This window comes from Musca domestica, unplaced genomic scaffold (assembly GCF_030504385.1).
Source record: "Musca domestica strain aabys unplaced genomic scaffold, Musca_domestica.polishedcontigs.V.1.1 32, whole genome shotgun sequence".
Taxonomy (NCBI): Eukaryota; Metazoa; Arthropoda; class Insecta; order Diptera; family Muscidae; genus Musca; species Musca domestica.
Window position 1 is genome coordinate 8324552 of NW_026712311.1, and position 144179 is coordinate 8468730.

At 35.3% G+C, this 144179-nt stretch overlaps 5 protein-coding genes across 8 annotated transcripts; 3 read left to right on the forward strand and 2 right to left on the reverse strand.

The window, feature by feature from the left end:
- Positions 1-2466: 2466 nt before the first annotated feature.
- On the forward strand, positions 2467-17524 carry LOC101900468 (uncharacterized). Its single transcript, XM_005177364.4, has 12 exons — positions 2467-4403; positions 6525-6710; positions 6781-7009; positions 7073-7274; positions 7336-7763; positions 7830-8349; positions 8424-8606; positions 8672-8979; positions 9035-9576; positions 9634-10073; positions 10140-10223; positions 10318-17524. Exons 1-12 carry the CDS (start codon positions 4111-4113, stop codon positions 10449-10451), a joined length of 3549 nt encoding a protein of 1182 aa, XP_005177421.1. The 5' UTR covers positions 2467-4110; the 3' UTR covers positions 10452-17524.
- A 413-nt stretch (positions 17525-17937) lies between these two features.
- LOC101900302 (cullin-2) lies at positions 17938-21390 on the reverse strand. Its single transcript, XM_005177363.4, has 9 exons — positions 21244-21390; positions 20912-21046; positions 19903-20589; positions 19228-19843; positions 19044-19161; positions 18858-18967; positions 18429-18797; positions 18243-18356; positions 17938-18178 (listed from the first exon to the last, which is right to left on the reverse strand). Exons 2-9 carry the CDS (start codon positions 21028-21030, stop codon positions 18047-18049), a joined length of 2265 nt encoding a protein of 754 aa, XP_005177420.1. The 5' UTR covers positions 21031-21046; positions 21244-21390; the 3' UTR covers positions 17938-18046.
- A 4157-nt stretch (positions 21391-25547) lies between these two features.
- On the reverse strand, positions 25548-41774 carry LOC101889515 (adenylate cyclase type 3). Its single transcript, XM_059125183.1, has 19 exons — positions 41188-41774; positions 40894-41092; positions 40673-40829; positions 40306-40574; positions 38748-38859; positions 35582-35709; positions 32762-32920; positions 32492-32630; positions 32073-32281; positions 31847-32005; positions 29236-29440; positions 28935-29175; positions 28613-28685; positions 28465-28540; positions 28186-28411; positions 27985-28067; positions 27567-27914; positions 27394-27501; positions 25548-26887 (listed from the first exon to the last, which is right to left on the reverse strand). Exons 1-19 carry the CDS (start codon positions 41444-41446, stop codon positions 26867-26869), a joined length of 3171 nt encoding a protein of 1056 aa, XP_058981166.1. The 5' UTR covers positions 41447-41774; the 3' UTR covers positions 25548-26866.
- Positions 41775-48780: 7006 nt separating this feature from the next.
- LOC101899903 (uncharacterized) lies at positions 48781-53395 on the forward strand. Its single transcript, XM_005177361.4, has 3 exons — positions 48781-49055; positions 52448-52794; positions 52870-53395. The coding sequence occupies exons 1-3, from the start codon at positions 49030-49032 to the stop codon at positions 53025-53027; spliced, it is 531 nt and encodes a 176-aa protein (XP_005177418.1). The 5' UTR covers positions 48781-49029; the 3' UTR covers positions 53028-53395.
- Positions 53396-57847: 4452 nt separating this feature from the next.
- Positions 57848-73671, forward strand: LOC101899617 (choline/ethanolamine kinase). Of its 4 annotated transcripts, XM_020040169.2 has the most exons (8): positions 57848-58517; positions 69658-69681; positions 69764-69870; positions 69949-70210; positions 71756-72252; positions 72313-72378; positions 72495-72903; positions 72963-73671. In XM_020040169.2, the coding sequence occupies exons 1-8, from the start codon at positions 58497-58499 to the stop codon at positions 73038-73040; spliced, it is 1464 nt and encodes a 487-aa protein (XP_019895728.1). In that variant the 5' UTR covers positions 57848-58496; the 3' UTR covers positions 73041-73671. The 4 variants fall into 4 exon arrangements, with proteins under 4 accessions (XP_019895728.1, XP_005177416.1, XP_058981208.1 ...); XM_005177359.4 differs by lacking the exon at positions 69658-69681 and having other exon boundaries at positions 57849-58517; XM_059125225.1 differs by lacking the exons at positions 57848-58517; positions 69658-69681 and adding an exon at positions 65219-65272.
- The last annotated feature ends 70508 nt before the right edge of the window (positions 73672-144179 follow it).

Here is a 144179-nt window from a genome sequence, read left to right on the forward strand (position 1 = left end):
TACGGAGTGTATATTAAGTTTGTCATTCCGCTTGTAACACATCGAAATATACATTTTAGATCCCACAAAGTATATATATTCTTGATCAGCATAAAATTCTATTTAGCGATATCCGTCCATCTGTCTGTCTATGGAAATCACTCTATCTTCCAAACGAAATGAAGTAGATTGATAGAATTTTACTCAAATGTATATTATGTCTGCAGGACTTTTGGTATTGAAAATGGGTCATGTAGGTCCACATTTTGGTACAGCTCCCATATAATGGTACCTCCATATTTTCGGTATTTTGCAATTTTTAAATTGGTTTTTGAAGTTCGTAAGGGATACTACAGCCTACGACAGAAAATTGTCTGTGCAGGTCCACATCTTTGTATAGCCCTCATATAACAGTACTTCTAGATATTCTGTATTTTGATTATTTTAGGGACATTATTCACCGGAATTGTTTCAAATTTGGTATTTGATGTTCGTAATGGGAACTGCAGTCTGTGACATAAATTTGTCTATGCAGGTCCAGGTCTTTGTATGGCTATAACGATATCTCTCTATATACGGCATTTTGACCATTTAGCTACATTATTCACCGTTTATTTCAAGTTTCGAATTAGAATATGGCAATGGATTATGACAAACAATGCCTATGCAGCTCGACGTCGTATAGACGTCGAATAACGACAATATTCGGTATTTTTAAGATTTTAACATAATTTTTAACGGATTTTATTTTTTGAGCCGAACTTTTTTTTAACTTGTTTTTATCAAAAAAATTAAACAAACGGTACGGAACCATGTCCAGAGAAACCATGTCTTCAGAGAAATCTACCAATCTTCATTACTCCCTTGGCTTCTGTCTGGATATATTCTCTTCTGCACCCCATTAACAACCCCCTTTTTAAATGCTTCCAATTTTTATAACCGAAAAGAAGAAAAGAGATGTTTAAAAACTATTTTTAAGGAATAAAACAGTTATTTCACAGCATTGGTGTTTCACAACATTTCTTCTATAGGAGAAAAGAGGTGTTTCAAAAAACTTTACTCTATAGAAGAAGAGAGGTGTTTCAAAACATTTTTTCTACAGATAAAAAGAGGTGTTTCACAACATTTTTTCTACAGATAAAAAGAGGTGTTTCAAAACATTTTTTCTATAGAAAAAAAGAGGTGTTTCACAACATTTTTTCTAGAGAAGAAAAGAGGTGTTTCTCAACATTTCTTCTATAAGAGAAAAGAGGTGTTTCAAAAAACTTTATTCTATAGAAGAAGAGAGGTGTTTCTTAACATTTTTTATTTCACAGCATTCTATAGAAAAAAGAGGTGTTTCAAAACATTTTTTCTACAGATAAAAAGAGGTATTTCACAACATTTTTTCTATAGAAAAAAAGAGGTGTTTCACAACATTTTTTCTACAGAAGAAAAGAGGAGTTTCACAAAAGTTTTTCTCTAGAAGAAAAGAGGTGTTTCAAAACATTTTTTCTATAGAAGAAAAGAGGTGTTTCAAAACATTTTTTTCATAGGAAAAAAAGAGGTGTTTTACAACATTTTTTCTGTAGAAAAAAGAGGTGTTTCACAACATTTTTTCTGTAGAAAAGAACCCCCTTTTTAGACTCTGCCAGCGGATTAAAACTTTTGTTATGCCCCCGTAACAAAAATGCCTTTGGGAAGTTGTCTTTTGCTGTGTCTGCTGTTGTATTTAGCCATTTATTCAATGTTTTCCTCTTCATCATTTTTATATTCCGCAATGGGTCTGTTTGGTAAACAGAGCTAATTAATGCGCAGGCGTATAAAAAGAAGACTGCACCAACAACAAAGCAAACATTGTGAGATACGGCCGACATTATTCCTCCCGGCAAGTAAAAACAGAAATAACTCAAAACATTGGATTTATCTGCACACACATTCATAAATGTATCTGGGAGTGATGTAAATACAACAGGCGCATGGACAGACTGAGACAGAGGGGTTTGCAGATCCCACATAAGGAAGCAGATTTATTTTTGCGCTACTAATAAACGACTATTAGAACTCCCTACAGGGAAATCAAATAAACAATCAATCAATGGGCAAAAAAAAATGGGGTGGAATTATGGCATCAATGCTATGGGAAAAAAGTTAGTCTTGGGAGAGGGGTGGGTGGTTGACTTGAATTTCGGTCTTTGTTGTTGTTATGGTGTAATAAAACAAACGTGTGGACAGTATGTGGCGTAAGGTAAATTCATGGTTGGCCTATGCTCAACTTAAATATACATTTGGCCAAAGGGAGCATTTAAAATGTTAAGGAAGCCTTCTCTCTCTTTCTGCTCTCTGCTCCATTTCAAAAAGTAGAGAACTGCACAACAAATGTTATTCTCACTCTTTTCGGGTTTCCTACACCCAGGACTGAATGTTGGTGAGTTCTTGCTTTAGTCTCACAAATGTGCAAAGCATTTGATATTTACGAGTGTAAAATCAGTCTCAAGTGTAAAGCGTGTTGTTTGTTACTGTTTGTTTGCCATGCTTAATTTGTGCGGATAAAGCTAATGTTTCTATTGATTGCCATTCGTTGGCTGTTCAAATGTTCGGTCTTTCGTCTGGGTTCGCTCAACTCTCTGGCCTCGTCTCTCCATTTGTCAGCCAAATGTGTCTGTGTTTTTTGCATGCATTCTGCTGACACATCTTCGAGACACACTCCAGCAGTCTAATAATATCATCGTCTAAGAAAAGATTGCCGGATGAAATATTAAACGGAATATGACATTACCTTCGAAACGGCAAAGAACAACAACGTCGGCGACGGGAACGCGATAATAAAAAACGTCGTCCACCGCCACAGTGATACATACTCTTCTCCAATGATGTTGTATACAAGATAAAGATAGTGTTCGTCTGACTGTCTGTTTGTATGTCGTTTGTCTATCTATTTTTTTTTTTTTGGCTGAGGCCCGGGTGCTGATTCCGGATGCTTGTGCGTGAAATCAACTCAAATTAGATGGCAAAAAAAAGTCAAGCCAAAATCCAATGAAAATGGAAATTAAATTGCCATTTTTTATGAGAATTGCATGATTTGAAAATGGGAATTCTGCCTCCACTGCTGCCCACACAGCGAATATCTCACACAAAAGGTAAACTCGTATTTCAGCCTCCAACTCTCGCACCACATATGAGGCCGCAGTCGCTGCTTGATGCTAACTCGTTCGATTTCATTATTTAATACCGAACAGCTACTAAAACTGCCATTATGTGGAAATGCACCATTGTACAACCTTTAAACTATAGCACGGAGGAGTCACAAACTTTTCAAAGTCTGCAACACTGAGAGGCGAATACGACGGCCGACCAACCGACCGACGACGACAACGGCAACGGAGCGAGCAACTCCAACCAAATTCAATTCATACAGTTTGGTGTGAACGTAAATTGAAAATGAAAGCTGCTCATAACTTCTAGACAAGAAGAAAACGCAACGCAAAAACAAAAAAAAAAAACATACACAGAAATACCTACCAAAAACAAAAAAGCAGAGTAACAGCAATGTATAACAACACGACAACGACGACGTCAAGGAGTATAGAGTGACGAAGGTGGCAAAGTGAAAAATTTTCAATATTTTACCAGAAACAGAAGCAGCAGCAGCTGAGGCAAATCAATTTCATGTCTGGTAGCTTCTTCGTACATAAATCAAATAATAAAAACAACAACAAGCTAAATAATTATTAACAATTCAAATTAAGCAATTCTGTAATTATTCAAAATGCATGGACTTTTGCAAGTAGTAGAGCTGAAAATGAAGTGAAACGGAAAATCGATGCAAAACTTAGTATAACTTCCTTCAGAGTAGTATCCAAAGGACTTTTTCTTAGTCATTGAAGTTATATTTTGTGAACCGCCGATGTGTGTATATGAATGAACTGAATGAATGAACTTTTCCAGACATTAACCAGATTAGTTTTTTTTTTTTATTTTGAGAGGAAGTGAAAAAAAAAATTAAAACAGCCACCAACGTACTATACAACAACGAAAATCCTTCTTCGACCGAAATAAATTTAATTTAATTAAAACTCAAATAAAAAACAGGAAACTCTGTCGCCTTTTCTTCAATTTCCTTCCAAACTGAAAACATGTCCTGTTACAGTAATGGCAACTGTATCCGGTATTGACGAAGCCGATAACTCATCAACAGCAATACAGCATCAGCAACCTTGTAACAAAATTTCCTTGTCCGTTACAACAATAACACTGGAAGGAGGAGAACACATTAAGACAACATCATTATCATCATCGCCATCATTGACATCAGTCAACCAGGAGGAGGCGCCGTCATCATCAACGAATGTTATAGCCGTTCAGGAGCAACCAAATTACAATCATCATTGTCAAATTCTTACATCTTTGTCTAGTGGAGGAAATCCTAAGCAAAAACCGCAAATGTATGTATGGTTATCTTGTGTGTATTTATGTATGCATGTGTGAGTTTGTGTGTGTGTGTTAATATAGAACACATACATCTTATAATAGTAGGGGTGTCGAATGGGACTTGTTTAAATAATTGCGGAACTTTTTTTCTAATATAAAATGTGGTAAACAACATTTACATGATATATCGATAAAAATTCGGAAACTTTAATATGTGGACAATTTAAAGTAAAACGAGTAAATAAGCTGCAAGTTCGAATTTGGCAATTTTCAAAAAAATTAAATTTTTTAAAAATTCTGTTAAAATCTTTAAAATACAGAATGTAGCCGTTATATTAGGGTCTATACGTCGACGTGGACTTTTGTCATAAACTATTACAATATTCAAATGCGAAACTGCAAAAAATCGGTGAATTGTTCAGCTAAAATCATCAAAATACCGAATATAGAGAGGTACCATTATATGGGGGCTATACGAAGACGTGGACCTGCACAGACAATTTTCTGTCTTAGACTCTAGCATCCATTATGAACTTCAAATACCAAATTTCAAACAATTCCGGTCCATAATGTCGCTAAAATCATCAAAATACGGAATATCGGGAGATACCGTTGTATGGGGGCTATACGAAGACGTGGAACTGCACAGACAATTTTCTGTCTTCGGCTGTACTATCTATTACGAACTTCAAATACAGAATTTCAAACAATTCCGGTCAATAATGTCGCTAAAATCATCAAAATACCGAATATCGGGAGGTACCGTAAAATGGGGGCTATACGAAGACGAGGACCTGCACAGACAATCCCGAATATCGGGAGGTACCGTTATATGGGGGCTATACCGAAACGTGGACCTACATGGCCCATTTTCAATACCAAAATCCTGCAGACATAATATACATTTGAGTAAAATTTGATCCTTCTACTTCAATTCGTTCGGAAGTTAGAGTGATTTCCACAGACGGACGTACACAAGTACATCAAGAATATATGTACTTTGTGGGGTCTAAAATGTATTTTTCGAGGTGTTACAAACGGAATGATAAACCTTATATACCCTCCATACTATGCTGGAGGTTATAAAAATGGAAAGTCTTCAAACACAATACCGGTAAATATATATCCATCTCATAATTTGCCCAACCTGAGATGTCTCATCCTATAGAACACAGTACAATTGACAAGCAAATTGTATATCGTCATTAAATCCTCTTCCACATAGTCTACGGTAGTAAGAGATTTGACCATATACTGCCTTAGGACCATATCCACTACATATTTTATCTCTAACTTATTTAGGAAGAGTAGACAATTAGTTGTACTTCCAAATTATCCTGAATGACTTACATGTAGGTTGCATTAATATTTAGGTTAATCCGCAGATAGGTTGATTTTATTCTTCATTAGGTTGCTGTGCCCCGGTAAATAGCATAGTTTAATCAATAGCGGATATCTGTAGAATTTTGAGTATAAAAGCTGAAGACGTTACTCTGTTTTACTATCGACAAAAATAGTCAGAGGACTATCGAAAAAAAAAATAGTCAGAGGCTGATATTCAAGTCCTTAACAACCTCAGCTGTTTTCTTAATAGCAAGAATTTCTGCCTGAAATTCGCAGCTCTTATTGCTAAGGCTGTACGACTTCTTAATGTCTGGATATTCGCAGCAGAATCCTCAATCTTAGAGTCGTTTATTATTTGCTAGTAATCAATAATCGTAATTCGTATTTTCAACTAACTATTATATGTGCTTTGGGATCAATGAAAGTGTGGACATATATCCCCAGGGTCGTACGGCTTATAAGTTCTTCAAAAGAATTAAATTTACAAATTTAATCATAATTTTCTAAAAAAAACATATATTCGAGCTCAGGAATGGTGCATCATATTACGTTTCCCCCCAATTATTGGGGGAAATCACATTTTTCAAGCTTACATTATACCCCGTATGCCTCATTATATATATATAATACAAACTAACAATCAATAGCAAATGAATCGCCGCTACCAAATCTCTGAAGCAGGAGATTTCAATAAAATCTTATATTTGTGGATACTCCCATTGACATCTCTAATAAACGTATTCGCTTTACTCTTCAATTTTGTGGTTGTACATTGCTTTATATCCTTGCAGGGAAATCGAAGAGGAGGAAATGTTAGATGCCGTTACATTTCCTTTAGACGAAATACCCGAACCCATCAAAGTATTGGATGATATTATTTCTGAATTTGAAGACAATATTTCATTGAGGCCACAATTGCAAAATAGTGGTGAAAATCAATCCGAGGATGATGGTTATATGAGTCTCAGTCGCAAAAAGTAATAAATGAAACATTTTCAATAGTAATTTTGATTCCATACCCATTTTCCTTTCACTCTCTCCAAAAAGCATGAAGGAAAAGCGTGATTCTGAAGAAATGTCCCAAACCAGCTCTAGCTGTGCACCCGTCGTAACACCCAATGAAAGTTTTGATGCCGTTGATTTGGTTCGATTTGAGAGCAATGGCAATTGCCACAGCAACCCATTGGAATCGAAAACTAATTCGACCACAACGACAACATCGTCCTCGACAAATGCCAATAGTACAGATCCCAATAATTTGGAACAAACTACCTTGGTAAGCAAGCAATTGCATAGTTTCTTAAACCCACGACTTATTAATCTCATCTCTCACACTAAGCCCAAAGCCCGTACCACAACATCAGCCGCATCCAACAATTCGAATTACTCGAGTCTTCCATGTTGTGGCCAACGTACTGGTAGCAGTTTAAATGACAGCAAGGTTCGTGTGGGCAGCTGCAATGGTGAACGGAATGCTTTGGGCATTGATATCAGTGCCGTTCACAAAGCGGTTTTGAGGGGCAGCGTGGCCAAGCTACAAGGTATGACATCTAAAACAATTTAATAAACATCTGAAACACAAACCATTAATTTTCGTCTTAGAACCAATGTTGAATGAACATCCCGTCACCATATATCCCGGTCCAAAAGATGGCCCCGCCAGCGGTCGTAGCAATCGTCCAAAACGACTACAGGCATCGGTGGAAAAACATAAGGAGGTCTGCCACATACTTAACCCAGGTTCTACATCGATTTCCTGTTCTTCTTCGTCCTCATCCCCAGCCAGTACGGGCACTGGCACAACATCGGAAAATGCCAAAACGAATTCCTCGTCCTCCAACAATACATTGGATAAGTATTCCAATAAAAATAATACCGATGAGGATGACGATATCTCTGAAGATTCTTTAGAAGATCCTTCGGGTATAACAGTCTCGTCGGAATCAACATTACTTACACCACGGGGTATTGCATGGGAGATACATTTTAAAGATTTCAAAAAGAAAAGCAAACAAAATCAGGGGTTAAAGGTACGAAAGAAACGGACTTTTTTATATAACCTCCTTTGACCATATAATTTTTTTTTTAATTTTCAGTCGAAATCGGGAAATTCCCGGAGTACCTATAACCATCCACCTGTTCTCCATTCCCCAACAACCCCTCAAAATCACTTACACATCCAAGAAGAGGAATTTCGCAGCTTCGAAGAGAGTCCAGAAATCCAAAACTCCTGCGTCTATCGTCATTCGAACAGCATGCTGGGCAAGGGCACATTCATCATACGCCGTGGTTCAATTAAAAAACCACCTCGTGCCATGGACATATTCTCCAACTATGATGAATCTGTTAAGCATGGTCTGAGCGAAAGTGAACCTGACATGGACTCAGAATCCGAACGCACGCCACATTATAAACCACAAGATGCCAGAGATGCCGAATATAAAACATGTGATACCAAAGATGCCAATACTCGACATAGCTTTGATATAGGAAAACCCATTACTTCGCCCAGAGATCGGTTATCCTTGAATTTGGAACCGATCAGGCCAGCCATTAGTTCGATAAGAAAAGATTTGTCACCCATTCAACTATTGAATAAGACATCTAGCTTTGAAGGTAGAGTTCAAGAGGCTACACCTGGGCATTTACATATATTAGTGTTAATTCAATTTTCCCCCAACTTTCCTTAGCATCCAAAAAGGGGAGTTTGATTTCCCTGGAGGCCCGTTGCAGTCAGGAATCAATAAATACAGCTCGAACTCCTTGCCACGAAGAGACAACTTCTGCTTATGACGTGAAAGGTTTGGAATCACCAGGTCTATTTGCATACAAACAAGCCAACAATGGTCCTATTAAGAGCTCGGAGTTCAATGGTAAGAATCAAAGTCGAAATTGCATTGGGGTTTTGTGTTTATTACAAATGTGCTATGTGCTTTAGAAATACGCTCAACATCGACTACACCGCACACTGATCTCGCCCCAACCCTGGAGGAGGATGAAGAACAATTGAGCGATATGAGTTTTGGCTGTGTACCATTGAAACAGCTTGAATCCAATAGAGGAGGAGCAGTTCATTTGCGTAATGACATGGCTGTGAGTAAAATGACTGAACAACCCTTACATAAACGTCCCCTGGAGTTTCGTCCTGGAGTACATAAATCTGAGAGTGCGAAAGAAATGCTACTTTCACAAAATACCTTTGGTCCCTTGCCTCCATCTCCTCCGTCATCTAATCCCGATACGTTTGTAAGTTTCCCAGTTGTACTAATAAAACATATAGTTTACCCCAAATTCTTTTCAGGATTACAACGACTTGCCTTTACCGCCTTCTCCGTCGGATGACACGTCTGTGGGTGAAGATGATATAAAACCACCTGTCAAATCTTATGTCCAAACGTCTGCTGAAATACACACCCATTCCGTGACACGTGAAGAGAAACGTCATCCGCGTACCAAAGAGCGTGAAAAACCTCTTGGACGACCGGTACATCGTCACATGTCGGATGAGTTGCCATTACCACCGCCACCTCCGTCAGCATTTGAGAGTATTGCACCTGTGGTTCCACCACATCGAGCCGGCCATTCTATAAATACCATGAAATCTTGGTCTATAGATTCGAATTATAAACGGAAATCTCCAAGGGTGATGGGTGGTTATGGAAGCGGTGTTACCACACCCACCAGTTCACATGGTCCTTCGTACGATGGCAGCAGTGGTAGCGGCTATGGTACAAGACGTTATGTTTCGTATGGCACCAAACGTAGTTCTAAGCAATCACCCAGAGAGGAACATCGTCTGCAGACATCCTGTAGTCTTCCGGAAACACCAATCTTTGCCCGGGGGTAAGTATTAAAATAAATCTATTCAATCGTCGTAAATAATATGTTTTTTACTTGTAGCTGCGATATACCAAGAACCCCCTATCGTCGTCAAACTGAAAATACACCCAGCGGGTCTAGAACAGCTCCCAGGTCCAGTACTTCAAACAACATTAATTTAGGCAGCTCTATTGGCGGTATGTCCGGTGGCAATACCTTTGGGGGAGCCATGTGTCGCCAGCGCTCCATAAATCATGCTTTAGCTTCCAACGAAATGTTACGGCTGGCGGGTGCACCACAACGTGGATGGTATCCCAAACAAAGATCAATGCGACCAGCTTCAACAGAGAATATAGATCGCATTTCAACAATGCGAATATGGGATGGTACGCCGGCTATGTCGGGTACGGGACCTGCAAGAAAACCTCTCACGTTGCCACCAAATTTAACACCATCATTTTTGAATAAATCCCCACGCGAAGCTTTACGTCGTGTAACCAGTTTACTAATAACTAAAAAGAGTAAGTATTGGCGATTCAAGATATTTTGCTAGAAAAGAATACTATATGCGTTCCTTACTTTTACAGAAAATCCCAAGGATAAGAAAAATAGATCGGCTTATACTGCTGACCAATGTTTGGAGGCCAGTTATTATCATGACATTGACCGAAGTAAGTTTCAATGCTGACATGTTGTTATGGAACATGATTAAGATTTGAATGCGATTACCGTGAACCTAACTTCCTTGTTTAATTTTCTTTTCAGACGCATGCTCCACCATTCCTAATCCAAAGGAACTGAAGCAACGGGGTCAAAGCAATACAACTGAGAAACCAAAAAAGAAGGGTATTTTCAAAACACTTTGGAAACGAACGAAACATTTTTCATTGGATCAATAAGGCGATAGTTGTTGCTGTGATTTCCCGCTTGTACAAGAAACCAGGGAATATTCCAGGGGTTCACATTCATATGGGTTCCTTTTGGGCTGGCAAAAAGTATATATCTAGTTCCAGGGCATTGTGTTGAATGACAACACTTCTCTATTTTATTGAAAATTCAATACGCTCCATATTCTTTGACCAAAATTAGCAACAAGAAGAGATTTCAACTAGTGACCAGCGTTGTCATTGGTCTCTGTACAAGTCGGATAGTATAAGAAACAAATACACACAGAACAATAAATTATTTTTTGTATTTCGTTTCCAAATGCCCTCCAGAAAAGAAAACAACAACTGAAATTATTGCAAAATTAATTATGGAAAATAAGCAAAACATAAATTCCCTCTTTCACCATCCAGTTGCTCCTCCACTAGGCTAGTTACTAGCAAAGCACCTGAGTAATATCCCTGTTGTCCTCACCAATTCTTACACATACAAAAACCACAATACATATATAACTAGAAAGAAAAGGTAATTTTTGATAAAAAAAATCTTAAAAATTATTTAACAAAAAAGAAAAACACAAGAGAAAATTCAATATTATCTAAATGCACAAAGGCGGGAATCTCAAAAAGACTGAAATTATTGCAATTTGTCAAAACCATTTATTTAATTATACAACTACCACTTCTAATTACAACAACAACTACTACTACGAATCCAACAACTACAGTTTCAATTTTTACCGAGACTTACAAATCTATTTAAATGTGTATACGTACATCACAAAAATTAATGAAAATCTATTTGCATGCAAAAAAAAAAAAAAAAAAAAAAAACAAAACAAACTACTTAAGATCTATCACAAAACCGTATACAGCATCTATCACAGAACCACTATCTCTCTCTATGCTATAGTATTGATGGATCTCCATTATTACATGTTAGATTGGGGCTAACACTTGGCAATTTTCGTTTTTACAATAACTTGACAATCCAAAAACAAAAATTGCTTTTTGTTTCTTCCCCATGGGAAATAATTTGGAGACCATTAATTACGTCTCAATACAGAACCTTCTGATGACTTTACTGTACATAATATGTCATAAATCTTAATCGGAGAGAGTATTGTGTTCTAAATCTATGACTCTAATATTTTCAATATCTATCTATTTGGAAAAGTATTTCACACACAACACATGTATACAATGAATAAGAAGACATTTGCAAACACAACGTTAGGAATTTAAAGAAAAAAACATAAAAATTTTCCTCTTACAAATTCACGCCAAACCGAACAGACAAAATAAAAAATTAACGTTGACAGATATGAATGAATGCAGAATTTGGTCAAAAAGAGAAGATAGTCCTTTATCCATAACATAGTTTTGTGCGTTTTAAGGAACGCATTTAATATTTACATAAGGAAAATGGCAGTTAACAAGAATATTGTGTTTTGTTAGTTGTATAGAAATGAATGTCAGTTTTAAAATGCAGTAATGAAAATTGAAAGGGTATTAAGAATAGGGGTCTATATACATATGTATATGGAAACACACAAGTTCAGATTCTACAGGCGATTTACATACTTAAAGAAATAGATTTTAAAGTAATGTAATAATTATAGTAATACTTAAGGAAAACCGTTGACTTTTACTTTACTTAATGGCAGCGGAGGGGGAATTTTGTCTTTCACCCAAGAGTGTATTAAATATGTATCAATTTTCAAAGAGATATTATAGAATTCCAATAATTTTTGAAACCCTCATAACATGTTAACAGTCGGCAGCTGCACCTGAAGCAACAATAGTATGTTTTTAGACTGCTTTAAATATGATGAAATTTTTAATTTTGGCTATGCAATAATTAATGTTGTAAATATTAAAATGGTAGGCAATACGAAAAGACTGACAAAGAAAAATAAGGAGATACATTGCAGCTTACCAGCAAGAGGAATAACAACACCTGTTGATGATAAAAATGAGAAGACGAAAATCATTCCCTTATATGGTTTTGAAGACCCAACAAGGCTTAATGAGCTGTCGATTCAATGACCCTTGATTTGATAGCTTTGCGGGCCGCTAAGCTATCGACATATATACAGGGTGAGATAAAAAATCTGCAACAAAGTCAAACGCCATTACTTTTGCATTTTTTTTTTAATTTATTGAATGAAAGCAAAAAATGTCGGAAATAACATCAAATTTAAGATAAGTTTAGATTTGTTCGAATTGGTCAGCTTTGGCACGAATTATGGCCTTCAAACGGCCAATGGAACCGTCACATGCTGCCCGAATGTTGCTCTGCGGTATTTTGGTCCATTCCCGGCGAAGCCCTTGCTTGAGGTGTCGACACTTTGGTATTTTTTAGTGCCAACCATGTTTTCCAAAATACTCCAAACGCAATAGTCCAACGGTGATGGCCATTGTGCGCGAGGAACCTCATTTTGTAACCATTCTTGGGTGGCGCGTGCTGAGGGCGATGGTGCTGAGTCCTGTTGGAATGTCCAAGGTCTGCGGCCAAAATGTTTAATATTCGGCATTTATTCTGATGCCATCCACGGTTGATTAATACGAGCGGAGAGCGACCATCGGCTGGCCACACCATCACCATGGCCGGCGCTTGAGTTCTGGTGGCCAACCGAAGGTGCACATTTTCAGCTGTCCTCACGATCATTTTGTTTGTTTGTTTACAAACTGCTGGACAACGAATGTTTTCTCATCGGAGAAAACCAAATTCTGCAGTTCACCACTTTCGGCCAAGCGAAGCAACTTTTTAGCTCTTTGAGCCTATTTTCTTTCAGTTGCGGTATAAGTTCTCGCATTTTTGAAATTTCAATGGCTTTACGCCGAGCTCGTTTTTTAATATTTGCGGAATGGAATATTGCGATATGTTCAGCTCACGAGCCATTTTTCAATTTTTCCGAAAACTTCTTGTAGGGCTGTTTCCCCTGACCGACCCTTGACATTCATAAGCAAATACATTTACCTCATTTTCGCAGCTACAACCGGAGAGATCTTCATAATCCAGTGAGATATCCAAACGTACACTTATTTGCATAGAATTTACACAGTGCAGTATGAGATCCGTTTCATTGACAACACATTCCATATACAGAGGCGGTCGTCGGCTTGACCTCATGAACTACATTAATGGCAGTGCCCGATGGAATGGTATTTTAAATTACAGAAAGACTTTCTCTTTATAGATATAAATATTTGGTAAACTTTTTGATAGACAAATTCTCCAACTGGCCATTAAGCTTTATTAAGAATTTAGATTTATACAAATTAATTGAATTGCAGGGCTATAACTCCAGTTTTTATTGTAAAGTGTATTTTTTTATTTAAGACAACCTGTCATTTTTGTAGGCTTTGTAACTCGGCTCAGAAAACCATGCAATTTTTATTTGTTCAGAAACCATGGTCTCTGTCCATCATCTATGGTGGTGTGTGCATACAGGTGGTTAGGCATACACATAAAATATAGACAATTTATATGACAGGGCTGCTGACTTATCTGTTCTATTTGTTATACGTCGTAATTGCAACAAAATGATTTTGAATTTGCTGGACTGTCAAAGTTTTTTGTGGGTAAAGGTTCAATTGGAAATGGCATACAACTTCGCCGTATCCATAACCATAACTGTAACCGTAATAAAAACTAGTAAAAAAAACAAGTTCGGCCGGGCCGAACTTTGAATACCCTCCACCATTTGGAACGAATTACGAAATTTTCAAAAAAAATAAAATCCATTAAAAATTCTGTTAAAATCATGAAAATACCGAATATCGGGAGTACCATTATATGGGGGATATACGATATTTTGGACCTAAGTAGACAATTTTATTTTAGGGGGTAAAGAACAAAAAAGAACTCCTTGTGTAAATTTTCAGAGAACTCCATTGCAAAATGTGTCTAAAATCGTCAAAATACCGAATATCGGGGGATACCGTTATATAGGGGGGCTATACGATATAGTGAACCTATATATACATAATTATCTTCCAGGAGGTAAAATACTCACAAAGAACTCCTTGTGTAGAATTTCAGACAATTCCATTGAAAAATGTGGCTAAAATAATGAAAAATAACGAAAATCGCGGGTACTGTTACATGGGAGTTATACAACATCGTGGACCGATATAGCCCATTTTCGAACTTGACCTGCCTGCAGACAAAAGACAGATCTGTACAAAATATTAGCTTCCAATCTAAATTCGTTTTGACTGTAGCGTGATTAAAACCGACGGACAGACGGACGGAAATGGCTAAATCGTCTTAGAATTTTATGCTGATCAAGAATATGTATATACTTTGTTGGGTCTAAAATTATTATTTCGATGAGTTACAAACGGAATGACGAACTTAATATACTCTCCATACTATGAATGGTGGAGGGTATAAAAATGTTATCAATGGGCTTTGGGATAACCCTAAACAGTTTTCTGCAAAAATATTTACCTGGTTATGGCACGTCTAATTGAACCTTAACAAGGGAGTCGAGTAACATAAATGCAACATTTTCTTCAGCCCCCTCTCTCAATAACTCACTTTTATTTTCAGTAAACTTTTCAATTGATAACCGAGTAATATTTTTCATATTCATTTCCTTTCTTTTCTTTCTTCCGATCACCGAGTTGGAAATTAAATTTTGTTTCACAACGTAATACGTATTTACATGCATACTTACAGACATATACTTATATAGGAAATATGATGAAGTTCAGGTAATTAAACGCAGTTGTTTCAGAAACATCCTCTTTAACAATAAAAAACAAAAAGAAAAGATAATTAGATGTAAAAAATATAAAATCAACTCCGATACCGGCACATGCAACTGAGGAGTCTCAGATAAAATACAGGGGTACAGGTTTTTTTTATTCAAAACATGCTGTTTTGATATGCATCTGTATAATAACCGGGACTTTTCAGCCCATGTGTTACCAAAAACAAAAATGCCAACATTCATTGCTTTAATTGATAAACACAAAAAATAAAAGTAACAAAAACTAGTCGTTGATATAAACTTACAAAAGAAAATTGTATTTATTAGTGAAACCCCAAAAAAGTAAAATTATTATTGAAACAAATAATAACTAAAAAAAAGATAGATTTTTCACCAAATAAAAAATGATCTTAAAAAGAAGCATACCTCAGTAAGAGACGATGATAATAAAATAAAATGCATTTATTAATTAATAAAAACAAAAATAAAGATAACGATTGAAAGAAGTTGAAATATAAGTAACGTACATATTTATTTAAAAATTGAAACAACAAATGTAAACAGAATGCCCCCAACATAATGGGCCAATGTCTCTTGTCTGATGTTAAACAAAAATGTACAGTGTACCAAAGTTGAGAATTTCTGTCAATGTTATAAATTTCAAAACTATGTGAAAACATAGATTTTTTATTAACATAAGTCATATTTGTGGCAATATTTCACCAAATAATTCCTATAAAAAATATTAATTATTTTTGGAATTTTTTTCCCTTTTTCGTGATTTTTAATACCTAAAAGTGACAAAAAAAAAACCAAATGAAAAAGATCTGAAAATTTTAGCAAAGTCAAACGCCATAATTTTTAAATTTTTTAATTTTTTTGAATGAAAGCAAAAAATGAAGGGAAAAGCATCAAATTTTAGAATAAGTTTAGATTTGTTCGAATTCGTCGCCATTGGCACGAATTATGGCCTTCAAACGGCCAATAAAACCGTCGAGAATGGGCAAAAATACCGTCTGCGGCTTGACGACGGGCCTCGCTACTAGTATCACAGTAACGAGCTATGGCATGAGACACAAAAGATTTATTCAACATTTAAATGCAAAAAATTCTAACCAAAATGATTTTGTAGGCTTGTAAACAATATAATGAGCTGTCACTGGTATAATTTTAACAACTGTCAGACGAGTGGGGCCTAGAAATGACAGCAGTCTGAAGTTGGTTGCAGTTTTTTCATCTCGCCCTGTAAATTTTGGGACACTGTGCACATTTGCTATTTAGTTTCCAATTTAGTTTGCACTGTCGAAAACCTACTTCCCACAACTAAAAGAAACTTTTTGAAACCAAAAAAAAAATTCAAATATAACATAAATATTAAAACATTTTTGAAGGACAACTATTTATAAAAAAGTAAAACACAACACTCACACATACTCAATCTATATAAGTCACCTCTTTTGTGTGTAGAATTCACACATACACACACACTCAATTAAACATAAAAATATTATTATAATAACACCATTCACTTGAAAATTTATAATTAAGGTACTATTAAAACCAAACAAAAAAAAGAAAAAACAAACAAAAACAACTTGAGGAATTTATTTATTACTTGACAGTATTTCGAAATTTTTAAATAATGCTCAGTTTTTTTTTTCTCCTGTAAGTCTATAAAAACACAAAACAATTAAAATCATACAACTATTAATTAAACAAACAAAACATTATGAGAGTATGAATAAACTAAACAGAAGAGGATGATAACTAGTGCCACCTTAGCAAAAAAAAAAAAAAAAGAAAAACAATGACATTATTGATTAAAAGTTAAGTTTAACTTTCTAATATTATTACTGCAACGACAGAAAAAAAAACATATTTATTTGTAACATTCTATTTAAAAAATAAAAATAAAAAATGCAATTATTATAATCATTATTTACCCCAAAGATGAAAGCTCCAATAAAGCCAGAGTTGAAAAGTTGTCTATTAAAACTATTCGAACAAATACAAACGAATTTATTCCAAATGTCTATACGATTTGGCCATTCTTTTGAATTTAAGCAAAAAAAGATAGTCATTTCACTTATGTTTGTCGAACAGTTTTATTAGACACTTGGCGACCTAACGAATCTGAAAATTGTTTTGTTAGTCTTGTATGTTAATACTTATCATGCAACCAAAAACTGTAGATTTTTTTAAGAAACAATTTGTATTGATCTCTTTTCAAGATCAATTTATATTAAAAAATTACACACACACAATATAATGATAATTTCATAATTGATAAACACTTATTAACAGTATGATATAAAAAAATATAATTCCCAGAAAAGTCATGAAAATAAATGCAATTACTATAGATTTCTTTTCGTCTTTTTTTTTTTAATTTGTCTTTTTATTAAGATTTTGATCTAGAAAAATAATATTAATCATTATTACTTACAAATAATAATTTCCCAAAAAAAACAGCATATAAAGTAAAAATTGGGGGAGGGGGGAGGAGTTAAAGGTTTTTTTTTTTTTTTTGCTGCCATAATTTTGAAGCTCATCTAAAATATCAAAGGGTGGGAGTAATTGTACAACAAGGGTAAAATCAATAGAAAAAAAAAAAACAGTAAATATTTCTGCATTGCCAATGGCGATCGTTGACAAAATCCTAGGAAATTAAAGCACAACAAACAACTTTCCTGATGGTTTTGCAAAACCAAACACAACTTAAGAGAGAAAGAGGACCAGTCCAATGTGTTCTTCTGTGTTAAATATTTGGTGTTCCATTTCGTTTTTTTTTTATACAGCATCTCAGCATTCTTAGTAGGGGAGAATGAATGGTATTGTTGGTTCATTGTGTTATTTTCTATTTCATATTATTGCTGGCAACAACAATTAGGCCACATAGCTATATTCATCGCCTGAATTGGGTGTACGCTCAATATACTGTTTATCAATCAATGATTCAATACATTTCTTAATAATCGTGATGCTGGGTGTAAAACTAACAATAGACTGAGATAAGATCTGCAAAGAGAAACAAAAATCAATTTGATGTAGCCCATTGGAATGCGAAAGATTTCATACGAACCTCTTGTATCAAGGCATTGTGCTTGAGTACCTTGCGAGATTTCATAATGCGTACTATGGCAGCTTGAAGATATAGTTTACGATCTTCATCCACAGCATTGATTGTATGCTCAACCTATTTCGAACCAGACAAAAAAATTCATATAAAACAAAGTCATTTGTCGTCCCTGTTTCGTTTCCCACTTACCTCCTGTGGTGTTTCCTTTTGCAACGCCGATGTGATTTTAAATTTGGTACGTTTATTTGTATAATCTAGATTCAATTCGATTTTTGTATTATCTTCAAGATTTTCACTGCTGGCCACTAAAATGTTCGATTCCAATAGTGACTGCATATGTTTCTGGAAGGTTTCGGCATTAAGCTGCAATGTGTTTTGTATTTCTTTGCAGGTCATCGAGTCACAAGATTCGAAAAGTAGCAACATTGCCATCTGATACGTTTGCATGGTCACAATGTAAGTCTTTTTCAAATAGCCGAGCTTCAGTTCGCCATGGCACATATGATGCAACCAGGTAAGTTTACGGCCACTAAAGGAGGTGTGATAGAATTTTTCAAACTGGAAAACAAATGTGTGAAGTAAATTAAATGCCAACAATGTCTTGCAATTAGTATTTACCGATCGTATGGCTTTTTCAAATTCCTGGGGAACAGCAAATGGTATAACAACCTGTGTTGGGCCCAATGGCCATGCTCCTGCCTGCAAGACTTTTATGGATAAATTTATACCTACAAGAAGAAAAAATACGAAAAATCACTAACCATGACAAATGTTAAGTGTATATGAAAAAAGGTCTCTACCCACCTAGATCAATATTTTCCTGTTTTAAATAATTATTAAATTTATTATTTAAATCCGCGGATAATGAGATGTCGGTGAACATGCGATGTAGTTTATTTGTAAATTCGTAACCACAGGCTTGCTAAAACCCCATAGAAAAGACAACAAAAATTAACACAATACACAAAAACAATAACCGATCAATTACCTTTAAACGATTGATCATTGCTTCCTCGGCATCCATGCTTTGGGATTGTTCGTGTATCAAACGTTTCGCCAGCAGTCTACTATAGAATTTCTGGTAGACATCTTTATCTTCAATGTACTTAAAGATGGTGATATTGTTGGTAAGTTTTTGATCAATTTCAGCTTCCGAAGTTTTAGATTTTTTGAGCAGAGTATCACAGTACTTGGCCACATATTCGGCACTGCGGCAGGGTTGTTTATCGCTGGGGCGACGATTTATGACACTGGCACAAGCCTTGTCAAGTGCACTCAGAAACAGCGGATCGTTTTCGAACACTTCATCAATGAGCTGAGTATATTTTTGATGAACCTTAAGCATATCCTCGACAAATTGTATGTGTATGTTTTCGCCTTTGAGGGTTGAAATAGTTTCGAGACCTTCATTTTTGATGTGATCCAAAAAGGTTTGTATCAAACGCGTCTTCAAGTTATCCGGTATGGGCTTGAGAATTATGTACAAATTACGTAGATCTTTGCGGTTTTCTTGCGATACCATTTGTTTGCATTCCGAATACAAAAAGTCCAATCGTTCGTTGATGAATTTCTCTTCACACTGTTTAATGAGCTTGGGTATGGAGCTGAAAGATAACACATTTATTTTATATGAATGAAACATTTCGCAATTAATTGTACGCACCTTGAGTGTAATAATTTCTCGGCCCTTTTGTTTTCATCATCCAGAATTTTAATAACTTCCTCTATATATTCACTGACTGTACACCGCTGCAGCAGGGCTGTGGCCTCGGTGGCATAAAACTCTCCACTGGCCAGTAGTAGAGGACATTCGAACAACCATTGATAGATTTTTAGGGAGCCAATTTTATTGTAGGTCTGTACCTCAACAAAACTGTGCATGACACCGCTAATGATTTTAACACGTTCATCATCCAAACCAGGATTACCCATGCGATCGGCCTTGATGCCCTCCAAAATGTGTTTAACCAAATCATAATTGAGCGGTTCAATCATTTTGGTGCGCCATATATCCAGTCCCAATTCACCAATTTCCATTTGCTCCATTGTCTCTGTTGTTAGATTGCCATAGACAACGTCTGCATCCGATGTTTTTTGTTTCTTGATATGCTGGAGATTAAGATAGGAGTATAGACTATGCAAATGCTTGATGCCTTTACTGTATTCCGACCATGCATCGTAGTAACGTTTTAGCAGATCAGGCTGTTCAGTTCCCGAGGCGTCGGCTCCAGGTGGATTTACCCGAGTAGCCATCATATTTTCAACGTGAGCTTTCAAAAATTGCTTTGTCTCCTCGTACAAGAGATCGGCAAACGGTTCCGGGTGGGCAACACACAAATTGTAAACATTTCTGAAATAAAGAAGAAGACACAATGGGGTAGTTTGTTTAAAAAAGAAACAGGAAACTCAAGCAGTTTGATATAGGCATTAACGGCCCACACAAATTGTACAAATTGTGGCGGCCGAAGTCTTCCAAAACAAATTTATATTGCATTTCTCTCTCGCTGCTCTTTAGTCTTACAAAGAGAAAGTTTTATTTTGAAGGTCGCCACCGCACTTGATTTTACAGGAGGATGACTGACTGGTTTGCACTTGATCTCAAAAATATACACTTTCATTGATAATCAATCAAACCGCTCTGCTCCTTCTCCCTATGGCACAAAAATACTCACGTAAAACTTGTATTCCAAACGTTTCTCTCCACCTTGTCCAATTTGATAACAGCCTCGGCTGTGCTCTTCAAATCCGTCCAGATTTCATTGAAATCGACTTTCTTAGGTTTTAAGGACATTTTGCTTATCTGTGCCCTGTTAAATAAACCAAAAAAACGTAGAGTTCTTTGTTAAATTGATTGAATAATTTCAATACGCACTAAGGAGCAACATTAGAGCAGGCTATATCGCCCCAAAAAAAAACACAAATTTACAACGAACAATACACCACGAAAGAAAACAAATACCCGCATAATTGCGAACAATTTCGATAGATTAAACATTGATTTTACCTTCAGTGGTTGTTTTATGAAATATTTAAAATATATTATTGTTTAAGAGCACTAAACAAAATCTAAATTAGTTGTGTTTTTTACTAAATCATTGCCAACTAGAGATGGCAAATGGGGGTTAGTGATGGCAAGTAATTTGTTAGCGATGGCACATTGAAGAATGTGAAGATAATGAGGGAAACTAAAAGAACAAACGTACGAAAATGATGAAAGGCCAAGGAATTCCAGTGGTTGAACGTAATGGGAGGGCAGATTACAAGTGGACACCAAGCGGAATATAGCAATATGTACCAACAATATCCTAGTTCTGAACCGTATTAGCAAAGACATACAATATAATAATACATTTACATTGGAGTTTTTTTTTTGTGGGATTTATAAGATTTATTATTGGCAATCCGGAACAAATGTATTGGAATCAGTTTATAACGAGACCATCGATGCGAACAAAATGGGGTATTTGATTGCTGTTACGAGACCCTAGATGGCATTAGTAGTAGACCATATATAGTGACAACATTAGTTGTGTTCCAGAACCTGCAAATTAGTACTAATTAGCACTAATTCTGCTACAACGCGTTCCCGTACTCCAAAAACTAGCAAAACTTGCAGCTCTCTCGAGAAAAAAATGGCGCTGAGTGGTGCACATTTCTGCTTGTTTTAGCTACATGAATTTGGCCGAGCAGAAATGTGCATATAGTAAATTTGACATTTAATTGGCAGGGCTAACAAGGTTGAAAAATGTATTGATACATTTCAATAAAGAAAATGATCAACTTGAAAACTAAAGGAAAAACTAATATTTGTCGTGCAAAAAACAAAAAGAGAAAATATGGAGCAACTGATGTATTCACTTTTGGATGATTCCAGCAGTGAAGAGGACTGGCTGAATGAGGAATCAGATTATTAATTATTATTATAAATTATTAATTTTAACTTATCGTCTTCAATACTCATTTTTTAAATGTTGGCGCTCTTTTCAGTAAGGTTTCACCAGTCCGATTTAGGCTGTTTACTTTTGGAATTTTGAATTTTGACATTTTATCGCATTTCTGCTAATTTTCCGTTCCCTTATTTTTTGAGCAAACCTAAATGAGAATAACATTTCGAACTGTTCTCTCTTCTGCTAGTTTTACTACTAAAAAAGTACTGGAACACAACTATTATTCTACTGTTCAACATAGTTGGCACTGTTGTAGATGTTTAGCCGATTTTATCAAAAAAAAAAAAACATAAAGTTCATATACATAACTTATAATACATTTTTCCGCCCTAAAACACTATTAAAAATGACATATGGTTTTAATATTACCATATCATTTTTTTATGTTATGGACCATTTATGATCTAATAGCAAAATGAGATTACTCTTTTGTCCTATCATAAGTACAACTCACAAGTTCTTTTTTATAAGTCATTTATTAAGAGCAGACAGATCAGTACTGCCATAAAGGCCTGAGCAAGCCTTGTTTTCTCATTTATACTCTCTGTATACATTACATTTTTTCACATTAGAGCAAGGCAATAACAGTTTCAATTTGACATGCTATCATTTTACTGTACATAACACTCGTTATAAGAAGAAGAAGAAGTCTCAACAAAGAATATGTACTTTCTGATAAAATATTTTATAAGGAAAATAAAAAACAAAAAACTACAAGCAGACAGCTTAAGTGTGTAAAAGAAGAAATTTGTTTCTCAAAAATTTGTTTTACTCTCTCGAATCGTTCTCTTTTGTTTTTATGCTAACAACAACAACAAATATTGCATTTTTTGTATAACCAGACAGACCGATTGTTCTACATCTTTGTTTATGTTTCTGTTACCAGTTTTTTCATGACTTGGGTGTTTTGGTGGCCCGTATTCACATTTTGGCTGGCTTTTTTGGAATTAAAAACATAAATAAAAAGTGAATTGTGCTTTGTTGTTATCCCACTAAATATATTTTCGATCGACGAAATGTACAGACGTGTGTAACTGGAAAACAAATTAAACAACTTCATAAATTTGATGCGTAAATATATTTGTTTTTATTTTCTTTTCCATTTTTCACTAAATATTTTCTCTATATATGCGTATGTATGTTAAGTATTTATGCATGTATGTTTAATGTAAGAATGTATAATCTACTGAATTTTTCACTTTTACATAGATTTTTGTTTGTATGTACGACCTACGATTTAAAACTATATTTTACCATATTTATAATTTAGAATAGAACTAATAATACATTCCCAATAATGTTTTTATGTTTATTTTATTTGTTGTCGAATTTGTTTGTTGTTATGTTATAGTAAAATTTCTCTATAAGTATATTTGTTGCTAATCTTTTAAAACACACATACACATTTAGATGATTTTGTTACTTAATTTGGTTTTTTATAAATATATTTAATAATTTGTACAAAAACTTATTACCAAGAGATCAAAAAACAGACATATACGAGATCACAAAGAAATTACACAAATATTAAGAATATTTGTTTGTGTGTTGTTGTATTCTTTTTTTTGTTATTATTTATAACATAAAAATATCATATATTTATTAATCTTTCCCACTCGGAGAGTTTAAAATGAAGTAAGAACAATTTGTATTGACTTAAACTGGTTCCAATATGAGCCGCTACTGAATATTGATTAGGCTGGGAATTGAATTCATGTGATTTGAAAGAAAAATAGGATAAATTGGGTCCACAGATCTGTAATAAACTCATTCGAGTTGGAATATAAAGTAATCACAAATCAAAAATAAAAAAAAAAGATATCAGTTAAGAATCAAGCTGAAACTGAATGATGATGTCCGATTTGAAAGAAAACTACAAAAAATAAATAAAATTATGATTGTCTTGCGTATAGCAGCTCATTCGTTTTCTTATTATCTTTTCATCTGTGTTTATTTTGAATTTTGAAAAAGAAAATAATAATTCTGATACTTGTGTTCTATAATCACCAATTAATTCCCTTTTTTTTTGTTTTTGCTTCAATATTCGTTGAGAAAGTAACTTTTGTTAGTTCTTAATTTCTATAGAATTCGTTATAATTTTATTTCAACTTGTTTTTTCCCTTCACAATTATAGCTTGTAGCATAATGTTGTAATGTTCTATGTGGTATTGTTACATGTAAAGATATTTTAGGTTTAGGCAACTGTCATGCAAATATATTATTCTGCCATACAGGGTGAGATGAAAGACCTGCAACCAACTTCAGACTGCTTTCATTTCTAAGCCACTGTCCGACAGCTGTTAAAATTATTCCAGTGACAGCTTATTATATTGTTTACAAGCGTACAAAAGCAACTCAAAAGATCTAAAGAATTGCTTCGTTTGGCCGAAAGTGGTGAACTGTCGAATGTGGTTTTCTCCGATGAGAAAAAATTCGTTGTCCAGCAGTTTGTAACCAAACAAAATGATCGTGTTTACTTGCCAAAGAGGTCAGCTGAAAATATGCACCTTTGGTTGGCCATCAGAACTCAAACACCGGCCATGGTGATGTGGATGGTGTGGGCCACCATAACAGTCGATGGTCGCTCTCCGCTCGTATTAATCGACCGTGGCATCAGAATAAATGCCAAATATTATCGCGAAAATATTCTGGAGGGTGTATCAAAGCCTTGGGCATGCAGACCCGCAAACCTTGGACTTTTCAACAGGACTCAGTACTATCGCACTCAACACGAACCACCCAAAAATGGTTACAAAATGAGGTTTCTCGCTTCATTTCCATGGCCACCAAAATCTCCGGATACCAATCCGTTGGACTATTGTGTTTGGAGTATTTTGGAAAGCAAGGTTGGCACTAAAAAATACCAAAGTTTCGATCACCTCAAGCAAGCGCTTCGCCGGGAATGGGTCAAAATACCACAGAGCAACGTTCGGGCAGCATATGACGGTTTAATTGGCCGTTTTAAGGCCATAATTCGTGCCAAAGATGACCAATTCAAAAAAATCAAAACTTATTCCAAAATTTGATGCTATTTCCAACATTTTTTGCTTTCATTCAATAACATTTGAAAAAAAAAATGTGAAAATTATGACGTTTGACTTTGTTGCAGTTTTTTTATCTCCCCCTGTATGGTTCAAAAAATATCAAAACATTTTTACTTTGGAAATTTCAAACCAATATTTTTTTGGAAAACAAAGTAGCAAAGTGGGATATTCATCTTTCTTGGTTCATTTTTTACAGTTAATAATATATTGTTAGAACCCAGGTCTTATTAGGAATGCTGCTTTTTCTACAAGTTTGTTTGTATGTGAATTTATTTTCTTGTTACCAAGTCCTGGAAGTTTCAATTTTCCATTTCTGGTTCCATATATAAAGTAATAAAAATTGCAAACTCCTACGTAGTTTCTTTTCATTTGAATTCCCTCCAAAATAAGAGAGAAAAGAGAAGGATTGTTTCCCTCATTGTATGTCTCTCATTTTAGTGTACTGTTGATATTGCAATCTTCTCTTCCAAACAAAGAATAGTATATTTGTTTGACAGCTGCAATTTTTTTTGTTGCTTCTTCTGATATATATTCGCTGTGTTTTCTTTTCTTTTTTCTACATACGATTGGAGATATTAGGTGGGTTTAGTGTTGTTGTTGTTTTTGATTTTTGTGATTTTGTTTTTGCATTTGGATTGGGGGACGTTTATTATTTGCAATGATTGCTGATTTTTTTTTCATTTTTTTCTTCTTACGATTTAAACATTTTCATGAATATTCACAAAAGTTTTTGAGTTGTATTTTGTTTTTGTTTTCTCTTCTTCTGGTTCGTTTAAAATAAAATATATTGTTTAGTTTAGGTACTTAGTTAATAGTGTATTTTTGTTTTTGCGTGGTTTCCTTTTGTCAAACAACAAGTGATTTCTCTTTTGGTTTTGGTTTTTGCTTGAAAACTAAGCAGTGTTGAGTTTTCTTTAAAATTTATAACTAAATAACAATAGATAAAAAAATTAAAATAACTATTTACTACCATATATAAAAACAAATAATACATTTAGGGGATAATCAATAGAATCACATTAAAATTATTTAAATTTTCTTTTTGTTTTGACTACAACTTTTTTTGTATACAAAAATCATTAGACAATACTGTTTGGTTGTGTTCGGAGATGGTGGAAAGTGGGATAGGAACAGGATAAGACTTGATTTGCCTACTAACTACTGTTATTTATTTACTTGAATATATGCTATGTATATATTTCTGTATGCACTCGTTTATATATAACTAGTAAATTGGAATGTTAACTGGCTTTCAAAGTCAGCCGTTGTGTGTGTTTTTTTTTTTCAATTGGTGTAATTTTTGTGGTGTCTTCTTTTCTTTTTTGTTTTGTTTCAATATGTTCTTTCTTTACAAATTTTCTGTGTTATTTATCAAAGCATCTTCCTCTGTGGACATTTCGCCATTGCCACAGGCTTTGGCTGGACTAATATCTTTCATTGATGGACATTTATTTTCTGAAGACAATTGTAGTAGTGGCGTTTTTATGTCACCCCCACCATCAGTTTCTGATTCCATTTTCAAGTGAATTTCCGTTTCCGCTGTGGCTTCATTAATACTACTTACATTTGCAACTGTTTGTTTGGGCATGTCATCTGTAGGATGTTTGAAATTAGTTAGTTTATAAATTAGAAGATTTTACCTGTTTTTGAACTTACCCTGAAAGTAAAAATATAATAAAAAATTAAAATATATTTTTAAAAATTGTTAATTTCATCTATGAAATGTGGCTTTTAATAAAAAAACTAGAAGAACTCCTGTGCAAAGGAGGTCTAATGGAGATTTTCTAAATAAATAAAGAATTTTATTCGAATCGGATTAAACTCCAAACCAATATTGTATTTCCGTTTGCTGCTGTCCTGTGGGTTTCTGAACGAATTGTGAATGAAGAAATTGCACACATGCTAGCAGGCAGATCAGATTTTTAGCCAAAAATTCTCAACTTTAAAAGAACCATAACTACCTTTCTCTAAGATAGTACCAACAGGAAAAGTAAAATCGTAATTTGGCGGTTTATTGTTGGTAATATGCTGAAGCAGAAATTATCTGCATGAATTTCTGACATTGCAGTTTCATTTCCTCCTTAGACTGTATGATTTTATCCCGACCTGACCTTACTTTTGGGTTATAAATCAAAATATCATGTAACGCCAAACCATACTTACTCTTAAATAATATGTCATTAGCTCGCCTTTGCCCTTAACCGTAACCAGACCACGCTGAAGGAATGAATAACCGAATTCTTGCAAAATATTGCAAGTCTCTTCAGTCACCTTTAGAAATATACAAACAACAACTCTTATATCACCTCAAAATCCAAACACCAACCTAAACTTACCTGAATAGCCCCAGCTTTTCCCGTACTCTCCATACGTGAGGCGACATTCACGGTATTTCCCCAGATATCGTAGTGCGGCTTGCGGGCCCCAATAACTCCCGCCGTTATCGGGCCATGATTAACACCCATCTTTAGAACGAAATGATTAAACGATTGTTCATTGATATCTTGCAGCGTCTTCTTCAGTTCCAAGGCGAATTCCACCAAAAGATCCAAATGGGCCCATCGTTTCGTTATCGGATCGCCGGGTTTAATATCACGATTTAAATTGATGCCACTGGCTGCCATATATGTAGAGCCTATGGTTTTTATTTTTATTATATCTTGGAATTGGGGAAGTTCTAAGAGCTATGGGAAAAATTTAATTTTTTTAAATTTTAAGATTTTGAAAGGACTTTGCAGTTGCTCCAAAACTCACCGCATCGAAATCGGATATTACTTCGTTGAGGAATCGCAAACATTCTAGGCCTTGATTGTTGACTGTCTCTTCGGAATAGAAATCTGGAACATAAGTAAGGTTGTCAGAGATTTCAGAGATCAATAAAATATGTATCTCCCACAACGTTGCAGTTTAAATGTTTGGAGGTATGGACATTTTCAAGTTTAGTTTTCCACTTACCCGAGAAATTTGGCATACTGGCAAAAAGTACTCCCACCTCCGAATAACTCTGGGAGTACAAATCATCATGAGACCGTTTGGTGTTCTTCATAAAATGCTCAGCCACATGGACCGGCAGTACGTTGTAGACCAAAGCTTCATTACGACGACGCATATCATCGGCCCTCTCTTTTTGTTCGGAAACCAAAAGTTTCCATTTGAATATGACACGATCTTCACGATCCATCTGGAAGGAAATATATTTAAACAAATCTTCCAATAAATTAAGCGATAACATACATGTCTTGCCCAAAAGCCCAGTGAAACGGTTATTAGGACCAGAGATACTGACATCACATGACAAGTTGGTACTATTCTGTTAAAAAGAGAGGTTTACAAATGGGTACAGTTAATAAATTGAGTAATATTTCAAAACAAAAAACCTTACGGATTATAGGCCAAATCATCTTCTAGGGAGTATAAATCGTTGAGCACGTATATATTGAAATACCAGTGGAGACCTGTAAATTAAATAAATCTTAGAATCCTTGTATATAATATATACAAAGTTGTGGAGAAGCTTAATAATAGCTCTTGAGATTGCGGTGGTGATTTAAAAACTGTTTTAGTCTAAAAAATGAGACAAACATCTTCCAGACCCATTCTTCTTAATTTTTTTTTGTAGATGGACATTTTTTTTTTTTTTGATTCCGAATTAAACTTGATGGGAGATAATATTCCAAAATATATCAAAACCAATTAAAAATTACCTGTTATTAATATTAACAATATAATTTTAACATAATGTGTCAGTTGAGCTATTACAGTGGTGGCTATAAGTATGAGTACACTAAAATTGCTCAAATACGATGGATACATGATGTTGTCCAGTGGCTCCGGTGTTGCATCAATCATCGGTTCTGCGACCAAGAAATCTTCTTCACTTTGCGTTTTGTTAAATACACTTTCGGTGACAATATGCTCCGATTTAATATAGGCCACAAAGAAGTACTAAAACGAAATTGAGATTTCCTTAAGAAATACTTAAAAAAAGAAGTCAGCTATACATACCTCATCTATAATATTACTAAGTCCTAGTGTCAAAACTATTATGACAGCTGTCAATTCACGCACCAATGTGAAGTCATTGTAACGTTTGCTAATGCTGACAAAGAAATCGGGCAAATGACCGGGAAAACTTTCGGCCACACTAATGAAAACTAGCATAAAAATTGGTATCAAGGGCGCCGCTATATTCACAAAGTGTAGGGGGGATCTGTAAAGAAAAATATCGGTTAAAAGAGAACAAATAAAATACTTGTTTTATAGGTAGAGGTATAGGTAGGTAGGTATAGGGCCGCAACAAAGTTCCGGGTGCTGAATTCTTGTTCTATGACCAAAATTGAAAAGAAAACCAGAAAAGAGAGTCTGAAGGTCGGACGGGGACTTTATTAAAAATATAACAAATCGAACAATATACATATATGGGAGCTATAGCTATATCTGAACCGATTTTTACCAATTTTGACATATTTGTTTCTAGGCTCAATTTGTTCGTAAGTGTCAAATTCCATCCCATTTGAGCAAATATTACACATTTGGTGCACAATAAAAGGCAAATCGGAATATATATGGGCGTTATATCCGAATCGGAACCGATCTCCAGAAAATTTGCAAAGGTATTTCTGTGCTATATTTCCCCAAATATGGTTGTTACAGAATACATATTACGACTGCGGAGGTCAAAAATATCAATTCGGATGAACAATATATATGGGACCTATAGCTATATCTGAACCGATTTCGATCAAATTTGGCATACTTACTTCCAGGCTTAATATGGTCGTATATTATAAAATTCCATCCTATTTGAGCTAATATTAAACGTTTAGTGCACAAATAGGACGAAGATATTTATGGGAGCCATATCTAAATTTTGACCGATTATTTCCAATTTCAATAGGGTTTGTCCTTGATTCAAACTAATTATTTGTGCAAAATTTAATCTAGATCGGGCAATAAATGCCACCTGTACTTTGTTTACAAATTACATGGACAAATTATTCTATGCAGACCATCAAAAGGAACTATGGGTCCATCCCGTTTCCTTTTGCCTGCTACAAACAAATGCACAAAGACATAATACCCTGACCACCTTGTGATGTAGGGTATAAATATTATGTCTGTCTGGTTACTTTTGCTGCGGGAATTTTCTAGCAGCTTCTATCTAAGAGAGTATGGTAGTTTTATTCTCTTTTGCAAAGAAACTCTTAAAAGTGAACAGGTGAAAGTAAACAGTCAATCAGCTGATTTGTCAAAACGAAACAATGAAGAAACGGTGTCCACATCAGAGGGCTGCAACGAGTATGCAAAAATTCAAGCATACTCGGTTTCTTACATGATTTTTGTTGATGCAGTCGTTTAGTTTGATCTGAATGAAATGACCGTTTTCGCTTCTGATCGAATCGAACGCTCAGTTTGAATCACTTCACTCACAATCAAACATGAGCGTTCGAGACGGTTTGATGTGTTCAGCAGCATGAGTTGATCGAACACATGAATGTAAATGAGCAATCACAACCGTGACTGTCTTCTTTGAATCGAGTTCGCTCAGCGTCATTGTTTATTCAACCATTTAATCAAGTTGGGACAGTTTATTTTGACTTTTTTTGATATTTGAAATGGAAGAATATTGTGATAGTGCGACCGAAATTGTTGCAAGTAGAAACTACACAGGTGTAGGTAAACGAAAAGGTCGAAGTTTGTGAAAAATCTTGACCAATATTGTAAAATAAAAAAAATATTTAAACATTTTTAGTTTTCTAAATACCACTGATGTGTTTCTCTATTAAACAATTTATTATTTTTTTTTTCAAATAAGTCACTGAAGTCTAACATACCAAAAACCCAAATAAAATGAAAACATTGTCTGTTTATTAAATATAAATTGCACCAATTTTTTATGGGGACAGCTTTTAGTTATGAAATCCTTTGTAAAATTACAATCATGATTTCGCTCAGTTTCGAACATTTGTGTTTTAATCAAATCAAGTCACTCACTTAACTGGGATGAATCAAACCGACAAGACTCCTCATAGATGATCGACCCGTTATGAACAATTCAACACAAGTTCGTAAACAAATAACTCATGTGAGCTGTTTGATTGCGATCACAAAACTTCGATCAATACATGTTTGATCACAAGTTTTTCGTTTGGCTTGAGTAACTCGAATGAACATGTTGCATCTGACCGACTGATTGAGTTTGATTGTATTTCCACTGTGTGTGATCAAGCCTACTCAATCATACTCATTGCAGCCCTCTGGTCCACATAAATTAAAAATTAGGCTTGCAATATCCCAAATTAAGATGTTTTAAAATTGCTTGTCCAAATATAAATCACCGGAAGGAGAAAAAGATGAGTTGCCAGTGATAAAATAATTTGTAACTTTTCAGTAAAAGAACTGTTAAAATTTTTATCTCGAATCGCTCTCTTTTTCCAGAACAGACGACTTCAAGAAACAGTTTGCAAGAATTGTCATAAATGTTAGGGTAATCAGAAGACACACCTACTTTCTTTATAAAATCTGTGAAGTGAAATATTTTTCCATAGTAAAATACAAAAAGCGGGCCCCAGGATCCCTAGAAGCTATATTCCCCTCCTCAAACCCCATTACTTACCTGGGCAATATTAAAAATGAATAAAATATATCAACACTTTGTACTATCAATGCGGCAATCAGAGGTAATGATGAATACGGTTCCCTATACGAGGCATAATCCTCTTCGGATTCTTTCGCTTTGAATTTCAATAGAAAATCGGTATCCTGATCCAGGTGTCTAAAATGTATATAAATTCGAATTCGAATGAAAGATGTCGTATGCTACTGCATTCACATCCACTTACGCATAGTAATCGCGATCTCTCAAGACATTGTGGAGCTGTTCCTTAAACAGGGCTGCCTTGTCGGATACTTCCGTTTCGTCAATTTCTTTGGCTGTATCATCTGTGTTCTTGTCCGTGGCGAGAAGCTCTTCATCTAGGGTATCATCATTATCGTTGTTGCCAGCATTCGTTTGGGTTTCGTTGATTTTCTTGGCGCTGGGTGATGCGAACTAAAAAAAAGAAGAAGGGGTTAAATAATGAATAAAACGGCATCACTAGGAAAATCAGGCATAAAATCAATGGCAGCATGACAAGTCACTTTTTCAATTACAACAAGGAAATCAAGTTGCCTTGTCTAGTGTGTTGTTGTTATTGTCATCTAAATGCCAGAGTTACTACATTTTATGCCTGGGGCGTGGTAGGGTTTACTTCACACTTACGGGTTTCAGTACTTTGACTATGAAATAGGTTTTCAGCCCAGCAATACGTAGGGCTTCTTCTCGTTTCTCTCCATATGCGGGCTCAACTTCGAATTCACCATTCAAATATGCCAACGTTTTGTCGGAAATGTGGACACGTCTGTTGAAATATAACAACAACAACATTTAAGTTTAACCAGTGACAGATTTTCTCTCCGTCCCATTCTCTTTAAAGTTTTTTATTTTTTTTTCCATTATGATTCCTAATGGTCTTCTAATTTCTTGACATACCCAGCCTTTCCGCTTGATTCCATTTTATTAGCCAGCTCAACATCCTTTGAATAGACATCAAATTGCCATTGTCGTTGCCCCAATATACCGGCCAAGACAGCACCCGTATGTATTCCAACTCTCATATCAACAGGTGAATTGGTCTTTTGTTGCACATACCTATTCAGAAGCATGGCCAAACACCGACACACACACACCGGATACAACCATACGACAGGACGCCAGTAGAACAAAGAGTATGAGAATAGAAGCGAACAGAACAAAACAGACAGACAGTATTAGAGACAGAAATCAATGTTTTCTATGAAAGAACAAGGATGTAACAATAATGATGGCGATGGTGATGACGATGATGGTGGCGGGAGGGAGTGAGTAGGTGGTATTCGTTGTTGATGCTTTCACTTGTCTGTGTCTGCTTGTCAGAAAAATGACACAGGGTCAAATAAATGGACAAGCAAAGCACCAGTCAGCTCAGACCCCCATCACGGTCATTATACAATTATCGTCATCATCATTAGCATTATCATTTGTACGGGTTCGATATAAATGTAATAGGGTGTCCTTATTTCGTTTGAAAAAACAAAAAAATAATAATAAATAAACAAATAAAAAAGCTGTAAGTTTGGCCGGGTCGAACTTTGAATACCCTCCACCATTTGGAACGAATTTGGCAATTTTCGTGAAAATAAAATCCTTTAAAAATTCTGTTAAAATCTTAAAAATACCGAAAGCCACTGCAATATACAAATGCGAAACTTGAAAAAAATCGGTGAATAATGTCGCTAAAATCATCAAAATACGGAATATAGGGAGTTACCATTATATGGGGGCCATAGGCTGTAGTACCCATTGCGAACTTCAAATACCAAATTTGAAACTATTCCGGCGAACAATGTCGCTAAAATCATCAAAATACCGAATATCGGGAGGTACCGTTGTATGGGGGATATACAAAGACGTGGACCTGCAAACATAAATTTTTGTCATAGGCTGTAGTACCTATTACGAACTTCATATAGGAAATTTGAAATAATTCCGGTAAATAATGTCGCTAAAATCTTGAAAATACCGAATATCGGGAGATACCGTTATATGGGGGCTATACGAAGACGAGGACTTCTATGCAAAATTTTTAGGCATAGGCTAAAGTATACATTATTTACTTCAAATACCAAAATTAAAATAATTCTGGTAAATAATGTCGCTAAATTCATCAAAATACCGAATATCGGGAGGTACCGTTATGTGGGGGCTATACGAAGACGTGGACATGCACAGACAATTTTCTGACATAGGCTGTAGGACCCCTTACGAACTTCAAATACAAAATTTGAAGCATTTCCGGTGAATAATGTCGCTTAAATCACCACAACACCGGAAAAAAAGGGAGATACCATTATATGGGGAGCCTGCAAACGTAATATACATTTGAGTAGAATTTTATCAACCTACTTAATTTCGTTTGGAAGCTAGAGTAATTTCCACAGGCGGACACCGCTAAATCGACATAGAATTTTATGCTAAAATGTATATTTCGAGGTGTTACAAACGGAATGACAAACTTAATATGCCCTCCATACTATTGTGGAGGGCATAAAAATCTTGAACCCATCTTTATAACAGGTCTTGTGTTGGTGGAATATTGAGATGCACCAAGTCCGAATGGAATAGGATGTTAATTTCGCGTTTTATGAGCTTCATGGTTATTCAAAATGTTGACCCCTTGTGGGGGAGGTACCACAAGGAGTAGATCGATATTTTCCATTGTCACACCAGACATTGGATTAGTAAAAATATTGTGATGTATGTAATTTGAAGAGGACCGGATGCTTATTTGGATTTTATGATCGTTCTTGTTATTTAAAACTTCGACGCTTTGTGGGGGAGGTATCAGAAGGAATGGTCCGATCACTACCATCTTTATAAGAGATCTTGTGTTGATGGAAATATTGAGATGTGCCAAGCCTGAATGGAATCAGATGTTAATTTCGTGTTTTATGAGCTTCATGAATATTCAGAATGTTGACCCTTTGTGGGGGAGGTACCAGAAGGAGTAGACCGATATATCCCATCCTCACACCAGACCTTGGGTTAATAAAAATATATGGATGTGTGACATTTGAAGATAATCGGACACTTACAACATATTTTATAAGAGTTATAATTATTCAAAATTTTGACCCTTTGTGGGGGATGTACTGGATGGAGTGGACCGATATTGTTAATTTTCGCACCTGACCTATCACTGATGGAAGTATTAGGTTTTGCAAAATTGGAGCAAAATCGGATTATCCTTTCTCTTTCTGTGCAGTAAATTATTTTCTTTGTAAATGCTGATATTTTGTGGTGGAGGTACCAGAAGGAGTGGGCCGATATTGCCCATCTCCGAACACGATCTAAGTTTGATAATAATATTAAGATTTAAGATTGTGGATCAATTCGGATACTCCCATCGAGAGTTATCGTCCGCACCAACCAGACGGACGGACGGAGGAACATCGCTTGATCTACTCCAAATGTCCTGAAACAGATTTGTTCCAAAGAGACCTAGTTTCTAAAACTGTTATTTCGATTTGGCCGTATTATTTCGATTTAGCCATGTGGCTGAGGGTATAAAAATCGTTATATGTATTCTCACCTTCACATATATAAAATACATTTTAATGGTCTTCTTTGAATAGAAACCCCATTGGAAGACCCTTGTAAAACACTTTAAGGTCTTCTGTGTTTCCCCAGAAACAGTTCATAAAAAATCCGAAATAAGGACACTCCTAACGTATACTCCAATACATAAACACATACACATCTACACGAACTTACTTGATTGCCTTAACCATCGACAAACCCATGTGCACACAGAGGACAGCATGATCCGGTCGTTCGTCTGGGGCTCCGCTAATGCAATAGTAACAGTCACCCAGAATTTTTATACGTAGTTGTTGGTATTTCTGTACGGCAAAAACAAAAACAGCAACAGCCGCAATGACGAAGACATCGGGCGACATCGATGAAAACGGTCAACAGGACAACACAGCCATCCAGCCACAACGGAAACGGAAACCGTTAGCATAAACATTGTAAGCAGCGTCAATGAATGTCAGGAGTAATGAAAAAGAAAGCGAAGAAGAAGAAGAAAAAAGCAATGGTAAAGGCAAAAGTGTTAACTAACTGATTTTTAAACGGTGTAGTTTAATTATCGACTCTGTGTCGTCGTTTATCGTTCATTTATTATAAATAGCGAAATGAATGGACGACGAAGGAAAATAAAATGCCACAAAAAAAGAGAGAAAAGAACATAAATACATGCAAAAAAAAGCTCCGCCAAACAAAGGATGGCAAATTAAGGTATGTCACCACAGGAAATGTATGTATGAGTATATGTGACTACGAGAGTATATTTAAAATTTATGGCTGGTTTTTTGCAACCTTCGGTGATGGACACCACAACGAAAAGGAAAAGCTATGGAAGAATATAATTTATATTTTATTCAGATTGTTGTAAAACTTTAAAAATCAAATATTTTATGTTCTCCACCCAAGGTAGATATGGGGAAACTACAGAAAAATGCAGAGCTGGATATCATTACAGGATGAGATAAAAAAACTGCAACAAAGTCAAACGCCATACTTTTTACATTTTTTTTTTTTAATTTTATTGAATGAAAGCAAAATAATGTCGGAAATAGCATCAAATTTTAGAAACAGTTTAGATTTGTTCGAATTGTTCACCTTTTGCATGAATTATGGCCTTCAAACAGCCAATGAAAACGTCACACGCTGCCCGAATGTTGCTCTGCGGTATTTTGGCCCATTCCCGGCAAAGCGCTTGCTTGAGGTGATCGACACTTTGGTATTTTTTAGTGCCAACCTTGCTTTTCAAAATACTCCAGACCCTATAGTCCAACGGATTGATATCCGGAGATTTTGGTGGCCAATGTGCGATGGAAATGAAGCGAGGAACCTCATTTTGTAACCATTCTTGGGTGGAGTGTGCTGAGTCCTGTTGGAATGTCCAAAGTGTGCGGCCAAATACAGGCTTTAATACAGCCTCCAGAATATTTTCGCGATAATATTCGGCATTTATTCTGATGCCTCGGTCGATTAACACGAGCGGAGAGCGACTATCGGCTGTTATGGCGGTCCACACCATCACCATGGCCGGTGGTGATCAACCGAAGGTGCAAATTTTCAGCTGACCTCTTTGGCAAGTAAACACGATCATTTTGTTTGTTTACAAACTGCTGGACAACGAATGTTTTCTCATCGGAGAAAACCAATTTCGACAGTTCACCACTTTCGGCCAAGCGAAGCAGTTCTTTAGCTTTTTGAGTCTTTTTTCTTTCTGTTGCGGTGTAAGTTCTTGCACTTTTTAGAATTTCAATGGCTTTACCCCGAGCTCATTTTGCAATATTTGCCGAATGGAATATTGCGATATGTTCAGCTCACGAGGCCACTGCGACGCGGGTTTCGATCAAGTCTCTTCTTTACTTTTCGAACCATTTCTGCTGATGTTGCTGTTTTCTTCCGTCCACTTCCTTGACGTCGGGCTACGCTACCAGTATCACGATAACAAGCGATGGAACGAGGCACCAAAGATTTATTCATATTTAAATGCTGGAGTGCTCTAACGATAGCCATTTGTGGTTTTTCAGCCAAATATAAAGAAATCACACTATCACGCTGGAAATCTATCACGAATAACTTTTTTTCTGAAAAATTCTCACCAAAATGCTTTCGTACGCTTGTAAACAATATAATGAGCTGTCACTGGAATAATTTTAACAGCTGTCGGATGAGTGGCTTAGAAATGACAGCAGTCTGAAGTTGGTTGCTGTTTTTTCATCTCACCCCGTATTAGAAATGAGGTTACCTTGAATAAACCATGCTCTCCACCATTAGGGAATGAAAATATTTGAAAATTTACCCGTTTTAAATAAATCATACACGACATCTCACACCCCTCAAAATTCCGATATTAGGTTGGTGCTATGATGGAATAAACAAAGACTTAAAATGGTAAAGACTGAACAAAATGCATATTGAGCAAATGGCTAATATAAAAACCACAATTGCAGAAACGATTCACAAAAAAAAAGTTTGAAAAAAACAAAATTGTGATTTCAAAATTCTATTATCTATATCTATACCAATGTTAACTGATTTGAACCGCTAAGGCCATATGATATTATAACAACAGATATATTTTCAAAGGGTTGTCATATTTTGAGATATATTTTCACAGAGTTGCCATATTTTAACTCTGCCTTGCCCTATCTTTGTACTTTACCTTTTTTGAATAAAGAAGATAAAGTCTTTTCAAATAAATGTTCCCAGCTCTGCATTTCATGTAATTTATCATGTCGGAATTAACTGAATAAAATGTATGCAATGGATCGATGAATATATATTTTGACCATGACATGTCAAATGCTTTGGTACCATAATACAAGGACATCAACCTATGTGAAAAACTTTGTGCTTAAATAGTCTTTTTCTCATGGAAATATTTATTATTACTTGGTAATTTCTTTTGTTTAAGAACAAATCATAAACTTGTCTTCTTTATCAAACAAAAACTAATTTTTTATGTAGATTGACAAACTTTTGCTACACCCTGTATTTACATATGTATTATATATAGCTTTGTTCTTTTCTATATGTACATAACAAATTAAACGGTATAATGTTTCGTAAAGGTTAATCAAATCAAAATTAAAGTAAACCAATCAAATTCGTATCAAATAAAAAATTCCATCAACAAGCCAACAGCCAAACCAAGAATAAAAACAACAACAGAAAAGGGGACGAAACAAAAAAATACGAAAAGGATTAAACGGGGCAATGTAATAGCTATCAAGGCTATAAAATTCAAACAAAAATACCACTTTTTTATTAACAAGAAAAGGCAGCAACAACAACAAAAACAAAACAACAATAACTAAATTAAACCAACAAAGCAAAAACAATATGGGCAGGAACAATTTACCTCGGCCAATCGATCAAAACGAGCGAACAGTTCGTTTAACATCTTTACCAAATCCTGGGCGCTGTATGTCGACGATATGGCAGTGAAGCCAACTATGTCAGCATAGAGGATACTAGTTTTATTAGCAAGAGGGGAAAAAAAGAACAATTTGAGGTTAGGTGATAATTGAAATGGTGATAATTGAAAGAGACAACGAAGTGGTCACAGTGGTTCAAAGATCGTGTATACATAAGACCTTATAGGGGTCCAATATATACAGATTTCTATAGGTTTCTCCAAGTTACAAAGCCGTCTATAGATAGAGAGGCCGGACCAAACTTTAAATATCCTTTCAGCATTTGAAACGAAGTTGGCAATTTTCAAAAAAAAAAAACGTTAAAAATTCTGTGGAAATCTTAAAAATACCGAATGTAACCGTAATATTAGGGTATATACGACGACGTGGACCTGTCACATTGCGAAACTAAAAAAAAAACGGTGAATAATGTAGCTAAAATCAAAATACCGAATATGGGGAGCTATACCAAAATATGGGAGCTATACCAATACGTAGACAGATAATTTTCTGTCATGTAGTATCCCTGGGAGCAAAATTTGTTCAAAATCGAGCAGATCTACTCTTGTCGAGTAAAGAGTTGTGTTTGTATGTGTGTTTATATTTTGCAAATATAACAAAACCAATCAAATCAAGCACAAGCATCGCAATACATTCTTCTATTTTTTCTATTTTTTTCTTTGATTTTGTACACGATCAACCTGATCCCCCTGCCTTGCTACCTATAAAGTTCACAGCAACATCAAAACCGGTTTGCTGTTGCACACACGCGCACACAACCAAATCTACTCATTTTCTCTCTTAGAGCAAACTCTTGATCTATTTTGAATGATTCTGCTCCCACTCTAATTTTTAAAACAGTAGTGACTCAGAAGTGCTCCCACGCAAAACAAAAGAGTGAAGAGAAGACACCGTACAAAACTTCCACCCTTTGAGCAATCCTGCTCGAGAGCAAGTTTCGCTCCCGAGTGAAAATGAGCAAATCGGATCTCTGATTAAAATACTTTGCCAATAATTTTCTTTCATATAATGGCCTTTCGATGGACTTCTTTGAGTGGAAGATATTCCACAGATTATATACTTTAGTTGTCTTCTAATAAATGGAAGACATTCTCCATGTTCGTGATGATCTCTCAATGAACTTATACAATTAGAAGAGAAGAAATCCTCAAATAGTTTCAAGGGAAGAGCTCATTAAATAGGTTCCATTACAAGAAAATGTTCTTTAAATCCCTAAGCATTAAACATTTTTTATTAGGACAGAGGACTAATAAAAAATTGTGTTTTGCCGATAAGGGAAAAACTATTTTAATACTTCTTTTATAAAGAAAAAACACTTTTTGTTGTTTTTTGTTCAATAGAATCCAATTTTTACAACGTACATATTAGAGGTCTGTAAAAATATTGAAAAAAGTTAATTGAAAACACGACCATGGATGTCAATTAACACAACCCATTGTGACCACTTCGAACATAAACCAAAAAATTCCTCTACAAACTAACCTCACATTCTCATGACGACTCATATAGATTTTCTTAAATGGTTCCGAACTGGTCGAACCCAAATCTTGACGCATTTTCTCAGCTACATGCTTTGGCAGCACTGACAACAGCAGACGCTCCTGTTCGGCAGATTCTTCTTCGATGATCATTTTGACTTCTAGACTCTTTTTGGCCTCCAAAAAGGCGCGCTTTTGCTTTGCAGCATTCATGTCATAGTAGATTAAACCTATTATTAAAGCTGACGATACTAAAACCATATTCGCCATTAACTTTGGGTCAAAAAAAAAAAAAAACAAAAGAAGGAAAGAAAAAGAAAACACAATTTTCAATTTGGGCCACATGTGCTTTTTTGAGGTTAGGTTCGTACCATTTCATTGAACATGGGATCATCGCGTGATGTCAAATAGATTACAATATAGTAACCAAAAAATGTTATAAAACACATACAACATCCCATATAAGGAACTACCGGTATGCTAACTGGAACCAAAAAATTAAATAATATTGACCAGCCCAATAATTCCCTGGGAAATACAAAGAGAACGGATTATAGTAATATTTTATATTTGAGCATTTGTTTTTCCAAACCTGGGCGATATGGTCTTTTGCTGATTAACACAATAGATAATGAAATGTATTACAAAGCATATAAACACTATGATGGGTGCACTGTCTATTAGCAGGGCAATATGCAGAGGCTTTTTCGATTTGGCCCTCTCATAACGGCTGGCCACGAACATTGTCAGCCAGCTACATATTGCTATAACATCCAGGATAATATAGCAAGCTGTAAAAATAATAATTTTAGAAATTTGTTATATACAATAGTTAAACCTTCCCAAGACCATAAACACTCCTTATCGCCATCAGCCAGCAACTTACCTCTATTCTGTATAATTTGATCAGCCGGTATACCAATAGTATAAACACTAAAGCATAGATATGCTGAAAGGAACCATTTTAAAGCTTCGCGCCTTTGATTGACATAAAATGTTGTAAATAATTTATTTAAAACCGAATTCGGTAGGGTTACGGTGGGTCCTTCCGAGGACTCATTCTCGTCCTTGCGGTTCTTTTCAATCGATGTAATGGAATGGCCATTTTCAATAATGTTGCAATTCTGTTGTTTGGTTTCCGTCATGGCGACCGCAAAACAGCAACAACGACGAAAAACAATTTGCGAGTATTTCCGTTTTTCTTTGGTTTGAGTGTTTTTATTTAATTTGCGAGTTTTATAGTTTTGGGGCTTTGTTTTTTACTTTTTAAGGAGAAGAGACTTTTACATTTAGTTCACAACCTTATCTTTACGATCTAGGGCATTGTTCTCTTTGTTGCTGTTGCTGTTGTTGTTGTTTTTATTGTGGTTTATTGCTGTTGGATTTATGGAAAGAAAATTGAATTATTACACACATGTGCCTACATAAATATGAATTACTTCTAACATCTGTTTTTGGCTTCTAATGACCGTTAAAGGACTAACTAACAGCAAATGTAAACAAAAAAAATGAACCGCGCTTTTTCCACATGTTTATTGATGTCCCTTTGCGAGAGAGAGAGAGAAAATGAGGAAAGCTTTTTGGCTCTCTTGCAAAATTCCCACTCTCGTGTTGTCATGTTTTTATCCTCTCCAAAAATACATTCTCACATTGAGTGTCATAATGCCACTGAGATTAACTTTACATCGGCTAAACAAATACGGCAAAGCATTTGCTTGAGTCTGTCAAAAAAAAAGGAAAGCATATTTAATGTTTCCCAAGGACCATTCAATTTTAAATGACAAGATAACATAATACATACATATATACACACATTCTTATTAGTTAATGGTAGCAACAAAAAAAAAGTAACTAAACCATGTCCAAAAATATTTAAAATATTGTAGCCAAAGCTTTTGTTTATTATCCCCGCCCCCACTCAAAATCATACCACTTAGCAATACATTTAAATCAATTAATTGGCAATATGGTTTTCATTTGCCTAATCCACCCAATACATTATTAAAAATGCGTGTACTCTTAAATTTGGAAGAGTGTTTGTTGTATTTCAGAGATGGGAGTTACTTATCAGTGTAATTGGGAAAATGTAAATTTATGAAATTTCGATTTTTTGCTCCAAATAACGAAAAAGTATAATATTTATTAATGGAATCTTAAAATTATTTCAGTAATATATAACACAAACAATATTAAAACAATGTATATTGTTCGATAACCAAGCAAACGAGCAATTTTGACAGTTGACTTTGCAAACTCAGTATCAGAAGCTGATTGACATCTTGCTGTGATGTGAAACTTTTTAAATATTTTAGGCAACAATTTCATATTTTATAGATGATAAGCATTTTTCCGGTTAAGTAACAGTTTTTCAGTACGAAAATTTCGAGTTTATATTCGTTTTTTTTTAACAGCTAAAAAGTGTAAAGCATTCGATAACTTTTTGCAAGAGAGAAAATATTCTCGTTACAAATTGCTGGGTATGTTATTGGGAAAGTATATCGTACACACCTATTATCAACCTTTTTTTTCTAAAATCGCCGATTCTGAAGTTTTTTTGAACAACTTTTAAGAAGAGCATGTAAAACCTAACAATTGTTATACCCTACACCATAGTATGGAGAATATATTAAGTTTGTCATTCCGTTTGTAACACCTCAAAACATACATTTTAGAGCCCATATATTCTGGATCAGCATAAAATTCCATATCGATTTAGTCCGTCCGACTGTGGAAATCACTCTAGCTTCCGAACGAAATGAAGTAGGTTGATAAAATTTTACACAAATGTATATTATGTAGAACTTTTGGTATTAAAAATGGGCCATGTAGGTCCACGTTTTGGTATAGTCCCCACATAATAGTACCTCCCAATATTCGGTATTTTGATGATTGTAACGACATTATTCACCGGAATTGTTTCAAATTTTGTATTTGAAGTTCCTAATGGATATTACAGCCTAAGACAAAAAATTATCTGTGCAAGTCCACGTCTTCGTAATGCCCCCATATTTTCAGTATTTTGGTGATTTAAGCGACATTATTCAGTGGAATTGTTTCAAATTTGGTATTTGAAGTTCGTAATGGGTACTACATCCTATGACAGAAAATTATCTGTGCCATTCCAGGTTTTGGTCTAGCACCCATATAACGGTACTCCCGATATTCGGATTTTGATGATTTTAGCGATATTTTTCACCGGAATTGTTTCAAATTTGGTATTTGAAGTTCGTAGTGGATACTAAAGCCCACGACAGAAAATTGTCAGTGCAGGTCCACGTTTTGGTATAGCCCCCATATGATGGTCTCTCCCGATATTCGATATTTTGATGATTTTAGCGATATTTTTCATCGGAATTGTTTGAAATTTGGTATTTGAAGTTCGTAATGGATACTACAGCCTATGACAGAAAATTGTCTGTGTAGGTCCAAGTTTTGGTATAGTCCCCATATAATGGTATTGGCCCCCTATATTCGGTATTTTGATGATTTCAGAAAGTTTTTTCAAGTTTCGCATTTGAATTTTGTAATGGCTTATGACAAAAGTTACCCATGCAGGTTCGCGTCGTCGTATAAACGCGGTATATTAACAGACTTTTTAACGGATTTTATTTTTTTTTTCAGAAAATTGCCAAATTTGTTCCAAATGGTGGGGGGCATTCAATGTTCGGCCCGGCAGAATTTACAGCTTTTTACTTGTTTACACTGCCTACATTTTATGAGGAAAGGCAATTGAACATTGTTAAAGAATAGGAAAAATAAAGAAATAAATTATAGGTAAAGAAACGTACTTTTTTATTTTCAGTTATAATTTTATAATTACACCTCCTTTTAAGGTATCATGAAATGTTATCATGAAATTTTTCTTTTATAATAAATTAAAAATTCAATGAATTTCAACATTCCTTTCAGTCAATGGCTAGTCAAGGGAGGAAAATAAAAAAACACATCTATTCTGTGCTAATCTTTCGCGGGTTTGAATTGTATGCACCCTGAATCGCATAATACTACCTGATTACTTATATATTTGTTATTCTCTAAAAGAATTTACTAAGTACATTTTATTGGAGACTTGATATCATAGATAATAAAAACATTAGTGTTAACAACTTCCCATCTCTGACACAGAAGGAGTTTTACAATTGTTCTGTCGTAAAAATTCGTTGGTGTCGCTGAATGCATATACACATCCCAAACTGAAGCTACTATTTGCTGGAGGGATGGATGACAGCTAAATGAAGTAATTTTCGAATTCCCTAATGTTTTAATATATTAAGTCCGTAATGTATTAATATAGGTAATATGTCCGCAAGGACTTTAAACTACCAAAACATTTATACACTTTGGAAGCTTCAAAAATCGTTGTTTTCTTTTTCACTATATCTCATCTGCATCATTATCATAGCCAAAATAGAGATACACGCACAAACAGGATTAGCATAGTCGAGATTTCCTTTGGAAAACACTTGATTTCTATTTAATCGCACTTTTCTTTTTAACGCTTAGGAAAGCAAGAAGATACACTTGTTTCCAAATATATCTTTTTTTTTTACTTCATCACCCAAACATTTATGAATACTATATGAATTATACACATTTGTATATGGCAAAAAATGAAAGGACTATTTTTGTAATGTTATGTTATTGCTTTTTTCAATCATTCACTTGCTTCTGTATTCATTTCTGTGTACATTTTTTTTCTTCAAAGGCATTTGGATGTTGACATTTTTGTTTAGGATTTAAAAACGCTTTGTTATTTATTAATTTACACTGTGTTAGTATGTTTCTTTTCTTTTTTTGTTGCAACCGTGAATTCATTGTATTTTATAGGTTTTTTCTTTCCCTTCTCTCATTTTGTCTTCGTTGTCCGTATTAATTTTCCGTCATTTATTTTTCGCAATAGTTTTCTAAGCTATTTCTCGTAGAAGACTGAATGTCCTGCGGTCCTTACATCAAAAATAGTGTGACACAAAAAGCTTTGTGGGACATTCGGAATAGCTAAAGCTTTCGACTGGCCCATGAGAAATAGAGAGCTTTGCCATACAAGTGTATGACATGTGTCAAAACAGAGAAGGCTGACAGAAATGCATAACTGTCACATCATTGTCATTTCAAGGAATTGCGAATCCCCAAAGGAAGCCAATGTTGGCGGGAACATCAATCTCTCACCCACACACTCAAATAAATGCGAAAGCAGAAATATAGGCACATCGTTTATCAACAAAACAGGTAGGATATTGAAGAATGGTTTCGTTTTGCAGCTTGCGACACAAATCCTTTTTACAGCTGTTTACTTAGAAAATGTGTAAATACTTTTGTTTAATAGGTATGTAATATATGTGTATGTATTTTTCTCCCTGATCATTTCGGTTACTGTACTTTAAGAGGTACAATAAAAATGCCTCTCTTTACAAATACACCACCACCACCACCATCGCCGGAAAAGAACAGCTGCTATCCCTTTGTAAATCTTCATCCCATTTCAGAGGAGCACAGGCACACAATTAAACTCTCACACACACACATACATGCATCAGGCAAATGCACATTTGAACAAATATAACCACCAACGAATGCGTAGCCAAATCGCAAACATGACAGCTGATTAATTACATTTGAGGATTCACTTCCTCGCCTCTCTAGGCAGGAAGTAATGTTTTCTTTTTTATCGAGAGGCGTCAAAGAGAACTATGCAGTAGGAGAGAAAGTCTACCTACATACTTACATATTTATTTATTTTTTTATAAAATAGGACTTAATTTCAGAAAAAAAGTTTAAATGCTGACTCAAACAAAAAAATAAATAAACATTGCTTCCTTTTGTGTGAGATACCTATATTTGTTTGTATGGAAAATATTTAAACTATTGCACGAATATGTTCAAACTTGAACTATGTTTCTCCTCTGGAATTACAACGTCGATCAACTGAAAATATAGGGTATATAGGGTGAGATAAAAAAATGCAACAAAGTCAAACGCCATAATTTTTAATTTTATTTTTTAATTTTTTTGAATGAAAACAAAAAATGTCGGAAATAACATCAAATTTTAGAATAAGTTTAGATTTGTTCGAATTGATCACCTTTGGCACGAATTATGGCCTTCAAACGCGGAATGAAAGCGTCACACGCTGCCCGAATGTAGTTCTGGGGTAGCGCTTGCTTGAGGTGATCGACACTTTGGTATTTTTTAGGGCCAACCTTACTTTCCAAAATAGTCCAGACACAAAAATCCATCGGATTGGTATCCGGAGATTTTGGCGGCCATTGTGCGCCGGAAATTAAGGGAGGAACCTCATTTTGTAACCATTCCAAGGTCTGCCGCCAGAAAGTTTGCGTGCCCAAGCCTTTAATACAGCATCCATGGCCGGCGCTTGAATTCTGGTGGCCAACCGAAGCTACACTTTTTCAGCTGACCTCTTTGGGTTTCGATCAAGTCGCTTCTTTACTTTTCGAACGATTTCTGCTGATGTTGTTGTTTTCTTCCGTCCACTTCCTTGACGTCGGACTGCGCTACCAATATCACGGTAACGAGCGACGGTACGAGACACAAAAGATTTATTCACATTTAAATGCTGGAGTGCTCTAACAATAGCCACATGTGGTTTTCGAGCCAAATCGCACTATCACGCTTGAATTCCATCACGAATAATTTTTTTTCTGGAAAATTCTCACCAAAATGCTTTTGTAGGCTTGTAAACAATACAATGAGCTGTCACTGGGATAATTTTAACAGCTGTCGGAGTGGCTTAGAAATGACAACACTCTGAAGTTGGTTGCATTTTTTTCATGTCACCCCGCCGTATACATTATATGACATTTAAATCTCCATAAAATGTAACATAATGACGTTTTCAGTAGTTTATCTTAAATAATGTAAACGCTTTGTAAACATTACGATTATCTAAGTTTAACTTCGGTACACACGAGCAATTGTAAATTAATGCCACCTTTCGCTTATAACTAGTTAGTAGAATATGAAAGCTTAAAACATAGATAACATAATAATAGAACGCATGGCAAAACAATAAAAGAAAACTCATTTGCTAAATTTAATATGGCAACCCTTTTCTGACGAACTCGTCCTTGTCATTTTTTAAATAAAATCTAATATTATTTTCGTACGACGAGTGACAGATTTTACAAAAATGTTGAAAAAATCTTCACAATACCCGCTACAAGGCGTGATATTGTCTTCATACTTGTCCTAAGCAAACCCAAATTCAACCATTCTATAATTAAGTTTTACCCGACTTATCAAACCAATATTTTGCTCACCCACTAATATCCTCAAAAAGGCGTAAAAATTAAGAAATATTAGTTCAAAAATAAATTTAAATTTCTTATCAGCCGCACGCCCATACTTAAGGAAGAACTACAAAATATACATTTGACAATGAAGGGTCAAAAAAAAATTAATCGTCTGGTAGAAAGTTTAACTGTACGTTTACATAACAAAGGGGTTAGCCAACTGGATTTAAATTGTCATATCCATTACTTATACTTCAAATAAATCCTCTTAAAGTATGTTAACCCTACAAAAAGCTCTAACATAAACATGGCATAAAGTTTAAATTATGTTGTAAGAACAGCAGATTAAATTTGCTCTAATGTAAATATCACATAAAATAATAGTGGGCGCCATGTATGTACACCAGTGTTAATATTAGGACAAAAAAACTATAGGTAAGCGGTTTAATCTTTAACAATATAAATGCACTATAAACAATCAAATTATTTAAACTAAAGCTTTCCACTTAAATCTGGTAAAATGTAAACGTGCTTTAAGATACGACAGACAAAAGTAAAATGTCATCGCTCTATTTTTACTATCAAGTAAAATATGCAAGCTTAAAATATAAATTGAATTACTATAAAATGACATAAACATTGTTATGTATATCCTCTAGTGTGTTTTACATTTTTTATGGCAAAATTCTAGCGATTCAGTTGCGTTGATTCATGCAAATTCAATTTAAAACAATACACCTATAGGTAGGTATTCCCTGGCCTTTAGAGGTTATGTGTATAGAACATGTGAATATGTATGTACATGCCTACAGAAATAAATGTGTCATTTGTTGTATCTCATTGTAAAATTTAGTCATTTCACGTAATTATTTCGCATCTAATACAATACGACAATACGTTACAACTTAAGTATTTATCTACCTGAATAATGAGCAGAAAAGGTAAGCCAAAAGCAACTGAGTTGGTGGGAAGAGTACAGCGATAGGGGAAGTAAATGTGAAAACGTATTGCCATTGCAGACGTTGCCATTGACCGAACGAAACTCAACGAAAACGACTTGCCGAACACAACGAACATATTGCCTGGCAACCCTCAAAGAAAGAGAGAGAATGATGGAGAATCAGTCAAGAAAGAGAAGAAAATGGACGAATTGAAGACAAGAAAGAGAGGGAAATGAAGGAATCAGCGAATTCCTCATTTTAAAATTGGCTTCATGAGTTGTGTGAGAAAATCACAACGAGCAGACGTTCATTAACAGCGAAGCAGAGCAGACGTGTGCAGTGGCCAGTGTTAAAAAGTAGAAAAAGTTTAAGTTGAATAAAAGTCTCTTTTTTTAACTGTACATTGTGCTAAAGTTTTTTTCTATATAAGTGACTAGATTTGTGTTTTATTTATTAATAAAATACAAATTTCTTAAAAACCAAGCAATTTTAAAAGTTTTTTAAACCAGTTTTTAAATAAAACCCCAAACTTCCAACAAAATGGCTGATGTTGCTGTAGAAAAGAAGTGAGTATGAAATGAAATTTTGCCAAATTCAGCAGAGAAAAAGTAAAAAATTGTCAAAGTTTTGCATTTTGGAAAATGTATTTAACAAAAATTGTTGAAAATACTCGAGAAAAGTTTAGAAAATGTGTTCGGTCGGTCTGAAGGAAAAATTTTCATTTTGAAATTTTGTCTGTATCACAAAACAGCGGCATTTGCGAAAAAAAAATGCACGGCGTCCCTTGCTTAGTGGTTAAAGTTGCTGTCTTATTTCCTCTTGTGTGTGCTTAGCCCGGCACCAAAGTTTTCATGTCTCGTAGCGGCTATAGTTGTTTCAGTCTACCTTTTTGCCTTCGTGTTGTTGGTGATTTTATTTATGTACAACAACAACAATGTGACGTTAAAATGAAGCGGCATTTGAAAACACTTGCGTTATAAAATATTTCTTCGAAATTAAAAAAGACGCCAAGCTTCGTTATTTTTGCGGTGTTTGTGTATGTGTGTTCGCATTTGTTACTGCTGCCGGCGTAGCCATTGCCGCCGCCATCATCATCATCACCACCACCACCACCGTTCAGAGCAGCGTCGGTTGTTGTTTGTATAATGGGAAAAAGTATGTACGCTGGGATTGTAAGGAGACCGACCGACAGACAGACAGACCAACCAACTGGTATACATCGTGGTTTGTGAAGTGAGTTTGGCTCAGGGTGATAAAGAAGATGAGGTTGGTAGGTTTTGGCGCGGTGTGTAGGGTATACGCTTTGGTAGCATCAAGTCAAGTTAACCAACCAACCAACAACCATATATATTCATGCCTCAGAAAAGAGTAACAATGTGTATAGACATTTTATGTTGTTTGAGCATAATTTACTCGCTTGTCTTCCGGCTTTTCTATGCCGGTTAAAGAAGAAAAATGTTTATAGGAAAACAGTATTTGAAATTGATTGAATTGTGTATCATGTAGGTCTCGTTTCTCTAGACGAATTGTTTGCGTGTTGTCTTTGTAATTTTCGTTTCATTTATTTTTTCACTACCTTTTGCTGTGATTCATTGCCAAATTTTCCAATAAATTCAATCTAATTGCATATTTTATTTTGTTTTTCCCCCCATTTGAGTGTGTCTATATGTAAATCTAGATGCACACAAAAAAACAGGCTGGCTAAACGCTAATTGATTTGATTTCTGTTCTCATTACGAACGATTTACATTTTTCTTGCAAAATAATTTCCCTCTTTTTTTTTTAGGGGTCGCGTAAAATGTAAGAGGGGGCATATGTAAATTTTTGAGGGAATTTTAATTTATTTTGTTGGTGATGCCATTTCTTGTTTTCTTCCCACTTTTTCTTTTTTGCGTCTTTGTTTCCCAAAGCTTTGAAACACGTTTTCGATGGTGTTTCTACCTTCAAAAAATGTCGTCGCTCTATATTAATTTGTTGTTGGAGTGCTTAGGTCTTGTTTTATTAGCACATTATTTGAGTTCTTTTTTGTATCTATTATTTGTCATATTTTTTGTCTTGTCTATTCGTGTTATCACCACGATCATCTTTCAAAACGAAGGTTTTCGGTACATAATTGAGGTACGCATAAAGTATGAGGTTCGTCGGCTTTTTCTAGTTCAACTTGCAAAGCACACCATTTTTCATTTTGGCAGTTAGTATAAGCTGCTCTATAATTTTGTCGGTGTTTCGTTTCTCTGCCGGTATCAAGTAAAGCGTTCCTCAAATGTCCGTTATTTTTTCCATCGTGTGTTAACATTTTTATGTATTTCTGTTGAGAGGGGCTTATATTTACCCAATTTGCTTCTCTCCGTCTTCTTTTTTCTTGCTACTTTCAAAGCAGGAATGCAAAAGGCGCGCAAAAACCTTTGTGTGCATATTTGCATCTCTTTTTTGCCAACACCAAAGCCATGACACGATTGTTGTTGGTTCCCCTCATACATCTCACCTTGTTTGCTGCTGTTGTTGATAGAATAGCAAGAAGAGGAAGAAGAAGAGAAAATGGAGTGTTGTTGAGAGAAGCAGAGTGGTCGAAGAAGAACAAACACCATCATCAACAACAATGCTTTTGGTGTGTTTGCTTGCTTATCTCCCCCTGTACGCTTCCTCTATAATTTTCGCAATGTGTGTTTTGCTCATTTGGCATTTGTCTTGTTCTTTGGCTTCTTTATCGTGTTTTTCATTCTTCTTTGTTGTGTCGTTGTTCAACAGAAATACACATGTTTCTGCAGTAACAAAAGGCAGGCGGCATAATATAATGTGTGGTGAGAGAAGCAACTGGAAGAAAATGTGTTGATGGATGATTAGTTTATTTAGGGGGGAGGCAAAGAGAGAAAAAGAGACGTTAAACAATACAATGGCAAAAAAATAACAAAAGCTGTCAGGAATAAAAAGTCGTAAAATACAAAATTTTTAGAGCGGCAGATGTGTTGAGTGTGTGTCTATTTTTAGTGGTGGTGTTGCTGTTTGTCAGTGGCCGTGATGTGTAATTCCATGGTAAATGAGGAACACACATATCTTCTCTGTGGTTAACACAATTTCCTCATGTTTAGGTGCGTGACCTTAGGGCAAAAACAACATTATATGCCGGCTTCTCTTTATCTTTGTGTCGTTGTTGTAAGTACTTGAACTAAAAACATTAATTATTATGAGAGTTAAATAAGGTATCTCTGGTTATTGTATAGAGACGAGAGAAAGTTTTTACTCTGGAGAGGTCTATAGGCAGAAGGTAATGTAATGGAAGATTACATTGACAGCATGGCAGGTAATGTCGATATTTTCCTTGGTGTTAGTAATCGAGTTTCGATAAGTTGTGAAAATCAAATGTCAGAGACGGTTAAAAGACGGCAAGCGCGAAAAGACATCTTGATTATATTTAGCAGAATAATACATTTTTTTGGTCATTGTAAAAATCCTGTAATATGAGTAACATTTTCCCCATGTCATAACCATTTATGCGAGTCCGAATTATGAGCTATGTAGTATTGCGCAGTAAAAACGTACATGCTTCCATACAGAATCAATCAGTGATTGATTTATGAAAGGGGGGCCTATGTCAATACAATTATTCTGATTCCTCACCTAATTAATCACTCGGAGAGGTCCAGTGTACAAAGAAAGATCAGTTTTTTATAATATTGTTGACGTGCATGCACAATTTGGTTTTTTTTCGGCAAAAGTGTTTCAAATTCAATAAGTAATTTTGTGAATAAACCAATTTAACTTTACGACAACTGGTTCCCTGTGGTTCGAAAAATTTTGGTGTGTGTGAGTCACAGTTTTCATCAATCACAAGTGATCTACAAAAAATAATAAATTTTTAATGTTTAATTAGTATTTAGATAAGGTGACTTGTTTAAGCATTTTTAATTGATTTGTTGAGCGCTAATAAAAATCACATTTTTTTTACTAAATTTTGCAGCGAAACCCCCGTTGTCGAGAAGGTAGTAGAGGAAGTTGATGCTGGCAAAAAGGATGTAGCAGAAAAGGAAGTTGCTGCTGACAAAACAGATGCTGCCGACAAAAAAGAAGCTGCTGCCACCGACAAAAAAGAGGGTGAAGAAGCAACCACCACTGAAAATGGTGAAGCCGCTGCCGCCGAAAGCAGCGAAAAGGCAAAGGAAAATGGTGATAGTGAAGCTGCTGCCACAGAAACTGACGGTGCTGCTGCCGCTGAAGCCGAAAAAACTCCCGCTGCCGCTACTGAAGAATCAGCGCCAGCTGCTGAAGAAAATGGTGTAGAAGAAACTGCCAATGGCGATTCTACAGGTAAATAAACTAACTCCGAAAAAAAAACAAGTCAAATATTTTTAACAATATTTTCTATTTTAATTTTTGTTGTAGACTCTGCTCCTGCTGAAGCTGTCAAAAGGAAAGTCACCGAGGGTGAAGCCAAAACAGACGAAGCTGCTGAAGTGACACCCGAAAAGAAGGCCAAGTTGGAAGAAACTTCAAAAGAAGAAGTCCAAAATGGTGCGGAGGCTTCAGAAGTAGCGGCTTAATTAATCTCCATCAAAACACACAACAACCTACCCTCTACTATATATAATATATATTAAAAATAACACACAAAACTAATTCTAATAATTTACTTACATTAACATTAAAAAAATGAAAACTTAAGAAAACAAATCCTACAAAAACGAGAAAAAAATCACAAACGGAAAGATGAAAACCTCTGTAAACTACCTACAAAACAAAAGAAGAAAAGCAAAAAAACACCAACCATTCAACAACAACAAACAATTGTATGATGTGGTGAATTTGACCACCCCCTCGTAAAATACAACAACAAAACAATTTCAAGACATTTCAAAATGATTTTTATAGACATTTAAAACAAAAAATATAAAACAAAATTTTAAATACATTTGTACCAAGTCTTGTATTGAATTATTTTTTTTTTTTAGAGATCCAGATCACAAAAAACAACAAACATTCACAGCAACAAAAACACTTGAAGGGATAGAATAAATGTATCCATTGTTTAATTTTTGTTTTTGACTGGTCATGTAGCCACCACAAAAATTCATACCATCGTCGATTTGTGTATAATACCACAATTCTTTTGCGTCATACCATACAAAGAAGAAAGATATTCATTTTTCCCATGGCACAATGGTCGCACCATTATTCCACCACTTGGAGATATTTTGCTAAGCATTTCTTTCTTCAGGTGGTGAAATAAATGGGGTATGTAGTATACTGGTTGAATTTACAATTCCATGATCACAAACGAAATGTACTATAATTTTATGCGTAAATGTATACTTTAAGTTATATGATGTCCCCTGCCAAAACCTACCCCCCACTTCTCTTTACCATATCTACATTCAAACTGCGAATTTCTTTTAAGTTTATTTTTTAACTTCACGGGGCGATCCTCATTTATATATTTTACTACATTGATGAATAATAATTGATAGACAAATATGAAAGAACACACAACCGACACATCATCAGTTGATACAACAACACTACCTATACCAGACAAGAAGTAAAAGGCTAAAAGTTGTAAAAAACCGTAACAAAAAGTATATTTAAACAAGAACAACAAAACATTCAATAAAATACATTCGATTGAACAAAAAATAAAACATTTGAAGAATGGATTTTTTTTTTATTTTAAATAGAAAGTAGGCTAGTTGCGAGAAGAAAAGTACGAATGAATTGTGTACACGATTTAAGTACAGAAGGGCTGTTCGTGTATCGAAAATAATTCGTATCTAGGAAAATTCAAGTTCCGATATTTTATTCAGGATAGGCGGGCTGAACATATAAATTAATGATAAATAACGTGGTTAAATACTTTTTTATATTCATTTCAAAAATGCTCAATTAGTTTTTGTAACAGATTAATGGGTCGAGATTCCAACATTCGAGATTCCAACATTCTTTGTTGATGACCTAAGTAAATTTTAAAAAGTTTTCACCACTCTTGTGTGGCGTAGTACGCGCGACACATCATATATGTTAAAAATACAACTGCGATAAATATTCAATGAATATTTCATTGCATCTTTTACAAAATCAAAAAAGCTTTTGTATAAAAGCTTGTGTGATTCACCTAGCAAGCTATGAATCATTCCAACACATGTGCGACGCAATATTCAAAACTTGTTTCAAAAGAAAAAATCGCATGCGACAAAAATGTTGATTAAACGGTAGAAGTTTTCACAATTTTTTTAGGGCAATTGTTGATAGATGGGCAAGCTAACAAAAATAAATGTTCATATAATAATTAATATATAATATGTTACACTTTAATTTCAGATTTAAAATATGCTCGTTTTGTTGTTTTCTCGAAAGGTGCTGATGATCAAATATAAAGAAATTATTTAAAGATTATTGGTACTGAAAAGTTAACGTGTTACGAGAAAGTATGGCTTTATTGTGCCCCCAAAATGTCAGTAATATTATTTAAATTATCATTTATATTATTTTAATTGTATATTAATCACCCTTATTACGGCTGGCGTAGTCGTACCGAAAATTGCAAGTTGATGCGTCGTAACGACTAATTGGTATTATGTGTGTCGTATGCGAGAAATTACAACTCTGTATGAAATTCTGTTACAATTTTCGTACCACAAGACGCGTTCTTATTCGACAAACACTGCAAAAATAGTCGTTAGAGATTTTGTTGCCGACACCACACAAAAGTTTATCCATATTGACATTACAAAAGAATAAGTAATATACAAAATGGATTTTAAGAAGAAGTATGTATCAACATTACAAAAATATTTGTATGTACATCTTTTTCTATATTTATAGTCAGAACAAAGAAACAATTTGACGAAATGATCCAGATCTTGCCAGTTAATCGAAATTTTTCTAGAGGTTACAGCAATGGCTTGAAAAAAATTAACATCAAAGAAGAATGGTGCAAAACTCAATATCCTAGGACCGCCGGTTCGAACAGTCGAGGACTGGATAAAAGTCTGGACCGACTACAAATTCAAATTGAGGAAAAAGTTAGTTCATACCAAGGTAGAATGTCGTGCTACAGATGAAGCCCCTTCAAGCAGTTCATTTTAAGCGACACGGGGGAAGCAGCATCACGATTGTTACAATTAGAGACAATTGTAAATGCAGGAAAAAAAACAATTGGAATTCAACAGCGTCCTGGTGATCTGGAGACTGAAGAGGAACTGTTTGGAGGGTTTGAAATTAGTGAAGACAAAGAAAATTACAATCCCTGCACACTGACTTTTCCAAGGGTAAACAGACTACACCGAAATACGCAACAGAAGCAGGGTGTGGTCATCCAGGATGTCTGTACGCTTCCCTCTGTAAGCAAACCCGCATTATTTTTCGCCTCAATTTTAAATCATTTTGAATATACTCATCTTCATCCTCAGTTAAAAAATTGCCAGAACTTAACATATTTCAATATTTAATTAAACAAATAATCGTTTTACTTCAACCATTTCAACTGACGCTTTTATTTCTTTTGACCGGGTAGCTCGTAAATTCAAAAAATGTGTATTATTCCAGAGCACCCTGCTTTTTCATATCTATTACAAAAAATACGTAGTCGAAAATTGTACATAATACCAAAAATTTCTAGTTACGACAACGCCTACGACTACGTCTACGACACTTGAACGCCTACGACAACGCCAACCGTAATAAGGGTGAATACAACATACCTATTGATTGCTTCGACTTGAAATCATTTTATAGTATTTCTGCATGGTCAATTGAAACCGAACCCGATAAGGTATAAGTGGAACAGATTCGCATATGTATTTATATGTGATTATTTTCTTTTAACTCAATTGTTTGTTCTTGTTTTGTTTCAAACAATCTGCCAATTCAGGTTATCTTAGAGCAACTGCCGGTATTTTTGGAAAGAATATCTAAAGAAATGGGAGGTAATTGCAGTATTTATATAATGAAGACATGGGTTCATAAATTTTAGCATATATATGTCTATAGGTGAGGGCATACCTGTGCCCTTGTGTGTAAATGGAATAGGTACAGTTTAATGACGGAAAACTCTTTGCCTACTTTGCGGATGGGAATTTGTGTTTCTTTCAGATCAAACCCCAAACAATTTTAAATTAAAAAGAAACGCTTTAGTATGAGTAACTTGGTACATATTCTATGTTGATTAATACGAGCGGAGAGCGACCATCGACCATCATCATGACTGGCGCTTGAGTTCTGGTGGCCAAGGGAAGGTGCACATTTTTGTCTGACCTCTTTGGCAAGTAAACACGACCATTTTGTTTATTTACAAACTGCTGGACAACCAATGTTTCCTCATTGGAGAAAACCAAATTCGGCAGTTGACCACTTTCGGCCAAGCGAAGCAACTCTTTAGCTCTTTTGAGTCTATTTTCTTTCTGTTGCGGTGTAAGTTTTTGCACTTTTTGGAGTTTCAAAGGCTTTATTGTGATATGTTCAGCTCACGAGCCATTTTTTGGCCCCTGAGACGCGGGTTTCGATCAAGTCGCTTCTTTAGTTTTCGAACCATTTCTGCTGATGTCACATTAAAATGCTGGAGTGCTCTAACATAACATAGGGTATAAAAATCAGTAGGAACTTTAAGGAGGTTTTTTTAATGCCAAATATCCTAGGAGTAATATCCATTTTCTAATGCTAGTATTGAGAGCACTATCCTGGTTTCAATAGACATAAAGGCAGACGGAGGACGGATGTGGCTGAACCGTAATGGACTTTTATGCACAACAAGAATGTAAAGGTACTTTATTCTTTTTCCGACGAATTATTCAAAGTTCTGCCAACTAAATGGCACAGTTAGTATAACACTCTGCTTATTGTAGAAGGTATTGGATTCCAGTTTCCTTAATTGAAGCTGCAATACTCTGATGTTAAGAACATACATACAAATCTATAACAGAAGTAAAGGTTAAATGGTTTAGATCTTGACAAAACATGGTCAATAGCAAGAAAAATATTTGGTAAAACGTTGCCATTGTCATATTAATGACGCACAATGCTTTAGAAAATTTGGCTCTCACAACATCTCTCTCTCACTCTCTCTTACTTTTATCCAATCACCTACCTGTAAAATTCCAACACATTCAATTATTTAAAGAGAGCCAAACAATCTGTCTTCTCACTTCTTGCAATCGGTTGGTATGTATGCGAGCAAGTACTTGGCTGGTTGTTATATTTGGTTTGGTAATGTAATTAACACAAACAACACAAATGAGCAGCGGTGATTGAGTGTTATACTCTCTGTGCATATTCGCTCTCCTTCTTAACAACTGATAACGTCTTTCGTTTTCTTTCTGGTGAGACATAGGAAAAACATCGAATAACAACAAAGCCATTCAACCAAACACTCTCCGTCTGATTTGTGGTTAGTACGCGGTGAGAATTGAATGCAAGTAGATGTAATAACGGAAAAGATTTTAATACCACTTTGCCTTTTCATTTTTATTCTTAATTTGTGTTTTCATTTGCGAAAAATAAGCCAAAAAACGTTAGTAATTCATAATTTGAATTAAAACTTGTTGCTATAACTGCAAGCCCTGTCGGATCTGATTGTGTGCGTGTTTGTACTAAGGAAACAACAACAGTTGGAAGTGATCATAAATCGTAAAATAATCGGCCTGTTTATTCTGGCATGTGACTGACTGATTGTGATTAGCAAAAAATATAAATACGTTGCGGTTATTAAATAATAATTACATACACAACTATTGTTTTTGATTGCATCAAATAGCCAAGTGTAATTTACCATTTATTCTTCCAAGTGCATATTTCGCTAACAAACGCTTGCTTAACATACAGCAGTGAATACTTTTGACACCGACGCCAAACTCAATTTAAACGCATCACACCTCCTGTCTAACAATCACCCAACTAAAACACCAACAACATCAACTAACAAAACTAATTCACATAAGAAGAATCCAACAAACGCAGAGAAGAACTAGGAGAAGATTGGAAAGTGGAAAACAGGAAAGCATACAACAACAACACCAATACATATGGCTTCCTCCTTGAGGACGGTAAGTGTTCTTTTTTTCGTTTTATTTTTTTTGGGTTATTTTCCGTCAGCTCTGCCAGTTTGTAAGTTATCCAATGGCCTTTTAACACGTGTATTAACCTGTCATGGCTATATTGCCCTCCTATTTGCCGACTCATAAAATAAACAAAAACAACAAACATTGTTGTTTAACAAGTGGAATTGCAAGGATAGATAAGTAATTGTACTTTCTTATCAACGCACATACCGGGACAATTGATCTACTAATATGCGAATTAAAATGTGGAAATCATTGTTGTTTTTGTGCTGTGATTGTTTTTTTTTACACTAGACTACCTAACACCGTGCATGAATTTTGGAATTGATATCTAGCGAAAGTGAAATATTATTTGTTGCACAATTTGTTGACGTTCGACCTTTGCGTGGCTGGCTAGCCGACTGGCATGATCGAAGTATAGCTGAAAATATATAATTCTGTTTTTAAAAATGTTAAATGATTTGGAAAATATATTGATGGAAATTTTGGAAAAATTTAGGATATTGGCTGGATCATTAATTCGTAGTTTGAACTCTTTCACATAGATTGTTGTAATCTTGCAGATTTTTGTGAGAGATACTTACTGTTAACGACGTATGCGGGATGAGACCTCTGTGGCACACCTCCGAAATTGCTTCTACTCGAAATTGTACCCTTGAAATTTTCTTCAAGTTGTCAATAAAAGTCTAGGTTTTGGAACTAATTTGGTGCATCAGATTTTCAATGGATTCAAGTCTCCTTCTGCACCTAAATTTGGTATACACACTTCACAGTACCCACAAACCATCCCCGTGAAAATGGGAAATGCAAGTCTAGATTTTCAAGGTTTCAAGGAAAGGATGTACAAGTTACGATTCAAGAAAAGTTTTCCTGTTTCTTTGTAAATTTTAATGTGAAAGAGTTGTAAACAAAGGCTTGCTGAAATTGCAGATCGTTGTCATTAATTTAGTAAGCTTGTGTTATTATCACCATCAGACTACTTTTGTACAAGCAAATGAAACTATCAGCTTTTAGAGTACATGAACTAAGCAGTATATGACTGTCTGGATTTTCTGCTCTTGTGGGTTTCTCAATGAGAAGCTAAAACCATGATAAGTGCAACAGCAACATTGTATTCTGTAATATTAATCAGTTGTCTCAAAATAGCAACGTTGATGTTTAATATATATTTATACCCACAGCCATATATCTAGAGAGAGGTTATATATCATTTGATACGGCCAAAACATGCACCATCGAAATAACTATTTTAGATCGTAGGTCTCTTTGGACCAAATCCGTTTCAGGACATTTGGAGTCGATCTAGCGATTTTCGTCCGTCTGTTTGTCTGTCTGGCTGGTGCGCACGATAACTCTCGAAGGGAGTATCCGATTTGGTCCAAACTTAGTATATCGTAATATTATTATCAAACTTAGATCGAGTTCGGAGATGGACAATATCGGTCCACTCCCTTTGGTACCTCCACCACAAAAGGTCGAAATTTTCAAACAAAAAAAAAAAAAAAAAATTATTGCACCAAAAAAAAAGATAGTCCAATTTTACTCCAACTTTGCAAATTCTAGTATTTGCATCAGTGCTATGTCAGGTCCGAAAATGGTCAATATCGGTCCACATCATCAAGTACCTCCCCCACAAAGAGTCCATATTTTTGAACAATGTAAGAGTCCGATTATCTTCAAATTGAACACATCACATTATTTTTATTAACCCAAGGTCTGGTGTAAAAATGGGGCATATCGGTCCACTCCGGTCAAAATGTTGAATAACCATGAAGCTCATAAAACGCGAAATTAACATCCGATTCTATTCAGACTTGGTGCATCTCAATATTTCCATCAACACATGATATGCTATAAATATGGTAGAGATCGGACCATTTCTTCTGGTAGCTCCCCCACAAAGGTCGAAGTTTTGAATAAAAAAAAACGATTATAAATTCCGAAATAAGCATCCGCTTCTCTTCTTATTTCACACATCCGATTATTTATACTAAAATAAGATCTGCAGTGAAGATGGAATGTATCAGCCCACTCCATCTGGTACCTCACCTACAAAGGATCAACATTTTGAATAACAATGAAGCTCATAAAACGCGAAATTAATATCCGATTCCATTCAGACTTGGTAAATCACAATATATCCATCAATACAAGATCTGCTATAATGATGGTAGAAATCGGATCATTTCTTCTGGTACCTGGCCCACAATGGGTCAAAAAATTGTTTGTGGTTTAACTACGCATTCTGGGAATTATATTAGCCTTTCGAAGTATGTGTTTTGTAGTACATAGTATGAAGTATATTAGTGAATAGTTGTTCTTATCAGTTAACATTTCGAGGTTACTTTGTGTTATTTCTGTGTAATAAGGCCAAATCAAGCAGGAAGCTTCATGGAATTGATAATGAGTGGATGAGTGGTAATGGAAAAATAATTACTGCAATTATCTGTCCTTAAAATTTCAACAAGATTTCTTAAGCGGATTTCAAACTAATCAACTAAGAGAAAGAATGCGTGTAACTACAAAACATTATGAGAATAAGAAAAATTGTTACCTTATTTGCTATCTTTTTTTTATCGAAGTGAGAAAGGTCCTCATACACATTGGAATATTTCACGGTTTATATTTATTTATCTGTTCATCGTGATGTGACATTCATTTAGACGGTTTCTTATTTTTTGAATGACAAATTGGCTTTTAAAACACCTGGGGGATTTTTTTCTAATTAGTAAATTTTAATGAAACCACACACAGGCCAGCTCATTTAAATCATTTAAAAAGGTAGTGACGCAGCGGCAGGTAAAAAACTTTTTTCTAGTCGATGTTGTTGTTAATGACGTTACCAGATAACCAGAAAATGAACCCTAAGGAAAAAATGGAATTTACATAAACCAATCTTATTCCCATTGATCAATATCTGTTCAACTCGATTCAAAAAAAAAAAAGTCAGATGATAAGATTCTTTTTTAAATTTCGTGGTGTAATTTTTTGAATTTTTCTACATGGAAGATTTTGGTGATCAATGGAAAATTTTACGTTGCTATATCAGCATTGTGAGGCTTTCCATGAAACAAAAACAAGCTGTTTACTACAGGCCATAATTAAAAATACACATGCCCAGCATAAATACGCAGCCGATTATAGCATTTCAAATTAAACAGCTGCCAAAGTTCATAACAATCTTTGTACCCAACGAAATATTTGATATCAGGCATCGAAAGATTAGCGACGAAATATTTTGGGCATGATTTTAGAGTCATTTCATAATTGTGACTTCTTGATATGAGAAATAAAAATTCTTTAGCAAATCTCAATGAATTGAAATTCCAATTGAACTAGTTACGTTTGGTTTGCTGGGTAGAAAGGAAGTGTGAACTCTCTCCCAATGACGTATATAGAAATAATTACAGTAAAATCCGGATTACTCCAAATACTTGGTAAGAACATATGGATCTCTTGAATCATTTAACTTTGGAAGTTCATTTTGCCATGGTAATACGCATTAAAAATTAGTATTTTTCAGCACCTGAATGGCAATTTGGTTGAGCTTCTCGGTTGGTTTGGTTACGGTTTCGTTACACATTACTGGTCACGTCAATGACCTCTGCCTTAAAAAATACTGCTGATCCATAAAGGTGAATGAAACATTGCAAACAACACAACAAATTGAAAATACAAAAATAAATGAACCCCAAGAAACAATTTGCAAAAAATGTGCATGCCTTTGCTTATCTGTCTGAATTTCGTACTTGATTTAAGCTGTTTCAAAAGTACTTTGTACATATACATATTTAAATGTGAATCATTAAAGTTATCAGTAAATAACATTTCAATGAATTTCTCGTGACTTTCACCGCCAAAATTAACTTATAAAATCATGCAAATTTCGAATCGCTCAATATGAGTAGTTGTCAAGCCGATTTTTATGACTACTACCATAAAACGGATGATATTTTAAGTTTGTCATGCCGATTGCACCACCTTGAAATATTCCCTATTTACAGGAGAAATAAAAAAAAAAGTAAAATAGTATCAGTTAGTTTTTCCGAGAGATGTATACCCCAGCCTTGAGTTATGATTATTAAAACTGTTGCCCTTTAATGGAGGAGGTTCCGAAGCAGTTGGCCAATATTGACCAATTCGTATCTGACCTAAGACTGTTATAGATATTACAGCGTGCCAGATTTGGACTGTATTGGCTACTTCCCAATCTTTATATAAGATATATGCAAATTTTTAGAAAATGTGGAAATATGCCTGAGGTAGCAAATGTAGCGGACCGAAATATTCCATTTTCATACTTCATAAAAATATTGGTATGTGCAAAATTTGAAGGAAATCAAACATTCATTTCCAATTTTATGACAAATCATAAATTCCGATAAATTACATATTCATATCAGATTTGTGGCTTAGAGAAATTTTTAGATATAGTTAGTTGTAAAGAATAGCCGACTTGTTTCGCAAGTTATGACAGATATAAGCATTGGAAATTGTGACCCTTTGTGGGTGAGGTACCAGAAGGGGTTGGCAGAATTATATCATCTTCACAAAAGATCTTACATTAGCAAAAATATTTGGATGTGTGAAATTTGAACGTTTTTTTTTTTTCAAAATCTTGAACCACATATGTGGGAGGTACCAGAAGAAATGGATCGATCTTTACCATCTTTATAATAGATCTCGTATTGATGAAAATATTGGGATGTATCAAGTCTGAATGGAATCGGATGTTATTTTCGCGTTTTGTGAGATTTATGGTTACTTAAAATGTTGACCCATCTTCGCACCAGACCTTGGGTTAATAAAAAATATTTTGATGTGCGCAATTTGAAGAGAACCGGATGCTTATTTCGGGTTTTATGGTTGTTTCGGCTATTAACAATTTTGACTCTTTGTGGGTGAGGTACCAGAAGGAATGGTTCAATCTCTACCATATTTATAACAGATCTTGCATTGATGAAAATATCGAGATGTGCCAAGTCTGAATAGAATCGGATGTTAATTTCGTGTTTTATGAGTTTCATGAATATTCAAAACTTTGACCCTTTATGGGGGAAATAGCAGAAGAAGCCGACCGATGTTCACACCAGACCCTGGAATAATAAAAAGCATTGTGATGTGTGTAATTTAAAGGCAATCGGATTATTACATCACATTTTGCAAGAGTTATAATTATTCCAAATGTGGACCCTTTGTGGGGGAGATGGAGTGGAGCGAAATTGTCCATTTTCCACCTGATCTAGCACTGATGGAAATATTAGGATTTGAATTCGGAAAAAATCGGTTTATTATTTCTCTATCCGTGCAGCAAATAAGTTTCGATCTAAGTTTGACAATAATATTACGATTCACCAAGTTTGAATCAAATCGAATATTCCCTTCGAGAGTTGTCGTGCGCACCAGGCTGACAGACAGGCGGACGGACATCGCTAGATCGACACCAAATGTCCTGAAACGGATTTGATCCAAAGAGACTTAGGGTCTAAAACCGTTATTTCGAAGAGGCACGTTATGGCCGTATCAAATGATATATATCCTCTAGCCATATGGCTGAGGGTATGAAAATAGTTTGCATATATTTCATTTATGGTGGGAAGTTAAAACTTTTTTTTTAGCATTTTTGTAAAGTGTCATTTCACAGGTGTAAAATTTGTTGGGAAGGAAAGAGCGAATTATTTTCCATTAAATACACTTTTCATTTCCGTAAACCTTCCCTAAAAAAAGTACAAAACATTTTTGCAAGTCAATATTCTGCGACACCTTAAAAAATGCCTGTTTTGATAAGAAATGGAGCGTGGTCGGTAAAAACTCTCGAACATGTGTTCTCTCCAAAAGGTTCTTGATTTCATTTCTGTTTTATTGATATTGGCAGATATAATTTCGGTTTGTTCTTTGCGATTAACTTTCGCTTTTTCAAGTTCAACAAATTTCTTTCTTTCTACCTTCCTTCTTTTGATCAATAAACCGACGCATGAGAGTTTACAACAGAAATGAGCAAAGTAAACAAAAACAAGTATAAAGATTCCAAAAAAACGCAAACTTTGATTAAACAAAATGAGGGCAATAAACATATAATGACGTATTAGAGAGTGTATATGTATGAGGTATTTCCTATGTCTGGGCGATATGTGCTAAATGCCATGTAGCCAGATGCCAAGCGGTGGGAGTTCGCTCAATTAACAAAATGAAATATTTAAAAACTTTCAAGAGCTTATTTTGGCCATGGTGGTCTTTCGCTCTCTGAGAATGCTAATCTTATCGCCTTAAGATAATATGCATTCGTTACTAGGCACATTGGAACGTGCCTATTGAATGCCGGTCTCTCTCGCCGACTTTTCTCAATGAATGAATGAAGTTACATTGGAATTTTCCAGAGGTCTACGCACCATCAACACCTTACAACATGATCTCTTATCCATTGTCGGATTTACATACAGAAATACAGATATATACAAACAGACATACATTTGTTATGGTTTCTCTTTTGCTTAAGAAAACCTGCTAACAGTTTCGGTTTGGCAGTGCTCACTTGTCGGCTGTAGCTTCGAAAGAAAACAAGTCAATTGTATTTATCAAGGTCTAGTACTAAAATAAATACGTATTCCAAATATAAAACCATGCACGAAAAAATGCATTTAAATAACAAAATAAACAAAAGTACGTGGAAGGAAATTTTAACCGATGCCACGAAAAGGAAAATGATTATTGTGCCAACCAACGAATACGACTTTTTCAATGTAAGTTTATTCAGAAGTTAATGTGTTTTCGCACAATTTAAAAAAGCTTACCCCAAGGACGGTCATTGCATTTGCAATGTTTACAAATATAAATCAATTGGCGTTTATACCAAATAAATTTATAATCCAGAATTCGCTGTGAATTTCAAACCAAACTGTTGAAGCTGAAGACAATTTTTGCACAAATCCTTCGGTTTTTCTTGCACCGATTTTTTTAGTATTTGAAAATTTTAATATTTTATATAACTCTTCTTTTGTTTCAATGAATTGTTTGTTGTCACCAAACTTCGATTTGTTTAATTGTATTTGTCATCATAAAAATAAAACAAAGGTTTTGTTATGACAGACCGTATTTTATTGGCCTGTAAACAAGGTATTGTAAAGTTAGACGTATAATACAAATGATTAGAATACATTGTATGCTTGCAATAAAAGCAAATATTTAAAATATTGACAGATACTGATAATTTTTTTATGTTCGTAGTGGTAAATATAGGACGGAGGTTGATATAAGAAGGCATGAAACCGCCAAATTACAAAATAATCGTTTAAATTTGAGCTTAGATCAAATTCAGAGTTGAGTAATACTTACAGGGTGAGATTAAAAAACTGCAACAAAGTCAAATGCCATAATTTTTACATTTTTTTAATTAAGCAAAAAATGTCGGAAATAGTATCAAATTTTAGAATAGGATTAGATTTGTTCCAATTGGCCACCTTTGGCACGAATTCTGGCCTTCAAATGGCCAATGAAATCGTCACACGCTGCCCGAATGTTGGTCTGCGGAATTTAGGCCCATTCCCGGCGAAGCGCTTGCTTGAGTTGATCGATACTTTGGTATTTTTTAGTGCCAACCTTGCTTTTCAAAATACTCCAGACACAATAGTCCAACGGATTGGTATCTCGAGATTTTGATGGCCATTGTACGGTGGAAATGTAGCGAGCAACCTCATTTTGTAATCATTCTTAGATGGCGCGTGCTGAGTGCGATGGTTCTGAGTCCTGTTGGAATGTCCAAGGTCTGCGGCCAAAATGTTTGCGTGCCCAAGGCTTTAATACACCCTCCAGAATACCACGAGCTCATTTTTTTAATTTTTGCCGAATGGAATATTGCGATATGTTCAGCTCATGAGCCATTTTTCGGCCACTGCGAAGCGGGTTTCGATCAAGTCGCTTCTTTACTTTTCAAACCATTTCTGCTGATGTTGCTGTTTTCTTCTACCAGTATCAGGTAACGAGCGATGGTACGAAACACAAAAGATTTATTCATATTTAAATGCTAGCCAGACCTCAGATAGCAATCCGACAAATCATTGTGGATATGCGACCATTAAGGCTTAGCCAGGACAGCGTTCCTGTAGACTTATAGGAAACATCCCCGTCTGGTGAGGAAGAGGATATAGATACTTCGTTAACGCATGCTTCGACCTTGAGCTTTCCTTTGAAATGTCTATCCAATCTCCACTAAACGACAAAAAAAAACGCTCGTTGTCAAATGCTCAGAGTATATATCGGTCGGCAACTAACTGAAAGTTTCTTACTTCCATTAAAGAGCACCCACATTCTAGTATAGGTCAGGGAATACGCGATGATGATCAAATAATTGATATCAAAATTTCAAACACTTTTTAGTTTATTAAAAATAAATAAAAATATTGCTTAAGTGGGCGGAACTATCTGATCTGGCTGACATTTTATGTGTCGTATAATATATCTTTCTAACTTGGGACAAATAATTTATATCAAAAATTTAAACACTTTTTAATTTATTAACGAAGATTAAGCGAACATTTTTGTAATTACTTATTTATTCTAAAAACTAAAGAAGCAGCTAGCTTAAAAATTTTCTTCGAAAAATACCGTGAAACCGTTTTAAGGAGGCTAAGCGAAGACGTGGCTGTAGTACCCATTACGAATTTCAAATGCAAAATTTGAAACAATTCCGGTGAAAAATGTCGTTAAAATCATAAAAATACTGATTATCGGAAGTATCGTAATATGGGAGCTATATGAAGGTCCAGGTCTTCATGCATGCGCAATTTTTTCATAGGCTGTAGTACACATTTCGAATTTCAAATGCAAAATTTGAAACAATTCCGGTGAATAATGTCCCTAAAATCGTAAAAATATCAAATATCGGGGTGTACCGTTGTATGTTGGTTGTACGATATCGTAGACCTATATAGACAGGGTGTAAAGTGCTTAGAAAAACGTCTATTATGGATTTATAGACAATTCCATTAAAAAATGTTGGTAAAATAATCAAAATACCGAATATGGGGAGGTACCGTTATATGGTGGATGTGCGATATCGTGGAACTATATAGACAATACTTTTTCGGGGGGGTAAAGTACTCAGAAGAAAGAGTCCCTTTTGTGCAATTTCATTGAAAAATTTGTCTACCATCAAAATACCGATATTCGGTTTGATTCTAGCGTGATTACAACAAACGGATAGGGCTAGATTGTCTTAGAATTTTACGCTGATCAAGAATATATATACTTTGTTATGTCTAAAATAATTATTTTAATGAAGTTAATATACCCTCTATACTATGTATGGTGGAGGGTATAAAAATTTTTGAATTAATTATAAATTTACTGATTAATCTTTACACATTATTTCATACACCACATAACATCGTCTAAAAAATCATGTTTGATTTTGTACTTATGCGACATTTACAGCAGATGTTACGCATTATTTTTTTAACAGAGCCTCCTTCAACCCTTACTTTTGAAAAATTCACAATTTTTATTTCTGTATTTTGTAACGGCCTTTTCACGATCTTTCCAAGGTTCGTGACCTTAAATGTGCGTGATTTCTGACAGTCCTCGGTAGCACGTGCTGATTTTTCGTAATAAAAGGTGTATGTTCAGGACTTTTCATTTAGTCGACGTCAGAGTTTGGTGGTGCTCACTCTAATCTACAGAGATGTGTACATACATATGTATGTACGTATATTCTCACAACAATGTGTGTATGAATGCATTCATGGGTGAAAGTGGGTAGATCCTTCACTACAAATGAGAGGGCTTATATCTGATTGAACTCACCCCTAAGTTAGCCGTGAAATTACGTTATGTGCTACCTAATCAACCCTCTTTGCGTTGCATATTTATGGCAATATTTACACTGGTTTACAAAATATGCATCAATATTGTTTGTAGCTCTATTTATTTTTTATTTTCACATTCAAGCCAACATCGATTTTCTTTTATATCTTACCATATGAAATCTCCTCTTATATAAGACACCTAGATCTTCTTTAAGAGACATTAAGATCATTTGCATACATACATAGAAACGAAATATCCTATGTAGATATGAATAACATTTTCTTTTATATAACGGATATTAGATATTCCTATTCCAAAGCACCGAATGTAATTTAAGAGGCGTATTCCATAATTGCTGGTGGTAGTCTCATTAGCCACAAGTTGGAGATATTCCCATAAGTCATAAGTAATTACAGTATTCTGTTGTTTGTAGGACAGTGTTATTTGTTCCTTGTACTATGACCGTTAAATGAAACGGAAATTGGGGTGTAAAAAGGTATTTTTCTCCAACATTCTAGATGACATGCGCCAAAAATTGTTAATGGCAAATAACTGAAAATTGAGGAAATAAAGAGTGGTAGTCCATACAAAAAGAGGTACCGACAAAACCGGCAAAATTAAGTTTTTCCTCAAAAACTACATCTCTCCAAATACCCCAAGACTCTCTCTCTTTTGAGACTGAGAACATGTGTTCAATAAGTTAATTACATTGCAAGTGCATTGTCTGATTTTGACCTCCTTTTTTCTGTGCGGGTCTTCCCAATTGCATTTGCATGTTGTATTGTTAAATATATCGCGTGCCAAAGCGGATCAACTTTGCTGCCTTGGAAACTTGTGCGAAACTTTATCCACGAAACACCGGCCTACTTAATAGAGGATACAAGGTTTGGGAAAGGGAAATCAAATCATTTCCAATTCAAGTGGTGGGGAAAGCCAACCACACCCGGTCTGTTTTATTCGGCGCTCAGTGTCTGGCACGAAATAATTGTTACAAAATTCTATTTCGGGACACGTAATACTAGCCATCGATTTAAGACTTAGTTCACAAAAGTGCCTTGTCGAAATCATTTGTCCTCAAACACAGCCACTAAACACAGTTCGTTCCTTAGTTCCAAAGCTTATTAACATTAATAGTGCGTTCACTTAACACTACAACCATTCGTTATACAAATCAAAAAAAAAAATCAATATCCAAATTAAAAACAAAATCTGTGATATTCCAAAACATAACAACGTAAAATATAATCAATAATTCGCAAATCGGAAAATGAAACAACAAAACGTCTCGCGAAAAATTGGCAAAAAACCAATATCTCATGAAAAGGTGTACCAATTGTTCGGACCGCAAGTATGCAGCAGCATTAGTTTGCACCCAGATGCTAAAAGAAAAATTCAACTAATTATATTTTTATCATTTTCTTTATGCCTAGGCCTCTTTTGAGGAGATACGTCAAGCTGCAGCCCGCATATGTCGTGATTATTTAAATGGCCGTTGGAAGGAAGTACCCACCGAGCAGTTGATAGTCAAACGTATTAGGTAAGTTGTGTTTTTTAATTGCCAAAATGACGTCACTAGTTTAACATGTGTCGAAACTCTTTATATTCATTCATACAGCGGAGGACTTTCGAATTTCTTGTATTACGTAAGTTTGCCACAAGATTGCGGTGCTACCACCACCAGCAATGAAGTCAACGATTCCGGGGCATCAACATCATTGATGTCGACATTGCCACAATCAGATAATGACGAAAATAGAAATGAACCAGATTTCAATGACCTCCTTTCGGCCGGCGATTGCAATGGCAACAAACGTAAACGTTATGACAGTTCATCGTCCACATTGGCCTCAGCTTTTAGACAAAAGGAACCGAAAGAGGTAAGTGTAAGAAGGCAGAAAAGGCACTGCAAAATGTGTACGTTTTGGGCCCTATGTGAAAGAATTTTTTTGAAAACTATTTCGATAACATTTTTTCATTAAAAGTCTTTCGTTAGCACATGTAGTTTTTGTTAAAGCAACTGATTGCCTTTAAGCTCTCATGCGATTGTAGACTTCGTTTAGGAGAGACTCCTTCCAGCTCATCTATAATGTCTCCCATTAGCTCGTGTATTACGACTTCCGTTAACTTATCCAAATATGCGACTCTCTTCAGCCTGTATTTTGGTCGTCTATTACGACTTCCATTAACTCGTCCATGAGCTCGCATAGAACAACTCACTTCATCTCCTTTACAGCGACTCTCTTTAGGTCATTTATAGCGACTTTCCTTCTGCTCGCCCATAACAACTCTTCAATCTGTCCATTATGTGGCTTTTTGGTCGTGTATCAATACTACTGTATATTTTGGCCATCTTTGCAACTTTCTAAGCTCTCGTGCGGCTGTAAACTCCCTTCAGCGCATCTATAAGAACACTTTCTGATTACCTCTAAGCTTTCATGTGATTGTAGACTTCGTTCAGGACACACATAACGGCTCCCTTCAGCTCGTTTATAACGTCTCCTCTCACCTCGTCAATGACAACTCCCTTCAAACCTCCCATTATGTGTCTGTTTTGTTCGTCTCAACGTCTCTCTTCAGCCTGTATTTTGGTCGTCTATTACGACTTCCGTTAATTCGTCCAAATATGCTGCTAAAGCTCCCATAGAACCACTCTCTTCAGCTCCTCTATAGCAAACCTCTTTAGATCATTTCTAACGACTTTCCTTCAGCTCGTCTATAAGGACTCTCTTCAACCTGTCCATAATGTGCCTTTTTGGCCGTCTATAAATACTCCATTCAACTTTTCCATAACGTGTGCCTTTTGGTCCTCTTTACGACTTCATCTCTAAGCTCTCATGCGATTGTCAACTTCTATCAGCGCATCTATAAGGAAACCTTTAGGTCGTACATAACTACTCCCATAATCTATAACGTCTATATGGACTCCTGTCCATAACGGGCCTCTCTTGGACTCCCTTCAGATCGTTTATAACCTTTAGATCTCCTTCACAGCGTTTATAACGATCACTTCAACTTGTCCACAACGGGTTCTCTTGGTCGTCTCTTACGACTTCCTTCAACTCGCCCATAATATGCTACTTAAGCTCGCCTAGAAGAAAAAAGACTCTTTAGTCTTTAAGACCACTTTATTCGTCTATAAATATTATTTTCCAACCCTTTAAACATTTATTTATTCCTCTCAGCTTATCTAGACACATATAAATACAATCTTCATGTCGTCTATTGTATTCAATTGTATTCACATCGTCTATATAAAAACTGCTTAGATCAACCTTCAGAGAGTATATAAGGACTCTTTTTTCATCCCCTCCCAATATTACTTTAGATAAATTCCATTTTCATTTGAGTTTAATATTCGCATTTTTAAATACATAGCTTAAAGTCCTTCTCTCCTCTTCCAATAATGATTTTTACAATTTCAGGTACTTTTACGCATCTATGGCCAATCCCATGGCGAAGATGCTTTGGAACAGATGATAACAGAGTCGGTGGTCTTCGCGTTACTAAGTGAACGTCATTTTGGACCACGTTTATATGGTATTTTCCCCGGTGGCCGCCTTGAACAATACATTCCTGCCAGAGCATTATTAACCTCAGAGTTAGCCATACCAGACATATCAATGAAAATTGCTGAAAAAATGGCTGAAATTCACACCTTAAATATTCCTATGTCTAAGGAACCCGACTGGCTGTGGAATTGTATGGAACGTTGGCAACGCTATTTACCCGACATACTTAAACCAAATTCCAAATGGCCAGATCAGGAGGCTGTCAGTTTTATGCGTGGTATTGATTATGACAAGGAGGTCCTATGGTTGAAGGGAGTTATTAATATGCATAAATTTCCCGTCTTATTTTGTCACAATGACATGCAAGAGGGAAATATCCTTATGAAAACCATAACAAATGATGAATCAGAGTGAGTATTTTGAAGGAAAATGTTATTTAAATATCAAATATTAAAACGGTTGTTTTTCAGTGGCACGGTGGACGTGGCGTTGGAAAATATTTCCATGAGTAGCGAGGATGCCACTATAGAGACTGGGTATGTACGATAAATGGTCTAAAAAAATTATCCATTTGCAAAATCAAAACTTTCTCGTGGATTTCAAAGTTGTAGATGTATAAATCCCATAATTTCTTTCTATTATCATATTCTAGATCTAAGAAAGCATCTGCTGATTTGGATTCCTCTGGCGATTCGGCCATTGACAATGCTAATGGCTGTACCATACCCGATTTAAAAATTATTGATTTCGAATATTGCGCCTACAATTATCGTGGATTCGATTTGGCCAATCATTTCTTGGAGTGGACCTTCAATTATAGCCGTTCTGATTTTCCATTTTATTATTACCACAGTGAAAATTATCCCACAAAAGAGCAAAGAGATCAATTTATAAGAACATATCTTAAGAAATTTAATGACAAAGAAGACGAATGGGAACCCACACAGAAGGAGATCGACGATGTTGATGGGGAAGTGACAGTATTTCGTATGATGTCTCATCTGTTTTGGAGTTTATGGTCTTTGATGAATGTTACATCAAATATTGAGTTTGGGTATTGGGTGAGTAAACACTTTTCTAAAAGAAATAGTTCATTTATAATTCTGTTCTTCATTTCTAGGACTATGCGGTTTGCAGAATTAAAGAGTATCTCCATCTCAAACAGGCCTATATTACGGATCACATGATGACTGTTTAGAAATGAAACGGACCATGAGTACTTACCCAAACTTTTTTGGTCAATTTTAAAAATTGAACTGAGCGAATTTCAAGACAGGTTATATACAACTAATTTTATAATCTAGGATTTATATAACGATAAGATGTACTGTTAACGAAGATGCAAAACAATGAGCACCATCAGCCGTGTTGGGCTGTTTGGTTGCCGTTAGTAATTAGGCAAGATGAAAGTGTTCGTTTTGTAAAATGTTTTAAGACTATTTCTAAATAGTGCTGTGATGGTTTTTTTACTTAAATAATTGCGCCGATTTATCCTTATACTGATATATATTATAAAATAGCAGATTCAATTTGTATTTCCTTAAATATTGTTCTCAGATTCCTTTGTTTTTCCTTGATGCACCCAACGTTATTGTCAAGTGTCAAACATTTTGTTATATTTGACATTTATTATGTATTTTTCTTATCGTTTTTCATTATCACTTTGAATGTTACTTTTCTTGATCTATATACGCGTATCTTATACACCACATTTTTTCTAGATTAAGTTTCAATATTAAAATAAATCACCATAATAACAGGAATGTGTGGAGAGTGTTTAACGAACAAAATCCATGTGTCCTTTTTAATAAATGGTTAATAAAGAATAACTGCGTTTCTCTTACTAGTGATTTTTTTCTTACTGTTTTGTACCCTTTTATAACATAAACTATTTTTTATTTTAATTAGAATCGAGCTAATGAATACATTTTGAAATATTATTTACAATCCATATTACCCTATTTGCAATTTTTTATACCCTCCACCATACATGGTATGGAGGGTATATTAAGTTCGTCTTTCCGTTGGTAACTTATCGAAATAATAATTTTAGACATAACAAATTATAAATATTTTTGATCAGCGTAAAATTCTAAGACGATTTAGACCTGTCCGTCTGTTGTAATCACGCTAGAGTCAAAATGAATAAAGATAGGAAGCTAAAATTTTGCAAAGATCAGTCTTTTGCCTGCAGGCAGGTTAAGTTCGAAGATAGCCTATATCGGTTCACGATATCGTAGAGCCCCCATATAACGGTACCTCCGATATTCGTTTTTGATGACTGTAGCCAAATTTTTCAATCCACAAAAGGGGTTACTTCTGACCACTTACAGTGGGTAAAAGTATTGTATATATATGTCCACGATATAGTATATACCCCACATAACGGTACCTCCCTATATTCGCTATTTTGCTGATCTTTGCTTCATTTTTCAATGGAATTGTCTAAAAATCCAAAGAAGTTCTTTCTTAGCACTTTACCCCTTGGAAGAGAAATGTCTACATAGGTCTACGATATCGTGTAACCCACATAAAACGGTACCCTACCGACTTGCGATATTTTTTACGATTTTAGGATTTATATCATTCATCCGAGTTGTTTCAACTTTCGTATTTAGAATTCGTAATGTGGGTACTATGGTACCATGGTACAATGAAGAGAAGGTAGGCCAACTTTGAAAGAATTGCAAGTATAGAGGTCTACCTGTTTGGCTTGTAATGCCAGAATTAGTATCAAAACGATAAAAAATCAAACAACTTGTTGCATTTATTTTAAATAAATAATTGAAAACCGCGATAACTGAATAAAAGGTCAACACTTCTTTTCAAAATCATGTACTATATATCTCTAAAGAATTATTTCGCTACAAAAACTCTAGATTTTGTCGATGCATACGTTGAAATAAACATTTTGAAAACACCCGAATTTGAATATTTTTTGAAAAATTTTTTGTTATTGAAAGGAAAACACATACATAAACAAATAAAGATGACATATTAAGCCAAGAAAATAAAAAAATTGAAATCATATGGTATCATAGCCCTACCTTGATATCATTGTACCATGATAGGTACTACAGCCTGTGACAGAAAATTGTCTTTGCAAGTTCAGGTCTTCGTATGGCCCCGATATAACGGTACCTCGCTATATTCGGTATTTTGATGACTTAAGCTACATTGTTAATCGATTTTTTTTTCAAGTTTCGTGAATATTGTAATGGCTTAAGGCAAAAGTTGTCTATGCAGGTTCACATGTTCGTATAGACACCAATATAACGGCTACAATCGTATTTTTAAGATTTTAACAAAATTTTTAACGGATTTTATTTTTTGAAAATTTCCTAATTCGTTCCAAATTGTGAAGTGTGTTCAAAGTTCGATCCAGCCGAACTTACTGCTTTTTTGCTTGTTATTATATAATATCAAATAATGTTAACGTTTTGTAAATCTTAGACTAGTAAAAACAGAGAGTGTTTCATTTGGGGCTTTTATTAAATAATTGAACATACATTCTATCTTCAGGGAATCATTTGATGACGCTACCCCCACTGTACCCTCCTCCAAATTTATCCCATTTAAGCAATTTATGCAAGTCTTCCATGACATGGGTTCTTGTTTTATGACACATTTTCATAGAACAAGAATCGCACCACATGTCTTTATTTCAAGTCGGCCTAAAAAATTGAAACAATTGGTGTCTTTCCGTAATCCTTTAACGACAAATCTACACTTTTCAGATATAATTCATAACATTTTAGTTGTCATTTAACAAACATTTCCATTTCATTAATAATTCAAAAAGAGAGAAATTTGAAATCCACTCTTGTAGAACTACTCGACCCAGGAAATACGGAAAAAATTCTTAGAAGTTAGTCACCCGTCACTTTTCCTAGTTTTCTCTAAAAGTTTTAATACTCTTTAAGGTAAACAAAATGGTTTCTAGTAAAAAGTCGAAAAAGTAGTTGTTCTTGAACGTTCTGGAACGGAGCTAATGTAACTTATGTTGTTACATATTAAAGCTCCATCTATTGTACTTTTTGTGTTTGAGATATTCCTAAAAATGCGAATTAAGCTGGGACATGAACATGGTTTGTGGCTTGGGATGGTGTGTTTAGTGTTTTTTAATAAACGTAATGTTATAGAAACATGTAAGAAACTAGTTGCAAAATAAATAGATAGAGGACGTATTTTTTGATTATGGCGATTCTGTTTATTTCTTAAGGAATATTAGATTGTAATCTTTTGACAGAGATTCTTAGGTAGTTCTTTTGTTATCCATGGAAGACCAGTGGGAGGTCGTTTATTTAATGGAGATCGATGGAGGTTATTCTACCTATCGAAGTACCGTTCTATTTTTGGTTAGACATGTGAAAATGATTTTCTTTATACAGAAGATCTTCCTTACCTAATAGATCTGTGGAAGTTTTTCTATTAAAAAGTTCTGTGGATGATATTTTGTCTTCTGTTTTTAGAAGAAAAGTGGTGGATTTTCGTCTTGAGAAGGCCTGATTTGCATTTTAATACAGGGAAATCTTGTGGAAGTTCTTTCATTTAAGAAGATATTTAAAAAGTTCCCAGCTATAACAGGCCTACGGAAGGTCTTCGATTTTTAGGAGACTTGAAAAATGGTTCCCACCCTTATAACTTTCAAGATTCCCTCATCCATTTTAATATTAACATACAGGGTTGAGATAAAAAACTGCAACAAAGTCAAACGCCATAATTTTTACATTTTTAAAATTTTTTTGAATGGAAGCAAAAATGTCGGAAATTCCATCAAATTTTAGAATAAGTTAATATTTGTTCGAATTGGTCATCTTTGGCACGAATTATGGCCTTCAAACGGTCAATGAAACCGTCACACGCTGCCCAAATGTTGCTCTGCGGTATTTTGGCCCATTCCCGGCGAAGCGCTTGCTTGAGGTGATCGACATTTTTGTATTTTTTAGTGCCAATCTTGCTTTACAAAATAGTCCAGACACAATATACCAACGGATTGGTATCCGGAGATTTTGGTGGCCATTGTGCGTTGGAAATGCAGCTAGGAATCTCATTTTGTAACCATTCTTGGGTGGCTCGTGTTGAGTTCGATGGTGCTGAGTCCTGTTGGAATGTCCTGCGGCCAAAATGTTTGCGTGCCCAAGGCTTTAATACACCCTCAAGAATATTATCGCGATAATATTCGTCATTTATTCTGATGCCACGGTCGATAAATACGAGCGGAGAGCGACCATCGGCAGTTATGGCGGCCCACACCATCACCATGACCGACGCTTGAGTTCTGGTGGAAAAACCGATGGTGCACATTTTCAGCTGACCTCTTTGGCAAGTAAACATTTTTTAATTTTGTTTGTTTACAAGCTGTTGGACAACGAAGGTTTTCTCATCGGAGAAAACCAAATTCGGCAGTTCAAAGTTTACCACTTTCGGTGTAAGTTTTTGCACTTTTTGGAATTTCAATGGCTCTACCCCGAGTTCATTTTTCAACATTTGCCGAGTGGAATATTGGGATATGTTCAGCTCACGAGCCACTTTTCGGCCACTGCGACGCGGGTTTCGATCAAGTCGCTTCTTTACTTTTCAAACCATTTCTGCTGAAGTTGCTGTTTTCTTCCGTCCAATTCCTTGAAGCTACGCTACGAGTATCACGGTATTCTGCCGGTGGGCAGGTCCCCATATAACGGTACCTCCCTTTATTCAGTATTTTAATGATATTAGCGACATTATTAACGGAATTGTTTCAAATTTTGTATTTGATGTTCGAAATCGGTACCACAGCCTATGGCAGAAAATCAGCGGTTTTCATTAAAGCATTATTATTTTTCGCCGATTTTTTTTTTTAATTTTCCAAGTTTCTTAAAAATGGTTGAGGATATTAAAAGTTCTCTCCATATCTTCAGCTGCAACAAAAATCCCTTTGTCATGGTTTTATTGCATACACGCTTAGCTGAGGCGTGCAAAGCTTCCAAGATTGTTAAGACTTTGCCATAAGAGTTTTTTCGGATCATTTATTTTACAACAATTCCATTGCGTTTAGTCAAAGTGTCCAACGCCAACTATATTTAATGTCACTTCAGTGACGATGCCGATGCAGAAAGTTTATCTTCATCTACAATTGCCATAAATGTCATAATTTTTATTATTCTTCGTCTTCTTCTATTTTTCAGTTTTATGCGTTCGCGCTACACAAAGTTTATTTTATTGCAATTCGAAGCCATTCTGGCTGACTGGCGGCTGGCTGGTTAGATTGCTTTCTTTGGTGGCTTGGATTGTTGAAGTTTTATTAAAAATTGCGAAAAATTGTTTCTTGGCATGGATGAAATAACAAATGATTGCCATTTTACATAAATACAGACAATAGATTTGTATACACATTGTAAATTTAACGCTTTTCAGATTAGATGACAGCCAGCGAGAGAGAGAGAAGGATATGTATGGAACTATTTACTTGTCAAGTGGATTTGTTGAGTTACAGTTGGTGAGAAAAGTGTAACGAATAATTTTTGAAAAACGAAGTATGATTGGAATCGCCCAAGGGGATTTAGGTTTTCCTTAGCTACTTCAGCAATTCCATAAAATACAAAGAAGTATTGAAAGTAGTCTTTTTATCCACCGAGCGGATTATTGAAAATATAATTCTCATTACATCCCCTCAATCAACACTTAACGCACAATTAAAAGAAAAGAGCGTATTTTGCACTTCCCCCCTACTTTTACAATTCACACAACGTGTTTGTTGTCATATTCAAATAAAGCTGAACTAACTAATGAAAGTTTTTCCACAACAACAACAACTATACCACAACAAGGGAAACATTCCAAGTCAGGGAACGAAAAGGAGAACTGATAATACTAAAACAGCCGAGATTTACCCCAACATTCGTCCAAAGAAGTAGAAGCAGAAAAGTTACAAATATTTAACGCAACTTAAACATCAGCAGCAACAAAAACTTTGCAGTTCGTTAAGAAGTTTATTACAGCTCCTCCAAAGAAAGTGAAGATGAAATTATGCACGAACATGAAATGGTGTCAGCGTAAAGTATTCACAACTAGAATTGTTAGGCAGCTGGTGGAGGAAGCTTTGGAGTAGCCATGAACGGTGATAAAAAATTATCCCCATAAACTTGAGGATTAGTGATATTATATAAATATTGTTCAATAATTTGTTAAATATTTTATGGACGAATGAATATAAATGCCAATGAATTTATTTTGAAGGCATCAAAGGGAGTTTTTGCGGGGGAAAGATGAATGAGTTATTCCAGGAAAAGTGGGATCTAATTTTTTATATTTTAATTTTTTCAAGATACCTTTAAAAACAATATTTTTGATAAAAAAAATATGCGCAGTTCTGAACTAGATGCTTGCTAAGCCGTTGCTGTACACAGAAGTTTAAGATCGAGTCGAATTTTAATAGAGGTGACTGCTCTCTCTTGCTTTTTACTTGGCCTAAACTACATTCGTGATTTTTTAGGAAAATGTTTTGTAAAGTTTTATAATATTTTTTTTTCAAGGACTATAGAAACTTATAAAAAATACGAGGTAAAATAATTTTATTTAGTTGTTTCCTTTTTTTTCTCTTTATTTTACCCAATATTTCAATTTTCATCAACAGTTATCTTCAGGAATATAAGCTTATTTTAGAGGAAAACGTCTACTCTAATTAAACGTCAACGTCGAATATTTGGAATATTTTTTCTAGGGAATATCAAACTTTTAAAATTTGATTTTTGGAACACTTTATCTGTGGACTTTCAGATCTATTAACGAGGATTTCGAAATAATTTTTCCGAAAGCTTTAAGATCTATAAATCTGGATTTTTTTTAGAACTTTTTTCCAAGGATTTTAAGATTTATAAACGCGGATTTTTATACAAATTTTCTTCCAAGGACTTTCAAATCCATAAACGTGGATCCTTGTATCAATTTATAAAGTGGATGAACGTGGATTTTTATATATATTTTTTCCAAGGACTTTCAGATCTATAAACGTGGATTTTTATGTAATTTTTTTACAAGAACTTTCAGATCTATAAACTTGAATTTTTATATAATATTTCCAAGGACTTTCGTGGATTTTTATATAATTTTTTCCAAGGACTTTCAAATCTATAAACATGGATTTTTATATAATTCTTTTCCAAGGACTTTCTGATCTCTGAACGTGGATTTTTATATAATTCTTTTCCATGGACTTTCTGATCTATGAACGTGGATTTTTATATAGTTTTTCTTCCAAGGACTTTCAGATCTATAAACGTGGATTTTTATATAGTTTTTCTTCCAAGGACTTTCAGATCTATAAACGTGGATTTTTATATAGTTTTTCTTCCAAGGACTTTCAGATCTATAAACGTGGATTTTTATATAATTGTATTTAAATGACTTTCAGATCGTATTTTGTTGTTGCAAAATGGTCAGGCTTATCCCTTTATTGTTGTTTTTATAAAAACAACGTTTGTTTATTAGTGGAGAACGATGGTAATGTTTACCAGGGGGTAAGGCAGGGAATACCTAGGTTTCGGAAAGAGCCACCTATCCTCATCAGTTCCCTTGTTTTTGTCTGGGATATTCTCCCCAGAAGTTATTTTAAAAATAACTTCTATGACAAAAAACATTTTTTACCCAAGTGACGAGATTGTAAGCTCAATAGAAGAGGAACCAAAGAATTATATAAAACTTAAATTCTTTTGGAAAGTCTTCTAAATCTTACAACCGCACTTATAAACATTTTCATCTTTCTCCACTTGTTATGCTTTCGTTCAACCTGAACGAAGTAGCATAACCATGTAAGTTGGTTTTGTCTGTTACAACAAAAACCCCTTCGTCGACCGTGCCTTGTCTATAAATAGAACAGTGTTTCTTGTTTCTTTAGACTTTCAGATCTATAAACATGGTTTTTTATATAATTTTTTTCCAAGGACATTCAGATCTATAAACGTAGATTTTTATATAGTTTTTCTTCCAAGGACTTTCATAAATACATAATTTTTAAATTTTCTTGAATGAAAGCAAAAATGTCTTAAATTATGGCCTTCAAACGACCAATGAAACCGTCACACGAATATTGCTCTGCGGTATTTTGATCGACACTAGGGCATTTTTTAGTGCCAACCTTGCTTTCCTAAATCCTCCAGACACAATAGTCCAATGGATTGGTATCGGGAGGTTTTGGTGGCTATTGTGTGCTGGAAATGAAGCGATCTGGAAATGAAGCGATCATTTTTTTGTTTACTAACTGCTGGACAACGAATGGTTTTTTCATCAGAGAAAACCAAATTCGGCAGTTCCCCACTTTCGGCCAAGCGAAGCAACTCCTTAGCTCTTTTGAGTCTATTTTCTTTCTGTTGCGGTGTAAGTTCTTGCACTTTTTGGAATTTCAATGGCTTTACATTACATGGCTCATTTTTCAGTATTTGCCGAATGGAATATTGCCATTTTTCGGCGACTGCGACGCGGGTTTCGATCAAGTCGCTTCTTTACTTTTCGAACCACTTCTGCTGATGTTGCTGCTTTCTTCTGTCCACTTCCTTGGCGTCGGGAAAATTTATGGAAAATTCTCACCAAAATGCTTTTCTACGCTTGTTAACAATAGAATGAGCTGTCACTGGAATAATTTTAACAGGTGTGGAACGAGTGGCTTAGAAATGACAGCAGTCTGAAGTTGGTTGCAGTTTTTTCATCTCACCCTGTATTGTTTCCAAGTATTTTCGGATCCATAAACGTGGATTCTTATACAATTTCTCTTTCAATCTATAATCGTGTATTTTTATACATATATCTTAAGAACTTTCCGAACTTATGAACTTTTCCGGATTCATATGAAATTGTATTTCAAGGACTTTGAGATCCACTAGCGTGGATTTTTATATAATTTCTTTTGAATTTACAAACTTGAATTTTCAAAAAATTGTTCTCAATCTATAGACGTTTTCTTCAACCTATAAATGTGACTTTTTATATATATATTTTTTTCAAGTATTTCCAGAGGAACAAAATGTTTCTACAGCTTCCCCGCTCTATCCTCACTTTCTTCCCTGAGTGTAAATGAAATATATAGAATTGTATTAATGCCATGCCACCAACTGACCAGCAGCAACTGACAAAAGTTCAATAAACTTTTAATGGCTTTCAGCAATGTCCCTAATAGAATTTTTAGCTTTTGGCTTTGTATCAATTTTTTGCTTTTGCTCTGAGAATTTAGTTTAATACACAATAATAAATAATCACATAATCATAGAAACCCCCTTACCACCACCCAACTGTCCCCTCTCCCCATCAACATCCTCTTTGTCCCTCCTAAGATATCCTTTACAAATGAAGAAAAAAAAAACACCCAAATCTCCACATAACAAAGTATGTGCTGCGAATAGACGCCCCAATGTCTGTGTGTGTGGAACAAAAATTATACGCAAAGCTATTCACTGACTGACTACAGCTTGTTGTCGTCGTCGTTGTTGTTGCTGCTGCTGTTGGTGGTAGCATGTTTGCTACATAGATGAAATGTTGTTCATTATCCTTTTGTCAGAGAGTTGAGAGTTGCGTTCGCATCTTTTTTTTTTTGTTTTGTCGTTGTTGTTGCTGTTGTCATTTGTCCTGTTGCCCCTATTGCCATGTCATTGGCGTTGGCTTGGCATTACAGCAGAATGCTCCAGCAAATCCAAGCTATAGCCAAAATGGAGACATTTACATGAGTCCAGTTTGACTTTTGGATGACTGTGTCAAAAATTATGTGACACATGCATTAATTTCAAATACAAGAATTATAACTACGAAATTGGCATTCGCACAAATACGCACGCACACAAAGATACAAACACGCGCGCATGGTGGGACATAAAGTTGTTATAAGCAAGTGTCATTTTTTGTTGTATCGACAGATTTGAAGGGGAATTTGCAATTATATTTTTTGTAGAGAAATATTACGCAAGTATCAAGTAATTTTTTTAGAATATCTAAAATTATCTATTGGGTCTTAGGACATCGCAAAAGCAAGGCAAATCTTTAAGAATGACTATTAAATATCGAGAATAACAAAATATTGTCAAGGACTTTCAGATCTTTAAAAGTGGTTTCTTTATTTTTCTCAAGGAATTTCAAATATATAATTGTGGATATTACTTTATTCCGAGGTCTTTCCGATCGTGATCAATAATTCTTTTCCAAGAGCTTTTAGATCTTTAAACGTGCAATTTTTTCAAATGGAATGGATCTGACGATGACCGTGCGTCTGTGGAAATCACTCTAGCATCTGAACGAATTTAAGTAGGTTGATAATTTACTCAAATGTGTGTTTCGTATGCAGGACTTTTGGTATTGGGAATGGGAAATATAGGTCCACGTTTAGGTATAGCCCCATATAACTTTACCTCCCTATCGTATTTTTATGATTTTAGCGACTTTTTTATTTGGAATTGTTTCAAATTTCGTAATAATAATTCGTAAGGAGTACTACAGCCTGTGATGGAAAATTGGCTATGCAGGTCCAAGCCTTTATATAGTCCCCATATAAAGGTACCTCGCTATATTCGGTATTTTGATGATTTTGTTTCAAATTTTTTCAAAATTATTTATTCCAAGTTTTGTAATTAAAGTTCCTAATAGGAACTTCAGTCCATGACAGAAATTTGTCTATGCAGGCCCAGGTCTGCGCATAGACCCCATATAATAGTACCTCCCTATATTCGGTATTCTGCTGATTTTAACCACATTATTCACCGAAATTGTTTTACATTTCGTATTTGATGTTTGGAGACGGTACCACAACCTATGAAAAAAATTACTTATGCAGGTCCACGTCTTCGTATAGACCCCATATAACGGTTCGTCCCCACATTCGGTATTTTGATCATTTTTGTGAGATTTTTCACCAGCATTTCTAATTGGAAGTTCTTGATGGGTACAATGCAGAAAATTTTCTTTGCAAGTCCAGGACTTCGTATAGCCCCCATATTCAGTATTTTGCTGATTTCAGCGACATTATTCACCAGAATAGTTTCAAATTTTGTATTTGAAGTTCCTAATTGGTACTACAGAGTATAAAAAAAATTGTCTATGCATGTCTAGGACTTCGTGTAACCCCCAAATATTGGTATCTACCTATATTCGGTATTTTGATATTTTTGCGAAGTTATTCACCATCATTCTTTTGTTTCGTATTTGAATATTGTAAATGGCCGATGACAAAATTTGTCTATGCAGGTCCACGCCTTCGTATAGTTTTATTTTCCTTATTTTTATGATTTTAACAGTATTTTTCAACTAATTTTATTTATTTATTCTTTTTTGTTTTTTGAAAATTTCCAAATTTCTTTCCAAACGGTGGAGGGTATTCAAACTTCTGCCCGCCCGAACTTACTGCTTTATTACTTGCTTTTACACTAGATCTTACCATGAAATAAATCGAGGATCGATTTAACACTTTTGCAAGAAGTTATAATGTGACCGTTTCGTTCAGGTTACAGCTGTTTCTACCTAAACTAATATCTACCCAACTTCACTTTACTTTTTACTTCGTCGATGTATTTTTCTACAGTTACGGGCAGATATAATTCTCATTTACTTTGTAATACGGCTCACCGAAGTCGTCGAATACCAGCCGACAAAGTACGTAGTGAAAGTCGTGTGGCTCGCCGGTAGTCTTGGTAACTAGTACTAGTTTGCGACAATTCAATCAGCTATTAGCAAGCTCCAAGCTCTTAGCAGGCTCCAAGCTCTTAGCCAGCTCCAAAACCTTAGCAATGTTCAAGCTCTTAGCCAGCTCCAAGCTCTTAGCCTGCTTAATGCCCTCCCTCTAACCAATCTATTCTCAGGTAGCACCCGAATACCCTCAAGCCGAGTCACTTGTACGAACACCTCCGAGCCATCTGAAATTCGAAGACTTCAGGGCCAAATCTCAACCAAAGATTTGAGATTCGAACCAGCAATCCGACATTCATATACCAAATCCACATCGTGCCGAATCCATCAAAACTATAATCAAAGCAGCGCCGACAGTCACATGCACTCGATCTCAGCAACCCGATTACCGTCGTGCCGAAGTGAAAAACCAAATACAACAACGTGATCTCCTTCTAGCCGAAACCAGCCACGTCGATTCTACAATAGTATATAAAATTTCCCACACAAAGTATTCGTACCAATAACCTAAAATCACAATGAATACAGAAATTATAACATCTCGTGATTTTCTTTTACTTAAGGTTTGTGGGTCCTTAGGTCAACCCTGGCATCGACTGACTTTACTTCAGCCTAAGACAAAACCACTCGGTATAAAGTGATCTACGCCTTAAGGATCTAGGTAGTCTTTGGGATCTTATAGCGAATTTCATGAAGAATATTTTTGTCTTTGAATTCATCCATCCAAAATAATGGTTTGAAGGAGAATTTTACATAAACTCAAGTGAAGTGGAGCATTAACCCTAAAATATTTAAAATATTTAGGAATTTCGGGCGTTTAGCTAAAAATTTGGCTTCTAATATCTTTTAATGCCTAAAATACAATTTTATGACAAATTTGTAGAATATTCTGAATCGCTAGGTTCCCATTTAAAATGAGTTTTTAACGAAATGTTGAAAAAAAAAACTTAAAAACAGCTTAGGTGACTCTCTTGAGGATTAAAATTTCCAACCAAAATTATACTCGTGTTGCCATAAGTAATACTGCCGAAGACACTATGTATCTAAAATGCAAGGATTCCAAGGAATCGAAATCGGAAAATTCAAGGGGTGGTATTTACCCTCTCTTTAGGTTAATTTGTGATGTAAGCGATATATGTGGCTTTCATTTTTAGCTCTACTCTCTTAATCTACCGTGTTATTGCAACAAATAATTAAATCTCTGCTCCAAATGAGTTGTCTTACTTAGATGAAGCCCATATTGATCTGAGCAAGTATATCTTCTTCTTTCCTTGCAAAAATATTGTCTTCCCTGATATTATGAGAATTGTCAGAATTGTTGTTGTTGTTTGACATTTCTGTCCTTAAAGTAAATATTCATTTATGTGACACAAAAGATTGGAAAAGGGAATTTCTATTTGTGGTACTCCAACACAAATAGAAATAGAAAAACAGAACGAATTGTGGGCTAGGCTGGGATGGCTGGTTGGATGGATAGATAAATGGATGGACGGAATGTTGGTTCTGTTACAAGCAGATGACGCCAAAAAGCCAACTATTTAAGTGGACCATGAAGACGTTTGGTCCACTCTACAAAGATGTTTACATTTACTCTGCCTTTGTTAAGGGACCGTCTTTAAGAGGCAAAACAAATATAAGGAAAAAATGTATGCTAGCCAACAACAACAATATGGTATGAAAGGGCATAACACAAACATGCCACTACTTCCAAAAACACTAACGACCTACCGACAGATAGCCAGCCAGCCGGCCACAAAGTTGCCACAATTATGTCAATATTATTTCTGAGGAATTGAATTGCTTTCGGAGTTGTCCGAAACCAGAAGAAGAAGAAAAACTTGTTTTTAATTGAAAACCAAATTGGTATTAGACTGTAAGGGAATATTGGGATAATATTTCTTGAAGTGTATTTTTCACCTGATCTCTTCTTTGAAATCTATGCAAAATTCTCATTCCTTTGCCATATTCTCTGAGTAAATTTAGTTAGCACCTGTTGAAGACGCATTTGCAAGCGTTCTAATGGCTCTATTTTATCAAATAATTTAATTAAAGTTTCCATAGGTGGAACCGAACACAAAACCACACACCCACAAACATTGCTCTCTGCTTCTTGTGAGACAAGCCAAAAGTGCAACACATTTTGGGTTCATTCTACGTTCATTAAAATGTCTTTCATGCCTGAATGCTGCAGATGGTGAAGATGTGGGACGGAGAGGGGAAGACTACATTTACACAAAGAATAATTTTCAATGAACATCAAAAGACAACATTTACATCTTAATAAAGCTGGATCCGGGATGCATTCATTCATTCATTCATTCGTTCCCTCATTCATGTATTGTTGTTGTCGGTTTTAAGTAAATTTGTTTGCGTTGATAGTGAATGTGTATGTGTGTGTGCGTGTGCGTGGGTGCCACTCTTTGTGTGCGTGCGTGCATGTGATTTCTACTAAATGAACAACTCAGCAATTGTCCTTTGCGTTTCTATTTGCCCTGTGATGGTTGTTGTTCATCATATTCCTCGTGGTTGGTTGCCTGGCTGGCTGGCTGACTGCATTTGTTGCCATCAACACCACCACCACCGCTGCCTCTGTTGCTCTGCTCAGCTCTGTTGAATGATGACACTGATATTTGCATATTCTTGGGTTAAATTATATTGTCCATTCTTGATACTCCACTGGAGTGTCAGGCATTGTGAGAGCAGCAGGATTTCATTGTTTACTTCAGATTCCCAGTATTGTGTGAGTGGGAGGAAGTAAGGCGAGCACTCTCACATCTTTTGTATAAAATTTAACGCTAGAAAGCATTGCAGCAGCGTGAAAGCGACAGGACTTCTTCGCAATGACAGCAGTTATATCAATTTTGTTTTCCAATTGTCCAAAAATACAATTAAAGTTTTTATTCAAAATTAATGAAAGGCGAATTTCTAGTGAAACTACATTGAAGTACTTCTTCTGTGAAGTACATAAAACAAATTAAAAATGGCTTCGTTTTTCATGTAAACACCATACGATTTAGCTTAGCCTACATAATTCTAAATCAGTATTAAAACCCCCCATGTTTAACCCAAGTAATAAATTTATAAAAAGGTATTAATATGATAGGGTGGTAGAGGTACAAAACTAGTAAGAAAAAGTCAAAAGTGGGTCAGGGTCGACTACCCTACACCATAGGAGAATTTATTTGAAGTACATCATACGACCTGCCAACATTTGGCTTTAGAGCAGTTATAGTTTGGTTTTAGAGGGAACTAATATATGGGAGGCATCCAATTCTGAATCGATTTTCACTAAATTTGACGGAGCCATTTTAATATTTGATAGCAAATAACATTGCTATAGAGTGCATGATATCACTTCGAGAAGGATTATATTAAAAAATATATATCGAAACCGAGTTCCACAAACTGAACACGTACGTCCCGAAATTCACTACATTTAAGCTGATATCAGCCATTATTTGCACAATAAACCTGATATCGGATGTATGATATATATTCGAGCTATTGCTATATTTGAACCGATTTTCACCAAATTTAATGTACTTTTTCCTAGATTGGATTCGGTCGGATGTGCCAAAATTCAGGACATTTGGACTGATATTGGCCATTTGGTGCACAATTAACCCCAAATCGGTTGAAGACATATATGGGAGCTATAACCAAATCTGAACCGATCTTGATAAAATTTGGCAGATGTATTTTTGGCCTGTATCTGATATCTGGTACCAAATATCATTGTTGTCGAAAGCATATTACGAATGTGAGTTACTTAAACACCAAATCGTATGATACATATATATGGAAGCTATAGCTATATCTTCTAGACTGAATTTGGTTGGATGTGCCAAAATTTAGGTCATTTGGACTTATCTATATATATAAATGTAAGTTGTGTTAGTTACTACGCTTATAACTTAAGAACCGCTGGACTGATTTTAACGATTCACACAAATTCGGAGTTGTCTCCTCTCCGAAAAGGATAATATCCAAAAAAAATCGCGTAAAAATGTGATATATTAACATTTTCATTTTGACTTTTCAAATGTACAATAGTAATGTTTTATTTTGCATGATTTTTTTCTATTTTGACTGGCTTTTTTCTAATTTACATTTGTAGTGTTTTTTATATTTTATTTTTGAATTCGAATAATAAAACCAATTTATTTAACTGACTTGATTTCTTGAGAACTGAAATTGATGGCGGGTTACATGGAAGTGTAATACCGAATTATATGGTGGCGAAACGGAATAGATGATATCGAAATGATTTAACGCGGTCACACCAAAAGAAAGATAATTAATAATTAAAAGATAATTACATTTTCAAATTCGCTAAAAAATCACGAAAAAGAGATCTCATTGCAAAAATTCTCAAATCGGGAAAAAATCGAAAAGATTTTCAGTGGAATCGAATTTTAAAATAATAGTAAGGGTCTTTAAACATTTGCTGTAATAAATCAGCGAACAAGTTGAAGATTTTTTCAATTTGTTATTCTTCTTTTGCATTTTTTTTTTAATTTGTATTATCATATTGAATTCAGTGGATTTTTTTGTGAACAAAATAAAGAATAATTTTTCACTATATACAATTTTTCAACAAAAAACTGAAATAAGTGCGAAATACGATGTTAACTGACATCTACCTTTCAACTATAGGGCCGACATCGTGGTTCAGATGGAAGATGCGAACACATTTAAACAACCAAAAATGACAGAAAAAACCTAATGGAGCTCATTTCAAAGCGTGGACCTACTTCTTTCATGTGACAATAATCCGTCCAATGAGAGCTCAAAATGCAAAATTCTTTGGGAGAACAATCAGTAAAATACCAAATATAAAGGACGGAAAATAGTAGAGCGAATGAGACTCTTAGTAAGAAAATGATTTCTATCCTTCCAGAAATTCTTCACAAACATTCAAGATACCTTAAATCACTTTTGCAGGTCTTGATATCGATCATAACTCACGATAAGGGTACATCCCGATTTCATATTTATATAATCATCATATGATTTAAGCTATTTTTGGGGTCTTGGCCACTTTTTTCATTGCTTGGCCCTTATTTGGCATCTTTGTCTCTAAGGGGTTAGGGAACCATCATACAGATAATTGCCACATAGGAATTTATTTAAGTAAAATCCCCACATTGGAGTATCCCCAAGTCCACTTTCACATATAATGTGTGGTCAGAAAAGAAAATTTTGTATTCTATTGAATTTGTAACTCTCAAGAGAATTTTGGTTGGAAACGTAGATTTGGGATATACATCTATATGATAATATGGTGGATAAAACTATTTTTACTCATTTAAATCACGCGAAATTTTTTTCAGTTTGACATGCTATGTTGTTCTGTTAAATTTTTGATTTGGTCTCTATTTAACTTTGGCTATTCTTAATTCATTCAGCGCTCAATTATGAGGTGTACAAAATACAGCAAATTCCAAATTACTGCTCATTTGACTGGAAAATTTTGCTACGATTTTTATCATACTAAAAATTAATTTGATCCTTTACATGGGGATAAGATTGATATATACTTTTTAATAGATTTGAAGCCCACGGCTTAAACATGGGTACAGGTATTTTAAAACACTTTTAATCGACCAGTACGGGAACACTTATATCAGTCATATCTGTGAATAATTATGCTTTGACAAATATGCATAATAGACAAAAACTACTGGCCGGCAACGCGGACCGGGCCAGCTAGTATTTACTATATGGTGCACAATTAACCCGAAATCGGTTGAAGATATGTGGGAGCTATTTCTAAATCTTATCCGATTATCACCAATTATAATAGGCTTCGTCCTTGTGCCAACAAATATTGTTTGGAAAATTTTATCTCAATCAGGTACTGAATGCATCCTGCATTTTGTTCACAAGAATACATGTACAGACGGACGGACGGACTGACATGCATAAATCGACTCAGAGAGTGATCCTATGAAGATCCTCAAAATTAACTATGTGTCTATCTCGCTTCCTTCTCCATGTTACAAACAAATGCACAAAGAATTAATACCCTTACCAATATGTGGTGTAGGGTATAAAAAGTGACGAAACTCGAAACGAAGTATCTCGGATCGAGGCATGTCGGGGCATTAGTGTATCTAGTGGAAGATCTTGGATGATGTCGTTCCGCTTTGTGGGGTTGCTCAATCTACGTGCCTATTGCAGCTTTTATGATAGTCGAATTTTGTAATAAATATAGTTTTCCAAGAAAAACTATATAAATCACATATCCGCAGAAAAAAGTTCGATTCGACTGCTAGAAAGATTAACAGTTTTTAAAGATTTATTCTTCTTTTTGTTTGTTTTAAAACAACAACATGAACCCACTTCACGTTCACCACAACAAATTGTGTTGTGGTTATTGTTCTCCCTTTTTTTGCTGTTGTTGTGAATAGTTTTTGTTTTTTTTGTACCAAAACAAATTCCTTGCTTGACCAAGCCAAAGAAGTTTAGCAGTGCAAAGTTTACTAACCCTGTTAACAAAAGAAATCCCCACAGCTCAATCGAATTTTCGTAACCAATTTGTTTGCAAATCATTTTACAACAAAAACACGAGGATAGATAAAATATAAAGGAGGGGGAGATAGACGATGGCTTGAGCAGTATGGAATAGACTAACATACTGGGGAGACACACACGTACTCATACATAGATATTTCCAATGCAGGACATAAAGAAAAAATGTTTTCCTTCAGTTTTTTTTTTGTGGAACAACAAGTATCCCATATCCTTGCTTTCTTCCTTTACACCCGCTGTTAAAGCAGAAAGGGGGAAATTTATCTTCTTGCGAGAGTGTGTGCTAATCTAACAAGACAAGTTTTTCTTTATAGTCCCAAATATTTCTTTTAAATTGTTGTGACATTTTTTTCTTCTTTTAATATTATCACTGCGCCCTCAAAACATCATAAAAAGGTCACCCACATATGAATAGTAATAGGGAGCAAAAAGGAACGTGAATTTCAACTCAAAATCCAATTCGCACAGATATTATGATGGATAAAATGCAAATAACAAAGACACCATCGCATAACTTCCAAGCTTCCACTTATTTTATGAAATTTGCATTTTTCTTTGCTTAGATAGAAGATTTATCATTTGAATAGTATTTTCTGGTAGGGGGTAGGTGCGAGGAGCTAGACACAAAAATACCACAAGAAGAGGCATTGGTCGCCATACATTTAAACTTTTTTTCGGCGGAAGATGAGGTTAAGTTAAAGGCCATACGTTTTAACCTATTATTGGAATTTTATGAAATATTAAATTCAAAAGTTTCCTTCGAAAAAGATCTAAAAAATTACAACAGTTTTTTTCGCATAAAAATTTGATAACAATTTATTTTCTAAGAATTAAGGTCCATGACAACTAGCAGATCCTACCAACTTTGATCTACTTCTTTTTCTAAACAAAAAATGTTGTTCCATATTATTTTAATTCAAAGGAAGCCTTTAATACAACTTCAATTAGCATTGGATGGCAATGGTAAATTTTAATCTTTTTTCTTCTCCCACAACAGTTGTTATTCTTTGTTCATTATTTTCATTCTTCCAAGCATTTCTATAATCTCGTAGATGGCAGCATACTGAGGGAATGTCCTGGTAGCTTATATTTGCGCATAAAAGCGCAACAGTCAAGGACATTGGCCATGAATGGCCCGGCCGGCCAAGCCATCCAAGCGGTTGCACTATTGCATTAAGTTAATGTATTCACAAATTGTATCCTGGCGGATGTTCAATGCTCACGATTTCTGGTCTCTGTCATTACACAAACTTTAATTCCGGAATGCATTTTGTTATTACTGTTATGCGCTGTTTGCAATAACGGCTGTAGGTTTCATACTTAGTTCTTCAATGCGTTTGAGACTTAAAGATAAATAAGTGGAATATATTTTGAAGAGTCGCTTTTATACCCTCAGTCATATGGCTACAGAGGCATCATATAATAATGCGGCCAAAACGTGCCTCATAGAAAAAACGGGTTTAGATCAAACTCGTTTCAGGACATTTGGTGTCCGTCCCTCTATCCCTTTGTCTGTCCGATTGGCTAGTGGACACCATAACTCCCATAGGGGGTATCCGATTTGGTCCAAACTTGGTACATCGGAATATTATTATCAAACATAGATTGAGTTCGGAGATAAGCAATATAGGTCTACTTCTTCCGGTACCTGTCCCACAAAGCTTCAAATTTTTCACAGAAAATAAGTTTCTTCATAAAACATGAAGGAATGAACCAATTTTGTGCAATTTGAAATTACTAATATTTTCATCAGTGCTAGGCCAGGTGCATTATAGGACTATATATCCTCCAGCAAGCACTTCCCCCACAAATTGCCAACATTTTGAATAATTATAAATCTTAAAAAAATGTAATAAGAGTCCGATTGTCTTCAAATTTCGCACATCCCAATATTTCTACCAGCACAATATCTGGTACAAACAGACCACTCCTTCTGGTACCTCACGCATAATGGGTCAACATTTTGAATATTTACAATTCTCATAAAATAAGCATACGATTATCTTCATATTTCACAAATCCCAATACTTTTGTTAACACAAGATCTTATATCGGTCCAATCCTTCTGGTACCTCTCACACAAAAGGCATATATTTTGAATAAAAATTACACTTTACAACACAAAAAAATACGGAGAAAATTTAGCAGATTATGAAAGTAGATCTAAACAAAAAAATCCGTAGAAAAATACCTTTGAAATAATAACCCTTATAAGGGTCTATACGAAGACATGTTCCTTCATAAGTAATTTTTTGTCATAGGCTGTAGTATCCATTACGAACTTCAATTACGAGATATAATCAATAGAGGGAGGTATTGTTATATGGGAGCTATACAAAGACAAGGACCTGCGATTTTTTTGTTATAGTTTGGAGAATTGTGAATTCAAAATTTGAAACAATTCTGGTAAAAAATGTTGCAAAAATCATTACAATATCGAATATTAGGAGGTACCGCTATAGAGGGGATATAGAAAGACGTGCACCTGTCCAGGCACTTTGTCATACTTTGTAGTACCCAGAACGAACTTCAAGTACGAAATTTGAAACAATTCCGGTTAATAATGTCGCATAATCATCAAATTACCGAATATCGGGAGGTATCGTTGTATGGAAGTGTATCTGCGAACGCGATTTTTTGTCATAGGCTGTAGTTTGTCATAGGCTGTAGTCAAGGAAGTGGACGGAAGAAAACCGCAACATCAGCAGAAATGGTTCGAAAAGTAAAGAAGCGACTTAATCGAAACCCGCGTCGCAGTTTCCGAGAAATGGCTCGTGAGCTGAACATATCGCAATATTCCATTCGGCAAATATTAAAAAATGAGCTCGGGGTAAAGCCATTAAAGCCTAAAAATGCAAGAACAGAAAGAAAATAGTTTCAAAAAAGCTAAAGAGTTGCTTCGCTTGGCCGAAAGTTGTGAACTGCCGAATTTGGTTTTCTACGACGAGAAAACAAAATGATCGTGTTTACTTGCCAAAGAGGTCTGCTGAAAATGTGCACTTTCGGTTGGCCACCAGAACTCAAGCGCCGGTCATGGTGATGGTGTGAACCGCCATAACAGCCGATGGTCGCTCTCCGTTCGTATTAATCGACCGTGGCATCAGAATAAATATCGAATAATATCGCGAAAATATTCTGGAGGGTGTATAGCCTCCGTGCCTTGGGCACGCAAACATTTTGGCCGCAGACCTTGGATATTCCAACAGGACTCAGCACCATCGCACTTAGTACGCACCACCCAAGAGTGGTTACAAAATGAGGTTCCACGTTTCATTTCCAGCGCACAATGGCCACCAAAATCTCCGGATACCAATCCGTTGGACGATTGTGTCTGGAGTATTTTGGAGAGCAAGGTTGGCACTAAAAAATGCCAAAGTGTCGATGACCTCAAGCAGGCGCTTCGCGTGTGAAGGTTTCATTGGCCGTTTAAAGGCCATACTTCGTGCCAAAAGTGACCAATTTGAACAAATCTAAACTTATTCTAAAATTTGATGCTATTTCCGACATTTTTTGCTATCATTCAATAAAATTTAAAAAAATGTAAAAATTATGGCGTTTGACTTTGTTGCAGTTTTTTTTTATCTCACTCTGTGTTATGGAGATTTTTTGTCCTTGGATATATATCAAATATCGATAAAACTCTCTCATACGAAGCACTTGCTTTTCTATTCTATTCCTCCGGAGAAGGTGCCCTAAAAGTCGTTTCCATTTCCTCTAACAGATATTTTCCCATTTTCATTTTCCATGTTATTCCTTTCTAATCGTATTCCTTTCACACAGCTCGTTTGTTACGACTCCCAAACTTCTTGCACACTGATGTTGGCAATAATGTTTAGCGTCATTGCTGCTGCAATTTGCCGATGCCGCTTTCGTTGTTGTTGTTGTTGCTGCCGATGTTCCATCGTTCCATAGTTTCTTGATTTAAGGTACATTGGGCCATTTGTGTAATCAGAATGCAATTGGTTTCTTGTGGCGTTGCGTATGCTAATCTCCAAACAAAGATGTTTACAGATGCAAGGAACAGAATCATCGTACACAACGAAAGACACCAAGGATGGCTAAACATTTAGCCTTGGCAGTAGCAGCATCAGCAGCAGCAACAACAACAGAACTTTTGTAAGGAAATATTGAGCAACAGCTCTCAATGGCCATTCTTTGTGATGTTAGTGCTCTGGGATGTAAGCCTGGGCAGATTTCATTGGCAATATGAGGCTGCTCTTGACTGTCCTCCCCTTTGTTCTGTTCCTCCTTCGACACAGTAATTAAATATCGAATGAAATACAAGCGAATGCAGAAAATCTACTTTCTTTTGAATTGTCCTAGTAATTCCTGCAACGGAGAGCATTCGAAGAATAACACCAGGAACCATGGCAATACAATTCTGGCAAAATATTGCATTTTTATCCAAAAGTGTGGAGTCTGATTCCAGATTGCTCCGGCTGTGTGCTCCTCTTCGTCATAAGTTTAATTTTAAGTCGACAATGATAGTTGGAATTTTTTCCGCTCCTTCGTTGGCTCGTTCGGGATGGATAATGGAAAATTTAATTTCCTCAACTGGAAAATAAAAAAAATACGATAACAACAACAACAGCAGCAGCAGCAAAAAATAAGAACAAGAAACTAATGGACGAAATGAATTCGTAATTTATTTGTTTGTTTTGGCCATTTCCAAAGTGAGGAATAAACGTCCGTTTCCTTGTGGGCTGATGTTAGTCGATGTTGCTGTTGTTTTTGCAGGGCAGAATATTAAATGCCAAAGTTGGATTTTGATTCCGAATTTATTATGAAATGAGGGGAAAAATATGGATAGTTTTTTTTTTTCGGTTCGAAATTGTTATTTTAAGGGATTTAATTGGAATCGTTTAAGTTTTAAGCTGGACAATAGGATTTTTTTTAAACATTTGATAACAAATGAATAAATTTTATTTAAGTGTAAGAATTTATTACATTATTTAAGATAATATATTCACAATTTTATATGAGCCGAAAATAACTGAATGGCCCAGATGAATTTGAAAATAGCGCCAAAGGCTATTATGATGGTGTCATATGTAAAGTGATTTTTTCCACATTTATCTGTAGCGTTTTTTATGTCATACTTCAGAAGCTGTCCAGATTTTTTGTGCTTAAAACAGACGCTTCGTAGTATAAATAAAATATTTATCTATACAGGGTGAGATGAAAAACCTGTAACAAACTTCAGACTGCTGTCATTTCTAAGCCACTCGTCCGACAGCTGTTATAAATTATTCCAGTGACAGCTCATTATATTGTTTACAAGCGCACAAAAGCACTTTGGTGGGAATTTTCCAGAAAAAAAGTTACTCGTGATGGAATTCAAGCGTGATAGTGTGATTTCTGTGATACAAGTGGCTATCGTTAGCGCACTCCAGCATTTAAATGTGAATAAATATTTGTGTCTCGTACATCGCCATCGACCGTTACCGTGATGCTGGTAGCCTAGCCCGACATCAAGAAAGTGGACGGAAGAAAATAGCTATATCAGCATCAATGGTTCGAAAAGTAAAGAAGCGACTTGATCGAAACCCGCGTCGCAGTGGCCAAAAAATGGCTCGTGAGCTGAAATATCGCAATATTCCATTCGGCAAATATAGAAAAATGAGCTCGGGGTAAAGCATTGAAAATCAAAAATGTGCAAGAACTTACACCGCAACAGAAAGAAAATAGACTCAAAAAAGCTAAAGAGTTGCTTCGCTTGGCCGAAAGTGTTGAACAGCCGAATTTGGGTTTCTCCGATGAGAAAACATTCGTTGTCCAGCAGTTTGTAAACAAACAAAACGATAGTGTTTACTTGCTAAAGAGGTCAGCTGAAAATGTGCACCTTCTGTTGGCCACCAGAACTCAAGCACCGGTCATGGTGATGGTGTGGGCCGCCATAACAGCTGATGGTCGCCCTCCGCTCGTATTAATCGACCGTGGGTGACATCAGAATAAATGCCGAATATTATAGCGAAAATATTCTGGAGGGTGTATTAAAGCCTTGGGCACGCAAACATTTTGGCCGCAGACCTTGGACATTCAAACAGGACTCAGCACGCGCCAACCAAGAATGGTTACAAAATGAGGTTCCTCGCTTCATTTCCAGCGCCCAATGGAGCACCAAAATCTCCGGATACCAATCCGTTGGACTATTGTGTCTGGAGTATTTTGGAAAGCAAGCAAGGGCTTCGCCGGGAATGGGCCAAAATACCGCAGAGCAACATTAGAGCAGCATGTGACACATCTCAATATTTCCATCAGCAATAGATCTGTTATAAAGATGGTAGAGATCGGACCATTCCTTCTGGTATCTCCCCAACAAAGTGTCAAAGTTTTGAATAACCAAAACGATCATAAAATTCAAAATAATCATCCGGTTCTCTTCAAATTACACACATCAAAAAATTTTTTTTGTAACCGAAGGTCTGGTGTGAAAATGGGATATATCGGTCTACTCCTTCTGGTACCTCACTCACAAAGGGTTAATGTTTTGAGCATCCATGAAGCTCATAAAACGCGAAATTAACATCCGATTCCATTCAGACTTGGTACATCTGAATATTACCATCAACACAAGATCGGTTATAAAGATGGTATAGATCGGAGCATTTTTTCTGGTACCTCGCCCACATAAGGTTTAAGATTTTTGTAAAACAAAACACTCAAAGAATGCGAAATAAGTATTTAACTCCCTTCAAAAATCGCACATCCATTGGCCAACTGCTACGGAACCTCCCCCATAAAGGGCCAAAAGTTTAAATAACCACAACTCAAGGCTGTGGGTATACATCTGTCGGCAAAACCGACTTATTCGATTTAACTTATTTTAGAGAATTTTGCTTAAATTTTCATTTTTTGTTGGTAGGGGACTCCAGTAACTCCAAAAATGGTTTTAAAAGGCATTTTTAGCTACATCGGCGATATCACGCTAGAAGAAAAATAGAGGTAGATGCATCAAGGCTTCGGAACATTGATATGTCAAAAATTTTAAGAGTTTTTTCTTCAAAAATAATTATATTTTTACTTGTTTTCTTAACAATGCCAATCGGATTTTGTTGTGATATGCATGATTTCTACTGCGAATACCTTTTTGACAAATCTCAACCTTAAAAGGACAAATGTATATGTCCTCACTGCTTAATTTAACTTTAGAAATAAAATTACCTCCACGAAAAAAAACCCAAAAAATATATTAAACATTTTCATAAATATTTTGACATTTGGTAGAAATTTTAAAACAAAACACCAGCACGTAAATGAAAACAAATAAATAATATAACATCCGAAGCCATGGACGGCATAACTGAGTGGAGGATGAACGCTGGACCTTGTTTAAGTTTGAGCCGTCGTCTCATCATGAAAATCGATCACGCACTTTTGTTTAGTTCTAGCACTTGGTGTGGAGATATTTTTTTTCTTGTTTTCAAAACTTTACCCATAATCCCTTAGGATGGCCGAGAAGAGCCTGATACGGTAATATTGTTGTTTGGTGTGAAAAATAAGCGATTTGTGTGGCTGTGTGTGCGTGTGTTTTATTAGGTGTCCTTCAATGTGTTGGTTTTGCCAGTATCGTTTGAAAAGTTTCTGTTTTTTCTGCTTTCATTATTTAAATCATGTCACGTGCTACACCTGACAGTGTCCTTAATAATACCCATTTTTTCGTAAAGGACAAACGCCAAGGAATACCCCTGATGTCCAGTGTCATCCATTTGGAGCTTAGGTAGGAATCCTTAAAACTGTTTCACCTCATATCTAAATGTTTGCAATATGAATATGCAAATTTAGTTACCTTTGTGTGTTTAGATTAAATGGGCAAAGTTAACCTCTATTTGCAGGACACATGAGATCAAACGGAAAAAAGGAAGATAGGTTTCTTAAAGAGTAAAGCATAGAAACAAAAATTCAAAATATTCAAAATCGAGCTGTATGCGAGTTCTATATATTTTTATTTCAGAGATTCCAGAAGTCGGCTTCCCAACTCGCTCTTTAAGTGCATTAAAGTACATTTTCATCCTGGGGATAACGTTAAAAATCGTCAAATTTTATCATGATTGGAGAAAGCTTGAGGCACGCAATACCCTCGAGTGTCAATGAATTAATTTTTAACCCTAAAACATCTGTCCAGAACCAAGTAGCCAAAGTCTAACAGGAAAAAAGTGCAAAAAGTTAAGACCTTGGTGGAGATAAGAAAAGAAAGATCAAAAATGTTAATCTGGCAGTGCTGGGAATTTACTAAAATTTTAAACTTACTTTCAGGCGCTCGTTTTCTGGCCCGCTGTTAACTATATTGAACTCGAGAACTCTGTTAGACCAACTCTGGGAGATTTCAACAAAAATGGCTCGATTAAAAGGGATGTAATGACTAATAAAATTTGATCTATGATATGCGGAAGAGAACAAGGTTGACCTGACCTTAAACTTGGGGTGGGTATCATCACACTATTGCGTGATTACTGTAGGCTCTGTCAAGGTGAGGATGAAACTGAAAGAGCCGAACATTTTCTTTGCCAATGACCAACTCTCAGCAATCTGAGGCACAGGCTTATGGGGGAGCAAATAATCCACGATCAGTCTTCATTCTCTAATACAGAACCAGCAGTAATTATTCAGATAGCTAGAACACGGCATTAATATTCGTGGATTACAATTTATTTTTATTTATTTGTAAAGATTTTTTAAGTTTTTTTTAATACCGTTACCGTGATACTGGCAGTGTAGCCCGACGTCAAGGAAATGGACGGAAGAAAACAGCAACATCAGCAGAAATGGTTCGAAAAGTAAAGAAGCGACTTGAACGAAACCCGCGTCGCAGTGGCCGAAAAATGGCTTGTGAGCTGAACATATCGCAATATTCCATTCGGCAAATATTGAAAAATGAGTTCGGGGTAGCCGATAACTTCAGCCAGCCAAATATGCGCTTTATGTATTTCCAGCTTAAGGGACTTTTTAGCATATTATAATAATGTTGGAGGAATCACATGGTAGGTTGTTGTCGGCATGGTTGTTTAATTAATATATTATTCAATATCTTTGATATAAACGTATTTTTTAATTCGAAATCTAATTCTTCTCGAAATGTAACTCCGAAAGTGTTCTTAAAACCAATTTCTTTGTTGAATATAGAAATATTTAAAATATTAGATTTAAAAATTAATAACATATTTGTCTTTCAGCTAGCTTTGGGAATTAGAACTGAAAGCAAAAAATCCCCAACCTTACAGAAGCCAAGGGAAAATATCTGTAATAATGGATAGAAAATATATGCTATTATGAATGCAGACTATATAACAAATTACGTTCGAAATAGATTAGCTAGCAGTCAATTTTTATCGTATAAGATTAAAAAAATGAAAATATTAAAAATGATTTCCAATAAATTAAACAAATAAAAAAAAAAAACAAAGTAAAAATAATTCAATTGTCTTTGAAAATTAATTGGCTATGAAAAAGTAAGTATGTAATACTGTAAAACCGGAGAGTAACTCAAATATGAGTCTTGTGGTTGGATTTTCTAAAAATACAAATGTAAAAAGTCCCAAATTCATGAAAATACCAGGCGCACAGAGTTCAGTAGCAAGTAGCTAAATAAAAATATTTGTAAATAATTTTGATCTGGCAATGCCTAAAAATTTCGATATGGCAATACCCCAAGCTAATTTAGATATGGTAATGCCACAAAATTGGTTAATATTCAGAATGTAAAGCATACTTTCAGGCGCTTGGTTAAAAATAAAAAAATCGTAGCTCCCTAAAGTATGCTTTGAATTTTGATTTTCCACATTTGTACGGCGTTGCCAGACCAAAATATTTTAGAATTTTTTCGCAAGTCTGATCCTTGCTACTGAATTCTGGTCGCCTGGTATTTCGTGAAATTTGAACAAAACCAATTTTCAAATTAGTGATGACGTCACCACCATAACATATTGGGTTATGTGACTCAATTCAATTTCCCTCTTATTTTCAACAAAAAGCACATGATTTTCTCTCCAATTCCAGAATAAATAAAACACAATCTTTTGTTTTTCATTCTATTATTATTTTTATTTACATTGTTTATGGAATATACATAATTTTAAACAAAATACATGATCTAACAGTCGTTTAAAGCTAGAATCTTAAATGTATGTCTAAGGTCACAATTTGTGGGAGATTTGTAATTGGGCTGAGATTTTAAAATTTGTTCTATAAATCAATATAAAGGCGGAGATGTGAGATAAGACCGATTTTTTTTTTTGGGAAATACGTCCTATATGTGGAATGATATACATTTAAATTAAATAAATGGTTAAATAAAAATTGCTGGGAATGAAGGGGGATATAAGAAAGGGGGGTCAGGACACAAAACTTAAATTGGAAAATTGGTACTATTTACTGAGGGTAAGTACGGATTTGTTGTATTTGGTGTTTACTAAGGGTAAGTACCGAAATGTTGTATTTGGTGTGGGAATGGCACTAGAGATAGGGATGGATACGAAAGCACTAAAAGGGTGATATTGATAAAGGCTTGTTATTGGGATATCGGATAACAAGCATAAGCCGATTAAACAATATTCGTTAGTCTGATTCTTTGTCTTTTAAAAATTAGTATAGTGCCCACACTGTTCTATGTAGGGCTTTGAAATTTGACACGGTGCTATGTATATCTCGGATGAATGGTACTATATTCATTCATGATTAGCTACAGCCCCCTATAATAATACCTCCTGATCCGAACCTGGTGTATTTTGTCTTTCCGGATTCTTAAAAGATAGAATCTAATTCAAAGTAGTTTAGAGGTTGCACATGTATTTGAAGATTGTATTTCGGATGAAAGTTTGACTAGCCGCATTTTTGGGTCGAAGTGGCTGTAATTTGTTGATATTTTGAGACGCTTGTTATAAGTACTTTGAAAGTCCTCGCCAAAAATGTTCAAGGAAGGTCCCAGCCTGGCTATCGTTTGAAACAGTCGAAAATATAAGTTCTGTTCTAAACATAACTTAAGTAAACAAGTAAAAAAGCAACTAAGTTCGGCCGGGCCGAACTTTTAATACCCTCCACTATTTTGAAGGAGCTTGAAACATGACAAATTAAAACATAGAAAATACCTCTCAAATTATAAACCTAATTTTTTGTCATAGGATGAAGTACGCACAACGAACTTCTCTTAATAAATTTAAAACAATTCTGTTAAAAAATGTCGGTAAAATCATCAAAATATCGAAAATTGGGAGGTACCGTTATATGGGGGCTATAGGAAGTCGTGGACCTGTACACACACTTTTTTGTCATACTTTGTAGAACTCATTACGAACTTCAACTATGAAATTTGAAACAATTCCGATTAATTATTTCGCTAAAAGCATCAAAATACCGAATATGGGGAGGTATCATTATATGGGGCTATGCGAAGAAGTGGACCTGCGGACGAGATTTTTTGTCTGTAGGCTGTAGTACCTATTACGAACTTAAAATACGAAATTTTATTCGTATTCCAGTAAAAAATATCGCTAAAATCATCAAAATACCGAATATTGGGAGGTACCGTTATATAGGGGCTATATGAAAACGAGGACCTATATGGCCCATTTACGAACTTAAAATGGCTACACACACATGAGTATTTCAAGGAGTTACAAACGGAATGACAAAGTTAACATACATTGTTGTCGTGGTAAAAAGTTTTACATTGCATTGCAGTTGCGGAACAGAGCAATTATCGCCTGAGGTTATTTCCTTTTTTGAATTCTACATATCGTTATTATGAAGAGAATATTTTTTTGGCGAAATTTGTATTTTTTTGAATCCCAAATACCTACCCAATTCAGTATAGAATATTAAATTTTCACCCAATTTTAATTTCATTAACAGATATTGCTGTTGCATGTTTTGTGTTTTTGGATTCAAGCTTTGGAGAAACATGAGGGTAAAAAATTTCCTACACTCTAAACTACAAATACATTTATACATACATAGAACATTATATGTAAAATGAATAGCAACGGCAAAGAACTTAAGGATCTAAGTGATGCATCCTTATTTAGGAGGTGTAAATGTGTTCCAATGAAATTTATATCCGAAAACGTGTGGCTTAAATTATTGAAACGATGCCATGGAATAAGACTCTCCGTTTCACAGTAAATTGTGTGTGGGGTAAAAGGTGGCTTTGGATGGTAGGAGAAATGGCAATGTTGCCGTTGCAATAACAATTTCATTTTGCCAGTTTCGTAATCATTGGTTGGGTGTGTGCATGTGTTTTATAATAAATCTTAGGTAGAGACTTTTCTCTGGGAAATTGAACTCGGATTGCAGGCCTCTCTTTGTCTGCCGATGCCGAAAAAGGATGTGTTTGTATTTGCCAATTGCAAATATTTAAAGGAGGCAAATTTCTCAAATTTCTTACTAATTGAAATTGTGGTTTTAAGATAAGTTTGCAATAGTTTTGAACACACCCCACCCACTATCTCCATCTCCCACTAGTTTGATGGCATTAAAACTGCAGATCATTAAAAATGTTGTTAATTTTTAATTTCATAACCTCAATTGCAATCAGCTGAGTTGTGAAGTATTTTTTTTCAAGAGATACAATGGAGACATTAAGCCGTTTTTCACATCGACACACACACACACCAACTGTGTTAATGGCATCCTGTGGCTTAGAACAATTATTGAGTTCCAAGGCACACCTCCCACCCCAGTACTTTTTTAATTTGGAGTATTATGATTTTTTAATTTAATTTATGATTCTTCATGGCATTGCCTTTTAACTGTTGTATGTTGTCGTTGTTGCTTTTTTTTGTTTCTAAGTTCAAATGCTGCGATGAGAGAAGATTGTCTCCTTTTTCAGCTGGTGCCTGAGAGCAAAGCGTAGAAACTTAATTGCCGTAAAAAAATATGTGTTGACGTACCAACATTGAAACGGAAATTAAAACAATGCAAAGGAGACATCTAGAGCATAAATATGCTTATGAGTAAATGAGTGTGTGTTTACATGTATCGAGGACAATTTCTTGATTCGTGGACTGCTAAAGGTAGGGTGGGATCTCCAACCCCTTTAGCACTTTTGTCACATTAGCCGACAGAGTGTGGCTTTAAATAATATTAGTGATATTTTATGAGACATCTGCAGACGGCATGCACACATATAAAAATAAATATATGTATACACAAAAGTCGAGAGTATGATTTGCTGCAGATACGCAGGTGGGTAGGTAAGTGAGGTTTTGCAAAATCAAAGGGAATTCTAGTTATAGAATATGGTACTAAAAGGCATTTGCTCTAGAAGACTAGAATGAAGACATTGCATTTTATCGAAATTGAGTTTGAGAACTTAAAGAAGTCACTATAGACGAGAAAGTGGAGTTTGTGTAGACGAGAACAGTAATGTTTCCTAATACAACCTGAAACGAGTCCCAAAGGAGAATTTAAAAAAACCCTGATGTTAATTTCAAGGACGATCACAGTGGAATCTTTATTAAACACATGTGGAAAATTTTATGAACGACCATGTTGCTGGTTCTATGAAAAAAAGATGTGGCTCCACAAATGACCGGATTTTGATCTCTAAAGAGAAAATGAGGGTCTTTACATACACATAGAAAAAGTACTCAATAGAAGATGAAAGTGGGGCTTCTAAAGGCCTCCAGAATGAATTTTATTCTGAAGAATCAGAAGGGATTCTAAAGAGAAAAAGAGGGACTTTACTTATACCTAGAGAAAGAACTCAATAGAAAATGAAAGTGGGCTTTCTGAAGGCCTCCAGAATGAATTTTATTCTGAAGAATCAGGAGGGATTCCTTATAGAAAGACATGAAGGGGTTGGAAATCCAGAAGGGAGTCCAGGAATACTCTCAGAGGCACTTATCTCCAAAAGCGGTTCAATATAGATAATTTGAAATGAGAACAGAATCCAGGATGACCATGTTATTATAGATGGCCATGTTATTAATGACCAGAAGAGGAATATATAAAAAATACAATAAGAATGTTCTGCTTAGGACATCCCGAAGGGGAAATTTTTAAAAGATTAGAGTCCATGAAAACCTTCAGATGATAGTGCCTAAGAATGATAGTCAGAAGTAAGATATTACAGATTATCGAAAGGGATTCATTGTAGATGATCCAATGAAAGCCTTTTTAGACAACAATCAGAAAATCATTGGGGTCAACCACAAGGAAATCCGCTAAGAACTTTGTCTAAAGCAACCAGAAGGAAGCTTTTATGCCTTAATAGAAGAGCAGAGTCCTGGAAGACCAAAACTTGACAGTGCCTTAGAGTGATTTTATGGATGACGGAAAGAGGGTGTTACATTCAATCTGAAGGTAATTTTAAGGAAGTTCAGTTATATATTTAAGGGCCAGCTCAGAGGCTATCTGAATGTGGTATTATATACGGCTCAATGATATAAAACAAACGTCCAAAAAGACATTCAGAGGGCAGTGCTCTAGGGGACCAAAAGTGAGATTTTAGAAATGATCAGAAGGCATAATTTAGATGATCATAAAATATGCTACAGAAACAACCAGAATGTTTTTTTTATGGACAGCCAGAAGTGAGTTCAGAAAAAATCTCAGAGGACAGGGTCTTAGACGAAAAGCATAGATGCATTATAGTTTGTATACCGTGAGTCATTATTGAAGGCCGAAAGGACTATAGAAGATTATAGCTTAGGTAGACTCTCACCTGGAAATGCCAAAGTCGGCCAAAAGGATTCTTTTGGATTATAAGAAGAGATTCGTCAGAAGACTTCTCATATGAACTCCAGCAAAACTTTCATGGATAGCACATAAAGCGGTCGGAAGGAAGTCAATTACAAAAGTAACAAGTCCAAGAGGGGCCAGATATAAGTTTTTGTAAAATAATCGAAAAGAGTCATTGCAGTCTAATTCAGGCCCGGGCATAGAGTCGCATTTTAATGTTCTCCCAATTTTCTTACTTTCTGATTAAAGGGTGGAGAGAATTACAGTCAATGAATGCACGCGGGCTGTATTTGCCTGGTAGATTACTTCAAGAAAGTCAGAAAGAAGTCTGAATAGTTTTCCGAATAGAAAATAGGAAAAAAATACGTTAATATCGCTAAGTTGAACCGAATTTTTTACACCCTCCACTATATGAAAACTTGACTTTTGGCCAAATTTTGAGAATAGGCGATTTTAGGCCCGAAATACAAAGTCTAGATACCTTATATGTGGCCTGTATCAAAATGTGGACCTACATTCAACATTGTTTCGGAGGATTTAAACTACCCACTGAGAACCGAAATACCAAATAACAGCTGATTTTTTCATAAAAATAGGAACCAATTTAAATGGAGTTTTTTTCAAAAAGTGGGTAAACTTAAGATTTTTTGCAAGCAGTAAAGCTATACAAAGAGAACCCTGAATATTAAATTACGGCTAATTACGTTGGAGTTCGAAACAAACAGCGAAAATTCCAAAAAATCATGAGGTACCTTTACATGGCTTCTTTATCAAAAAGTGTACCTTCATTGAAAAAATTTTCGAAGAAGTAAATTATTTCAAAGACAATCAAAAATGTCAAATTGCAGCTAATTTGATTCGAAATTGGGACGGCAAAATATAGAAAATATAGAATGTGCCGTTATATGGGTGCTATGTCGAAACAAGGGCCGATATTAATCTTCAAGAGTCTGAGTTTCATAAAATACAAGGTGGCGCAAAAGTAATCCTCCTATAACAAAATGCTATAAATTTTACGATCATCATCAGAATGTCTGTCAAGTACATATAAATGTACAAGTTGGCGCAAAAGTAAACTTCCCATGTTTTTTGGCTGTAATTAAGACATTAGGGGCCAATCGTAAAATTTATAGCATTTTTTGATATGAGGATTAATTTTGCGCCACCTTAGAATGCAATATTAAGCTAAACTTGAATGAATATATATTTGGGGTTTAGAAGTTTTCTTGGGTTGTTGAAAAGGGGAGGACAAATTTAATATATTCTTAATATTATGAAGAAGGGTACATAAAAAAGGAGTCTCCAGAGACACTTAACAGCTTCTCCAATTTCAAAAGAGGTATTTGCGAAAAATCGAGTAACCGGTCAACAAAATTCAAATGAAAGCGTTTAGTTAGTCTTCTATATGAAGTATAAAATAAATTCATTTGTGGAGCTATCGAAATTTATAACGTGTCTCCGAAAAAGTTGCAATTTCCCCATTCCCTCCTACCTATTTTCAATTTAACCTCGTTGACACCATTCCACATGAACACATGTTGGCTCTACATTTGTTCCTGCTCAAAATCTGTGTATAGACAAAACAAAAAAACGGAATATATTTAAATTACAACGTTTCAGCTTTCTGTAAAGTTCTCCATCTGAGTAGTCGTAAATTGTAACTGATGTGTGTGTGTGCGAGTGTATTTGAATTCTCTTCTTTCCATCTTTTGTTTACCGCCATTCTGGTGGAATTTTAAAATTGAAAATAAAGTGCGAAAATGTGCAAATTAGATTGTGGCCTAGTGATGTCTTTGCCGGAGTATCTCGTCATCAGCATTTAACTATTGAGTGAATCCATGTGTGAGTGTCTACGTGTGTGTGTATGTGGGGAGAAAAGTTACTTAAGTTCAAATGTGTTCGTTTGCCTCTTTTTCTGTCAATCGTTGTAATGAGTAGGTGAGCCGGTTGGCTGGTTCGGGGCTTAGTTACCAAACATGGAACGCAACAATCTTGAAATTGCAAAGAACAACACAATGTGTCAAACGATTTCGTTGTTCATGGAGTGAAGTATAAATGAGTTAGGGGTAGGGTTGACAGTATCCGACAAAATTGGATACAAATTTTAAAAAACATAAAAATGGAAAGGACGAATTTTATACGTGGAAAATTGAACTTTTGATTCAAAAAACCATTTAAGGTTTGTAGAAATTTTCCAAACTGCCATCCCTATTTCTGGTTTGCAGCATTCATTAATTAACACTTTCAAAGTGCTAAAATGCGATTACATGAAGCAGATGTGTGCGAGTGTGTGTTCGTATCTCCATAGCTTATGTTCTGCGATTCCCTCCGTTAGTGGTGGTGTGTGTGTGTGTGTAGGGGCAAAGGATGCGATAGGTATTCTGTTCGTACATTGCTAAAGGATGAACACATTTGCCGTAAAATACGCTGTCTAAATAAATTGTGGCATTTGCTTTTTTAGAATTTTGATTGCCTTTTTCCTATGCTTTTGTGTCAACCAATCATTCTCCCTTTTATTTCGGAGCACATATTTTGAGGTGAAACGATATAGTAGAGAATTAATTGCTGCGTAATTTACTTTGTTATGATATATGTATGGAGATGTTGAAATGAATGGGGCCAGAGCAGAAGTTCAAGAAATTATGGTATTTTGGGTGATGGAAGGGAATTATGCCAATTGTCGGAAAGATGTAGTTTCTTTATCGAAGTGTGGTAAGAGTTTTAATTGAATTTACCACAGCGCCATCTATGTTTCAAAAGTTAAATGAAGTTTTTCATCTTGCAAAGGTATGCAGATTTTAAAAATTGTTAAACTTAACTATAGACTAAACAATGTACTATATTTATACTATAAATTCATTATACACCCTACATAAATACATATTGTGGAGTGAGCCTATAAGCGAGCTATAAAATACTATACAGGGTGAGATTAAAAAACTGCAACCAACTTCAGACTGCTGTCATTTCTAAGCCACTCATCTGACAGCTGTTAAAATTATTCCAGTGACAGCTCATTATATTGTTTACAAGCATACAAAAGCATTTTGGTGAAAGTTTTTCCCGAAAAAAGATATTGTGATGGAATTCAAGCGTGATAGTGTGATTTCTTTATATTTGGCTTGAAACCCACAATTGGCCATCGTTATAGCATTCCAGGATTTTAATGTGAATAAATCTTTGGTGTCTCGTAAAATCGCTCGTTACCGTGATATTGGTAGCGTAGTCCGACGTCAAGGAAGTGGACGGAAGAAATCAGCAACATCAGCAGAAATGGTTCGAAAAGTAAAGAAGCGACTTGATCGACACCCGCATCGCAGTGGCCGAAAATGGCTCGTGAGCTGATTATATCGCAATATTCCATTAGGCAAATATTGAACTGCCGAAATTGGTTTTCTCCGATGAGAAAACATTCGATGTCCAGCAGTTTGTAAACAAACAAGATGATCGTGTTACATGCCAAAGAGGTCAGCTGAAAATGTGCACCCTCGGTTGGCCACCAGAACTCAAGCGCCGGCCATGGTGATGGCATGGGCCGCCATAACAGCCGATGGTCACTCTCCGCTCGTATTAATCGACTGTGGCTTCAGAATAAATGCCGAATATTATCGCGAAAATATTCTGGAGGGTGTATTTAAGGCTTAGGCACGCAAACATTTTGGCCGAAGACCTTGGACATTCCAACAGGACTCAGCTCCATCGCACTCAGCACGCGCCACCCAAGAATGATTACAAAATGAGGTTCCCCGCTTCATTTTCAGCGCACAATGGCCACCATAGTTTCCACACACCAATCCGTTGGAATATTGTGTCTGGAGTATTTTGGAAAGCAAGTTTGGCACTAAAAAATACCAAAGTGTCGATCACCTCAAGCAAGTGCTTCGCCGGGAATGGGCAAATACCGCAGAGCAAAATTCGGGCAGCGTGTGACGGTTTCATTGGCTGTTTGAAGGCCATAATTCGTGCCAAAGGTGAACAATTCGAACAAATCTAAAATTATTCTAAAGTTTGATGCTATTTCCGACATTTTTTCCTTTCATTCAATAAAATTTAAAAAAATGTAAAAATTATGGCATTTGACTGTTGCAGTTTTTTTATCTCAACTTGTATAGACATTTCACTCAAAAATTTGGCTACAATTATCAAAATACCGAATATTCAGTGGTACCGTTATATGGAGGCCATACGAAGACGTGGGCTGTAGTACCCATTACGAATTCTAAATACGAAATTTGAAACAACTCCGGTGAATAATATCCATAAAATTATAAAAATTCTGAATATTGTGAAATACCGTTGTGTGGGGGCATACGATACTGTCGTTTAGACATTTCATTGAAACAATAGGCTATGGTCATTTAACGTTTTTGTGATTTTAATTTTTTTTCCAAAAGGGCAAAACACTTGTTGCATTATCGAAGGACTTTAACAGCAACATAGGTGGTGTTTAAATATCAATTCCCGTTCATTCAACTGCGGTTGTAGTTGCTAAATTTTGGCTAATTGTCTCCATTCCTCGAATTTGTTGATTATAAACTGTCATGTCACTCCATGATACCTGAAAATATATAGAAAAAAAGGTAAAAACGTGGTATAATTTAAAATGTTCATGAAATAAAATTATACGCATTTAAGATGTCGAAAAGAGGTCTTTATATATTTTAAAGGCGTCAATATGCAATTCTCTATAGAATGATATAAGATAGTTTAACATACAACGTCAATGAAGTATCTTAAAATAACTTCATTTAATCGGAGTCTATGAAAAAAAGTACCTTCCAAGAGCGTCCTATTTTAGCATTTTTGGTACACACAAAATACAAAATTTATCTTCTTTCAATATCCCACTCTTTGATGCACTTTGCACTTTCTATACTAATATACTTTTATTCTTTTCGTCGGTGTCATTTAACTGCCAATTATCGTAATTTATCATGGTTATGCCGGTTGCAGCAGGTCGTGTCCTCCTTGTAGTCGGGGTTAAAAATGTAAGTGTCCATGGAAAAATATCACAAGAAATTCTTTTATTTTCACCGTTTACAATTGTTTTTGGAAAAAAAAGAGCGGACAAAGTTTAATGAAGCTTAAACTTAACTTACCAACGCTGACAGACATTGTTTTATTGTATATTGAGTATAACTCAATAACCAATTGAAATGCTCAAGACATTCTAAAGGCAAATGGAATAAGAATAAAAGTGTTATTTTTGAATTTTTTTCTAGAGCATTGGAATAACGAATGAAGAAGCCGGAGTGGTTTTACTTGGATTCTTGCTTCAAAGTTATACAACAAAATACGTTGACAAATCAACAACGTCCAAAATATAGAGCGCTCTGAAATCAGGGTACAAAGTTTAATTTTTGAAAAGCTTATTTCCTTTTTAGTTAACAGATATATAGCAAATTTTTGTAAATATTTTAAACATAATATAGTAAAATAATACATAATATTTTCAACATAAAAAAGCAAATAAAAAAACATGTAAGCAAAGGCTACAGTCGAGCGGGGCCGACCGTTGAACACCCTACAACACTACAATAAACGATACAGTTTATATAGGCAAGATACTCGAAAGAATTCCACAAGATATTGTGACAAATAATAAAAGAAAACCATCAGGTTTCGTTCTCTAATTTTCGAATAATAGCAACTTAAACCAATTTGCTCATTTCAAATTTATTGGTAGATTTTTTCACTTAAATGGTCTTCCTAGATCTGGAACCAATATTTCCCAAAGACCAATAATCTCTCAGAAGTGGTAAAAGATTAACATTTATTATTGGTTTTTGACTGAAACGCATCTATATGAGATACAGACCTTTGACTACATTCTTCAACGAAATCAGTGTTAAAAAAAATAGTCAGAAGTGCGTCTTTCCTGTATTTGTGAATTCTCCAAAAAGTCACTGGAATGGACATTTTCGTATTTTGTCTACAAAAGTTGGCAAACTATTTCACACATTGAATATTTTTGGATGGCCATCCAAAACTGCTTGGCTTTTGCAATGTCCAGTAACCCCCATTCAAATTTGCGTGAGGATCGGGCGATAATTACGACCTGCTGACAATTTTGCAGTTTTTTGGTCCATTTCAACCCCTTAATATATGGCGATCATCTCCAAAAAGAGTAGGCTTCTATTCTGACCCTCATCTTTTTTTTTAGACGTTTTTTCTTTCCTGCCAAGAGGCCATTCTGAATTAATGAGAAATGTCGAAATCAGTTCAGCTGTTCTCGACATAAAATAGATCTTTCAAGCATATCTTCTTTGATAGACATATATATCGCACATATTTTGCTATATATTCGATTTGTTGGATCTTAACATCAATGTAAAGATCAGAAGTAACCTTGTCATGGCTTTGTGATTTCGCCGGGATTTAAAATATTCGCGGTTTAATGAAAAATTTCGATTATTTTCAATACAAAAGATATGGTCTATTTTACCCGCTAAATATAATCCGATGACCACCCAAATTGGTAGGCTTCTTCCCCGCCCTAAACTTTAGCTACATGCGAAATTCCGCGTCGATTGGTCTATACTTGCGACCAGTATAGCTACTGCAAAATCCGACATTTTTTCAGTATTTGGTCCATTTCAACCCCTAAACATTTGGCGATCATCTCCAAAAGAAATAGGGTTCTATTCTGACATTAACCCCACCTACATTTTAAATTTCGTGAAGATCGGGCCATAATTGCGACCTGTAGAGTGATTACAAATTAACATGGACAGACGGACAGACGGACGGACGGACGGACGGACATACATAGCTAGATCGACTCAGTTCGGCGAGCTAGGAAGATCCATATATACTTTCCTATATGGGAAAGCAATATTTCGAGGTGTTACATAAATTCTGGCCCAATCAACACATAGTGTTGTAGGGTATAATAAACCAAATATAACCAAATTTAAATTCAAATTCACTGCATCGATGGCGCGACAATAAAAAGGTCCAACTATTTTTAAAATTTCTCAATGGCTGACTGAATTTTAGCTTTTCTTGGTTTCAGTAAAAACAAGTAAAAAAGCTGTAAGTTCGGCCGGGCCGAACTTTTAATACCCTCCACCATTTGGTACAAATTTGGCAATTTCCAAAAAAAAAAAAAACCGTTAAAAATTCTGTTAAAATCTTAAAAATACCGAATGCTTATACGACGACGTGGGCCTGCATAGGCAACTTTTGTCATAAATTATTACAATATTTAAATGCGAAACTTGAAGAAAAATCTGTTTATAATGTAGCTAAAATCGTCAAAATACCGAATATGGGGGGTACCGTTATATGGGGGCTATACGAAGACGTGGACCTGCACAGACAATTTTCTGGCATGGGCTGAAGTATCCATTACGAACTTCACATACGAAATTTGAAACAATCCCTGTAAATAATGTCGCTAAAATCATTAAAATACCGAATATCGGGGGGTACCGTTATATGGGGGCTATATGAAGACGTGGACCTACATGGCTCATTCTTTGACTTTGGATGAAGTATCCATTACGAACTTCAAATACCAAATTTGAAACGATTCCGGTAAACAATGTCGCTAAAATCATTAAAATACCGAATATCGGGGGGTACCGTTATATGGGGGATATATGAAGACGTGGACCTACATGGCTCATTTTTTGATTTAGGATGTAGTATCTATTACGAACTTCAAATACCAAATTTGAAACGATTTCGGTAAACAATGTCGCTAAAATCATCAAAAAACCGAATATCGGGGGGTACCGTTATATGGGGGCTACAGGAAGACGTGGACCTGCACAGATAATTTTCTGTCTTAGGCTGTAGCATCCATTACAAACTTCAAATGCCAAATTTGAAACGATTTCGGTAAACAATGTCGCTAAAATCATCAAAATACCGAATATCGGGAGGTACCGTTATATGGGGGCTATATGATAACTTGGACCTACATGGCCCATTTACGAACTTAACCTGCCTACTGGGAAAAAATACATGTGTGCAAAATTTTAGCCTTCTATCTCAGTTTGTTCGAAAGATAGCGTGATTACAACAGACAGACAGACAGACAGACGGACAGACAGACAGACAGACGGACAGACAGACAGACAGACACACAGACAGACAGACGGACATGGCTAAATCGTCTTAGAATTTTACGCTGATCAAGAATATATATACTTTGTTGGGTCTGACATGAATATTTCGAGGAGTTACAAACGGAATGACAAAATTAATATACCCTCCATAGTATGGTGGAGGGTATAAAAACAATGGATAACAATGGCTCGTTTCATTTTCGCCTATCTTGATTTTAGTAATAAAACGATGGATTGTTTAAATAAATTTGGGCTTTGTTTCATTTTTATACAACCGTTAAGACTTTAAAATAATTGCTGAAATAAGTATACAATTAATTAAAAATCCTTTAGTCAATGGCTAAAATGTAAAATTCCTTTACATGGAAATTAAAAATATAAACTTATAAAAACATACTGTTCAGCGCCATCTCTATTTAGCTTTTAACTACGCAATGTCCGATCTCACATTTCTGAATTTAGTCGTTGATTACAACAGAAATTGTTTCGTATATATGGCAGACACCTATATTGATGCCATATAATATTATTGAAATTAAAGCGTATCCCGAAGGGAACGCTGACTCACAATTGGGAAATACTAATAGACACAAAGAAACTGGCGGAACAGAAGGTGTTTCACAATCGAACAAATCATTTTTGAAAAAAAAAAAAAAAAAAACGTACGTAAAACCCTAGAAAACCGGATTATCTCTGGCGTCTCTGACCTTATCCATATCCTGATGTTAACTCGGAAACACGATCCAACATCTGGGAGATAAATAGTTCTCTTTAAAGTTAAAAATAAATTGTAGTATAGATGGCGCCTGTTTTGAAGAATGTCACTATAATGGTTTAAAAAACTAAAAATGGGTTAAAACAATAAACTGTTCCTTTTTAAAATGACTTTTAAATATAATTTTGGAATAATTCCGTCACATATCATTAACTGTAATCACAACAAACCAATATCAAATCATGCAACCAGGGGCCACCTATTGTTGATTTTTCAGTATGAAATGACTTGTTTTACGATAGTTCAATTTTACGTCGTTTTCTGTCAAAGTATTTATTTATAATTTAGAACATAAAACTATTCACTATGTACGAAAATTGATGCTAAAGAACATCGCTAAAATTAGGGTACAGTTGGGTATTTTAATATAAGTAGTGGAAGATCAAAATGTCACCATATTTACCTTTGCTGACGAAAAATTGAAGTTAGATGGCGTAGGATAATCTGAATATCAAAGATTTCATTGTAGAATTATAATTGTATATAAAATTAAGAATAAATAGGCTGTATTAACTGGAATATATAAAACTCCTTTAGAAAATTTTTTGATAAACAATTAAGTCTAGGTATTGTTCGATAATATATATAATTTATGATAAAGGATCTCTGTGCATCAGAGAGATTGGTTGTTTTGTTATTTCTACTCCCAAGGAATGCTCCCACTCGACTTCGAGCTAGCTTCTCTCTTTACTCGAATTCGAGCGAGTTTGTCGGAGGTCTGCCACGATATTTATTTGGGCTGACGAAGAATATTAGAATTGAAGTATAGATGGCGTAACAAAATATCAAATATGTGTATTGTAAACTTTATACTTTGTAGTTCTCCCTTACCTTGCAAATAATTTGCTTCCATTTCCGACCAAAAATGTTGTGATATTCAGTAATTTATCAAGGAAGAATATTATTCAAAATATTGATCCAAATTTTGATATAATTCTGGGAGAAGACTCTCATCCCATATCTTCAGTCGAATTGGCAGAAAGTTTTAGGAAATTGTCAGGTACATTTTTCGTTATAATACAGTATCTAAATATAATTTATTGTGAAAATCATGGTAAAATTTTCTGCTATTTATTCGGGGATTTTGATCCTTAAAATAAAATGTCGAGGACTACACAACAATTAGCTGAAACGAGTAAGTTTCCTTAATATGAGGTGTAAAAAAATCTACATTTTCATGTGTTTTCGCTCGGAAAAAATAACTAAAATTCGTCTTTCTGAGATATAGAACAAATAAGAGATCATTTATCATTTTTTATTATATCCCACTCGTACTACGTAAATATTTCAGATAAGAAATAAATTTTATTTGAAAGTGACAAGGTTGAGTCCGTTGGGTCGAGGGTTGCCATATTTGATTAAGCTAATGCGACTACCTCCATTCTTCCATGACATGATCTGTATGAAGAATGTCATCATAGTGACCATATATTAGCTTAAAAATTATATAAAAATAAATAAACACTATCGACTATCAGGTTAAATTGATGCTAATGTTTTGAACATATCATGCTCAGAAGTGGAAAATACATCAAAAGAATATCTGAAGCACCGCACATCAAGATATGCTTCCTATCAAATGTCCTTTTGATGTTGGTTATCATAGGGAAAATAATTCCGCAACAAGGCGTTGACTTCAATCATAACGCACAAATATTTAACCTGTGTTGTTCGCAAGCGTCATGTGCTCAGGCTTTGAACGCTTTCGCAGCAATGTACCTCAAGTCTCATCAAAACAATTCTTTTTTTTTTTCGGTCACGGCTATGCTGCTGATTTTAATGTTGGTGGTAAACCAACTTTGTTTGTTCTTTTGTCGAGTATATGTTGTCTATATGTCTGACGGTCTGTCCGTTTGTCTCTTTGCTGAATTTGACTTTTCTAAAGCGATAAGTCACGCGCTGATTTATGTCTTTCAGTAATCAACAGAAATATGTTTGAAGTTTTTCAGGAAATAATAAATTCTTGTCCTAGAGAAAGGGAAGTTGCCCAGAATTAATGATGTAACAATGAACGAGGGGTTGGAGTGATATATTAAATGTTGGTAGAATTTTGGAATTTTTCTATTTATTTAATGTTGTGTTTCAGATAAGGGAATAGAAATTATATTTCCTATCCAAACAATTGACGGTGACTTTGGGTCATTATAAGATAAGAAAGGAGTATCCCCAATTAAAAAAAAAAAAAAAAAAAAAAAAAAAAATAATAATAATAATAACAGGCGTTAAAATTATTCCCGTGACAGCTCATTATATTGTTTACAAGCGTACAAAAGCATTTTGGTGAGATTTTTCTAGAAAAAAAGTTTTTCGTGATGGAATTCAAGCGTGATTTCTTTAAATCTGGTTGGAAAATCACAAGTGGCTATCGTTAGGGCACTTCAGCATTTAAATGTGAATAAATCTTTTGTGTCTCGCACCATCGCTAGTTACCATGATACTGGTAGCGAAGCCCGGCGTCAAGGAAGAGGATGGAAAAAATATCAGCAGAAAGTAAAGAAGCGACTTGATCGAAGCCCGCGTCGCAGTTGCCGAAAAATGGCTCGTGATACTACATTCGGAAAATATTGAAAAATGAGCTCGGGTCAAAACCATTGAAATTCCAAAAAGTGCAAGAACTTACAACGCAACAGAAAGAAAATAGACTCAAAAGAGCTAAAGATTTAAAGAGTTGTTTCGATTGGCCGAAAGTAGTGAACTGCTGAATTTAATTTTTTCCGATGAGAAAACGTCGTGTTTACTTGCCAAAGAGGTCAGCAGAAAATATGCACCTTCGATTGGCCACCAGAACTCAAACGCCGGTCATGGTGATGGTGTGGGCCGCCATAACAGCCGATGGTCGCTCTCCGCTCGTATTAATCGACCGTGGTATCAGCATAAATGCCGAATACTATCGCGAAAAATTCTGGAGGGTATATTAAAGCCTTGGGAACGCAAACATTTTGGCCGCAGACCTTGGACATTCCAACAGGTCTCAGCACCATCGCACTCAGCAGGCGCCATCCAAGAATGGTTACAAAATTAGGTTCCTCGCTTCATTTCCAGCGCAAAATGGCCACCAAAATCTCCGGATACCAATCAGTTGGACTATTGTATCTGGAGTATTTTGGAAAGCAAGGTTGTCACTAAAAAATACCAAAGTGTCGATCATCTCAAGCAAGCGCTTCGCCAGCGTGTGACGTTGTCCGTTTGAAGGCCATAATTCGTGCCAATGGTGACCAATTCGAACAAATCTAAATTTATTCTAAAATTTGATGCTAAGTCCGATATATTTTGCTTTCATTCAAGAAAATTTAAAAAAAATATATAAAAATTATGGCGTTCGACTTTATTGCAGTTCTTTTATCTCACCCTGTATGGGTCCGATCTTAGTATAATCGGTATATTTAGAGGATCCAACGAGACTTTTTATAGGCGATAAGGAGTGGTTTCTTTCATGGGACAATAAGAAGGTCTTTATAGTGAACAGATATAAGGGCAGCACAGAAAAAACGATATATTCCTACAGACGTCAGGATGTTCTTATTTATAACTAAAATTTATTGCAGTTCTTTTATCTCACCCTGTATGGGTCCGATCTTAGTATAATCTGTATATTTAGAGGATCCAACGAGACTTTCTATAGGCGATAAGGAGTGGTTTCTTTCATGGAACAATAAGAAGGTCTTTATAGTGAACAGATATAAGGGCAGCACAGAAAAAACGATATATTCCTACAGACGTCAGGATGTTCTTATTTATAACCAAAATTTAGGAGTTGTTTATTTTTGGATGAACTCCCTGTGGTCAGGCAACTCGTAATAGAAGACCATATTGTGTGGGAATTTCCGGAATGAAACAAAAACTCTCATTGAGTTTTTCTTTTGAGAGCTACTAGTCGTATTCATTACACTTTGATGTCGTGGGCCGTGACAACATCCACCTTTTTTCCCATGCACTCATCATCGTCTTGATGATGATGGCGCTGATTTTTGCCTCTGCTGTCCTTTGCCTGAATGCATTTTTCACTTTTGCTAAATTTATTCTAAAATTTGATGCTAAGTCCGATATATTTTGCTTTCATTCAAGAAAATTTAAAAAAAATATATAAAAATTATGGCGTTCGACTTTATTGCAGTTCTTTTATCTCACCCTGTATGGGTCCGATCTTAGTATAATCGGTATATCTAGAGGATCCAACGAGACTTTTTATAGGCGATAAGGAGTGGTTTCTTTCATGGAACAATAAGAAGGTCTTTATAGTGAACAGATATAAGGGCAGCACAGAAAAAACGATATATTCCTACAGACGTCAGGATGTTCTTATTTATAACCAAAATTTAGGAGTTGTTTATTTTTGGATGAGGCCCCTGTGGTCAGGCAACTCGCAATAGAAGACCATATTGTGTGGGAATTTCCGGAATGAAACAAAAACTCTCATTGAGTTTTTCTTTTGAGAGCTACTAGTCGTATTCATTACACTTTGATGTCGTGGGCCGTGACAACATCCACCTTTTTTCCCATGCACTCATCATCGTCCTGATGATGATGGCGCTGATTTTTGTCTCTGCTGTCCTTTGCCTGAATGCATTTTTCACTTTTGCTTTTTGAGAAATTGCGATTTTTATCTCTACATGCTACGTATGCTTTTACTGGCGTTGTTGTTGTTGTTTCTCTTTTTTTGCTATGGTTATTTTTGGCTCTCTGTGTAACCCATAACGAAAATTAATTACACTAATTGATTGTAACAACAGCAACACTGATGTGCAATGCTGATGATGGAAATCAGATTTGACTTTTGTGATGAGTGACAGCAGTTGGTGGTGGGTGGTTTGGAAATTTACACCTGCTTCCACGATTCATTCTCTTTGTGGGTGTGTGTGCTAGTGTGTGTGTGCTTCATCTCATTTGTGAGAGCAGCCACTTTCATGATTTCAATTGATGGGAAAAAGGAATAAAAGTGAAATTGACAAATAGTACTTTTTTCGCTGGTCTTTCTGTGTGTTGTGAGTGAAGGAGATAAATTAATTGAGAATTTAAGCATTAAAGTATTGAAATGGTCACCAAGTTATTAGTGGAAATTTACAACAGTGAATCCATTTCAGGGGTAATGGAGGAGTTTGAAACTTTGTCTAGTTGTGATGTAATTTTGGGCGGGTAGGGGGAAGTATAAGGATACATTTTGTGTAAGAGGCCAGGGAAGTAGTACAGGTCATCTCTAGGAAACTCTCTTCACTTTCATTTATAATGTTAACACTTCACGAAAAATAGCAGAAATTGATGAAAATAGTGCAAACAATTTCGGACGATTTTAAAATATTGTGGTAGCAAAATGTGGGAGCTACCAATGAATCAGCATTAATTTCCTATAAAAAGGTTTCCTCACTTGAAATACGATAAGTAGATAAAAAATTGACATAACATATATTTAAATATCGGAATAGGTGATGATTAATATGATATTATATAAATTGTGTAAGAAACATAATAATTTCGTACGAATTGGACTAAAATGTACAAAATGGTACCACATCGTTATTTATCGACCAATAGGAGTAGAGCTTTTAAATATTGCATAGAGATCATTTGGGAGAAGATAAAAGGGAATTTTTGGAATTTTGTAGTTTAAGGGAACAAAAAGTACTAAAAGGTGCAAAGTTGTACAATATTTGGAATTTTGAACTTTAAGTGAACGAAAAGTACTAAAAGGTGCAAAGTGGTACAATATTGTCATTGAGCGATCGGTATGAGTAGTACTTTGAAATATATTAATAAGGACTAGTCTTGCACAAGATAAGGCGGGGTATTGGGAGCTTTGTACTTTATAGGTACACAAAGTAGAAATTAGTACTAAATTGTAATTAAACATGATAGCGATCCCTATATATAGCACCAGTTTATACTTTTAAGTACTTTTCGAACCATTAAAGAGTTAAAATTGTGAAATATTCCCAAAGTCAACTCTTGGTACTGTTTTATGAAACAATCGAAATAGGTAGAACTTTGAAATTTGGGATAAGGATGGGATTAGAAGAGCATATTGGAACATTGTACTATAAGGGTACTACAAGTACAAAATGGTACAATCTTGTTATTGATAGGCCAATAAGAGATAAATCTAAATAGGGCTATGAGGTGCGGCGAGATTTTCGAAAATTCTTATTTGAATGGTTCCAAAAGTACCAAATGGTACAACTTTGTTATTGAGCGATCGGTGATAACTAAGGTTTTTGAAATTTCTTATAAGGGTCACAGAAATTTGGATAATCATTTTCATATCCTCCACCATACATAGTATGGAGCGTATATTAAGTTTGTTATTCCGTTTGTAACGCATCGAAAAAATAATTCTATATATATTCTGGATCAGCGTAAAATTCTAAGGCGATTTTGCACTGTCTTTCGTCTGTTTTAAACACCCTAGAGTCAAAACGACTTAAGATAGGAAGCTAAAACTTGGCTCAGATCAGTATTTTGTGTGTAGGTTAAGTTCGGTGTAGGTAAGTTGGAATATGGACTATATCGGTCCACGATATCGTATATCCCCCATAAAACGGTACCCCCCGATATTCGGAATTTTGACGATTTTAGCCAAATTGTTCAATGTACTTGTCTGAAAATCCACACCAGGAATTTCTTTTGAGTACTTCACACCCATATAACAGGACCTCCCGATATTCGGTATTTTTATAATTTTAGCCATACTTTTCAATGGAATTGTCTGAAAATCCACACAAGGACTTCTTTCTGAGTACTTTAACCGCTGGAATAGAATTGTCCATATGGGTTCACTTTATCGTATAGTTCCCATATAACGGTAACCCCTGTATTCGTTATTTTAATGATTGTAGTATTTGAAGTTCGGAATGGGCACTATAGCCTACGAAAAAAATTACTTATTCAGGTCCACGTCTTCGTATAGTCCCCATATAAGGGTTTTCATTTCAGTGGTATTTTTCGACTCATTTTTTTTTTTTTTGAAGACCCTTCAAATGGGTGGAGGGTATTGCTAAGTCGACTTAGTGTTTTAAGCTGATCAGGAATATATCTACTTTCAAGAGTATTATGTTATTATTCCGAGGAATTTCAAATGTAATAGCATAGTGAATATTATAAAAATGCCTGCAATATAGTGCAATATGGACCCTATACTAAATGGTGGATCTATCATTAAAATATTTTGCACGAGGAGGGTTTTGATCTTTTTGGAACTTAAATCAAAATCAATTCGGTATATTGACTGAAACATTCACAATTCAGAGAAACAGGTGGTATCAGAATTATTTTCAATGTCAAATATCCAGGCATGACACATTAATCTTAAACAAAAATATGCATGATTTTTTGACGTTTCAGACGAAAGTTTCGAGGTATGAAATTAATTTTCTTTGAAATTACATTTTTCATATCAAACTACATTAATTTTTATTTGGATTGTGTATAAATCGCTTAAAATTTCTACAGCTAGAAATGAATTTAGACTTTCTTTAACATGGTATTTAATTCGATATCAAAGTGTGCCTTCCACCACCCTCCCTCCCTATGAATACCATATGAATGTGACCAAAGTAATTTAACACCCCCCATCCCTTTTGTAATGTTGATTGTGTTCTTCAAATTTCACCAGTTTTTGACTCAATTCCCTTTTGGCAATGAAACCGTTGTAAACATGAGTTTTATTTACGTCACGAAAGTAATGCTTTGGGAATTCTAAATGACTTTTTCCCCCTTTGTTCCAAAAAAATAATATCCAACAATTATATGGGTCTCACAAGTAGTTGTAATATATACCCCGCCATTACCTCTTATCCTCTCATGTTGGTATATAAATCTATGAAAAGTTTTATTTTGATTTTTATACAAAACATTGTTGCTATTGTTGGTGTGGCGTGGTTGAAAAGTTAGTCGAAACTCATTCACAAAACTATTTAGTCAAATTTTACGCTATATAAACAGCTATTAGTTATGTTCATGTTGAAGAAACAGGAAATACGTGTCGAAGCGAGTTGGAATATTAGGGTGGTTCTTTAACACGAAATATTTTTTTTACCCTACAAATTCCATTGGGATTCCGAAAACCTACAATTAACAAAAGAAAATTAATATTTGACTTAAAAAAATCAGAGCTACTTTCTTTTGAGGAGTAACCGAGGAAACAAATTGTTCTCTGCTAACCTAATGTTGACTCTATGAACTTTCCCTTCACATGTTCGTGTATTCACCATAACTTACATAACACTCGTGAGAATAATATTTTTAATATTCAACAACGATTGTAAAACAATTTATACAACAATAACAACAAACTTTATGCCACATTAGCGTTACGAATAATGGATGTAAATGTTCAAACACAGGCGGCGCTGCAATGTATTTTAGGCTGACATGTACACACCAGGAAAACTACAAAGTACAAATACATGTGTGTGGGTAAACGTGAGTGTGTGTGTGTATGTGTGATGGCATAAGTATTAAGTAGTTGTATGGGAAATACATTTGCATTTCCGCAGAACAAAAGTAGTGGTAATAGTAGTAGTAGAAAGCCTTATGATATGCACGAATTAATCTTAAACCTGGGCAGGATGTAAGAAGAGCAATCAGACGATATCATGTAGTTGGGACAAAGAGGAAGAAAGTGGGGTAATTGTATTTGTAATGCAATGTTAGTATGTATTGGATATCCGTTGAAGTGAATTGCAGAGTAAGTAGTTTCCCGGTAAACAAAATGTCGGATATTTCAATGTTTAATCCAACATGTCTGATGAATTTCCATTCGATTGTCCTAGGTCGGTATTTTTTTCAATATGTTGTCCTCTCTTGAATTTTGAAGAGCTTTGTTTCTTTTTGAGAATAACAATTTTTGAGTTTTTGAAACGAAAGCATGGACCAATATGAAAGTGTAACATAAACTGTGCCCCAGCAATTCAAATGTCGTAAATGTCCAAACGAAGTCTGAATTTTTTCCCATGTTTCTTACAAGTTTCTGTCGGAATTCTGAGAGTGATAATTTTAGCAAATGGTATTTTTTCTCTCTAAAGTGAATTTTGATTATTTCCTCTTGCTTCTTGCATTTATTGAGAGTTTTGTTTCTTTTTGGGAAGCGATTTCGTTTTAGTTACTCGCGAGTAAAATATATTTCGGAGAGGAATTGCTTAAAGATTACTACTTTTACATAAAGTTTGTATCCACTCTTTTCCTTAAAGAGGGGCGCTCGCGAGTTACTCTTCTTTGAAAAATAGGATTTGGCGCTCGAAATTAGTGTAAGAGTTAAAATTAAAAATATATCAGTTTGGTGATTTGTGTATTTGGTAGCTAACAAGTTTTGATCTTGCTTTCGACGGGTGTACAAAATTCAGCAGAATCAAGAGGTCGGTGTTTTTTTGGTGTACAAAAAAGGTTTTGCCGACAGAAGTATACCCCCATCCCTGAGTTATGATTTTTCAAACTGTTGGCTCTTTATGGAGGAGGCTCCGAAGCAGTTGGCTGTTAAGTCTGAAAAAAATATTACAAAGTGCCAGATTTAGACTAAACTTACTACTTCCTATACTTTATATGAGATATGTGCAAATTTTTGAAAATGTGGAAATGTGCGTGAGGTAACAGATATAGCGGACCGAAGTATTTATATAATACAGATAAAAATATTGGTATGTACAAAATTTGAAGGAAATCGAACATTCCTCAAAAAGTTGACCCATTGTGGGGGAGCTACCAAAAGGAATGGACCGATATGTCCCATCTTCACACCACACCTTGGGTCGATTAAGTGATGTCCGTCTGTCTGTGTGTCTGTCCCTCTGTCTGTCTTTTGTAATCACGATTTCTTTCGAGCGAATTGAGATAGTTGGCTATAATTTTGCACACATGTGTATTTTGTCAATAGACAGGTTAAGTTTGTAAATGGGCCATGTCGGTCCACGATTTCGTATAGTCCCCATATAACAGCATCTCTCAATTTTCGGTTTTTGATGATTTTGGCGGCATTTTTCACCGGAATTGTTTCAAACTTCGAGTTAGAAATTCGGTACGACAGCTTACGAAAAAAATACTTATGCATGTCCACATCTTCGATATTTTGAGATATTTTTTTTTCGGCGAATGTTTTTGCAACGACATGATGATGACATGATAGTTACTAAAAAACTCATATATTTTGGTTTGCTGGGTAATAAATATGGTAGTGTTGTTAGTAATTGGAACAATGTTTCCCTTTAAGTCATAGAAAGTACTGTGAATGTGCCATGGAAGATAAATGTTCATCAATCGTCTTCTATGAATAAGATATCTTCATGTTCAATGATCTATGACCACTTCTGAAGAAGACCTATTGCATTATATGATAATGATTTCGTGGTCTTTTTTGGAATAAGTCTTCTCTGAGTATGACTTCGTAAACTTTAAAAAACCCTTTTATAAAAAAAAAAACAATGTTGGAAAATGAGAAAAGAGACTTTTTGCATCCTGTAAGAAAAACTTATTGACCTCTTATGGGAATGACTTCCAGGTTTTAAAAAATAAATCATCTGGGTGTTTTTTTTTTTGAAAATTGTTGTTGAATTTTTCCAAAACAATCCTACTGGTCTAAGAGGAACCCCCCTTAAACATATACGAAATATGATTTTTGGTTATCCATGAAAGAGACAACTTACATTCTATAAGGAAGACCTCTTGGTTTTCTTTTTTCAGGAAGTTCTTTAGGTTTTGTCCTATCCTTCGACTTTCCTTTTCTTTTGCAAATTAGAATAACTTTTTTTCGATGAAAATCTATTGGAAATCCACTAGGTTTTCTGTGAAAATTTCTGTTGGATTTTTCCAAAACAATCCTATTGTGAAGAACATCTCATAATTATTTACGAACTATGATTTTTTGTTATCTATGAAGACACCTTACATTCTATAAGGAAGACCTCTTGGGCTCTTTTTTTCAGGAATTTCTTTTAGTTTTGTCTATTCTTCGATATTCTTTTTTTTACGAAAAAGACTAATTTTTTTTCGAAGAAAAGCTATTGGTCTTCTAAAAAGAAGACTTTTTGTCCTCGAAAAGAATACATCTTGCATTATGAAAACGATCTCTATCCATTCCATGATATAAATTCTATGACGAAGACTTCTTGAAGAAATTCTTAAATCTTTTATAATGAAGAACTCTTTGATTCCTATTAAGAACATTTTTGGACAACCCATAAAGAATGCCCACATTTCTCCTTCAAAAACCTCATTAGAACAACTACAATTCTCTCTCCCTCTTTCTCTCTTAAGAGCATATGTTTATCTTTTATGATTCCCTTTGAAGGGAAGCTCTATGTATTTTATGAAGGACTGCTGAGTTTCTATAAAAATTCTATAGGCATTCCATTAAGATTGTTATAGATTTCTACGAAATAAAATCCTTTATATTTCTACGAAAAATATGTCTTGAATTCCCAAGATGTGTGCCAGTAGTCCTTGATGAATTCTTTCCACTAGGATAGCTTTAAAGACTGTCCTAAGCCCTTTTTGGAGAACAAAAGTTCGGTTTTTTAAATAAAATGGCTTCGATATAGTATTTTTTTGAAGAAATACCTACTAAATGTCTCAAAGTGAATTATTAATTCAGTTTGAAAAAGGTTTTTGATACGATATGGAACAAACCTCCTGATAATCTGTAAAACCCCAAAATATTTCCCATGAAGATAATGTTTTTGTTTTTATAAAGAAGACCATTTTTCAGAATACTTTCCTTTTGAAAAATTGCACTAAGAGGTCTTGGAGAAACTATTCATGGTATGATATGAAATTATCTTTCGAATTTTTATAATCTTCTATTCTATAATCCTCAACTAAGAAAAAATTGTAAATAATTTCTCAAAACCTGGCCTTTAGACTTAAGCAAGTCCCAAACATATATGTCCAGTTCAACCTGAATCGAGAACGTTTCAACCAAACAAATAACCTACCCTTTGTTCTAATTGTTCACCTATGGTAAGCCATTCAATAAAAACAAGCCAAGCTGCAGCAACACAATTCGCCCCATCTACTTATGAATTAAATTAAGAAGTTGCCAAATGAGTTATCCACTTCAAATAATTTCCTGTTCTTCAAATTACAACAACACAAACACGAACTTCTTGATCACTTTAGTATTCTCTATGCATTCTTCTCGATTTTTCTTTCACACAAAATTTCGGCCATAATCTCTGCACAAAAGTTTAACAATTTAAGCTACTTAACCAAAAACTAATAACAAACTTTTACAATTGAATTAATGCCGGACATCGGGCAAAAATTCTTGCAATCTTGAGCACAGTAATGAGGTGGGGCGGGGGAGGGGCTGGAGTGTGGCAAGTGAAAGGAAAAACTAAATTAGGAAAGATGCCGAATGATTCACATTCAGATTTCACACATGGTCAAGAAATTGCAAAACGGATGGATGAATGTTTCACACGTTTAGCAAACATCTCGATACGACCGGTAGTGCCTGGCCAATGAACGCTTCACAAGGCCAATGGACAAATGCTTGGCTCCCAAGTGTCACAGTTAAGTTTGCTGGCTGCTCGCAAAACTTAGTTTGGGGACAAATAAACGTCCGTTCGACGAAGTGTTCGAGTGGGACAAGTAATTAGCAACAAGTGTAATTAGTTTCCAGACACGTTCCAACCTCACCTTAACCACCATAAAATGTTCAGCAGCATTGTGCTGAAAAGGACATGAGTTCTTAATTAAGATACAGTTTGAATAGACTAAAGCTTAAGGCTGGCAAAATGACGACTACGACAACAACAAACAACATTGACCACTCAACCCGCCTCCCTACCTTTCGAACTAAACTAAACCTGGGCCATATACAAATATAGACAATTAGGTGTACATCCCAAACAACAGGGGATCCGTTGTGTTTGTGTGTGAGTGTGTCGCTCGGTCGGTTGGTCGGACGATATGGCCAATCGATGCAAAGGACCAGGCAAGGCCTTGGAGATTGACATAAATAGTCAACTAACTACAAGTGTGGTTAGTTTCAATGACCGTTGCTAAGCAAAATAACCAAAGTGGCATGTCGTTCAAGTTCCGTATACTTATGTATATCGATGGATGGATAGGGGGACGGAGGGAGGGATGAATGTGGGTGGTGGTGTATTGAAATGTGACAGAGAATTTCGATCCTTTAAATATTTCAAATCCTGTCGCATGGCAGCAGAAGAAGAAGAAGTCGTTAAACAGAAATCCAAAGTAAAAGCTTAAAAATCAATGATTCAGAAGTTAAAGATGCAAGATTTTTAGGGACATTTTTAGGGACAGAGAAAGAAGTGAGTGAGAAAGAACAACAGAGGTGGTCGATAAAGCCTCTAGCTTTTTTTACCCTCAGAATTATAAATGTTTTATTTTTGACAACATTAAATCATGTGTGAAAATATATATAAAAAACAAGTAAAAAAGCTGTAGGTTCGGCCGAACCGAACTTTGAATACACTCCACCATTTGGCACTTTTCACGAGAAATAATAAATAAAATCCGTTAAAAATGCTGTTAACATCTTAAAACCAGTAAAGAAAGTCTTAAAGTCGGGCGGGACCGACTTTATGATACCCCACACCACTTTTCTAATTTAGTAGAGGTCCACATAACAAAAGTTTTTATGGAAGAATTCAAAAGACTAAATATGCCGAAGCATTTGAATCTTTTAAATTCGGACTTGTATTGTCCATTTGGTGCACAATTGATTTGAAATCGGATAAATATATATATGGGAGCTATATTCAAATCTGAACCGATCTCGATAAAATTTGGCAAAGATATTTCTGAGCTGTATTTGCTATATTTCCCCAAATAAAATGGGGGTTTCAAGGACTCTCTTGTGAAAACACATGGTTTTTTAAAATATATTTTCAGCGGCTGCCATAAAAAAATTTGGACTTTTCTTTTATTTATTTGCAAGGATTTCATGTCGAAAAAAGTGAAAGTTTTTGGAAGAGTATTTTTAAATTTTGCAAGAGTATTTTTAAGGGCATCCTGTCAAAAACGTGCTGTGCTTCCTGATGAAAACTTAGGACCTTTTAAATATTTTGAAGCACTTCCTGGACAAAAGTCTTAAAATTTTTATTTGCAAGGACTTTATGGCAAAAAATTATGCATTTTTGCATACTTTTTAAGGACGTTATGCCTAAAAATCGAAGATATTTTATAGAACATCATGAATGTTTTAAGGAGATCCTTACGAAAACCTCGAGGATATTGCAATTTAGAACTTTCTTGGTACAATATGCAAAATATAGATCTTCTAACTATAGAATCCTGTAGAAGATCTATTATATCCGTAGGTTATCCGTAGACTTTTCATCTATGGAAAACATGTAGAACACCTCCTTTCTGAAGCAGACTTGCAGGTCTTCTTGCTTGGTCTATTATATATTGTATAAAAATAGAAAAGCGCAATAAAAAACCTGTGGAAATTTTTTCCAATCAGCTGCAGAGGGGGTCTCATCCCTGGAAGACCTGAAGAAGGTATTTATAACTACTTTATAATGGTGCCTTCACTATAGTAGAACTTCAGAAAATGTTCTAGATTTTGGGGTCCTGTTGAAGCTCTTTTATGAATAAACAGAAAAAGTTACTCAGGCCTGCAGAAAGTCTACTATATATAGATGACCTGTCGAATTAAAAATTATGCATTTTATGAAAGTCTTGTTAAATGTAAAAGGCCTCTTTTTTTGCCCTCCACCATACATAGTATAGAGGTTATATTAATTTCGTCATTCCGTTTGTAAATTCATCGAAATAATCATTTTAGACCCAACAAATATATATTCTTGATCAGCGTAAAATTGTAATACGATTTAGTCCTGTTCCTCCGCCTGTCTGTTGTAATCCGGTTAGAGTCAATTTTAATAAAGGTAGGAAGCTACAGACCTGTTTTTTGTCTGCAGGCAGGTCAAGTTCGAATATGGGTTATATAGGTCCACGATATCGTATAGTCCCCATATAAAGGTACCTCCCGACATTCGGTATTTTGATAATTTCAGCCACATTTTTTAATGGCATTGTCTTAAAATCCACAGAAGGATTTCTTGTGAAGGAAATTGTCTATATAGGTTCACGATATGGTATATCTCTTAGATAACGGTTCTTTTCGATATTCGATATTTTTATAATTCTAACCACATTTTTTAATGGTACCCTCCAATAATTGATTTGTTTTAAAATGCACCAAACACACACTACACTTGAGAGAGGTTCACGATTTTGTGAATGGAATTGTCTGAAAATCCACACAAGGTGTTCCCTCTGAGAATTTTAACCCCTAAAAAAGAATTGTCATTATAGGTCCACGTTTTAATACCACACCATATAACGGTAGCTCCACATATTCGGCATTTCCATGATATTAGCGACATTATTCTCCGGAATTGTTTACAATTTCGTATTTGAAGTTCGCAATGGATACTACAATCTTTGACGGAAAATAGTCTATGCAGGTCCATGTCTTTGTATAGCCCCCATACAACGGTACCTTTCTCTATTCGGTATTTAGATGACATAAGCGACATTATTCACCTGAATTGTTTCAAATTTCGTATTTAAAATTAGGAATCGTTACTACAGCCTATGACAAAAAATTATTTGTGCAGGTCCACTTCTTATATAACATTTTTCATTTTTATATAACACTTTTTAAATAAACGGTATTTTTATACGGATTTTTTTGGAAAAAAAGTTTAAGTTCCTTTCAAGTGGTGGATTGTATTAAATGTTCGGCCCGGTCTAACTTAGCTGTTTTCATACTTGTTTATTTTATCAGAAATATTAGAAGTCCTATAGGTTAATTCTTTCAATTTAATCCATGTTAGTCATTGTTTCAATCAATATAAGCCTTTCCAGAAGAATATGGTTTCCCATAAGAAGGCTGGTTTCTCAGGAGAACATGGTTTCCCAATGGAAGGCTGGTTTCCTAGTTGAACATGGTTGCCTATAGGAAGATATCTACCGAGAAAAATGTTCAAATATCAAATGTTTCTGTTTATAGGGGTGTAGCTGGAGTATTCCTAGTAATGGATTTATATTGATACCCACAGAAGTTTTTCTATCTAGATAATCGGGGACTTACGCCAGGAATGATTTTCTCCTAAATGGTTACTAATTGGACTTTTTTTGTACGTTCATCCCCGTATATAATACTACTATAAGATCAGTAGATGGCTTTCGATTTACTGTTAACCGATTTAAAGATTTTTACCTATTAAAGATCTCTAGTAGTTCTTCTATTCGTAGAAAATCCTTAAGGGATTCTATCTACCTAAATATATATCTCTATTTTGGACGAAATGGTAGCATGCTACCAATAGTGGTCCTACACAGGAACCAATACCGCGAGACCGCTTTCGGATTACTTCGGAGTATAGCTCCTTGAATTGTCCATGCCTTCACATTTTATCTACTACACTTTTTCCGTCCTTATATCTTGGATATATGTTTCTTCTTGAGATAAAAGACGTAAGAAGAGCTTCAGAAGGATGTCTATCCATAAAAGCCCTGTGGGTGGTTACTTATTTTATATTTCCTAAATTTGACACAATTTACACACCAGAAGCCATACGTAACCCCAAAAATCTGTAACAAAAAGTGTTAGATAAAGAGCCAATAGAATACAATTACAAAATAGATACATCTACAGCCATAACCAGCAAAAACCATCAAATGTTTTACAAAATCATCACCCCTCCCCCCAAATTTCATTTGGGTCAGACATATATTTAAAGAATTGTTTTAGACATATGGTCACACTTAAAAATTGAAAATGTGATATGAACATTGCAAAAATAATTTTAAGGATTTCGAACAAAACAACAATGACTTGTAAAATCATAGATTGGCTTTTGGGCAATTGTGATAAGACTGGCCACAAAAACGTAAACACACACACACATGTACAATGGGATGACAATTGATTTTTTTGCCCCCAACCTCCTGTGATCTCAGGTGGCCAAAATCGTACGCACACAAGAATGAATTTTCAGGTAAAACAAATTGAATTCATTTTCCACATAACTGTGCATCCGATAGGTTTCCTGTGTGGATTTTATGAATACTTGTGAGGTATTGAATCCCCCTTTTGATGTCTCCACTTGGCTTCAGATGAAATTCTTATAAAGCCATTGTTTTTGTTATCTACCACATACAAACATGTGTGTCGGGGTGTGTGTGTGTGTGTATTTGTACATATCATTTACAACAACATTTTACTGACACTTTGGTTTTTGTGTTAAAGCCAAAAAGCTGTAAATGTTCTATTTCTGTTTTTCGGAAACATGTCCTAGACTCTTCCTGCCCTTCTGGTGCGGATTCGTCTGTTCATCTGCTCATGTGTGGATATATGTGTGTGTGTGTGTTGGAAAGCCACAAGATTTTTATAAATTGTTGACACTTAAGGATAGTTTATCTTGTTTTTGGTTTCTGTTGCTCTTTTAGTTGGTGTTGATTTTTCGAGTAAATCTCTCACTTTGTCAGAATTTCATATGGTACAGTAAGTGTAGTAGTAGTAGTAGTGAGTTGCTTAGTTTCAGTTTTTGTTCTGAAAACTTAGGTGAATAGAAGTCACTTGAATGGGGATATAAAATAAAGTTGAAATAGATTTGAATAAAAACTATGGTTTTTGTAATGGGACAATTTGTGAACTTATATGTAGTCCGAGATTCATTCTAAATTAAGAACTAATAACTTTGTAAAGGTAAAATAGTTCCTAGCTCAACAAATCGCTTAGCCACCATCAGGGAACATAGTTTATGATAGGATAAAATAAATTTACGTCGTTATTAACCTATCTTACGTTAGGTAACAGCGAAGTTGTCCATAATACATTTCATTTTTATCCGATATATACATTTTAAAATTTTAACACAGGGTGAGATAAAAAAACCGCAAAAAAGTCAAACGCCATAACTTTTACATTTTTTAAATTTTATTGAATGAAAGCTAAAAATGTCGGAAATAGCATCAAATTTTAGAATAAGTTTAGATTTGTTCGAATTGGTCACCTTTGGCACGAAATATAGCCTTTAAACGGCCAATGAAACTCTGCTCTGCGGTATTTTGGCCCATTCTCGGCGAAGAGCTTGCTTGAGGTGATCGACATTTTGGTATTTTTTGGTGCCAACCTTGCTTCTCTAAATATTTTGTCTCATTCTCGGCGAAGAGCTTGCTTGAGGTGATCGACACTTGGGTTTTTTTTGTTGCCAACCTTGCTTCTCTAAATACTCCTGACACAATAATCCAACGGATTGATATCCAGAGATTTTGGTGGCCACTGTGCGCTGGAAATGAAGCGAGAACCTCATTTTGTAACCATTCTAGGGTAGCGCGTGCTAAGTGCGATGGTGTTGAGGCCTGTTGAAAAGACCAAGGTCTGCGGCCAAAATGTTTGCGTGCCCAAGGCTTTAATAAGCCCTCCAGAATATTTTTTAGCGAGAATAGTCTGCATTTATTTTGATGCCACGGTCGATTAATACGAGCGGAGAGCGACCATCGGCTGTTATGGCAGCCCACACCGTCACCATGGCCGACGCTTGAGTTCTGAGGGCCAGCCGGAGGTGCAAATTTTCAGCTGACCTCTTGGCAATTAAACACGATCATTTTGTTTGTTTACAAACTGCTGGACAAGGAATGTTTTCTCATCGGAGAAAACTAAATTCGGCCGATCACCACTTTCGGCCAAGCGAAGTAATTCTTTAGCTCTTTTGAGTCTATTTTCATCCAGTTGCGGGGTAAGTTCTTGCACTTTTTGGAATCAATGGCTTTACTCCGAGCTCTTTTTTTGATATTTGGCGAATGGAATATTGAGATATGTTCAGCTCACGAGCCGTTTTTCGGCCACTGCGACGCGGGTTTGGATAAAGTCGCTTCTTTATTTTTAGAACCATTTCCGCTGATGTTGCTGTTTTCTTGCGTCCACTTCCTTGACGTCGGGCTACGCTACCAGTATCACGGCAACTAGCGATGGTACGAGACACAAAAGATTTATTCTCATTTAAATGCTGGAGTGCTTCAACGATAGCCACTTGTGGTTTTCAAGCCAAATATAAAGAAATCACACTATCACGCTTGAATTCCATAACCTTTTTTTTTCTGGAAAATTCTCTCCAAAATGCTTTTGTACGCTTGTTAACAATATAATGGGCTGTCTCTGGAATTATTTTAACGGCCGTCGTACGAGTGGCTTAGAAACGACAGCAGTCTGAAGGTGGTTACAGTTTTTTCATCTCACCCTGTATATGTACATTGTAATTATTTTGCAATATTACCTCCCACATCCCAATATTTGTAGACTTCGTTAGCTGCAACCACACATAATTATGTATGTATGTATGTGCATGGTTTGTTGCAACTTTTAACACGTTCTGATATGCAAGCCCTCCTCCCTCGCTTATCCCGGCCCTTAGCCATAATATGCCCTTTTCGTTGTTATAAACCTCAAATGATTGGTTTACATGTGAACTTCAGTTCATTTGCTTTGGGCAAGCGGATGAATTTCAATTTACAGATAATGTGTCCTTAATTATACAAACAATAAATTTTCATAATTTTTACCAACATTTACATAATGAGTTGAGAATACTTTATTATTGAAAATATATTAATGTTGCTGTTGTATTTTATTTAAATGTTGTAATTGGAGAGAGAGGGAGAGCAGATTTCAAGGATAAAAAAATACGGAAATACGGAAAATATGGAAATTATCGTGAGGAGCTCATGATTATTAATTTATGTAATTGTGGAATGTTAATTCATATTTTTAAAGGAACTTATGAGGGAGACCTTGGTTGCTTGAGTTAGATGAATTTTTAACAAAATATAGAATCCCATTTTTCAGAAAGAAGTAAAAATATGTAGTGACTAAATACTAAATATAATAATGACCCGATTCTTACAACGATAAGAGAAGTCTAAAGAAAAATACAAATTCTAAGAGATTTTTTTAATTATTGTGATGAGCATTCATAATTTTTTCGAAACTACAAATTTTAATTTTTAAAACTCTATTATTATCCTTCCCACAAATTCCCATTGAATTTAATACAAAATTATAATTTCCACAATCTTCTTTTTTATTCATAACATCATGACATCTGCAATAAAGTTTATGGCGAGAGAATACCGAAAACGTGGCGTATTGCATTTCGATAATAATGCGATAATGATAATAAAGATAATGGTGATTATGATTATCATTGCACGATACAATTGATGTGATTTTGATATACACACATATGTGTGTGTGTGTGTGTTTGTGGGCGACAGATGTGAAGTGCAATATCGCATCGTGTCTAGTGGCATTACAGTGGTGTTGAGAAGTGTAACAAATTATTGGAAAATGAGAGTAAAATTAAACCCTTATATTTTACAAAATTCAAAGGGGAGTCAGGTCAAGACCCTGAATTCATTCTGACAAGCTAAGTCAAGTACAAGATATTCAAGTGAAACCAAGAAAGAAAGGTCAAATGTGGGTGGGGCCGACTACATGATACCCTACACCACTATGCGTATTTAGTAGAGCTTCCGTAACAAAAAAGTTTATATTTGGAATTTATGTGAAGTAGATCAAACCAACTATGGTCCAAATAACATTGCTGTATAATGCATGACATGACTTCGATGAGGATTGTATTACAAAAAATATTGGAGCAATAGATATACTGGACCGAGTTTCACCGAATTGTAGAATACGGTTGTATATGAAAACATCTATTCAATTCAAGCTGATTTTATATATATGGTGAGCAATAACCGTAAAATCGGATGAAGGACCGATCTCGATAAAATTTGGCTGAGGTATTTTGGAGCTGTATCTGATACTCGGTATCAAGTATTATTGTTGTGGAGTGCATATTACGCACGTGAGGGGCTTTAATATCAAATCGGATGAAACATATATATGGGACCTATAGCTATATCTGAACCGATTTTCACCAAAATTTGAAGCACTTGCTTAAAGGCTGAATTCCTTCGGAAGTGGCATACTTCAGTCCATTTGGGCTGATATTAGACATTTGGTGCACAAAAATAGTGAAATCGGATAGAGATATATATGGGATCTATATCCAAATCTGAAACCATATTGATAAAATTTTAAACAACTATTTCTGAGCTGTATCTGATATCTGGTACCAAATATAATTGTTGTAGAATGCATATTACGAATGTGAGGGACTTAAAACCCAAAATCGGAAGAAACATATGTATGGAAGCTATAGCTATATCTGAACCGATTTTACCAAAATTTGAAGCACTTGCTTTTACGCTTTTACTCCGTTGGAATTGGCATGCTTCAGTCCATTTGGTGCACAAAAATCCTGAAATCGGATCCTGAATGGGAGCTATATCCAAACCTGAACTGATCATGACAAAATTTTAAACTATTGTTTCTGAGCTGTATTTGATATCTGGTACCAACAATTATTGTTGTGGAGTGCATATTACGGATGTGAGGGACTTAAAACCCAATATCGGAAGATGCATATTAAATTTGATTTACTTGCTTCTAGACGACATTCGGTTGGATATACCAAAATTCAGGTCAATTGGACTGATAGTGGCCATTTGGTGCACAAAAATAGTGAAATCGGATAGAGATATATATGGGAGCTGTATCCAAATCTGAACCGATCTTGTTACAATTTGGCAGGGGTATTTCTGCGTTGTATCTGATATCTGGTACCAAATGGAATTGTTGTCGAATGCATATTACAAATGTAAGGAACTTAAAACCCAAAATCGGAAGAAACATATAAATGGAAGCTATAGCAATATCTGAACCGATTTTCACTAAATTTGAGGTACTTGTACTAATTCAGGTCATTTGGACTTGCACTGGCCAATTGCTGCACAATTAACCCGAAATCGATTGAAGATATATGGGAGCTATATCTAAATTTGATCCGATTATCACCAATTTCAGTAGGGTTCGTCCTTGAGCCAAACAAATATTATATGGAAAATTTCATCTCGATCGGGTAATAAATGGGACCTGCACTTGGTTCACAATAAAACATGGACAGACGGGCGGACGGACTGACATGCATAAATCGACTCAGAAAATGATTCTATGAAGATCCTCAGAAGTAACTATGGATCTGACTCGCTTCCTTCTGCATGTTCTATTATTAAAACTCTGCGGTCCTCCATGATCAGTCATTATCTCTTATATATATATAGTCACCATCAATGATCTATGATCATCAATGATCTGTGATTACCAATGATCTGTGATCATCAATGATCTATGATCGTCAATAATTTATGGCCATCAAAGATCCATGATCTTCATTGATCTCTGATAATCAGCGATCTATGATCGCATTAAAAATTAAATATATATCACTTTTTATCGCAAGGACTAACTTAGTAAACGTCATAACCCTTATCATAATTCAGCCCCTAGTTAGTCCCTTATCACCTAGCCCTTTAACCTAACAAGTAGCAGGTAAGGCACTACTGACGTCATTTCGCAATGAAATATACGAATGATTGGTGTTTTAAATACCTTTCATTCAAATTTCTTAAATGCCTGTGATCACTTCACCTCTCTCTTTCTCTCCCTCTCCCTCTCTTTTTCGTTTTGGTGCAATTTGCCAAAATTTTCATTGCAGATCCATCAGATGTTCATTCTAAGGTTTTTGGTAGAAAACATGAATGTATGGCCAGACATACACGCACACATACGTACACATTATCTGTGGAATGCTATGTATGTGTGAACGTATTTTGGAATGTATGGCGTGCTGTAAAAGTAACTCCATTTTAGAAATGCCTGATTGCAGCAGTGTGTAGAGGAGGAGTGTCTGGTATTTATAGCAAAAACGTTTCCATTTCATTTTATCTGGTCGGTGGTTTGGAAATAATGACCTCTAGTGGTAACATGAATTCAAAATCTGTATGTGGGTGTATGGGTGTGTGTGTGTGTGTGTGAGCATGCGAAATATATGCTGAGACTAGTTTTGAAAGCGATAAGTTTAGATGATGTTCGTTGGGGTATTTGCTGAATTCACATAATGCAGTTGTAGGTCCGTCCGTCGGTTGGTCACTTCATGTTCATCATGGCGTATTGAAAAAGTGCAAAACAATCTGTAGTTGTTGTATATCTTGTAGGCATTATCGCTTCACTGTGGGAGTTCGGCATATGTGTAGGTCTTTTTCCTTTTTTCGATTGTTGTTGAATGCATTGTTGCATTGGGTGTGGGTATGGCATGCTGCATCACCCATTAGCGCAGTGTTGCGTCTGTTTACAGTCTACAGTAGTTTTATTGAGTGCTACAAATCCATGCTGTGCGGTCATGAGCGAATAAAACCATTCTTGTTTTTTCCACTTTGGCGAACGCAAAGTATCCAGCTTTTGTGGGTGGTATTTCGCACGCACAATTTTGTTAGGGATGGCAGAGATGGTGTGAAAGAAATTTATATAGACGAGAATAATTTATTTTCGATATGGGATTTCTGAAAAAGTCCACGGAGTTTAAATGTGAATTAAGAGCGTTCAAGGATCCAAACATCCGAAATAGAATATGTCCTTGAAGTAAATATATTTTCTAAAATTCAGGAACATTTTAGCAAGAAAAAAAGTTTAAAATTATTTAAAAAGGAAAAACGACCTGTGCGGGAGGTATTTTTAACAACTTCATGAAAGGACGAGTGGACTAGAAATTACAGATCGCAACAGCCAGCCCAGAAGACAGCCGAGCTACACCAAATGTCTGGCAATGAATTTCTTTACGATATACAGGGTGAGATGAAAAAACCACAACCAACTTCAGACTGCTGTCATTTCTAAGCCGCTCGTACGACAGCTATTAAAATTATTCCAGTGACAGCTCATTATATTGTTTACAAGCGTACAAAAGCATTTTGGTGAGAATTTTTCCAGAAAAAATGTTATTCGTGATGGAATTCAAGCGTGATAGTGTGATTTCTTCATATTTGCCTGGAAAACCACAAGTGGCTATCGCTGGAGCACTCTAGCATTTAAATGTGAATAAATCTTTTGTGTCGCATACCATCGCTCGTTACCGTGATGCTGGTAGCGTAGCCCGACGCCAAGGAAGTGGACGACGGAAGAAAACAGCAACATCGGCAGAAATCGTTCGAAAAGTAAAGAAACGACTTGATCGAAACCCGCGTCGCAGTGGCCGAAAAATGGCTCGTGAGCTTATCGAATATCGCAATATTCCATTCGGTAAATATTGAAAACTGAGCTCGGGGTAAAGCCATTGATATTCCAAAAAGTGCAAGAACTTACACAGCGGCAGAAAGAAAATAGACTCAAAAGAGCTAAAGAGTTGCTTCGCTTGGCCGAAAGTGGTGAACTGCCGAATTTATCTTTTTTCGATGAGAAAACATTCGTTGTCCAGCAGTTTGTAAACAAACAAAATGATCATGTTTACTTGCCAAAGAGGTCAGCTAAAAATGTGCACCTTCGGTTGGCCACCAGAACTCAAGCGCCAGCCATGGTGATGGTTTGGGCCGCCATAACAGCCGATGGTCGCTCTACGCTCGTATTAATCGACCGCGGCATCAGAATAAATGCCGAATATTATCGCGAAAATATTCTGGAGGGTGTATTAAAGCCTTGGGCACGCAAACATTTTGGCCGAAGACCTTGGACATTCCAACAGAACTCAGCACCATCGCACTCAGCACGCGTCACCCTAGTTACAAAATGAGGTTCCTCGCTTCATTTCCAGGTGGCCATTGTCACCAAAATCGCCGAATACCAAACCGTTGGACAATTGTGTCTGGAGTATTTTGGAAAGCAAGGTTGGTACTAAAAAATACCAAAGTGTCGATCACCTTAAGCTAGCGTTTCGCCGGGAATGGGCCAAAATACTGCAGAGCAACATTCGGGCAGCGTGTGACGGTTTCATTGGTCGTTTGAAGGCCATAAATCGTGCCAAAGGTGACCAATTCGAACAAATTTAAACTCATTCGAAAATTTGATTTCCGACATTTTTTGCCTTCATTCAATAAAATTAACCAAAAAAAAAAAATGTGAAAATCATGGCGTTTGACTTTGTGGCATTTTTTTTTATCTTACCCTGTGTTTGCGGTGTGAATATTTTATTTGGATGTGATTAGTTTCTGATTTTTCAAAAATATATATGCTCTCTCCGAAGGGAGGGACGAGATAAGTTTTCCGTTTAAAAAACTGTCCTTGTTGTAAAATGGCCAGGCTTAATCCCTTTATTGTGGCTTGTATAAAAACAAGGTTTGTTAATTAGTGGAGAACGATGGTAATGTTTACCAGAGGGTTTGGTAGGGAATACCTATGTTTTGGAACGAACCACCAATCCTCATCAGTTCCCTAGTTTTTTGTCTGGGATATTCTCCCCAGGTATTATTTCAAAAATAACTCCTATGACAAAAAAATGTCCACTACGAAAAAATCTCAATCGAAATCCCTAACATGAAAATGTAAATACTTCAATATTAACATGGATAAATTTCAAACTTCATTCGTTTCGAATTGTGTACACATAAAATAATTACATACATTTATAATAGAAATTATTGACTGATAAAATCCCTTCGGGGAATGCATTTGTTTGTGTGGTAATGCGGATTTGCCTATGCATAAGTTTGTGTTAACAGTGAGGAGAAAAAGTGAGCACGCCTAAGTGGTTTAATCGAGGAAATTAAAAGTCTTTCTGCAAATTGAGTAAAACTAGATCCCATACCTCCAAAGTGAGATTCTATGTTTGGATCTAGGCTAACTTAGATACGAAGCTGACGATTGATAGTGAAAACATTAAAGAATAGATAGAAAGCCAAAATATTTGCCCTCCACTGTGTATTTACGTCAATATTTATTCACCTCTCCACCCCACAATTATATTTATTGCACTATTCATGTCGTTGCATTTTATATGAGAATACAAAATAAAATTCCGAACATGAATAATGAACTACTAACGATTGACTGAACAACGACAACAGCATTTAAATAGGCCTACTGGGTAAATATATAGAATAGAAATGGTATAGGTTTCGAGGGGAGGGGCTTCTGAACGGGAGAGGTAGGGTACAAAATAATATCGCTCCAAAAAAAAAAAACTACATTCCCAAACCAACAGACTGCAATTAATGTGTGAGTGTAGTAGAGCACTTGGTGCTCACAAGAAAAAAAAAACACAACACAACAATGCCGTTGATTAGATATCGAAATGCACTGCAAACAAAGCCTACTCCTCTCTCTCTCTCTCCATTGCCGCTCGCTCTGCGCTGGACACAATAAATGTTTATTCGTTGGCAATTATGGAATGATTAAATGGATGTTTATACAATTAAGTATTTATAAACGGCTTTACAAATAAAAATCTATTAAAAAGTCAACTCTGTTTAGATAAATTTATTATGTGTCGCTCGTTCGTTCGATGGCTGGCTGCCTGGCTTTTCAATTTTTAAATGCGAAAATCTGATTTACATATTAAATGAGGTTTTTGGCTTGCTAGGTATTTTGAAATTTAAATTAGGATATTGGAATTGTTAGATTAAACTATTGATTATGAGTTTAATGTAAATAGAGGTATTTTAAAGGATTTTGGAAGAGAATGTGTAAGTTTGTATGTAATGAAAGGTCATGCGGCTATATTTACAATGTATTGACACATATTTGAAGGACGTTTTCGAAAAAAAAGAGTTTAATAGATGTTAAAAGTTACCTGCATAAATACTGAGGCTTAAGATGCTTTAATTAGATTTCTTATTTTCAATCTGAGCAGGTTGAGGAAAGATGGTGGCCCATTTTACAGTAAATTAAGCAAGATGCGATAACTTCGACAGGCCCAACTTTTAATGCCCTTTAAAATCGGGAAATGTTGGAATGTATTTCTATATGGCAACTCTACAAAATCGCACATCTGTATAGATAATTTTCACAAGGCAGGATAGTACCCCATCAAAGTGGACCTAGTGAAAGATACTCGCAAAAGGGTTTCTAAAGGTTCGAGTGGACAAATATTTTTAAACAAACAGTTTTTGATTTTGATGTGGGCTAGAGATCTTATACAGAGACGACTGGAAATTTTGGGTGAGGTCACTCATGGTCCGAAGGGGTCAGATAAGGCTGAGGTTTTTAAAGTTCGTACTAGAACGCTACGAAAAGTATTAAACCCTTTGTACCCTTTGTATTTGAGGAAGCCGTTGGTATGATAGATGTATCAAAGTATTTTTGGAAATGTACGAAAAGTACTTAAATGTACTACATTTGGTACCATTTCGCATCATGTGAACGGCTAGATCTAAAAACTTGAAATTAGGAATAACTTGAAATTGGAAGTGTGTACTCATGGATACGAAAAGTAGTAAAGGGTACTTAATTTAGTAAAATTTGAATTCGGAGGAACGGATGTATCTGTAATCCTGAAATTTGAAATGAATATTACTGGCGGAGTTTATTTTTGTAAATTCATAAGTAGTTTTGGAAATTCATACTTATGTGTAATAAATTGCACAAAAAATTGGTACAAATTAAATTTTGGGAGAACCAACAGTGTTGGAATACTGAAATTTGGAAATAAGATTTCTATTGGACTGTATGAAGTAGGTAGTTATGGAAATTTGTACATAAGTGTACTAAATTGTACTACATTTGGTACAATTTAAATTGAGATGAACCGATAGGGTTGGAATTAAGATTGCTGTTGGAGTGTAGGGTTGGGTTCTGTAGGAAGTTTGCAAATTCGTACTTATCTCTACTACCAGTATAAAAATGGACCAACGTAAGCCTAAAAGAATTTCATTGAAAATATATGTAAAATAATCAAAATATCGAATATGGGAAGGTATCGTTATGTAGGGGCCCTACCAAAGTGTGATCCATTACGAACTACAGATTCCTTATTTTGAACTATTCGGATGAACAATTTTGCTTAAATTGCCAATATAGCCAAATTCAGGCGGAATTGTTAATAGAAATATCGGGAGGTTCCATTATACGAAGGCTATAGGGAAATGTGGACTCAAATAAAATATTTTCTGTCAAAGGAGGAGATACCAATGAAAAACTATAATTTTTAACTGCAAGACTATTCCCATTAAAATATATGGTTTTAATAATCGAAATACCCAATATCAGGAGGCGGTTATACAAAAACGTGGACCCATATTGCCCATCTTTATACTTGACCTGCGTCAAAAGACAAGAGATATACAGGATGAAATGAAAAAAACTGCAACAAAGTCAAACGCGATAGTTTTTACATTTGTTTTTAAATTATATTGAATGAAAGCAAAAAATATCGGAAATAGCATTAAATTTTAGAATAAGCTTGGATTTGTTCGAATTGGTCACCTTTGGCACGAAGTATGGCCTTCAAACGGTCAATTAAACCGTCACACTCTGCCAAATGTTGCTCTGTGGTATTTTGGTCCATTCCCGACGAAGCGATTGCTTGAGGTGATTGACACTTTGATATTTTCTAGTGCCAACCTTGTTTTCTAAAATACTCCAGACACAATAGTCCAACGGATTGGTATCAGGAGATTTTGGTGGTCATTATGCGCTGGAAATGAAGCGAGGAACCTCATTTTGTAACCATTCTTGGGTGGCGCGTGCTGAGTGCGATGGTGCTGAGCCCTGTTGAAATGTCGAAGGTCTGCGGCCAAAATGTTTGCGTGCCCAAGGTTTTAATACAGCCTCCATAATATTTTCGCGATAATATTTGGCATTTATTTTGAGACCACGGTCGATTAACACGAAGCGAAGCAACTCTTTAGCTGTTTTGAGACTATTGTCTTTATGTTGCCGTGTAAGTTCTTGCACTTTTTGGAATATGGAAATCGAATATCGAAAGGAATATTGCAATATTCGATAAGCTCACGAGCCATTTTTCGGCCACTGCGACGCGGGATTTAGATCAAGTCGCTTCTTTACTTTTCGAACCATTTCTGCTGATGTTGCTGCTTTCTTACGTCCACTTCTTTGACGTCGGGCTATGCTACCAGTATCACGGTAACGAGCGATGGTACAAAACACAAAAGATTTATTCACATTTAACTGCTGAAGTGCTCTAACGATAGCCATGTGTGGTTTTCCAGTCAATATAAAGAAATAATGCGCTTGAATTCCATCACGAATAACTTATTTTCTGAAAAATTCCAAAATGCTTTTGTACGCTTGTAAAAAATATAATCAGCTGTCACTGGAATAATCTTAACAGGTGTCCGACAAGTGGCTTAGAAATGACAGCATTTCGAAGTTTGTTGCAGTTTTTCATCTCATCCTGTATTTATAGGTTTTTAACAAGGACCTAGGTAGGGTGGTCCGAACTTCCCATTTTTTTTTTATTTTTTACATGAAAACATATTCAGGTCCCTCAGAAACACATTCCGATTTCTGTGAACGTTCCTAGTTCCAGCACTTTCCCTTATAAAATTCACTTCCTCCCCTTTTGTCCTTGTTAATTGTGAATCGTTTAAAATGTTTTTTTTTTATCGACGATTTATTTAAAATTACAATACCAAAGTACATTACAAGCCACTTGAATTTTTGATCACAAGAGATATTGATAAAATTTAATTGTATTCCTCAGTTAAACTAATGACGGAAATGAATCCTTTTTTATATAAAGTTCATACTCATGAATGGATAAAATTCCTCGAGATAACATATCATAGTTTCCTTATCCAAGACACCACTTTTTAGTTT

Coding starts and splice junctions, on each gene's coding strand:
- LOC101900468 (XM_005177364.4), top strand. CDS start 4,111: ATGGCAACTGTATCCGGTATTGACGAAGCCGATAACTCATCAACAGCA. Junction 7,764..7,829: donor AACAAAATCAGGGGTTAAAG/GTACGAAAGAAA, acceptor TTTAATTTTCAG/TCGAAATCGGGAAATTCCCG. Junction 9,577..9,633: donor ACACCAATCTTTGCCCGGGG/GTAAGTATTAAA, acceptor TTTTACTTGTAG/CTGCGATATACCAAGAACCC.
- LOC101900302 (XM_005177363.4), bottom strand. CDS start 21,030: ATGTCCTTAAAACCTAAGAAAGTCGATTTCAATGAAATCTGGACGGAT. Junction 19,162..19,227: donor CAATGATCAATCGTTTAAAG/GTAATTGATCGG, acceptor ATGGGGTTTTAG/CAAGCCTGTGGTTACGAATT. Junction 18,179..18,242: donor ACAATGCCTTGATACAAGAG/GTTCGTATGAAA, acceptor TTCTCTTTGCAG/ATCTTATCTCAGTCTATTGT.
- LOC101889515 (XM_059125183.1), bottom strand. CDS start 41,446: ATGACGGAAACCAAACAACAGAATTGCAACATTATTGAAAATGGCCAT. Junction 40,830..40,893: donor CAAAAGACCATATCGCCCAG/GTTTGGAAAAAC, acceptor TGTATTTCCCAG/GGAATTATTGGGCTGGTCAA. Junction 27,915..27,984: donor TAATATCCGATTTCGATGCG/GTGAGTTTTGGA, acceptor TTTTTCCCATAG/CTCTTAGAACTTCCCCAATT.
- LOC101899903 (XM_005177361.4), top strand. CDS start 49,030: ATGGCTGATGTTGCTGTAGAAAAGAA. Junction 49,056..52,447: donor GATGTTGCTGTAGAAAAGAA/GTGAGTATGAAA, acceptor TAAATTTTGCAG/CGAAACCCCCGTTGTCGAGA. Junction 52,795..52,869: donor TGCCAATGGCGATTCTACAG/GTAAATAAACTA, acceptor TTTTTGTTGTAG/ACTCTGCTCCTGCTGAAGCT.
- LOC101899617 (XM_059125226.1), top strand. CDS start 69,601: ATGAAACAACAAAACGTCTCGCGAAAAATTGGCAAAAAACCAATATCT. Junction 70,211..71,755: donor GACAAAAGGAACCGAAAGAG/GTAAGTGTAAGA, acceptor TTACAATTTCAG/GTACTTTTACGCATCTATGG. Junction 72,904..72,962: donor ATATTGAGTTTGGGTATTGG/GTGAGTAAACAC, acceptor CTTCATTTCTAG/GACTATGCGGTTTGCAGAAT.